Source organism: Lemur catta, chromosome 14, assembly GCF_020740605.2.
Source record: "Lemur catta isolate mLemCat1 chromosome 14, mLemCat1.pri, whole genome shotgun sequence".
Lineage (NCBI taxonomy): Eukaryota > Metazoa > Chordata > Mammalia > Primates > Lemuridae > Lemur > Lemur catta.
Window position 1 is genome coordinate 42,158,802 of NC_059141.1, and position 144,179 is coordinate 42,302,980.

General features: G+C 35.3%; 1 protein-coding gene across 2 annotated transcripts; it reads right to left on the reverse strand.

The window, feature by feature from the left end:
• Positions 1-50,341: 50,341 nt before the first annotated feature.
• Positions 50,342-119,908, reverse strand: RTKN2 (rhotekin 2). Of its 2 annotated transcripts, none has more exons than XM_045568250.1 (12): positions 119,634-119,908; positions 115,626-115,822; positions 104,243-104,301; positions 100,478-100,531; positions 98,984-99,101; positions 95,025-95,219; positions 83,171-83,265; positions 74,568-74,674; positions 73,508-73,639; positions 61,132-61,297; positions 56,855-56,962; positions 50,342-55,530 (listed from the first exon to the last, which is right to left on the reverse strand). In XM_045568250.1, exons 1-12 carry the CDS (start codon positions 119,691-119,693, stop codon positions 54,995-54,997), a joined length of 1,827 nt encoding a protein of 608 aa, XP_045424206.1. In that variant the 5' UTR covers positions 119,694-119,908; the 3' UTR covers positions 50,342-54,994. The 2 variants fall into 2 exon arrangements, with proteins under 2 accessions (XP_045424206.1, XP_045424205.1); XM_045568249.1 differs by having other exon boundaries at positions 95,025-95,222.
• Positions 119,909-144,179: the final 24,271 nt, after the last annotated feature.

Sequence of the window (144,179 nt, forward strand, 5' to 3'; positions counted from 1 at the left end):
ATTTTGTCAAAGATTAGATGATTATATGAGGATGGTTTTATATTTGGGTTTTCTGTTCTGTTCCACTGGTCTGTGTCCCTGCCCTTGTGCCAATACCAAGCAGTTTTAAGCACCACAGCTTTGTAGTATAGTTTGAAGTCTGGCAAATCAATACCTCCCATTTTGTTTTTATTGCTTAAGATTGCTGCTACGGGCTCCGAGGACAGGTGACATAGGCGGGCGAGAGCTTGGACTCTGGCGGCTCTCCGGCGCCCTATCTCTTAAAGGGACAGACGCGGGCCTGCACCGAGGCCAGGGGCCGCGAGCGTGAAATATTAAAGTGGGACTTTTTTGCTTTTTTTTGCCGCTACGGCAGCTCTCCGGCTGGGGAGCTGCTGTGGGCCCTGGCGCCTGCCGAGCTCAGATAACCAATTATTTTAAATAAATGACAACTTAATGCTGCTTACAAAAGAAAAAAATATATACAAAGAGAAAGTTAAAGGAAACTCTACACTTTAACCTCATGTCCCTGTTGTTTATTTTTTTGTTTTTTCCATTTATATCTTTTTATACTATTTATCTCTTAAAAAGTTGTAGTTAATATTTTTGATAGATTTATCTTTTAGCCTTCCTACTCAAGATATAAGTGGTTAATACACTTCAATTATAGTGCTAGAGCATTATTTATTTGTGTACTTATTGTTACCAGTGAGTATTACACCTTCAGACGATTTATTATTCCTTTTCTTTCAGTTTGAAGAACTCCTTTTAGCATTTCTTGTAGGACACATCTGTCATTGACTAAATCCCTCAGATTTTGTTTTTCTGAGAAAGTTTTTATTTCTCCTTCATGTTTGAAGGACATTTTTGCAGGGTATAATATTCTAGGATTAAGGAGTTTTTCCTGCAGTACTTTGAATATGTCATGCCACTTTCTCTTGGCATGTAAGGTTTACACTGAGAAGTCTGCTGCCAGACATATTGGAACTCATTTCTTCCATTAGAACCCTCTCTTTATTCATGACCTCTGAAAGCTTGATTATTAAATGCCTTGAGGTAGTCTTGTTTGGGTTAAATCTTCCTGGTGTTCTATGACCTTTTTATACATGAATATTGATATCTTTCTCCAGGTTTGGAAACTCTGTTATTTTTTTTTTTGAATAAACTTTCTACCCCAGTCTCTCTCTCTCTCTCTCTCTCTCTCTTTCTCTCTCTCCTCTTTAAAGCCAATAACTCTTAGATTTGGTCTTTTGAGGCTATTTTCTAGATCTTGTAAGTATGCTTTATTCTTTTTTATTTTTTCTTTTCTGACTGTGCATTTCCATATGGTGTTTCTTCAAGCTCACTAATTCTTTTTTCTGGTTGATCAATTCTGCTTTTGAGAGACTCTGATTCACTTTTCAGTTTGTCAATTGAATTTTTCAGCTCCAGAATTTTTGATTGATTTTTTAAAATTATTTCAATCTCTTTGTTAGATTTATCTGATAGGCTTCTGAATACCTTCTCTGTGATGTCTGGAAGTTCACTGAGCTTCTTCAGAACAGCTATTTTGAATTCTCCTTCTGAAAAGTCACATGTCTGCATCATTCTGGGATTGGTCACTGTTGCTTTATCTAGTTCATTTGGTGATTTCATGTTTTCCTGGATGTTCTTGATGCTTGTGGATGTTCATCAATGTCTGGACATTGAAGACTTAGATATTTACTGTTATATTTGAAATCTGGGCTTGTTTGTACCCATCCTTTTTGAGAAGGCTTTCTGTGCATTCCAATGGAATTGAGTGCTGTGATCTAAGTCTTTGGTCACTGCAGCCATGTCAGCACTAGGGGGCACCCCAAGCCCAGTAATGCTATGACTCCTGTAGACTCCTGGTGGTACTTAAGACTTCGTTAAGGTATGGGAGATTTCCTGAATTACCAGTCAAAATCTCTCACTCTCTTTCCTCTCATTCCTCCAAACATAATTTTTCCCTCTTTTGTGTTTCCCTGTGACAGGATGGCCCTGAGTTCCGATGCCAAGTCCCACAATCATTTCACTGTCCCTCTCCCAAGCACAAAGATTCTCTCTCTTTACCCGCTGCTAATATGATGCTGCTGGGGGATGGTGGAGGGGTGGTATATGCAATGCAAGACTTTCATATTCTCTTCATTGTCCCTTTCCTTGATACTAAAACCAGGTACCATGAATGCTTACCTGATTTTTGGTTCTTATAAAGGTCTTTCTTGATCATAGTGTATTATCTTTTTGATGTCCTTTTGGATTCAGGCTGCTAGTGTTTTGTTGACGATTTTTGTGTCTATGATGTTCATCATGGATATTGTACTGTAGTTTTCTTTTTTTTGTAGCATCCTTGTCTGATTTTGGTATCAGGGTAATGCTGGCCTTGTAGAATGATTTAGGAAGAATTCCTTTCTCTTCATTTTTTTGGAATATTTTGAGAAAAATTGGTGTTAGTTCTTCTTTGAAAGTTTGGTAGAATTCAGCACTGAAGCCATTCAGTCCGAGGCTTTTCTTTGATGCAGGACTTCTAATTACTGACTGAATCTTATTACTTGTTATTGGTCTGTTCAGGTTTTCTAATTTCTTCATAGTTCAATCTTAGTAAGTTATATGTGTCCAGGAATTTATCCATTTCCTCTAGGCTTTCCAATTTGTTGGCATATAGTTAGTTGTTCATAGTAGTCTCTAATGATCTTTTGTATTTCTGTGTTATCAGATGTAATGTCTTCTTTTTTGTTTCTGATTTTATTTTGGGGCCTTCTATCTTTTTTTCTTAGACTAGCTCAGAATTTGTCAATTTTTCTTATCTTGTCAAAGAACCAGCTTTATTTTCTTTGACCAAAAGAAAACAATATAATTGTTTTTTAAGTCTCTATTTCATTTAGTTCTGTCCTCATTTTTATTATTTCTTTTTTTCTACCAATTTTGGGTTTGGTTTATTCTTACTTTTCTACATCTTTGAGGTTCATGGTTAGATTGTTTATTTTAAATCTTTCTACTTTTTTGATGTGGGCATTTATTGCTATACTCTTCCCTCTTAGCACTGATTTTTCTGTATCCCATAGGTTTGGGTATGTTGGGTTTTGATTTTTGTTTATTTTGAGAAATTTTTTATTTCCTCTTTAATTTCTTCCTTGACCCAATCATCATTCAGGAGCATGTTGTTTCATTTCATATATGTGTATACCCTTTTTTTCAAACTTCTCATTATTGATTTTTTAAGTATTTTATTCAATTGTGTTTGGAGAAGACACTCAATAGGATTTAGATTTTTAAAATATTTTTGTGATTTGTTTTATGGCATAATATATAGTTTATCTGGAGAATGTACCATGGGCTGGTGAGAAGAATGCCTATTCTGTAGCTATCGGATGAAATGTTCTATAAAGGCCTGTTAGGTTCATTTGGCCTTTAAGGTAGTTTAATGTTTCTTTGTTCATTTTCTGCCTAAAGGATCTGGCCAATGTTGAGAGTCAGGTATTGAAGGCTCCAGATATTACTGTATTGGGATCTATCTCTCTCTTTAGCCCTAATAATATCTCCTTTGTATATCTTGGTGCCCTGGTGTTAGGTGTATATATATTTATAATTGTTATATCGTCTTGCTGAATTGACCACTTTATCATTACATAATGACTTTCTTTGTCTCTCTTTATGTGTTTTGGCTGAAAGCTTACTTTGTCTTATATAAATATAGCTACTCTTCCTCTCCTTTGGTTGGTGTTTACATGGAATTTTTTTTTTTTATCCCCTACTTTCAGTCTTTGTGGCTCTTTACAGGTAAAGTGAGTTTCTTGTTCTTGTAGGCAGCATATAGTTGGGTCTTTTTAAAAAACCTATTCATCCAGTCTGTATTTTTAAATTGGGGAATTTAAACCATTGACCTTTAAGATCATTATTGATAGGTGAGTACTTACTTCTGCCATTTTGTTCATTGTTTTCTGGTTCTTTTGCATGTCCTTTGTTTTTTTCTTTCTCTCTTCTTGTTTATCTTTGATATTTGGTGGTTTTCTATATGCTGAGGTTTGATTCCTTTACCTTTCTTATTTGTGTATCTGTTCTACCAGTGAGTTTTATATTTTCATGTATTTTCATGATGGTAGACATCATCCTTTCACTTTCAGAGGTAAGAGTCCCTTAAGCATTTCTTGTGGGTCTAGTCTAATGGTGATTAATTTCCTCAGTCTTTGCTTGTCTATGGAAAGATTTTATTTGTTCTTCAGTTCTGAGGGCTAGCTTTTCTAGAAATGGTATTCTTGTCTAGTACTTTTTTTCTTTCAGCACTTTGAATATATTATTCCATTCTCTCTTGACCTGTAAGTTTTCTGCTAAGAAATATACTATTAATCTAGTAGGGATTCCTTTATATGTGAATTGATGCTTTTCTCTTTCTCTTTGTAGAATTCTCTCTTTGTCTTTGACTTTTGATAGTTTGAGTGTAATGTGCCTCAGAGAGGACATTTTGGGGTTGAATATATTTGGACTTCCTGCATTTGGATATTCATATCTCTCTCACAGCTTAGGAAGCTTTTACCTATTATTTAATTAAATAGATTTTCTATGTCTTTTCCTGACTCTTCCCCTTCTGGAAGTCCCATACTGTGAATATTTTATCACTTAATGGTGTTTCACATACGCTTTCTTCATTCTTTTTTATTTTTACTTTTTTGTATGACTGGGTTACTTTGAAAGATCTATCTTGAAATTGAGAATTCTTTCCTCTACACAATCTAGCCTATGGTTGAAGCTCTCAATTGTATTTTTTTATCTCATTCATTGAATCCTTTGGTTGCAGGGCTTTTGTTTGGTTCATATCTGTTGAATTTCTCATTTAGATCATAAATTTTTTTCCTGATTTTTTTTTAATTGCCCATTTGTGTTTTCTTGAATCTTGACTTTCCTTGAGATTATTGTTTTGAATTTCTTTTCAGATATTTCATGAGTTTCCTTTTCTTTGGGATTTTTTAGTAGAGAATTATTGTGTTCCTTTGGAGTTGTCATGTTTCTTCACTTTTTCATGTTTCTTGTGTTTGATGAAACAGTTCCTTCTTCCAATTTTACAAAATAGATTTCATAGGGAAGACTTTTTTCTGTAGATATGTCCTATGGTTTTGGTTCAGTAGGGTGCTCTAGCTTTGGTTCTGGGTGGGCACAGTAGTGTAGTCTCTTTATGATTTCTTCAGCTATAATAAAAATAAGTGGTGTCTACAAATGCCTCAGTGGCCTAGGCTGCAGTTGTTTGTGGAGGCTGCAGCACAGCTTTGCTGGGGATGAAGACACAGGCCAGGTCACTCCTTAAGCTTCTAGGCAGCATATGCAAATAACTCAGATTTATTTCCTCCTCCTATTCCTCAGGATCTTCTTCCTCTTAGGAATAGTCTCCCCTCATTACACCACATTCTTCTCAGACTGACCCAGCCCCAAAGGTTCCAAATGTGTTCCATTATGTGCAGGTAGAGAGCCCCCAGAAGCCCCACAGCATTTACTTTCTGACTAGTAACCTGAACTACACTTTTCACCTGCCACTTTTAATCTCATAAAATCGGCAGCTCTCCTTGAAGGAAAGGATGATGTCTGATGCATCTTTGTGCAAATGCCAGTCCTTCAGTACTTCAAATGATAAGTTGCCCCATAAACATGAGGTTCATGGTCAAACCAGAACTTTCAGTTCTGGCAGGGAGGGAAGTCAAGGATGACCTAACTCTGAGCCAACACTCCCAGATCTGCATTTGGAAAACCTCTCCAAAGGCAACATTTCCTCTAAGGCTTCAAGGAACTTGGGAGACACATGGAATTTTTTCAAGGTCATTCTTTGTTTTTAAAAGCTCTTAGAATTATCTGCTTAGGCAGATACTTAGGCAGGTACTATTGGGAAAAACTCTGTAAGCACATATTTTAAAAATGTGGTATGCTCCATTCAGTGTTTTACCCAAAGAATGATAACATGATATTTCAAAGTTTAAGGGGAAGAAAAATCCTCTATAAGAATATCTTATTGCATTGATTTTCCTACAACCTTTTGGGAACAGCTAGTATGATCTTTAAACTTCCCCCAAATCCATTAGGTTAGCTATTATTAAAAATAACAACAACAACAAATAGAAAGTAACATGTTGGTGAAAAATCAGAATACTTCTACTTGGGAGGCTGAGGCAGGAGGATCACTGCAGCCCAGGAGTTTGAGGTTGCAGTGAGCTATGATGATGCCACTGCACTCTACCCAGGGTGACAGACTGAGACTCTGCCTAAAAAAAAAAAAAAAAAAAAAAAAATTGGAATCCACCACTGGTAGAAAGTAGGAATGTTAAATGGTGCAGCTGCTGTGGAAAATAGGGTGCTGGTTCCTAAAAAAAATTAAACATAGAACTACCATATAATACAGCAATTTCACTTCTGGGTATATAGCCCCCCCAAAAGTGAATGCATGGACTTAAAAATATGTTCATAGCAGCATTATTCACAATAGCCAAAAGGTGGGAGAATCCAAGTACCCATTAATGCATGAATGGATAAACAAAATGTTGTATATACACACAATAATGTATCAGTCAACCTTAAAAGGGATAGGAAATTCTGACATATGTTACAACATGGATTAATTTTGAGGACAGTATGCTAAGTGAAATAAGCCAAACACAAAAGGACAACTACTCATTTATATGAGGGGAGTATTTAAATTAATAGAGACAGAAAATAGAATTGTTGCCAGGAGCTGGACAGAGGGGGCAATGGGGAATTATTTTTTAATGGTTATAGAGTTTCGATTTGGGAATTTGAAAAATTTCTAGTGATGGACAGTGGTGATGGAGGATGAAAAAGTTCTGGAGATGAAAGGTGGTGATGGTTCATTTAATGTCACTATACTGTACACTGAAAATGATTAAAATGGTAAATTTTTATGGATAGTTTGCCACAACAAAATGAAACAAAATAAAGAGAAGATGATAAACTTTTAAAAATTCAATTAAATTATACAGAAACAACTTATTTTTTCACTGAATCTTTTTAAAAATGAAATAGAAGATGAGAGGAATTTCCTTCCTTCCCAGTCAGAGAGAACATGGACCTGTAACCTCTCTCCTTGCTGTGGGAAACTCTTCTCTCCAAAATCCTCTTTCTTCCCCGGATTGGTTGGGTCGAGTGTGGGTATATCACCTGTTGCCTTGGAACCTGAGGATTAAATGCATTCTTTAAACTTTGTGTCCCTCTTATTCTAAATGGAACAAGTAAAATGTTAATTTATTGATTTAGTAAGCATTGTTCTTGCATAGTTCAGCCATGACCAATCATGACCTATACTTGTAACTCCTTACTACCATTCCAGACATTGCTGATCAATCACAAATTCTTCCCATTGAGACCAGATCCAGATTCAGAATCCTTCTTGACATATTTCTGTAACTATAGAACTACAAGTAAATGGGTGTTAGCATGAACCAAAATGTAATTTGCCATCAGTAGGTATGGAGGGCATGTTTCAGGGTTTGCAGGCAGCTGGTGTTACATTCAAACCCAAGGCTGGCTTTGATATCAGGAGATGTGGCCTACTAGAGAAGAAGGGGTGAGTGCTGACTACTGTGTTCTGTAAGTAAATGGTGATGTGTGGTCTGTAGTCTCACAAGAATCCAAAGCCAGTCTTAACCATGAGCCAGATCTTTACATAAGTCTCAGGTGCTAGGCAAGTAGCAGTGAATAATTGAAGATGTAAATAAAAATCAACATTAGCTTCATTTTCCTCCTGCAATTTGTATAAGATTATATTGTATAGTACTTGAGGAAGAAAACCCAAACCCCAAAGTGCTTTCTGTATGTTGCTGTGAGCCTTCTTTGCTAATATTTTTCTTATATTAGAAGAACTCAGAAGGCAGAAGGCTCCTTATGGATCTGCCATCTTCAGTGCTACTGAATTCTTTTTCTCTCAGTCTTGTTCTGAAAGCCACGACCCCTTTCCCCTTCCCTGCATCTTTCCTAATTCTGACTCTTCTAGAAAGACGCTCTCCTACTTTTCATTTGCTCACCTTTGCCTTTGGCTCTTCCCACAGTTTCCCAGGTGCTAGTCTCCTCTGCAGATGCCTTTCAGGGGAAGTAGGCCTGTTGGCCTCTGAAGCCTGTGCCCTTAACAAGACTGCTTCTTAACCCTTCAGCAGGATTCTTGCCTGGATTCCCTCTGTGCTTTGCCCTGATTGGCTCCTGTGGTCCTTCCAGTCTCTGATTTAAAGGAACAAAAGTATAATAACAGAGTTTCTGCTAGTGGAGCAGATATCTGAGGCCACACAACACTTATCTAATTAGAAGAACTACTCCTAGAAGATGCATGGACTCAGGCTTTCTTAGCTAGGACAGTACATGCTAAAGAGTCCTGTAGGAGGAATTAAGGAACTCCAGTTGTGGGGAAAATGGAAGGAACTCAGAATAGCTAAAACAATCTTGAAAAATAAGAACAAAGTTGGAGGACTTATACTTCATGATTTCAAAACTTAATACAACGCTACAGCATCAAGAAAGCATGGTTCTGGCAGGATAGACAGAGAGATCAACTGAATAGACTTGAGAGTCCAGAAATAAACTCATATATCTATAGTCAAGTGATTTTTGAAAAGGATACCAAAACTATTTAATGTGAGAAATAGCAGTCTTTTCAACAAATGGTGCTAGGACAACTGAATGTCCACATGCAAAAGAATGAAGTTAAACCCCCTACCTCATACTATATACAGAAATTAACACGATGGATCAAAGATTTAAATGTAGGCTAAAACTATAAAACCCTTAGAAGAAAACATAAGATACTATCAAGAAAGTTAAACAACTCAAAGAATGGAAGAAAATATTGGCAAATCAAAATATCTGATAAAGGTCTAGTATCTATAATAGAATATATAAATAATTCTTACAATTTAACAATAAACAACCCAATTTAAAAATGGGCAAAGGATTTGAATAGACATTTCTTCAAATAAGATATACAAATAGATGATAAGCACTTGAAAAATGCTCACCATCATTAGTCACTAGGTAAATGTACATCAAAACAATGGGATTCCACTTCATACCCCTTAGAATGGCTATAATTTTAAAAAACAAAAACAAAAATACAGGAAATAAGTGTTGACAAGTACATGGAAAAATTGAAACTGTCATACATTGTTGGTGGGACTGTATAATGATGAAACCACTTTGGAAAACAGTCTGGTGAATCATGGAGTTACCATAGAACCCAACAATTTCACTCCTGGGTATATATGCAAAAGAACTGAAAACAAATGTTCAAGAAAAAACTTGTACATAAATGTTCATAGCAGCATTATTTACATTAAAAAGGTAGAAACAGCCCAAGTGTGCATCAACTGATGAATAAATAAGTATATTGTATAACTACACAATGGAATATTATTCAGCCATAAAGAGGAATAAAGTACAGATACATTCTACAACATTGAAAAACTTTGAAAACATTATGCTAAGTAAAAAAAGCCTGGGACAAAAAAACCACATATTGGAAGACTTCATTTATATGAAATGTACAGAATAGGCAAGTCTACATAGACAAAAACTAGGTTAATGATTGCCAGAAGTTGGGGATAGGGAAAAATGGGGAGACTGCTAATAGGTATGGGTTTTCCTTTGGTGTGATGAAAAAATTCTGGAATTATATAGTAGTTGCTATGGTTTGAATGTGCCCCCCGCAAAGTTCACATGTTAGAAACTTAAACCCTAATGTAACAGTATTAAGACACGGGAACTTTTAGAAGTGATTAGGTCATGAGGGCTCTTCTCTTTATGAATGGATCTCAGGAGTGTGGTTAGTTATTGAACAGGGTTGAGTTTGGGCTGATTCCCACCCTGTCTCACATACTCTAACCTTCTCTCACCATGTGATGCCTTCCACCATGTTATGATGTGGGGAAAATGCCCATACCAGATGCGGCCACTTGGGCTTCCCAGCCTCCAGAATCATGAGCCAAATAAACTCCTATTCTTTATACATTACTCAGTCTGTGGTGTTCTGTCATAGCAGCAGAAAATGGTCTAAGACAGTGGTAATTGTTATACAACCCTGTGAATATACTAAAGACCATTCAATTGTAGGTTTTTAAATGCTCAGTTTTGTAGTATGTGAATTATACCAGAATAAAAAGGGCCAGTTGTAAAAATAATGTCTAGTTAATATTAAAGAAAACTAAAAAGGCAAAAAAATTGTCTAATATCTTTTTAAATCTATGCCTTCATGGACAAGGAAAGGGATTGTGTTCTTATTTCCACCAGAGGATGAGAAGACCAATATTAAGATCACACCCAGTGACTAAACCAGCAATGGTAATGAGTGCTAGGAAGTTTAAGAAACATTGTTTCCAAGGAACTCGATTGTCTTAGAGTTCTCCCAGAAACAGACCCAAGACAAGCATTTAAGTGTAAATAGAGTCTATTTGGGAGGTGAAGGAAATACCAGCAAGGGAGCAGGAAAGTGAGTCAGGGTAGGGAAGGCAGCCAATAAAGTGTGCATTACAAGCAAGTCATCACTGCGGGAAATTGGAGCTTGATCCTATTGGGGAACTCTGGGAGCCAGTGTAAAAATGCACTTCAGAGTTACCCTCACCCCCAAGGGCAAGAAATTGGGATATTTATGCCACAACCCTTGTCTCACTAGTTGAGGGTTCGCTCCTCCAGCAGCAAAAGAAAGTCCTCAAGTGAGGCGAGGCAGGTGCTGGTAGTTGGAGCTGGGCAGCCTGTACTGAAATGGAAGAGCCCAGACAGATCTGGGTAGTGCCCTGACAGTTTATGTCTATTACTTAGAACTCTCTAAAGAGGCTTATAAATCACAGATTCAGAAATAAAAAGATGGAGATTAGAATTTTAGCTTCACCATTTGGGGCAAACCATTCAACTATGTAAAACTCATCTTTTTAATATGTAAAATGTGGATGGGGGAGTAAAAATGTATACTCATAGGATTGCTGTTAGGGTGAAGTAAAATGATGTATATGAATGTTTCTTGCTATATGCAATGCAATTATTAGGTCTTTGGGGTTTTTTTTTAAAGATGTGGATGATAATAAAATACTCAATAAAGATAAAACCTATAGAGTTGGAATGGGATCATGCTAACCTTATTTATTCACTTGACTCTTGAACAATAAGCATCAATGTTCAGAATAATAATGTAGGAGCCCTGCCAGATTTTATTTCTTTAAAGAAGGGTCTATTCTGTTGTTCCACCTAGGAAGTCAACATACAGACTATTGTGGTAGAACCTGCAAAATGTTTACCAAAAATTGTTCCCTCTTCTTCCTGGGCTCACAGACAGATTACTTCTCCAAGCCTTGCTTGCTTACACTAAGGGGAGTCCTAGCCAACAGAATGGAATGTGTTCCATTCCCTGCCTCAATCAAACTTTCCATAAGCCTTTTTCTGTGCTCTTTCCCCACTTGTGATTGGCAGAAATGGAGAAAATTACCAGGTGACTTTGGAAGCCGCACATTGAAGATGGCAGAGCCTGTGTCAGCAAGGATGCACCACCAACCTGATCACCCTGCTAGGACAGTAACATACGTAAGAATGCTTGGCATGTCTATGGGATTCAAGCACTGTAGGTTTTGGGGTTTATTTGTTGTAGCAGCTATGATTACCCTAACAATTAAACCCCATATGTATCAGAAAGATTTACCAGGGACGTTTTGGTTTAACCCTGGATTAATAAGTTTTTTTTAAGTGGAGCTGACTTTTTCAAACATTCTGATTAACTATGGTTGTGTTTTGGAAGGAACTATGATTTTCAGAGCTGTGTGGTATGTACTCAGTGTATTGTGAAATCAACTCCAAGCTTTCTCAATCAGTCCTCCAACTGAAAAATCCATCATACGTCTTGGATAGCCCGAAAAACAAAGAGCAGAAATCAAGTCCCCACCACAGCAAGCACTTTATACCTGGGAACATGCATCCTTAGATGTGTCATACGGTGGCAAGTAGGAGGTATCAGACACATTTTATATGGAAGCCCATTTGGGGTTACACAACTATTTCTTCTTCCTTCCTATCTAATGAAAGTTCTACTGAGGAAAGCTGCTGAGACTCTGTGTACTTTAAAAAAAAAAACTTTGTTTAGTTTTTGCTTACTAATTACTACAAAAAGACAATAAACATTATCTTTGTTCCAGTTCTCTGAATAGCAAACCACCCCAAAATGAGTGGCTTAAAACAACCACTTTATTATGCTCACGGGTTCTTTGGAATTCAGGCAGGGCACTGTGAGGATGTCTTGTTTCAGCTCCAGGATATCTAGAACCTCAGGTAGAAAGATTGAATGTCTGGGAGTTGGAGTCATCTCCAGATGGAAACTTCTTCACTCACATGACTCGCATCTGGGCTGGGATATGAAAGATTGGGTTCTGTCGGGGGTGTGGACTGGAGAGCCTGCACGTGTCCTCTCCACGCAGTGTGGGCTTTCTCGTGGCATGGAACTTTCAAGGGAGTTGGATTTTTACTTTGCAGCTCAGGGCTCCAAGAATGAGTGTTCCAGAGACCAAGGCAGATGGTGCAAGTCCTTTTATGAACAAATACGAGAAATTACATGGTGTCATTTCCACCATCCTCTTTGGCCAAAGTAGTCCTAAGTGCACGCAGATTCAAAAAGAAGGGGCACAGGTACCACCTGTAGATGTGAGGAGTGTCAAAGAATTTGAAGCTACGTATTAAAACTGCCATAATCTCTAATCCCACCAACCAAAATAACTGCCATTAATATTTTGGTTTATTTCTTAGCAGTTTTTTTAAAGATCTCCATACCTGTAAAATTAAATTGGGATAAAATTTTGGTATAATTTTGTATCCTAATCATTTTGTCTTTTAACAGAATATCCTGAACACTTCTCCATGTCACTAAAAATTATTTGAAGGTATTTTTAAAGGAAATATAATATTTCACAGTGTGGATGTGTCATGATCTATTTAATGCTTCACTCATTGTTTGACATTTGACTTTATAACTGGCATGAACAGTCTCACTAGTTTAAGGTACATATACATTCAGGTCTATTTTTTTCTTTGTTAAAATTGAGGTATAACTTACATGTAGTACAGTGCACAAATCTATATGCACTGTATGTACTATACTCATGTAGATGTGAATTTTTACATATGTCTACAAACTTGAAAGACAACCCAGATACATAGAACGTTTTATCACCAGACGTTTCTGTCGGAGTCCTTTCCTGGTCATCTCCCCGACCCAAGGGTAATCACTATTCTGACTCTTACTGACATTGATTAGCTTTGTCTATTTTGAGCTTCATATATAGAATCAACGTGCATGCATTATTTTGTGCCTTACTTCTTTTATTCAACATAATTCTTCATATTCGTCCATGTTGTTTCATGTATCCATTGTTTGTTCTTTATTTATTGCTGAATATTCCACTCAGAATATATAAAGAGATCACAGTAGATTTATCCATTCTTCTCTCGATGGACATTTGATGATTTCTAGGTTTGAGCTTGATGAATAAAAGTGCTACAAACATTCTTATATATGACTATCTGTGGATATATTTACTTTGGGTGTATATCTAGGAGTGGAATTTCTAGGCCATAGGTAGGCATACCCTATTTATCTTTAGTGATCACTACCAAACTGTTTTATAAAGTGTTTATATTTATTTACACTCCCTCCAGTGTATAAAAATCCCAGTTGTTCCACATCCTCAACAACATTTGGTATCTCCAGTTTTTATTTTTTTTATTTTTTGAGACAGAGTCTTGGTCTGTCACCTAGGCTAGAGTACCATGGTGTCAAACTCCTGGAGTCAAGCGATCCTCTTGCCTCGGCGTCCTAAATAGCTGGGACTACAGGCACACGCCACCATGCCTGGCTAATTTTTTCTATTTTCAGTAGAGATGGGGTCTCACTCTTGCAAAGGCTGGTCTCAAACTCTTGAGCTCAAAGTGGTCTTCCCGACTTGGCCTCCCAGAGTGCTAGGATTACAGTCGTGAGCCACCGGGCCTGGCTGGTATCTCCAGTTGTTTTTTTTTTAATTTAGTCATTCCAATGGATATATACTAGTATTTTATTGAGGTTTAAATTTTCATTTCCCTGATGAGTAATAATGTTGAGTTCTTGTCCATATACTTATTAGTCATTTGGATATCATCTTTTGTAAATTACTTGTTCAAATCTTTTGCTAATTTTTAACTGTAATTTTATTTTGGGATTTTTGATATTTATTTGTAGGAGCTCTTTATATAGTCTGTATTCAAATTCTTGTTTATTTGCTTACTTGATGAAGTCTTTTGATAAGCAGAAGTTTTAAATTTAAATCAACTCCAATTTATTAACTTTTTATGATTAATACTTTTGTGTCCTGTTTAAAAATTCTTTGCCAAATCCAAAATCATTGACATGAACTCACATATTTTTTCTGCTAGAAAATTTCAGCTTCAGGTCTATATCCACTTTGCATTAATTTTGGCACATGACGTGAATTGTGATTGAGATTTTTTTAAAAAACTACGAGTATGTGTTTCAGCACCATTTATTAAAAGGGCCAACTGTTCTGCACTGAATGGGCTACCTTTTCCATAAACCAAGTAACTTTCTATGAGTGGGCCTATTTATGGCCTCTCTAATTCTATTCTGTTCATGTCTATCCTGTGCTAATATCACAATGTCATAATATCTCTGTACCTCACCTGGTGTTGCCGAGAGCTGGGAAACAGGTGGCCAGGGGCGGTCCACGTGGTATGGTTCATCAAGTTCAGCAGGAGATAGTTCTGGTTCAAATCTTGGCTCTACCCTTGCTAACTGTGTGGCTGTAAGAAAATCACTTAACACCTCTGTGGCTCCATTTCCCTGCATATAAAATGAATATAATGATAGTGACCTCCAAGAGCTGTTCTAAAACATAGAAATGAGATCAAACGTGCAATGGCTGGCACCAAGTAAGTACCTGAGAAATATTAACCCCTTTCTTTCCCCCATACCATAAGACTTAGTAAATGATGCTGGGTTAATGTGACTCATCATTCTGTTTCAGAAAAACTGACCCCTCACACCTTCAATTAACTCCCCAAATTAACATTCCAGAGCATTGAAATTAAAAGGCACATATCACCTTGTTCAAACCACCTATTTTGCAGACGGTGAAACTGAGGTCTAGAGGGTGCAGGGGCCTTGTTCAAAGCCCACTGTTTCTTCTCACCTCATTAATTACCACCTTTTTGAAGTCCATGTTCACAAATCCTGGCTCATGTTTAGCTCCTCCAGTATTATTTTGTGAAGTGTGGTCACCTGGGGTTATTTCAAGTCCATTTGCAATGGTCTCCTAAAAGGACAATGTAGTGGATTCTTCACAGCTCTCCAAAGGTGTCAAGCCAGTGTGTGGCCACTGGTCATGGGTCCCAGATGCTTCCTTCTGGAGAGAAGATCATTCTTTCTGGACACATTTGTCCTCTGGCAGAAGCACACCGTGCCATGGCCGAGGTGGCGAGGCTGGAGGAGAGAGTTTACAGGCAGCTGGGATAGTTCAGTCGCTTCCTGGCCTTGAGTGGCTGGCTCTGCCAGACACCTATGCTCTGGGGAGGAGCCCTCCCTGGGTCTAAACTCAGGGACTTTGGAGACCCAGATATCCAGGGTTGGATTTTCAAGGCCAGAGGCCTCAGGGCAGCCTAGAGAGCTGCCTCGGCAGCCAGCTTGCCCACGTCTGCGCCGTAGCCTCAGCAGGGTGAGAGAGCCCAGGCCAGTCGGCACACAGTCTGGAGAGCCTGGCAGCCTCCTAAAGAGTTGTCCTCACAGTGTTGAATGGACTAAGTTCCACCAGGGAGAACAGGAGAGACATGGCTGCAATGCTCCTAAAGCCCAGTCAGGCCCCGGCGTGCTGCGCTGCATGGCTCACCACATCTGGGGTAAACTTGGGAGATTTCAAAATTTGAATGCTGGCAGGCAGGAGGATAGACTCATCTGAGTGGGGGACAGAGGACAAGTTCAAAAGAGCTCCCCAGATGATTCTGATGAGCACCTCCCACGGTCTAGGGTTGCCGGAGTTAGCAAATAAAAGTACCGGACACCTAGTTAAATCTGAATTTAAGATAAATAATGAAACAATGGATACTTTTCAGTATGAGTCCGTCCTATGTGATATTGGGGGCATACTTACAGTAAAAAAAAAAAATTGTTGTTTATCTGAAATTCAATTTTAACAGGGCATCGTGTATTTTATCTGGCAACCCTCCCACCTTCCCCACCCTCAAACAGGAAAGTGACATTTTAAAATACCATTCTAAAAAAAAACATACACTCACTGTCAAAATGTAGAGAAGTATGAAAAATAAAAATAAAAGCCAGCCATAATTTTACCATCTAGAGTTGTTAATCAGTGCTAACATTTTGGTCTATTCCTTGTCAGTCTGTATGTGCGTGTGAGACTTATTGTCATATTTATTTATAAAATTTGGATCATACCAAACATACAGTTTTATTATGTGCTTTTTCATCTTCTCCTCTATAACATTATACGTAAGAAGATACCTAACATGCATAAATTTTCTTACATATAAGAAAATATATAACATTAAACATATAAGGATACATATTATATTAATGTACATATTATACATTACATACAGTGTACATATTGTACATATATATATTAATATATAAATATAGCTTTCTTTCACATATCATTATATATGTTTCAGGTTATATGTTTCCTTATGTCTTTAAATATTCTTTATTAGCAGGTCTTTTTAATGGCTGAAAACGCTCACTCTTCTACCAGCTCAGGCATGCAGGGGGAGGCGAGAGGAACAGATCTGCTCAGACCCCTCCATTTTTGCAGATGGCATTGAGCTGTCAGATGCTCTATATGGCAGAACCCCAGCACCATGGCAGACCCATAGGTGGGGCTCATAAAACACTTATCAACTGAATAAATGAAAGAATGAACCCCTTTAGACCCTGGGAGCACCGGAGCCTAAACACAATGCCCACGTTTCCACTGTATGGGTTCCTGCTGAGCGAAATAGAGGCTGCTTAGACTTCAGCAAGGAGTTGACAATGCAGCATTCTGGCCTCTGGTGTTGAATGCAGACAAAGTCCTGATTTCATAATACTTCAAATTTCACAAATACTCAGCATCCGTTTGGTGCCAGGTCCCATTGTAGGTATTCTGGACACAGAAACGAGCAGGATAGAGAAATTACATCCATATGAAGTTATATCTGTGTGTGGTAGTGGTGAGGAGACAGATAATAAAGGAGTCGATAAATAAACATAGTAATTTCATACAGTGATGAAGGAGAAGTGAAATTGTTACTGTCCATGCTAACATGATCCAACTATTTGTACAACTGCACAAAATTCTAGTCCCCGAATGATGAAGCTGCAAATAATGTTATTGTTTGTTTCAGGAACTTCCTGAAAATCCATTTATCTGAACAACAGTCTTTCCACTGGTCTCCATCAGGGTGGTTGGCCCCTTCTCAGTGTAACCCAAATGGTCTGCATACCCTTCAAGGCCCCCTGCAAAGCACTTACCTTACCATGTTCGTCAGTCCTAAACCATTATTACCGTAAATGTTGTACAAGTATATCAGTCTCCATGTTGAAAGACCCTAAACTAGATCCTCAAAACTTATCAATACCCCCACCCTTGACCTCCCCCTTCTAAGATGCTTTTATGATCCCATCAAAGCAATGCCCTTACTGCACTAGGCAATGAACTTGGTTTTGTGCATTCGGCAGTTATTTCAGTAGTCTGTGTGGGATGTGAAAGTCCACCTGAGTGGTCTGAAGTCAAAGAAGCAGGGCCATTCAGTCCTTAGTGACGGAGGGGCTGGTAGTGATGGTACTTTCATTTGGATGGAAGCCTCTTGGAAGTGGTATCGTTTGAGCTGAACCCTGAATGAAGAAAGGATCTGACCTTGGCATATCCTGGGGACAAAAACTTCCAGGCACTGGCAATAACAAAAGAAGGAAGGTTGATAGTAAAGCAAAGGAGGTCAGAGAGGTAGGAGGGTAGATGGATTCCAGATAGTATGTAGGTCATTGCAGGCCAGTGTAAGGAATTTGGATTTTATGCTAAGTATGGTTTTAAAAACTAAAGGATTTAAGCAGGGAAGTGACATACCTTCATTCGTCCATCCGGTCAATGAACATTAACTGAGACCCTTCTCTCTCCTGGCATTTGTAGGTATGAACTGTGCTGGAGATTTAGCATTCTAGAGGAAGACAGACACAAACAGCCAGCATGCAGAAGACCAATCCCTGTACGTTGCAGGAAGTGTGGGGGAAAAGGATAACTCATAAGCTGTACAACCAGAAGAACTGGCCCTTCCTTGTCATGGCTCTGGCTCCCACAACTCCAGGGTTCAATGTAAGCGAAGTCTGCCTGGTGGCAGTTTCTAGTCGCTAAGGTCCACGGGGCACTAGGGCCCACCCAGGCTGCGGATGCGTCAGGAAAAGCCGTCTGCTTTATTTTTCTCTACGTGTCTTAACACTGAGCACAGGGCCTAGCATAGAGTAGGTGCTCAATAAATGTTGGAATGGATGGTCTGCTTTTTACGTATTATGTTCCACCCAATTCCAAAAAGTTTTGAAGTTGTGGACAGAACTATGTACACTATAAAAACACAAAACTAAATGATGAAATCAGATCAAAGGAATGTGAGGGTAGAAAAATACGATAAAATCAGGGTTAAAATTCCTTAATGTGTAGTTTTGAGTCGAGGTGAATTACAAAGTCTTCCGGCGGCCAGCGAAATGGGAGCAAAGGTCGGTTGCTAGGTTCACAGAAACGAAATTAAGAGCAATAATAAGAAACCAGCACCTCAGGAAAAGTCTAGCTCTTTCTAAGTGTTGAATCAAAGAAAATGTTTTATGGTCTTCATACAGGAATTTTCTGAGAGATAGTAAATAACAACATCCCTAAAACAAATACAGTTGTGGGTTTCAAATGGCTATTTCTTGAAACACCCCCTGGGGCCCTTATCTGGGCCCCTCTCAGTGTAACTCCATCAAGGTGGCTGGGCCGGGGAGAAAGAGGAAGAAGGCACAATTCTGATCAACAGCTTGCTGGTCGCCAAGATGTATAACAGTAGAGGGACTGATATGGACTTTGGGCACCAGTGGAGGATGGAGCAGAGTGGGACCCAGTGGTGTTTGAACGGGTGGAGGCAGGTGCGTGCACGCATCTTGCACAACTTTGGAAAGGCGCAACTTGTAATGTGGGAGGTACCTTCTCCCTACACCTCGTGTGGAACAACTTGAGGCCCCCCTGGAACAAGATGACGGGGAGGGAGGCCTCCATGGAGGAGGAATTTGTGGAGGGGGGAATCTTCATGAAGTGCTATAGTAAACACTTCATATTTCAACTCTGTGAAGAAAGCATCTCCTGGCAGGCGAGCTTACAAATGTGTGCAGTTAGTGGCGGGGTCGTCCAGGGCCTGTCTGCAGCTCCATCAGGGTGCCCCATTTCCTGGCTCTTACAAGGGGCCATAAAAACCTGCCCCTGACTGATGGTTGACATACGAGGTGACAGGCAAGGAAATGGTTTCCTTTGGCTGCATGTGTGTATCCTAATTTACAGCTCCTCTGGAATTAGCGAGGGCAGATGACTCCACTGCTATTGCATAATTATGGACTCCCAGTGGCTTCTTCCTAAAGCAGAACACTTGGTTTGGAAAAGAAAATCATGGTGAATTCAATACAAAAAAGTAACATGTCTTTTTCATTATTGTTATTATTGAATAACCATACGCACTGTTTAAGTTTGCTGGATTTTCTCCCCAGATCTGTGTGTGCAGACATAACACATGCTGTGCTCTAATGCTGAGCACTCTAGAAGAGAGAGCTTTGTCCCTGCCAAGTGCATTGTCTTGTTGGATCCTGACAGCACTCATGGATGGAACAATGGAGGCCCAACAAAGGTTAAGTGACTTCTCTCCAAGGCCACACAAGGTTGCTCCTAAATCTCCGTTTCCTAACTCTGAGTTGATAGCTCTTTACACGAGATGACGCTGGTGGAGCAACTAGCCCAGTGCCTAGTGCTCGTAGCAGGAGCCCCGTAATTATCCATTTCTCCCAATTCTAGGCTTCCTCTTTTCCACTTTTCTATTAAAGGAATATCCTTAGATTAAGGGATTGGGATTGGGTGCCACTTCGCCCCTTATCCTACCTGCTCTTTCCACTTTGCCCAAGAATCTGCTTTTCCGTAAGTCCCAAGTGGAAATGCTCTAAACATGTTCTTCAGAAAATGCCTCTGAAACCAAGATTGTGAAAGGTTGTCAAGCCTCAGATCTACAAGGTTAGCATTAGAATCCCCTCTTAGCCTTCTAACCCAGGCTTGTCCCTGACTCACGCGACCTGTCACCATGTCTCTCTTTCCCATACAGCATCACGGTGTTCTGTGAGTGCTCACATCTGAACTGAGGCCTGGGGAGAAATACCACACGGCATGGAGCCATGAGCATCCACAGGAAGAAGAGCAGCAGGGGCCGGAAGTGTCCGTGCAGGCCATAGGCAGCGCATGCTGCTTAAGGTTAAGAGGCAAAAAGAAATCCATAAATTCTCAGACAGTAAGGTCAAGGAAATAAATTCTTCGGATGACAATAGGGAGGCAGTGAAATTTATTGGTATGATTATACGGCTGGATTTGTACTGTTTTCCAGTTTGAGACTGGAAAGTCAGCAACCATGCACGGCTGGGGGTATTCTCTCTATGATTATTTTTCCTTCCGTTAGGCCTATAATTTTAAAATTATTTCCAGGATACATTCTGACTTCATATTACGTACATATTTGTCTTAGGTGCTATTTTGGGGGAGGGGAGGAAGGACGGGGGGCAGGGTGGGGGGAAGACACAGTGTCCCCCAGTGCTGATCCTAAAGAGATTATTCTCTAAGCAATGCCTTCTGAAGGGCCACCTGTTGAATAAACAGACACAGCTCAGAGAAGGCACCAGGTGCTACAAAAGACTGAAAGAAATAGTCACAGCCATTTTTCTTTAATGGCAGAAGAACTACAGGCAGCTCAAGGCAAACAGGAAGGGGACATAAATACAAATCGATCAGCTTCCTGAGTGTAAGAAAACAGACTAAGGTACTTTCAAAGGATTTCAGCAGCAAGGATTGAAACAAGGTTTCGCCTTCTGCTAACCAGAACATGCTGCTAAACAGATTGGTTTGTTCCCTGACATTTGTCTATTTGCAGACTCTGATTCCTAAGTCTCCTTGTAGCCAGCAAGTTCCCCAACTATGATTACCTCCAATATATGAGCTCATTTCTCTGCACTTACTCCCAAATGGTCGACATCGATTTGCAACATTAATGAAGTAAGTACCCAGCTATCCTTGTTCATGAGCTATTACCTCAGTATTGATTGTAGCCTTAATTGACAATTACTTGAATGGGCCGGGCTACACTGAGCTTTTATTAATTTTCCATTGTGATGCTCATTACTAAACTTCATTGCAATTGTGTAACAATGTAAACTCCCCACTGTGGCTAACTGAAGTGGAAAATTCCACTGGCCATTTCCCAAACCTATTTATCTTGGAAAATAAAGAATTTGGTATTGTTAAATTTGATATCAGGATTCTAGGCCTTTATTCTGTGGGAAGAGAATCATGACTTTGGCTGTGAAAATAAATAGAATTTGCTAAATTATTTTCTCTTCACTGCCATTTCAGAGGACATGTGACATCCAGAGACTTGGTTCTCCCTGCTCCCTGCCCAGACAAACAGTGAACTCCATGCTATTGTTACATTATATTCATTCTTCCACCTCCTTTTAAAAAAAATTTTTAATTAAGGACAGGGAAGGGACAGGGAGAAGAGAAGTTTATGTGGTTTCAGGAATTTTCATTTCCTTCAGCTGAGCCCTGTAAATAGACCATTTTTTGGGGCCACTCTGTCCGACAACCAAAAAACCTTCTGATTTTAAGCCTTGCTCAAAGAATAAGCAAATCATAGGAGAACTATCAAGACCCTGTTGGAAATGGAAGTCAGAGCTTCTTCACAAAGAGCAGTTAGCTGGGCTCAGCAGCCCAGCTCCCAGGACACGTGGAAAAGCCCTTCCCTCTCACATGTAGCCCTCAGAGAGCCGCATACTGGCCTCCCTTCCTCACCTAACATGCCCATGACTGTCCCTGACCCCACTGGGATTGTAAGTGTGAATGTTATGCTGAATCACAGCCACACTTGCAAAATGGAAAAATGTAATTATGGGAGCCATTCCTTCTGGTCTATGGCTGGGAAGGGCTGAATTCAGGGCATATGATGGGAGAAGGTGATTTGGAAATGTGACTTATGATATCTGAAAAAGCCAGAGCAATGGGTGCAATGTGACATCAAACTGATTAGAGTTAGAATCCACTGTTTTATGAACTACTGCAGTGGAGCCACTCCTATGGTCTTCTGAGAGAACCACAGTGTAGCAGAAGGGGAAGGAGTTCAAAAGCTTATCCATAAAGGAACTGCTTAACTCTTGATCTTGCTGCTCTAGAAATACAACCAGTGAATAGCTACAAAAATTTCAGGGAAAACATTGATTGGCACCCAGCTAATTCAACTCCCAACTAATCAGACTAGTTCAGCTTTTGTTTTGTTTTGTTGATCATTACGCACTCATGGGAAGTCAATGATAAGAAAACAAGCTCCTACAAGAGAAGATGTTTTGAAAGAAAAAAATTAACAGAGATCAGTTTACATTGAGTACAATCATCTCTACCTTGTGTGAAAGGCAATGCCTTTTGAGCCTCCTATTTGTCCTGTTTTTTCTCAGCTCCCTTTATAATCACTCTTTTCCCACTTTACAAAATGGGGCAGATATGAAGCTACGCTCCCCAGCTACCCCCTTCTACTAAGTGTGGTGGAAAATGTTCTTCCCTGGGAACCAAAATCCTCGTAGCTTAATGTCTCTAGACCTTATTGTAAAATGAAGGATTTGGCCCATATAATCTCTAAGAAGCTTTTGTGCTCTAACATGTTGTGGTTTTGGTCTCAAGACACTGAGTTGCAGGAGGGTAGAACAGTGGAAAGAGTACTGCTCCGGGAGTCCAGAGCATTGCTTTGAGTTTTCATTCTCCTAGCCAGCTGTGTGGCCTTGGACAAGTCACGTCACCTCACTGGACCTCACTTTCCTCCTCTGTACCATGAGGTGCCACTGAGCCAGGCAACCCGTATTGTCCCTCCCACTTCTCAGCTTCTTCAATTCAACATGGCGAGTAATGGCTCTTGGGATGATTATTTTTATGTGTCAGCTTGGCCAGGCTATAGTACCCAGTTATTTAATTAAACATGAATCTAGGTGTTACTGGGAAGGTTATTTTGCATCTATAATCAGTTGGCTTCAAGTCAAGGAGATTACCCTCAATAAGGTGAGCAGGCCTTGTCCAATCAGTTGGAAGCTCTTTCTTTCTTTCTTTCTTTTTTTTTTTTTTTGTGTGTGTGTGTGCTCTAATTGGAAAGCTGATCAGTTGGAAGTTCTTAAGAGCACAAGCTGAGGTTTCCAGGAGAAGAAAAAATTCTGCCTCAAGACTGAAGCACTAACTCCTGCCAGAGTTTCTGGCTTACCAGCCGGCCCTGCAAATTTTGGACCAGCCAGTCCCCACAACTGTGTGAGCCAATTCCTCAAAATGAATCTCTCTGTATACATATATATCCTATTGGTTCTAGTTATCTGGGAAACCCTGACTAATACGGCTCTGTAGGTGAGATGGCAAATCCATAGCCATCAAAGGCAGGTGCATTCCTTCTGCTTACTATGATACTCCTTCTACTCACTATGATATTTCTTCTGCTTACTACAGTAGGAGCAGGCATAGAAACATTACAAAGCACAGGTTACCTCTGAGGCCATATCCAGCCCACACACATTTTTTTCTTGGGACTACCTTATTTGTTTGTTTTGAATTACCTAACAACATTTAAAAACAAGGAGAAATTACTTAAAGTATGAATTTCTAATTCTTTTAAATAATCGGAGATCTAGCAACCTGGGGTCTGTATTCCTGCAAGTAAATGATCAGCTTGCACTAAATCCTCAAACTGGGTTACTTGTCACCGTAGGGTACACAGAGGCTTTCCAAGGAGTATCAATTTCCAGACGCTCCGCTTCCATATGTTCTCATTTCTAAAGCTGATCTACTTGGCAACCTGCTTGCCTTTTGAGCCTCACATTTGTCCTGTTTTTCTTTTCTCAGCTCCCGTTTACAATCACTCTTTTCCCACTTTACAAAAAGGGGTAGATATGAGGCCATGCTGCCCAGCTACCCCTTCCACAAATGACTTGCTGCTTGTACTGGGTTGAATGGTGACCCCCAAAAGATATGTCCACCTGGAACCTCAGAATGGTACCTTATAGGGAGGAAGGGTCTTTGCAGATGTAGATCTTGGTAGGAGATCACCCTGGATTACGGTGGGCTCTAAATCCAGTGATGAGTATCCTTAAAAGACACTGAAAAGGGGAAAACAGACATGGAGACACAGAGGGGAAGGCCCTGTGAAGACAGATGCAGCGACTGGAACAATGCACCTGCACGCCAAGGGAAGTCAAGGTCTGCCAAGGGGCCCCCAAAAGCTCAGAGAAAGGGTGGACTGGATTTTCCCTCAGAGTCTCCAGAAAGTACCAACCTTGTCAACACCTTGACTTTGGACTCTGACCTCCAGAACTGTGGTAGAGAAAATTTGTTACTTTAAGTTACAAGTTTGTGGTAATTGGTTATGGCGGCCCTAGGAAACCACTAGACTGCCCGTCTGTGGAGGGTGTGGCCAGGGGACAGCTCTCAAAGATCAGCTCCTTTAGGAGGCCGCCCTGCCTGAGGTCACACCCTTGCCTGGATGGCCCCATACCTGATGGCCCAGAGAGCGTACGGGGGTTATAAAGACCTGTCACCAAGACAGCTCTCACGGGCACCATTCACTTCCCAGCTCCCGGCTGGGTTGGTCAAGGTGTTGCAGATTTCTTCTGTGCCCAGACCTATTTCCTCCTCCTTCATTTCACAGATACTGATCCCTAAGAAACACCTCGCCCCCACGTTTCCTTCCCGAGAACCTAACCTTTTACCCATCTCAAGTCTTGCTGCAGTGCCACTGCCTCGGGGTGTTACAACTTTCTGGGTGACAGTGGGACAATTCAAAATATTTATGTTGTAACAAAACAGTTCCTATTCCCATGTATTTGTTTTTATAAACCAGGGTTCTCAGCTTTTATATCTATAAACACCAAAAACAGGAACAGAGTTGGTGCTGAATCCTATCTCATTCTAGCATTAAATAATATCAATCCATGCATACATGAACTGATTGGAAAAAATACAACCCATCCATCTTATATAGGTATGCATTTTAAATAAAATTTTAAATTTATGTTGAATAATCATTCAGAAAAATGTTAAAAGTATATTTTGACCAATTTTTCCAGAAAATAAACTTTGTGAACGCCTATGGCCTTATGGTCATGGGAAACAAAATTTCAATTTGTGCTTTTATTTATGTTATCGAGAAGTCTGATAGAGTGATGAATAAAACACTTGAAAACAAACACATTAGAATAAAATGGTGTGGGGTAAAAGGAATTAAAATATGAGTTCAAGGAGAAAAAGGAAGTAAAATTTCTGTGTCCAATAAAAACTTCTGTTTCTTTTAATGGTTGATGGTAATATCAAATTGCTGTGGAGTCTAAATTTTATTGGAGTGATGTCAACTTTTATTTTAAAATGTCATTTACTATATACCTCTAATTACCATTTAAAAAATAACTGTTAAGCTTATGATTAAAAATTTTTAGATGTTAATCTGAAAATCTGATAAAGGGTACATGGTATTCCAAAATATTTTTAGGAGGTTCATGAGCAGATAGTTGGATGACTACTGATCTGTGTCGCCTGCTGGCCCTCGTGGGCTTTAGCTACACCACTGAATAGCTCTGTGCTAAAGCCCACGTTAAACCCTAAATGCAGTTCCTGGGAGCATTAGTGAGAACCGTAGATGAAATACAGAAATGGGGTGGTTTTTTCCCTAGTTCCCACAAAAGTTCCTAAGGGCAAGGACCATAGAAGAATGCTCTGAGGGAAAAGAAGGAGTGTGACTTGCAAATTCCCCCCAAAGGATGAGAGAAGCTGCTTCCCCAGCACCCTCCCCCTACACCATGCCCCCGGCTCTCTCCCTTTGCCCTCTCCTGGAGGCTCCATCCATTAGGACTGGAGGAGAAGGACACATCTGAGGAGGATGTACTCACTTTGCACCATTGCTGCTCCTTCCAACATAATAATCCCAACTATAATGATGACTGCCATTTGTTGAGTGCTTCCTATGTGCCAGGTTAAAAAAAAAAGAATTCTCTTAACAGGTGGCATCAGAATTCCTCATAGGAAGGAAACTACCTTTGGGAAATCCCTTGAGAAGCCCTCCTAGGGACTGATGCTAAAAATCATTCAGAGCATGAGAGAGGAAAGCAAAAATTTGCAGGAAAAAATTATGACAAATAATAACAACCAAAACCATTATAAATAATTCCTATGTAGTAGGCACTGTTTTTTTTTAAGTACTTTATATATAGCAATTGACTAAATCTTCCCAATCACATTATTATCCCCATTTTAAATATGGGAAAACTGAGGTACAGGATGAATAAGCAGTGTGTCTCGGGTCTAGTAAGTGCTAGTGTCCTCTGGATCCAGAGTCTAATATTCTTACCTACTATGCTGCATCTGTGCTCTTAACTGCTGTGCTGTGTTGTATCAGGACTTCTTAAAACAAAACGATAGTAATTAAACCAATGTTGTGCCTTTTCATCTTTTAATTGTAGAGTAAAGAAATAGAATAGAGACAAAAAGCAGACCCATATATAGAAAATTAACATATGATAATTAGGCATTTCAAATCAGTAGCAAAAACGAAAATAAATTTCTGCTTCACACCTAAACTGAATTATATTCCAGATGGATCAAATGTACATAAATGAAAATGTATCAAAAATTTTAAGTACTAGAAGAAAATATTGGAATATTTTTATAATTTTGGCATTGCTTTCTAGGCAGATGAAGCCTGGAATTTATATTTTAAAAAAAGATTTGTATCTTTAGCTATATAAATATTAAAAAAATGGAAAAAACACTGTAATCCAAGTTGTAAGACAAATAATACTCCAAAAAATATTGCAAATATATGATAAACAAAGAGACAGAACCCATAATATATATATAATTCTATAAATTAACAAAAAAAGCCAAATTAGCAATTAGAATAAGAAAAGAGGTACCACTGTGCAATTCACAGAAAAATAAATGCAAATGACAATTAACATATTAATAATGGCACAATCACACCAAAAGCCAAAGGTGTGCAAATTAAAAAATAGAGGATATCATATTTAAAGAACAAATTAGCAAATATTAAAATGTTTGAAAAGCTATCAGGTGAGAAAACTCTTAAGATGCTGTTGGCATATTGGTGGGAGTGTAAATGCTAAGCTTTTGTGGAGAGAATATTGGCAGTAGCTATTCCAACAGAAAATGCTTATTGCCTTTGTCCTAGAAATTATAGGGGGAAATTATGTCCCCAATATCTGAGAACCTAGAATGAGTCCACTCCTAGGTTAATTCTGCATGTCAGCCTGGTACGCAGACTCGTCTGTAATCTGGGCCCATTTCCCCATTCAGTGCGACTCCCCCTCACCAACCCGTCACCCCATGCCTGTCAGGTTCCAAACAGCACCCTCCCCGACGCTGTTTCATCTTCTGGAAGGACCCTCCCTCCTTGCTTCCACTTACCACTGCCCACTTCAAGGCCCAGCCCAAGCTCCATCTCTTCCATGATGCCTGGTCCTTAGCACAGCCCCTGACACCAAGTGAGGGCTCAGTAAGTGCAAGATTTTGTGACTTTAATATTATTAACATTTACGCATATCCTCTCTCAGGTGGCTCCCTAATTCTTTGGGGTATATTTTCTTTGCAATTAGGTTGAAAGTTTCTTGAAGACAAGAAATACTTTGGGCTTCCCATGTAAAGGCAGTATAGTTTATAGGGTTTTAACAGCAGACCTATCTGAGTTGGACTGCTATCTGCCTGTTTCTATTGATGTTTCAAGTTATTTCACCCACTTGGACTGGCCCATGATACATGCTAAATCCATTGTTACTAGAACAATGACAGTCATTTACCTTGTGTCTGTACCATGTTTGCCCAATCCCATCAATGCCAAACTAGAATCGAATCCATGGAAGGTGTTCAGCAAACTGTTATTGCAAGTTGATCAGGAGGTCCATATTGTCATACATGCTATCAAATATACTTTAAGTGACATTTTGTGTGTGTGTGTGTGTTTTCATTCATTTAACTAAGAAAAACTCTTTTTTCTTTGCTTTTAGGTGGGCTAGTAACTCTTCTCAGTTTAGAACTAGCCAAAGAATCAATCTTGACCCAGTTGCTAGGAAACCCCATCTTTGGAGCAGAAGTTAAGAATCAATTTCCTCATGCTTTAAAGAACATGTATTTAAGTAAATTACTTCCTCAGAAATATTGATTCATTCCAAAAGCATTTAAATAATATGGAAAACAAGAGGATTTTTTATGTGGAAGCTGTATCTTGACAGTAAAGTAGATGTGCACTTAAGAAAATATATTTACACAGATAATCTCCACCTTGTTCAAAAGAGAAAATAGACTTTAATGTAGCAATAGGTCTATTTATGTAATGAATTCTCATGGGTTGTTGCATAAATAATGATTCCTGAATTGTGTGAATGTTTGTGTGTGAAAACTGCCTTTGTGAACGTTCCTAAGACTTTCGTTCTGTGATTACATCACAGGCTGAATTTACATTAGCAAATGAAGCATTGTGAAGACCTGAAGACATTTTCTGATGGCAACATCATAACCAGAAGGACGTTTTCTCAAAAGATGCTTTTTGCTTAAGAGTGCTAATGGCCTCAGTGTCTTGCAAAGGATTCTCTTGGTCAGCAACTGGCTTCCCAAGCATTCTCGGCCATCAGTGAGCCCTGCTCCAGGGAGGGACGCCAGCCAGCCTGTGAAATGTTTCCGCAAGAACTTTTGGCTGCCTTAACCGCCTAAAGCAAATGTTTGTTTGCTGCAGTACGCGAATCAAATGCTTTTGTGTGAAAACACTTGCTAGAGAAACAAATGTTTGTTTTGGTAATCGACATTTGGACTGTTGGAACATTACCACTTAAGATATTGGTTTGAGAAATATACATTTAATTTGGAAAGCACCAGTTAGGATCAAGCATGTGACACAAATCTAGGCTGTAAGGAAATGAGGTTGAAATCGGACCCAAAATTTTCACTTCCCCTTGTCAGTTCTGACTAGGAAAATGGTGCCTTGTTTTATGTATTGCTGCATAACATTACTGAGTAATGGCATAAAAGAAAAAAGTGACTTACTTCCTTCTAGAAGTGTATAACTTATAAATTATCAAAGATAGCTGCACGAGTGTATTTATCTAGTATTAATATTTAAATGCCATTTTCCTATTGAATGTATCACATGCTCCATATTAATCTTTTAGATTAGACTTAGTACAAATTGATGTTTCCTAAATGGAAGATTTCTCCTCACAGTTCACTTTTGATTATCCATGCTAACTGGCAGGAGGAAAGGTACAGATACTCCAAAACAGCAGGAAATACAGAAATAAGCTTTGGCTTCTGAGAGCATTAAATTTTTTAGTAGCAGAAAGAAACTAATTACATTTTAAAGGAGAGATATTCGGAAGGGAGGCTGGCAGCAAGAGGGTCATTTATGTATTAAGTATATTTGAACATAGATAATCTACAAGTAGAAAGTTAAACTACTATACTGATGTAGAGGCCGAAAGCTAGAGCAAAAAAAAATGTTTTAATTAAAAAATTTTATTTTTTTCCTGTACATTTTAAACCAGTGGTCCCAAACCTTTTTGGCACCACGGATTGGTTTCATAGAAGACAATTTTTCCACAGACTGGGGTGTGGGGACAGTTTCAGGATGGTTCAAGTGCATTACATTTATTGTGCACTTTATTTCTATTATAATTACATTGTTACTTGCCATTCACTGATAGGGTTTTGATATGAGTCTGCAAGCAATTGATTTATTATGGACTCTGCAGCAAACCTCCCTGCTAATGATAATCTGTATTTGCAGGGGCTCCCCAGTACTAGCATCACTGCCTCAGCTCCACCTCAGATCATCAGGCATTAGATTCTCATAAGGAGCACACAACCTAGATCCCTTGCATGCGCAGTTTACAGTAGGGTTCATGCTCCTGTGAGAATCTAATGCTACTGCTGATCTGACAGGAGGTGGAGCTTATGCGGTGATGCGAGTGATGGGGAGCGCCTGTAAATACAGATGAAGCTTCACTCGCTCAGCTCACCTGCTGCTCACCTCCTGCCATGTGGCCTGGTTCCCAACAGACCAAGGACCAGTACTGGTCTGTGGCCTGGGGTTTGGGTGCTGCAGTTTTAAACTATATTTTTAGTTTGATGAAAGCAAGGAGTATATGTAAATGTATTTGATTTTTTACAGTTATGCATGAGTTTTTCTCTTTTGTGAAAATAAACTGCAGGATCCAGCTTTAACTGAAAATTCATGAGTTGAAACCTATAATCAAATCACTGTGTACTTAATAATACAATAAAACTATAGCTCAAATTTTTTGTTGCTGGCCTTAGTCCTATTTGATCTTCAGCTTAAAAAAATTATATTTTGAAATAGAAAAGGAAGCCAGTATCAGTTTGGAATAGACAAATGGAAGGATTATTCATTAGAACATTAAGAAACATGATTTTGTATCCTGAATCCACCCATTACTGTTTCCATTTGTAAATTTTATTCTTCTGTTGAGAAAGATAAGTGATATAATGCATGTATATTTGAAGTAGTACTTTGAGCTCCCCAGAACTTAATAATTCAAAGTATTACAGTAAATTCCCATTTATTCTGAATCCAAACTACCAGAAAGCTGAAATAATGAGAATTTTTTGTGCAATTTATGAAATGGTAATGTCCCCGGAGCATTACAAGAGTCTAAATTCTTTTGAACAGTCACAGAAAGATTAAATTTTGTTCAGCATAATTTTGTGGTAAGAATGTTTGATAGAGTTCTAATTCTTTGAAGATAGTAATTAATCCATGTGTAGCCTATGGTAATTCTTTTTAACTTAAATATAGAAATAGTATCTTTGTATTTCCAGGAAACTTTGCCTTTGTATTTCTAGCTAATCAGACCCTAAAATGTATATAGCACATCATAAACCTTACAGAGTTTGATAACAGATCACATGTGTCCTACTTAGCTATAAATGATTCAGTGTGGTTGGTTGCAAGTAAAAGAAGCCCACTCAAGCTGGCTAAAGGAAGGCTCTTTCATAGAACTGAAGCTGGGCTTTAGGCATAAACTAGAACAAGGGATTGGAGGTCTGTGAGAAATCCTGGAAATTTATGCATTTCTCTCTGTCTCTCCTCTCTACCCCTTTTTGCATATCTGCTTTATTTTCTTCTCAGTCTGCAAACCAACTTCTTTTGTTCTCTCCCCTAGGTGGAAAGTTGGACCCTTTATGGTAACTTACATCATGTATTATGGGGTCAGGCATTGGATAGACACCAACACTCTTTTGGACTGGCTTGAATGATAAGAGGAAAATAAGATGGAGTCCAAATCCATGCCCCACACCCCTATCCATCAACCCCTTTATCCCTCAATCCACTGATTGAGGGAAGAGGGTAAGGAGCACAGCCTGGGTAAATCAACAAGAGGGGGGACAGTTATTAGAGCAAAGGGCTCAGTGTGAGCTGGGAGATTGACACCAACAGTTCTCAAACTTTTTGGTCTCAGATTCCCCTTGTAGTCTTAATAATAATTGGGGACCCCCAAAAGCATGTGTTTATGTGGGTTATAGCTATCACATTAGAAATTAAAGCTGAGAAATTTAAAACTGTTTAATTTTTAATTCATTAAAATAATAAATTCATTATATAACATTGATAATATTCTTATTAAAAATAACTATATTTTCCAAAATAAAATGACATTAGTGAAAAAAGTAGCATGGTTTTACATTTTTACAAATCTCTTTAATGTCTGACCTGATAAGAGCTGGATTCTCATATCTGCTTTTTCATTTGGTCTGCTGTAATATGTTACTTTGGCTGAAGTATATGTAGAAAACTGGCATCACACAGATATGTATTTGAGAAAGGAAGGAGTATTTGAGCAGCCTTTTCATATAATTGTAAATATTCTTTTTTAATACTACACCAAAACCTGACCAGTGATAGTTGCAATGTAGAATCTGAATTCATATCAATGATCGTTTTGTACTCTGTTACAATAGTATCCATCAATTAGATGAGAGAAAGAAATAAAAGGCGTCCGAACTGGAAAGGAAGAAGTCAAATTATCCTTGTTTGCAGATGATATGATCTTTTATCTAGGGAAACCTAAAGACTCTACAAAAAAAAAAAAAAAACTATTAGAACTTGATAAACAAAGTCAGTAAAGTTGCAGGATGCAAAAGCAACATAAAAAATCAGTAGCATTTCTATATGCCAACAGTAAACCATCTGAAAAAGAAACCAAGAAAGTAATTTTACAATGTCTACAAACAAAATAAAACACCTAAGAATAAACTTAACCAAGGAAGTGAAAGATCTCTATAATGAAAACTATAAAAAGCTCATGAAAGAAATTGAAGAGGACACACAAAAAGGGAAAGATAGACCATGCTTGTGGTATATAGAGGAACCAATATTGTTAAAATGTCCACACTACCCAAAGCAATCTACAGATTCAATGCTATCCCCATCAAAATACCAATGATATTCTTCACAGAAATAGAAAAAATAACCCTAAAATTTATATGGAACCACAAAAGACCCAGAATAACTACAGCCATCCTGAGCAAAAAGAACAAACCTGAAGGTATCCTGAAATTTTACTCAGGCATGATTACATTGTGCATTGGGCATTTGGAAAATACAGGTTGACTTAGTTATACAGATTTTCCAAATGTTGATACATTTCCTTATCCAATATAAAAAAAATCACATTTTCTAATATCACTACCAATTCATCAGAAGAGGCTTTATTAGGAAGCTGCCACATGCATGGTGACAGATACAAGTTTTCCAAAGTTCTCATTTTCACTGGAAAGCTTAAATTTTAGCATTGGCAACAAATACTGTCAATTGTATGTCTTGTATTGACAGGCTGACTTCATTCATTTTTGAGAAAACATCTGCCAAATATCTAAGTCTAAATAGCCATAATTTGTCAGTTGTCCTTTCAAATAAAAATGATGTTCCATTGGGGAAAAAGAGGGGGCTAGTTGAGCTCACAACTCAAGCAAACCACACAAGTGCTTTTCCTTGAGACAATCATTATACTTTGGTATACAGAAAAAGTGCTTTATACATACTTGCTCTTTCATCACACAGAATATTAAAAACATGTGTAATCAATGGTCAATGGTTAATAAAATTAATAATTTTTGACTGTTCCATCAAGGATATTAAATGAAACCATCTTTTTTTTTTTTTTTCCCTATGAATGCACTGTGGTGAAGCATTTAATGACTGCTAATACAGCCTGGAATTCCTGCTAAGGCACCATCCATCATAGCCTTTTTACCATCAGTGCAAATGTCAACACAGCAAAGAAAGCAAATGTCTTTTTAGTGTTATGATAAAAATACCTAATACTTTTGCCTTCTCAGATGCCAAAAGGGTCTCAGAGACACTCCTCAGGTCCCCCCGCCACTGGGATCTGTGGATCACACTTTGATAACCACTGTTATTAATATTTACCAACCTGATAAATAGACATCCACTGAAATCACTGAGCAATTTGGGAAATTTAGTATTATGGTATATTATCTTCTTGACAAAAAAGAAAATATACAACCATACTAAATGGGAAAACAACACATTTAAAAATTATAAAAAAATCATACGTTTTTAGTAATCAGTTCTGGGGAGAATTTAAGAGCTCAGACTGATACAGTTGGTAAGTAGCCTCAGAGCTATTTAGAACAATAAATGCTGTGGTTTCTGTTTGATGGATTACTTTGCAGGAACTGAGAGGGCCCTGCAATAAGCCATGTGGGATGGCAATTTTCCAAATCACATAAAATTAAAAATGCAAGGAAATCCTTAATTCTTAAGTTACCGCAAACAGGTTTGTGAATTAAAACAATAACAATAAAAACAGTAACACAAAACTAAATTTCAAAGGAGGCAGTTACCACATACAGCAGCAGTCCCCAACCTTTTTGGCACCAGGGACTGGTTTCATGGCAGACAATTTTTCCACGGACTGGGGTAGGGGCATGGTTTCAGGATGATTCAAGCGCATTACATTTATTGTGCAGTCAAACCTGCCTGCTAGTGATAATCTGTATTTGCAGCCGCTCCCCACTGTGAACATCACTGCCTCAGCTTCACCTCAGATCATGAGGCATTAGGTTCTCATAAGGAGTGTGCAACCTAGATCCCTCGCATGCACAGTTTACAGTAGGGTTTACCTTCCTGCGAGAATCTAATGCTGCTGCTAATCTGACAGGAGGCAGAGCTCAGGCGGTGATTGGAGGGCTGGGGAGCAGCTGTAAATACAGATGAAGCTTCACTAGCTTGGCTGCCGCTCACCTCCTGCTGTGCAACCTGATTCCTAACAGGCCACGGACGGGTATCAGTCCACCGCAGACACAGTATTGATTCAAAATCACCACTATAAATTTACTAAGACTCAGAGAATGCAGGGTTACAGAAAAAGTGGCTTAATTCAAGCTCAAGCATTTACTAGCTGTGTAACCACGAGTAAGGCACCTCTTGAACCTCAGTTTTCACATGTGGAAAATGGGAGTAATATTCCATGCCTCATAGTATTGTTGTATTGCATGAACTAATATTTTTAAGCTGTTAAAAAGTACTGGGCATATAGTAGATATTCAAAATATGTTATTTCTATGAAAGTTTTAGAAGGTAGGCAGTGATATAGCAGAGAAATCCCATAGCTTATCTAAGAAGATGGCCCTTAATATACAACTACTAAAACAACAAAGAGTTACAGCTTAAAAGCCAACAAAGGTGATAAATGAAATAATTTTAAAAACTTAGTTAATCCAAAAGAAGACAGAAAAAGAGGAAAAGGGGAACAATAAACTGATAAGACAAATAGAATACAAATAGCAAGATGATAGATTTAAACCTAATCATATCAATAATCATATTAAACATAAATTATCTAAACAACTTAATTAAAAAGCAAGACCTTAACTGTATGCCTACATGATTAGATTAAAAAATAAGACCTTAACTGCAGAATACCTATAAGAAACTTGCTTTAAATATAAAGAACAAATAGAGTAAATGTAAAAGAACGAAAAGATATATACCATGGCATCACTAATCAAAAGAAAGCTATAGAGGCCATATTAATATCAGAGGAGGTAGATTTCAGGGCAAAGAATGGTGCCAAGGAGAAAGAAGGTCATTTCACAATGATAAAGGGATCCGTTCATCAGGAGGACATAAAAATCTTAAACATTTATGAACCTAATAACAGATTGTCAAAATACATGAAGTAAAAACTGATAGAACTGCAAAAAGAAATAAACAAATCCACAATTAGAGTCAGGAATTTTAATACTTCTTTCAATTGAGTAAACAGGTAGATAAAAAAATCAATAGGTAGATAGAAGACTTGAAAAATACAATCTGCCAACTGGACTTAATTGACATGTATAGAACACTCCAGCTAGTAATAGCAGAACAGACATTCTTTTCAAAAATATTTACCAAGAGAGACCACATTCTGGGCCATAAAACAAATTGGAATACATTAAAAGAATTCCATCATATAAAGTATGTTCTTTGACACAATAATATTAAATTACAAATCAATACCAGAAAGATCTTTAGAAAATCTCCAAAGCTTAGAAATTAAATAACCGTCTTCTGAATAACTCATGATAAAAGAAGGAATGAAAAGGAAAATTTAAAAATATTTTGAACTTAATAAAAATGAAAATACAGCATATTAAAATTTGTAGGATGTCAATAAAGTTGTTCTTATAGGAGACTTGAAGTACTAAATGCCTGTAGCTGATAGGAAGAGCAGTTGCAAATCAATGACTTCAGGTTCCATCTTAAGAAATTAGAAAATGAAGAACAAATGAAATCCAAAGTAAACAGAAGAAGGGAAATAATAGAGATCAAGTAGGAATCAGTGAACTTTGAAAACAAAGAAGCAATAAAAAATCAATAAAATAAAATCTTATTTTTTGAGAGTAACAAAATAAGTCTCTAGCCAGACTGATCAGAAAAATGTAAGACAAGAAACAAATGACCAATGTCAGGAATGAGAGAGGTGACACCACTATAGTGTCTACAAAGATTAAAAAGATAATAAAGAATATTACAATGTTATATCAATAAATTTGAAAACCCAAATGAAATGCATAAATTCCTTGAAAGACACAAACTACTAAGGTTTTTCCAAGAAGAAATAAATAACTTAAGTAGCCCTATATCTATTAAAGAAATTAAATTTTTCATTTAAAATTTTCAAATAAAGAAAAATCCAGGCCCAAGTGGCTTTACTAGGGAACTCTATGAAACACTTAAGGAAGAAATAAAACTAATTTTATGCAAACTTTTCCAGGAAATTGAAGAAGAAGTACTTCCCAACTCATTCTTTGAGATCAGCATTAACCTGATTCCAAAACATGACAAAGACATTGCAAGGAAAGAAACTACAGAAAAATATTCTTCATGAATATATATGCAAAAATTCTGAAGAAAGGATAATGACCAAGTGGTCATTCCAGGATTGTAAGTTTGTTTTAGCATTTAAAAAGCACTATATGTAAATCACCAACATAATTCATGATATTACCAAACTAAAAAAGAAAAAAACAAATGATTATCTCAATAGATGCAGGAAAAGCCCTTGACAAAACTATTTCTGATAAAAACTCTCAACAAACTAGAAATACAAGAGAATTCCTCAACCTCATAAAGAGCATCTATGAAAGATCTACAGATGACATCTTAGCGATGTTTAGTGATGAAGAACTGGATGTTCTCTCTAGGATCAGAAATAATACAGGATTTTTGCTCTCACCACTTCTATTCAACATTGTACTGGAGATTCTAGCCAGTGCAATAAGGCAAGAAAAACAAATTTTAAAAATCTATATTGTAAAGCAAAACAGTAAGACTGTCTTTATTCAGAAATGACATGATCATCTCTGTTAAAATCCAAGGGATTCTACAAAACAGCCACTGGAATTAATAAGTGATTTTAGCAAGATTCTAAGGTCATTATACAAAGCTCAATTGCATTTCTATATATTAGCAATGAAAGAAAATATTGAAATAAAAATATAATTTATAACAGCATAACAAAAATTAACTAGTTAGGGTTGACAAATGATGTACAAAATCTGCACACTGAAAACTATAAAATATTTTCTAACAGAAATTAAGGAAGATATAAATAAATGGGAGATGATCGTATGCCTTTTGTTTTTGCTTCTGTTTATGTGGTGAATCACATTTATTGCTTTATGTATGTTGAGACATCCTTGCATCCCTGTTATGAAGCCCACTTGGTCATGGTGGATTATTTTTTTTGGCATGCTGTTGAATTCGGTTTACTAGTACTTTTATTGAGGATTTTTGTGTCTATATTCATAAAGGATATTGGTCTGTAGTTTTGTTTGTTGTGTCATTTTCTGGCTTTGGTATCAAGGTGACACTGGCTTTATAGAGTGAGTTGGAAAGAATTACCTCATTTTCTATGTTATGGAATAATTTCTGTAGCATGGGTATCAACTCTTTTTGTAGGTCTGGTAAAGTTTAGCTGGGAATCCATCTGGTCTGGGGCTTTTTTTGTTGTTTTCGTTGGAAGATTTTTTCATCACTGCTTCAATTTTGTTGTTCACTAGTGGTCTATTCAGGAGTTCTTTCTCTTCTTGATTGAGTCTTGGGAGGCTATGTGTTTCTAGGAATTTGTCCATTTCCTCTATGTTTCCTAGTTTCTATGCAAAGCTGAAAACATTTCCCCTAAGAACTGGAAGAAGACAAGGGTACCCACTATCACCACTTCTATTCAACATAGTGCTATAAGTCCTAGCCAGAGTAATCAGGCAAGAAAAAGAAATAAAGGATATCTAAATTGGGAAAGAGGAGGTCAAACTATCACTTTTCGTTGACAACATGATCTTGTATCTGGAAGACCCCAAAGATTTTACCAAGAGACCCCTGAAATTGATAAATAAATTCAGCAAAGTCTCAGGTTACAAAATCAATGTAAATAAATCAGGAGCATTTCTATATACCAGTAACAGTCAAGCTGAAAAGCAAATCAAAGACTCAACACCATTCACAATAACTACAAGGAAAATAAAATACCTAGGAATATACTTAACCAAGGACATGAAAGATCTCTAACAGGAGAACATGAAACACTGAGGAAAAAAATTGCAGAGAACACACAAAAATGGAAAAACATATCTTTCTCACAGATTGGTAGAATTAACATTGATAAAATGTCCATACTACCCAGTGATTTACAGATTCAATGCAATCCCCATCAAAATACCAATGTCATATTTCACAGATCTAGAAAAATTAATTACATGCTTTATTTGGAAAAGAGCTGTAGTAGCCAAAGCAATCTCAAGCAAAAAGAACAAATCTGGAGGCATCATATTACCAGACATCAATCTATACTACAAGGCTCTAGTAACCAAAACAGCATGGTATTGGTACAAAAATAGAGACATGGAATAATGGAACAGAATAGAGAGCCCAGATATAAAACCATCCACCTACAGTCAACTGATATCCGACAAAGCAGACAACAATGCATGCTGGGGAAATGAAGCCCTATTCAGTAAATGGTGCCGGGAAAACTGGTTAGCCACATGCACTAAAATGAAACAGGACTCCTGTCTCTCACCACTCACAAAATTAATTCAAGATAGATAAGAGACTTAAATATAAGGCATGAAACCATAAAAATTCTAGAGGTAAATGTAGGAAAAACTCTTCTAGATATCGGCCTAGGCAAAGAATTTATGACTACGATCCCAATGGCAATCACAGCAACAACAAAAATAAATACATGAGATTTGATTAAATTAAAAAGCTTCTGCACAGCTAAGGAAATAATTAACAGAGCAAATAGACAATCTAAAGAATGGGAGAAAATATTCACAAGCTATACATCAGATAAATAAAGGGCTAACATCCAGAATCTATGAAGAACTGAAGAAAATCAACAGGAAAAAAACAACCCCATTGAAAAGTGGGCAAAAGACATGAACAGAAGCATTTCAAAAGAAGATCGACAAATGGCCAATAAACATATGAAAAAATGCTCAACATCACTAATCATCAAGGAAATACAAATTAAAACCACAGTAAGATATCACCTTACCCCTGACAGAAGTGGGGAATCTGCAGCCTTCTGATTTCGAGATTGTTCTTTTTTTAAGCACCAAAGGAGGCAAGAAAAGCTTCATCTTTCTCTGCTTCACCTCTTTTAATAAAAGGATTTATTCCGTAAATTTGGACTCAGTCAAAAGGCTGCACTTAAGGACCTACAAAATCACATGGCCTTAAGGCTGCAGGTTCTCCATTCGTGGAACAGATGTTGGCATGGTTGCAGAGAAAAAGGATCCCTTATACACTGTTGGTGGGACTGCAAATTAGTACAACCTCTATGGAAAACAATATGGAAGTTGCTCAAAGAACTGAAAGTAGACCCACCATTTGATCCAGCAATCCCACTACTGGGTATCTACCCAAAGGAAAATAAGTCATTTTATCAAAAACACATCTGCACTTGAATGTTTGCTGCAGCACAATTCACAATTGCAAAGATGTGGGATCAACCCAAGTGCCCATCAATTCATGAGTGCATTGACAAAATGTGGTATATGTATACCATGGAGTACTACTCAGCCATAAAATGGATGAATTAATGCCTTTTGCACCAATTTGGATGGAACTGGAGACCATTATTCTAAGCGAAGTATCAGAAGAATGGAAAAACAAACACCACATGTACTCGCTATTAAACTGTAACTAACTGATGAGCACACATGAGCACAGAGGAAAGTAAAACTTAGTGGAAATCAAGCAGGGCAGGAAGGAGGAAGGAAGAGGCAAAAACCTACCTAATAGGTACAATGAACACTATTTGGGTGATAAGTACACTTATAGCTGTGACTCAAGCATTACAAAAGCTATCCACCTAACCAAAATCATTTATACCCCTTAGTACTTTGAAATTAAAAAAAAGATTAATGGAACAAATTAGAGAGTGTCTGAATCAAAATATTGCTCACATATACATTAACAGCTGATTCTCTATAAAAGACATATATAAATATTTATAGATATGAATATATAAATGTTAATATATACCCATACATTTTCACTGCTACCAAATGAACGGTTCACAGTGGGGTAAAATTGAGATTCTTTTCATTGCACAATTTTCTATGCTGTTTAAAAATTTTGCCATGTGCCTATGCTACTTTTATATTTAAAAAGACAAACTTCATCTTAAAAGATTATTGGGCTTATTAAAAAGCTGATTTAATAGCTTTAAAAAGAAGTTTGAAGGCAATGTCTGTGAAACTGGATTTCCTGCGATACATCACTAAGTGTCCTCTGTGTTCTGGCCCTGCAGGCAGCTTGCTCATGGCCACTAATTTTTCTTCTCATTGCCATGGTTAGGTTCCATATCATATTTTTTCATGGCATTGGAAAGAAACATGGATCCTCTAGTAATGTTCTCTATATTATGTTCTCTCTCTCTTTCATTCATGTATTCATTCATTCAACAGATGTTTACTGAGCACCTACCTTGTTCCAAGCAGTATGGTAGGTACTGGAGATGCAGCAGGCAACAAAACCAGTACAAATCCTTGTCCTCATGGAGCTCACCTTCTATTATGGGAACGTTTCAAGATTCTGTTGCTCCTTTAATGAACTATCCCCAAACATACTGTCTTCAAACAACAACCTTTTATTCCCTTCCAATTCTATCAGTCAGGAATTCAGCCTGGATCATTTACTTGACTCGATTCAGCTGATGGTAATTATAGGCTAGCAATTAAAGAAGGCTCTATTCACATGTTGGGAGTTTTGGGACTTCTCCATGTGGCCTCTCTTCACCTGGTTAGTTTGGGCTTCCTTACAGCATGGTAGTCTCAGGGTAGCAGCTCTTCTTCCTTCTCGTGGCAGTTGACTTCCAAGAGGAAGCATTCCAAGCATGGAAGGCAGAGGCCCAGATTCAAGTGGGGGCAAAATAGAGACTCCATTTCTTGATGGGGCAGCATGTGGGATCACAGCTAATGTAGTCATCTTTAGAAACATAATACTTAAGGTAATTAAAAAGATAAATAAAAGTGAATTCTAAGGTGAAAACTAAAGCAGGGAAGGTCATAGAAAGTGTGAGTTTGGGGATGGAGTTGCAATTTTAAGAAGAGATGCTAGGGAAAGACTCATTGAGAAAGTTACATGGAAATCAAGACTTGAATGAAATGAGAATAATTAGGGCAAGAGCATTCCAGGCAGCAGAAACAGCAAGTGCAAAGGCCCTGAGGCAGGAGCACAAAATCCAATATATTTGGAGCAAGGAGAGTGAGGGGTCTCAGGAATAGCAGGAGATTAAGTTATAGAGGTAAGGGTAAAGTCTTATAGGTCATCAGGTAGAGTTTTATAGGTCACTGTAAGGACTGACTTTGGCTTTTACTCTGAATTAAATGGAGAGCGTTTGAATGGTTTTTGAGCATGGACAATGTATAATCTGACTTGTGTTTTCACAGGATCACTCTGTCTGCTATCATGAGTACAGACGATAGAAAGCTAAGCAGAAGTAGGGAGACCAGTTAGAAGGCTATTGTAATAACCCGGCAAGAGATAATGGTGGCTTGAAATAGGGTGGAAGCAAGGGAGATGGTGATAAGTGGTTGGATTCTGGAGATATGTGAGCATATAATCAACGAGATTTGCTGATGAGTTGGACACATGGTGCTTAGGATACAGGAGAGCGAAAGATGACTTCAAGGTTTTTGACCTTAGCACCTGGAAGGATGCAGTCGGCGCTTACTAGATAAAGAAAACCGTGAGAAGATCCGAATTGGTAGAGAACAGTAGAAGATCGTGTTAAGTTTGAAATAACTGTAAAATTTCTAAGCGTAGCTATTTAATAGGAGCTGGAACATATACAGTAAGTCCTCACTTAACGTTGTCTATAGGTTCTTGGAAACTGCAACTTTAGGTGAAACAACATAGAACAAACACAGTTTTATCACAGGCTAATTGATGTAAACAAGAGTTAAGTTCCTGTGGCATATTTCTGGTCACAAAACGTCACCTAACTTCTACATAAGGACCAAAACACTTCTAATATTGAACATTGTAATAAATGTGAGCTGTACATGCATTTAAGAAAGAGGAATAAGAACAAGCAAGATAATTACTTGCCTGCTTGTTCCAGTTCAGGGTCCCGGGTGCGCAGAGCCTCTGGCTGCAGCAGGGTGCGAGGCAGGAACCCACCCTGGACGGGATGCCATCCCACCGCAGGGTGCATTCATGCACATACCCATGCTCATTCAGACAGGGACCATTTAGACACACCAATGAGCCTGGCCTGCACGTTGCTGGGATGTGGGAGGAAACCAGAGAGCCCAGAGAAAACCCACGCAGACATGGGAGAATGTGCAAACTCCACAAATACCATGGCCCCAGCAAGCGGTGTTTCTCATCAATGTTATAATTAAATGGTATTGAATGAAATGAACAAAACTGAAGAAAACGACATTATTCAAGGACCTGCTGTAATTGTGTGTGTGTATGTATACACACACGCACAGACAAACACACTTTTAAATGCATAGAAAATTTTTGGAAATACACATTAAAAACTGTTGACAATGATTACCTCTGGGTAATAGGAATCTTTGAAAAGTGACACTAGGATGTAAAGGGAAGGAGTAATACATATGTTTTTGTTCGTTTTTACATTTAATGCCTTTCTGTAACATTAAAGGCATTAAATGTATGTATATATGTATATATGCATGTATGCATGTATTACCATGTCCTGTATTACTTTTATGATTAAAAATTACTTAAAATTCATGTGGCTGATGAAATAAATCAAGTTACCACAAATAAAAGTCTTATTAGGAAAGTGCACGTTGGACCAGGGGTATACAACGTCCCTTTGAGCTCTGACGCTCATTTCTACGCCTGGGGGTTAACGGCTGAGTCTTACTGTCACTTCCTGCACAGGCTTCCGTGAAATTTGGGGTGTGAACAGCCTAATGCATTTGCCTCATCTTGAAAACAGTACTGGGAGCCCTCAGCGCCTAACTACCTCACAGGAAATTTGAGGTTGGCTGAGATAAGGTGTTCAAAAACTTTGAGTTACCACAAAGACAGGTGCTCGTGTAGGCAGAATATTATGAGTCCTGGAATATTAAAAGATGTGGCTAGAAGCCGTTTCTGTCTTTTGATCACACAGGCATTTTGATACTCTTGAACTATTACTCTTCATTCAGTCGGCTGTGGAATGAGTGTTTCTCCCCAAACAGTATTAATTTTAGCATTTTTGTTCATGCCTTCTGTCAAACAAGATTTCCTCAGCCTTTGATTTTTATCAAGATTCACTTGACTTTAGTCTTCAAAGCATTTAATTCAAAGTTCACTCTATCAGTGGGTGGATTAGTTGAGTAACTGAAATACCAGTGTTGAATGCCATAATAGTTTGTTGTAATATTTCTCTTCACAGGAGATATACTTACCAAAGTCATGTGCTAATGAACAATGGAGTGACTATCCAAACAGCAGACATCTTTAAAAGAAAGTTACGGGTAAATGCCAAATGTAAAATAAACAATGGCAGCTCTGCAAAATGCTCACTCAATGACTCTTAAATATTCTCCTAAGGCCATTATTACATGTCAGGTACCGTATTGGGTGCTAGGAATACAAGACTACACGTGGTTTGTCCTTCATGAAGCTTACATTCTGCCAGAGACATGTCGCATTGTATTTTGAATTTTATATAACTGTTCTAATGAAGTATTTGAGATGCTACGTGAAGAGGAATTTGGAGGTTGCTGGCAAGTGTGAGTTTCTGGAGATTATGTATTTGATTACTATTAGGTTGAAAAAAATAATCACCTTTAGTTCCACAGATGTCAGAAGAAAACCAGAAAGTCACCATCAATTAGAATAACAAAGGGCAGTCAGTAGAAAAGGTCGCAAGTTTCAGGAAAAATGAGTTGTCTCAATATGTAAGAAAACCTTTCTCAGAACTGGAATTACAAGAAATGGGCTGAACTTGCTAAAAACAACCTTTAAAACATCATGTGAAATAGAGGCTGGATATTCATGGATATTATGGGTTGAGGAGGGTGGTTTCTGTCTATGAAAAGAGGTTGAAGTAAATTACCTTTGAGGTTCCTTTTTTGTGTAAGGATCTTATAATAAGTACTGCAATTATGAAATTACATTTTCTCTAGAGAAAGATTTCTCAACAACCAAATACACCCTAGATGCTAATATTCTATTTATATTTTATAATTATTGAACAATGATCTCAAACAAGAGAAGAGTAAAGAAAACAAACAGGCCTCGTTAATTACTAAAGAGAAAAGTATAGCTTTTACCAAACATTCTTTTTGCCTGAAGCTCAATTAGAATTTTACCATTCACTGGAAAAACATCCATCAAATTTAAAAGGTACACAACTAATTGGGTCACTCCGGGGCCCCTGCCACCATCCCTATCCCCAACTCTTTCCCATTGCTTCTGCCGCCCTGTTCTAACTAATTTGCCACCCAAATTTCTGATTTCAGTACCAACTTCAGATGACTCTCCTCTCGTCTTATGGTGGCTTGACTTGCCACTTCTCATTTCTATAATTTATCAAAAATAAGACTTCCACAGCAAAAAAGCCCCACAAAACCCAAAAACAAAACACCTCGTATTTTTGATTGGAAGACCCTCCAGGTTGACTGGTACTTAGGCATTCAGTCAGTCCCAAGCTAATGAACATTTGGTTGCATCTAGCTGATTCAAAGTACCTCCAGCTGATTCAAAGGATGCTTTTGGCAAAGACATTGACTCATTTTCAAATTGTGGTGAGATATCAGAGGAGCAAGTTCTTGTCTGGGTTCCTTTAAGAAGAGGCCAGGTTAACCCAACATCTGAATTCATGGCAGAGCTACACAGGACCACTGACCCCTCACAATGTCTGGGGTTGGGGCAGTAATAGCTATGGTAGCTAACATTTATTGAAAACTTACTGTTTACTTGGAATTTTGCAGATAGTTTTATGAACAGTCTTCCATTAAATCCTTGCAATGATGAGCTGATGAAAGTCCTATCAATACCTCACAGGGTCGAGACTTAGCAGGGTTCAGTTGATGGGCTGAAGGCCGTTGAGTGATGGTGGCAGAGCTAGGACTCAAACCCGGGACCATGTGCTTTTAGCACTGTGATGGCTGGAGACTGGAGAATGTGGCTAAGGGAGTGAGCTGGGCCCTCATACCTTCTCCTTCCTCCACTGCATGCCTGACTCCCCTGCCCTGGGGCTCTCACTTCCACTTATTCTTAACCTATAGGCTTTTTTAAATCTTGTTTTGTTTTACATCAAGGAAGTTTTCTGTAATTCAGCTGAAGTTTCTACTTAGTGCATTCAGATAGCATGAGAAGTTCCAAAAAAACTTCTTGTCTGTATATCTATGTGTTTAAATTTTGCTAGAGGATGAGTTAAGTGAGCAATTTACTAGAAATGGGATTGATGAAGAAACCTTATCTTGATTTGAAGGACCAAATAGGGAGACTTTGCAACCATGGAGGAAGACAGAACATAGTGAACATCTTTGCATTCTTCCAACTTTGAAACAGAGGTTGGAGCAATAGGGAAAGTAGCTGTCTGCCCCTTGAAAGATGTGTGGTTAAAGGAGACGTTTTCTCTTTGACTTGTGGTCCCAGGAATGGGTTGAGGGCTAATTAGTGGGAAATTAAGCCTTTGGGAGACTCTAGACACCGAAGATTTTGGTACCCTCCTTCCTCCACCCTATATAATTAAAAAGCAATATATTACCAACCCAAGAAATATAAATCTTACACATGTGCTTACATTAGGATTGTTTCTTTTTTTCTTATTGATAAATCTCTTTCTAGTGTGTGTTTTGTTGGACTGAGCATTGTTTGCTATGTAATCCAGTCAAATGTAAGGTTCTAGAAGGCCAATTAACTGCAACAGCAAAAAAGTAGAGTTTGTTTAAAGCTCAAAAGTTTCTAAATTGAATGGCTAACAGTACTTCATTAAGACTAATCAAGTGACACATTAGACCAGCGGTTTTCAAACTGTTCTGGGAAATGCTAAGGTCCTACAGAGAAGCTCCGTACAGAGTGCTGGGCAGGGGTGGGGGAGGAAGCCAGACGGGGGCCGAGTGGACCTGCCCCTTCCCCACTCTAGAGTATTTCCACTTGGATCTGTCTTATGTATTAAAGGCCTGCATAAGATTTTATTTGGAAATACGGTTCTGCTGCTAAAGCAAAAGTACAGTTATCATACAAGGGATATTTTAGTGCTGGTTACTGGTCAGAAAAACATTTGTTTTTTTCTGACATGAACCAAACCTTGTCAATCAATTCAACTAATTCACAGTCTCTGTGAGGACAGGGAATAGCCTTCATCCTCCATCTTCAGATGCCCAGGCAGCTGGCAGAGTCCTGCATACGACAGGGACCAGCAAAGTATTGGTGGAGTGCATTTTTTCCCCAAATATTTTATTAATGGTACAAGTTACTCACTGCTTCCCAGGAAGTTTGTGGCAGAAAAATCAAGCAACAGACTATTTTCACTTGTACTGATAAGACTTGCAGTACCTTTAGTCCCATAGTTTCTTGGTTCTCCACTCTAAGCATTTTATTTGAGTCATTGATTTGGGTTGTAATCAGTATAAAGTGGAATCATATCTCCAAAGTTTTATTGAACCTACTTTCTTGGACTGTTTGGCCACGTGGCACAGCAAAGGCGCTGGGGTGTACCAGGCACACTGCACATTCAAATTGCCCAGAGAAACTCTGAGGGGCTGATTTGGAGACAATGGCAGCATTGTTCTCATAAATTGACTTATTTAAGAAACAATTTTGTCATCACAAATTAAAAAAAAAAAAAAACAGTTGAATTTCCATCTGAGGGAAGCAGGAATCATGGACTCCATTCCAAGCCCTTGGACGCATGTAAATGAGGCTTGCCCCAGGCCCCAGAAGTTTCCTCCCTTCAATCTGTTCACCCCTCTGTCACCCCTCACAACCCTTCAGGCCTCTCCTTCCCTCTTGTGTACTAAAAAGAGAATCTGATAAACTCAGTCACGCTGTCTCAGGTGGATGCAATTGAATGTGTCACCCTCCCCTTGCAAGAAGGCTGGCAGGTAAGAAAAATCGAGTCAATAGTGTCACATTAGTGATCTGGACATATATATATATATATATATATATATATATATGTGAGAAGTTTTTAAGAAATTTAAAAATAAAGCCAGGGGAGGTTTGATCCTCTCAGCATGTTTATATTGACAAAGCATGTCTAAAAAAATGGCCTCTGCCCTTTGTGAACTTAATATATAGAGGTGGCATTTGCAGGCTGCTTTTTTTTTCTTCTGGACAATTCAATAATGAGGATGCTCCCCAATACTATTTGTAGCGATCTCTGCCCTTACTACTCTCATAGAGAAGCAGTCAAAGATGTGATCTGAATGTACTAAAGCCCATCTGGCAAATTTCTTCAGCCTACCAGATAAAAGGCAAACTTTCGCCTGACATTCCAGGCCTTCCATGATAAGACCCCACCTGCCTCATTAACCATATTTCTCACTAATTCCTAACCATATGCAACTAAACCATTTCAAGTTCATGGGTATACGCTATATTTTAATACTTTTTGTTATCTATTGCTGTGGAACTAAATTACCCCAAACTTAGTGGCTAAAACAATAAGCACTTATTATTCTATTATCAGTTACTGTGGGTTAAGAATTTAGGAACAGCTTAGCCAAGTGGTCTGGCTTGGAATTTTTCAGGAGGTTGCAGTCATGCCTAGACTTGAGGATCTGCCTCCCACGTGTCTCACTAGCAAGTTGGGGCTGGTATTGGTGGGACTCAGTTTCTCTCCACATGGGTTTCTCCCAGGACGGTTTGACTGTAACTGCTGGATTCCCCAAAGTCAGTGATCCCAGAGAGACAGCGAGGTGTGACCTATCTTTTTACGACCCAGCCTCATGTGTCACAAGGTATCACTTCCAGCATATTCTCTGTGTTAGAAGCGAATCACTAAATCTAGCGTATGTTTAAGGGGAGGAGGTTTAGGGTCCATCCCTGAAGGGAAGAATGTCAAAGCATTTGTGAACACATTTCAACCCACCATAATGCTCCTGCCCCTTTGCTCATTCTGTTCCTTCTGCTGAAAATGCCCTCTCCTCCATCAGTGTAGCCCGATCCTATATGCCTTTCAAGACCTAGTTCAACTGTCACTTCTTCCAAAAAGCCTTCCCAAATGCCTCCTAAGAGTTTTCCTTTCTTTGTATTCCCATAATATTTTCTACATTTTTTTACTGCATTTATTGCTTTTTATCTTAGGTGATACGTACACACGTATTCCAAGCCAGGGTTTACCAGCTTTGGAACTACTGATGTTTTGGGCTGGATTCTTTGGTGTGGGGAAGCTGTCCAGTGTATAAGATGTTCAGCAGCATCCCTGGTCTCTTCCAGCTGATGTGAGCAGCACCTTCCACCCCCAGTGTGATGATCAAAAATGTCTCCGGATGTTGTCAAATGTTCTGTGGTGGGCAACGATGATCCCTGGTTGAGATCCATACTTCTAGGCAATTAAGGTCTGTGATTCATTTTGTATCCCCAAGTCACTATTCTAAAAGACTATTCTAACATGCTAGAATAGACTTTCTTTCCATCTTCATGCTACTGAGTTGTCCTGTCCAACCTTTCCTTTTTTTTTTTTTCTTTTTGACTTAAACTAGCTTCTGTTGCCTTCTATCTAAAGAAATGTAATTAACAAGGACAACTCATCCTTTAAGGCCTGGATCAAATACCACTTCTAGTTCTCCCAGATGCCCTCGGGAAAAATTTATCTTTTCCTCTCCATTCTGTTTTGATTAGCGCTTTCCACAGCCTGGTAGTAGAGTCAGGTTTACATACACCCAAATGCTCCTTCAACCCAGGACCAGGCGTCATGCCCAGAATGGAATAGGCTGGATCTAATTGTGAATGAAATGGATTTTCATTTGGGGCTTTAATGCAAACATATATACAAAGTGACCACATTACCAGGGAAAAAGAGTTTGGAGGCCAGTCTGGCAAAACTTGCTCTCGATGCTTTTTTGCTATTTCACATTTAGTAGATGTTAGGGTACACTGAGGAGGATGAGAGGGCTCAGTCTGGATGATGACTGATCAGGTTCAAATCCCATCTTTACCACTTACTGTGAGGCCTTAGGAAAGTTACTTAATTATTCTGTGCCTCCAACTCAATGGTTCTTTGCCCTATGAATATGATGGGATATCACATCCAGGATTACATTACATGCAAAAGGATTTTCCGGATGTAATTAAGGTTATTAATCAGTTGACCTTGAATTAGTCAAAAGAAAGATTATCCTGGTGGATACCCCTCATCCAATCACTTTTAAAGCCCTTTTAAAAGCAAAGCATTTTCTCCAACTGGTAGCAGATGAAAAAGTCAGGAGATTTGAAGCACAAGGAGGATTTGATATATTGCTGCTGGCCTTGAAGACTGAAGGGGCCACATGCAAGGACCGGAGAGTGGTCTCTAGCTCAGAGTGACCCCCTAGTCAACAGCTAGTCCTACAAGCATATGAACTGAGCACAAAGTCCCTAGGAGGTGTGACAGGTTGGAGCAGGGTTGTAACACTTTCTGTAAACTGCGGAAAGTGGTTTGGACTTTTACTCTGCTACTATTGGCAGTACACTAAAAAAAAAAAAAAAATCCTTTAAAATGAATTGAAAATACCTGGATTGAAAAATCTACTGTAGTATATGTATGAATATGTATGTGTGTATGTATGTATGTAATATATCTACAGTTTTATATTTTATACATATAAAATATGTTTTAATATTTCAGGTAAGTGGATAATTCCTCTTAATACTTTTTCTCCCTTTCAATATGAAATTGTAAAATTGTTACAACTGATTAAGTTAAAATGTTTATTAAGTTCAACAAAAAAGCATTTACTTACAAAACAATTTTTTTTCTTTCGAATAGACAACATTTTGATACAAGACACAGAAAAGTATCCATCTTCAACAAAATTTATTTTGATATCTTGAAACATGCTTATGACATGGCATAATTATGTATACACAAGATCTTTTCAATTTACCTCTCCTTTAGTAGTTACATTAAGAGATTACTGTATCTCTCAAAAGCAAACTGCTGTAATTCAAAATACAATTTTCAGTAAGATCTGGAATGATTTTTCCTAATTACCAAACATGTCAGGATTGGTATTTTCTCCTATACTCAGATAAAGAAAAATGTTTGTTAATATTTCTATAAGTTTTTTTTTTGTTGCTCGAACCTATAGGTACTTTGTTTATCTAAGCACATTGATTAGCAGGCCTTTCTCTTTAGAGAAAGGGAAGTTATTTTCAAAAAAAATTAAATATTTCTGATCACACTACAGATTTAGAAATAAAATGCTGAAATAATATAATTGAGCCAGGATTGCTCATTCCTCTCCCCCTTCCCTGAGGTGCTCCATGGGAATAAATTAAGTACTGAGGGAGGTGCATTAAAATCAGGGAGTCTCCCTGTGGCTAACAGCAACTGAATATCCTGGGTACCTAATTTATTATCAGAGTGACTTATGCTCTGGGGAAATTCTGGACCACTAAACTAAAAGTAAGATTACATCGATGGATTTTGAAAATAGTATACTTTAAGGAAGATTATATGCAAACATTTTAATAAATGTTAATTATACCAAGGCTATCAGAATGTTAGTCTTATAATAATTAGCACCAGCTACTAGATATATCTTTCTCTGATTAAACTGATTCTACCACACTGTCTGCTTCTCTTGGTTTAGCCCAGAGGGGGGACCTAAGGAAAAAAGTTTGAAAATGTCTTCATGAATTAGTTCTTTTAATGTATAGAAGTTTTAATCACATGACTTGGGCTTCCTTACCATATACCTTTGTTCCTTAAAAAAATACATATGTCCGTGATATAATACTTTATTTTAATCCAGAAGTTTGATCTACATTTAATTAAAAAATAAAAATTACAGCGTCAATTATACAAATATGTCAGAAAACAATACACCTTAATGTATTTTCAAATGAAATCTTGTCTTTTAAAAACTCAAAAGTTCACATCTTTCCCAGTGTTAAGAACATGCATGATCCAAAATAAACAGTTTTCATATGACTATTAGCAATGAAGCAGTTATACATAAACATGTAAACATTTAAAGATAATAATGCCTCTGAAATGTAGCTGCAAAATGTCAACTCTGTCTAAATCACAGTTTAAGACTAATAGAACAGTGAAGATAACTACTAGAATATAAATGGTTATCAGTTAAAGTTTAGTTTACTGCTAATAATTCACTCTAAAAAGACAATAAGTTTTGATAAATTTGGACCACAGGAACAGGTATTTTTCCTGAAAAAGTATTTCTCTTCTTGGTCATGGTACAGCCCTCTATCTCTAGCTAGTATGGTTGTACCTCGTTCATTGTAACAGATGATTATATTCAAATGGCATTTAATATAAACTGCACCAAACTGCCCTATAATTTCATTTTGGACTGAATTAATTAACTTCTCAGTAGGCAGCTAAGGTGCTGAACATAAGCCTAAAGAAATATTTGACTGCTTAACCTACCTTACATGAGTTGTCTCTAATTCAAGACAGCTTCCATTTTTAATAAGTAGTACCAGGTAAAATGCATTTAGTAGGATCCTAAAGGGTAAAGATAAGGCATTTATAATAAATGGATTTAGTTTTCCACATATGTTCACATCCATTTAAAAGAAGTCAGGGGGCATTGCAGACAGTTAAGGAGGATTTAACAAAACTCAGCAAGAGTTGGCAGGCCTGATATTTTTGAAAGACTATTTACCTTAGGAGGTACGCATTTATAATAAAAATAAAATGCCTTCTTTGTCCTTGTAAGATATTACAATAAAAAACATCACTTTGTAGCAATTAAAAGTAATACTATCTTAATGGTATTGCAAGTAATTTATATCCCAGAGCTTGAAATGTAAATATAATTGTCTAAGTCTCTAAGACATTATTTGAGATCATCAGGATTATCATATCATAAAATATCTATTCCATTATGCTTCTCCAATTATAATATTATTATCAAGATCTGACAGCTCTTTGTTTCAAATTTATAGTCTTCCATATATCAAGAAACAAAAGGACAAACAAGGAATGTAAAAGCCAGCTCATAAAAAGTAGAAACATTTTTCATACTACATGGCACATCTGTCATAAATTTCTGATTTAGGAAATGTGAAAACAAATACTTCCTTTGATGAACTCCTTGACATAGTGTTAAACTTAGTATTTTTAGATTTTTTTTTTAATTGTGAAGGAAAGAAGAAGAAAGAGGGAGAGAGGCAAAGGAGGAAGGGAAAGAAAGGAAGAAAAAAGAAAAGAAAGAAAGAAAAACCAATTTTATACTATAACTGTCATTTGGGGCAGGGGTGAATTAGCATTTCATGAGCACAACAGTCAAAAGAAGCACAGCTGAAGACTCTAGGCTGATTTCAAAGGCTTTGTAACATACAGTAAGAGGGGCTCCCAGAAACAGACTAAATAATTTGGTGGAAGGGGTGCTCCTTGGTCAGTCTTCACCTAAATGGTTCTAGGAAGAAGGGCTTTACACCTCTGAGGGAACAACTGCTAGGTAATTTCTGTCTGAATAAATTCTTTTTCCTGTACAACTTAAATTCTTCCTGCTATAATTTGCATGAGGAGAAATGACAAGAATATATTAATAATTTGGAAGTTTTAATACTGGTTTTAATAAAGGAAGGCACCAACTAGGAAAAAAAAGAATGCTTAGATGCCAGTTTCAGAAACAATTTTGCCTGCAGCACCTTCTAGCTCAATAATTTAGTGGCAATGACAGTCACAGACACTGTCAAAAACAGCAGTGAGATTTGAAAAAATAAATAAAAATTCAAGCAATAATATCCTTTAGATTTTTAATATGTCATTTACTGAAATGGCAATTACAACAGAAATTTATGAGAGCCTTCTAGTTAGAAAAAATAAATTAATCCACTTTTTTTAGGCTTTCATACATGTGGTTATCTCTAAATTCCATCAGGCAAGCATATACCGTTTTCTTTTCACCAAATACTATGTCTGTCCTGGTGTTGCCAGTCACAAGAGATCTTTTCTATCATTATACTCCCTCAAGTTCCCATTCTTACTAGGAGCCCTGGGCACACACAAAAGTGACCTGGCAGTTACATCATTCTCTATAAATGAAAAAGACTCTGCTATCTAAAAATAATGAAAGACTCCATTTAAATTAATGGTTTTTTGGGTCAAGTGTTCATTTTATTTTGTAAAAATGCAGTTCTGATCCAAATAGAGTTCTTACTAGCTTTAAAAAGATCTCTAGAGATTATATACAGGGCAGTAATTTAATTCTTATATTTTTATTTCTTGCAATGACATTTAGGGTTCACTATGATTTGAGATTTTTAGTGCTATTGCTGACACCTTATGGAAACTGTTTTATTTGGAAATACTGATCAGATTTTTAAAACCATTCAGCTCCTGTTTACAACAAGTATTATTGTAAAAAATGGATTTTTTGTTCCTTTAAGGTATTCTTCCCCTTGCTATTTATTCCTCACTTGATTTTATAATCCTGTTTGGGTCACTATGATTAGTTGCTATGGAAATTACCTCCTATGGAAATGATTCCAATGTCATTATTGTAAGAATGACTTTTAATGAATAATATCAATAGCAGACATCAATCCTTACTAGCAAAAGGAAATCTAATTAAAATTTTGAAAAAAGGATTAATTCTGAAAATTATTACCATGGCCAACTTTTCTGATATTTTTGAATCTCCCATCTGCTTTTTAAATAAGTATTAAATGAATTTTAAAGTGTTAATCAGCTACTCACTTCCTCAAATTCCAAAGTCACAATGGAAATTAGCACCACACACAGAAAATTGAATGTAAAGAACATTTCATCTACCATTTCTCTAATCTAATAAAAGCTATGCTTCATTTATGAGAGTTAATGTCAACAGGATTTCAGGGCTCATCAAGGAAACAACTTTGAATAGCACATTACAAATTCCCTTTAAAGATGAAGAATTTAATATTCCAAAATTTATCCCAGGAATTTAAAAGGTCAGGCCTATAAACTAGTGAGTTAAACAATAGATGAGAGCCAGTGAACCATTAGATGAGAATTCCAGAATGCTAAGAAGAAAATTTTCTTGGGTAGATTCTATAATTTGTGGTTTGAATAAAACCTTTGAAACATTCCATTAGTATTAAAATTCTTACAATGACAATATGGCTCACATTTAACACATTTTAAATTACTAGACAGTCTCTCCCCAAAAGAAATTTTAATGCTTTCTTCTGCCTAGTGCTTATTCACTGCCTGGTATTAATTTAGGAATAAATTAACCCTTCCAACAATTAGGATATTGTCTAGCAACTGCCTCTTGCACTCTACTGGGGAAATCAGTTATATTCTGAAGATCGGAAGTAAACGAGAAATCCATTTCTTCATTACAGAATGTTTTTCTATATCTAACAGCTTATTAATTATTGATGTAAATCACTATCACAGTTACCTATATAATTATTTATTACTATATTTATAATACCTCAGAATTAAGCCTCACAGCTATAGATTTTGTTAAATGTTTTACACATTAAGGGTTTTCTATACTTGTGCCTGCAACCACGATCTAGGGTCCAAAATGTCTTTGATGGATTTCTGCCTTGGAGCTGGCACTGGCTTGGCTTCAAAATTGGTTTTAGTGTCTGCGTGCTCACCATCACTTAAACTATTTTTCCTGGCAGACAGAAGTTTTCGAGGAGCAGCCATTGGTTTCTGTAAGTGATGCATGAGGCTTGATAGTTTGGTTTCCAAAGGCAAGGTCTGAGGTACACTTGTTTTCCCCCAGTTGTCCTTAACAAATTGATCTGTGTTGCTCCGTGTTTTTAAGCTGAATGGAGGTTTGTCAGAAGGGGGTGGGGGAGCTCGTCTCTTTTTCCCTTTCCCATCATGTAACTGCTCGCCCGCAGGAGACAAAACCTTTTTCTGGATGACCATTTGATGATTTCCATCAAAGAGTGTGGCCCAAGGAGGTGGTAAGGATTCTTCACACTGACCAATAAGAAACTGTCCATTTGTCTTCTCAATTTTTTTTTGTATTACATCAGTTAAACTTTCAAGTTTCATTGGTGAATCAATGCCTGAAATAATTTAAAAAATACATGAAAAAATTAAAAAGCAATATGTACTTTATGTGAATAAGCTATTATTTTCCAAATGAATATGTTATATATATACAAAATGGTCCTCAAAAACTTAGATTAGGATAAGCAATAAAGCGTTTAATTATACCAAGAGAACCAAAAAAAAGGAGATCATGTACTGTACTATACACACATTACATATATATCAACATATATTCCTAAAAAAAAATAGTGTATATATAAAATATGTAGCATATGTATTGACATAATACACACACATAAATATATTCCTAAATAAATTAGTAAAATCTAGCTTTCAAAGAATTAGAGTTATATTGGTATTTTTTAAAATTCTATAGATCAATTATTTATTAGGTAAGTTGTCTTGGATTTAAAACCTTAGTCTGACTTCTAAGTAAGAGTGGATTCCCTTTGCACAAAAGCTTAATATATAAACTGGGATGACTGTAACTGGATCACAGTATTCTTTCCCATAGACTAGCAAAGTCTTTGTTAAAAGGGAAAAAAACCCCAAACCAAAAATCCAGGGAAATAAGAGTAAAACCCTCATACCACTTTGGTGATAAGGGTTTGGGTAGAATTTTCCTTGGGAAAAATAAGAGAACAGAGATAAATGTCTATTACATAAATTATTGGTATTTTAAACTGTGTAAATCCAAATGTACCATTTTTAATCTAATATTTTAAAGTATAGGTATGTGCAGGTACATTAGTGGCAATTTAGACTAGGAGTTAGGCCTGGAACGCACTGGTTCCCAACACTGTTCACTGAGGCCATTCCACAAAAATAAATAAACACCCCTCAAAGTATGGGAAAATGGAATGTTAATGAGTCTAGAAACTTTAAATTTTCCAAAGTATTAAACTTAATTTTTTTGGCCAGAGATGAAAGCTTCCATTCATTAATATTCATTTATCAACACTACTTAAAAACAAATTTAATAAAATATAGGAAAAATTACTGAACATGATTACATTGTAGAATCTTCAAGTTTATATTTTAAGAATTCTCATCAGCTACCAGCTAATATTTATTTTTACTGTACCTTTACTCATTTTAAGTCTTAAAATTTTGTTTGATCTTAAGCATTCACACTATGAAAAAAATGTATATTCATTAATTTTGTATTAATTCATCTATTAAACATGAGTTCCTTAGTCTATAATCATAGTCTCTTTTCATTCATTTTGATTGTGTTCTGAAAATTTTAGCATTTTAATGTCAATAGAATAAGCTGCTCGAGTATGGACAATGTTGTTTTTGTTATCCTGCAGCTTAGAAAAGACAAACTCCACTTACTCATATCATGGTAGACTGAGGTTGCCTCTTTTGTTAAGAACAAAGGTGGTTTCCGTGGTGACATAATCTCAATTTTCATAAGTTCTTCACAACAGTGCTTCCATTGGCCTAAGAAAGGCAGAAAAAAGCAGGCTAGTTTAAAACATAAGTGTGAAGATATATATTTCATTTTGAATAGATATCAACATGTTTTGCTTTGAAAAATAAAAGTGAATTTATAAAGCATTATTTTAAGGGAGCTTACACAAAAACCTAATACTACCCATAATTTCAAAGTCTAATTCTGGGCATGAAAGTAATCTCTTTAAAAAATAGAGTTCTACACACAGATATCCTAAGATCTCTAGAATACTAAATACTATACTATTTCACTAAATGGTCAATAACTACTTTAAAATTTCTATTCATGGCAAAAGTTTGTACAGGTTCTTTTCTTTTAAATGATAAATTAAAACATCCAGTAATTCAAGATAGTTGAAAGGTTAAAAATTAACTGAAATATAATTACTTTAGAAAGAAACAAAAAAAATCTAAGAAGCAGTGGTTCTCAAAAATGGCTTTAACTTTGAAAATTTTACTTAAGAAATAGGAATTGTTTATTCAACTGTCTCTTTAAAATGATTATCATGCTTTTCAAAATCATCTAACTGTAGAGAAATGTATTTTCATTTAAGTAAAATGTATACAAAAAACCCTATTACTACATTCACTCAATAAAATTCTGAGTCTAATTTGTTTTAGGAAGGACATCTTAAATAAAGCCATTAGGAATTTGGAATAAGAACAAAGTATTCTTAATAAATTGTTTCAACTATTATTATAAGTTAAAATTTAAAAGTGGGGACATTATTAACTTTTCTTTTAATTATGTTTCACACTATTTTAATCTTAAAACAAAATTTGCAGACTTATTTCTCCTGAGTGGCTATCAAAAAATTTAACCTTTCCATATTTATTGTGCACCTGCATGCTAGAAAACAACTGTGCTTGATACTATGTATCCATAAATTTATAAAAGGAATTTACTGAGATTCACCATTCTTACAGCCTGTCTTAACAGTAGTAGAAAAGTAAATGTAATACACTCATGTGCCTTTTTAGATTGATTTATGATCTACACTTCTCTTCCTTTTATTACTAATATGTTCTCAATATCCATATTCAGTATTCAACTTGGTTATTTTCCATAGCTTAAAAATTAAAGACATTTCATGCTTAGTCAAATTATCTGTTCATTTTTATTGTTTTTAGTCAAATATACTGTTATGGTAATATGGTACCATATGCATGAATTTTAAATCCATTACCTTAAATAGTTAAGAAACATAAAAAAGCCTTTTGGTATGTTTTGTTATGATGCTAAGTACAGAATATGGTAAAAATTTCAAAATAACCTACACAGCAACTCACAAAGGGAATAAATTCCTGAGTAGGCTTCAACGGTTGCTCTCCAGAATTTAAATCTAGTAGGATCTGAGATCTGATAACTTATTCCTCCCTCTACTTCCTCTTTTAGATAAATATATAAAAGCCAGTTTTTTCTTCTTGGAGGCAGGAAAAAAGCCCTTATCTAATGGAAAAATAACGAAACACTTTAAACTGGCAAACATTTCTGCCACAGTTTTAGACAAATTTATTATAAAGTACAGTGTTTTCTCTATATTTACAGATGAAAGCATTTCATTGTTAAACCAGCAGAATACTAATCATAATGAAAATTGGAATATAATGCCACATTATTCCATGTGTTACTAAAGTCAGAGGTACAAATGTGGTATGTTCATTGGTCAAGACTATACAACTGCAACATGTATTTTGCTGGTGAATAAATTTGTATGCACAGTTATACAAGATAGCCAGTATGCTAACATGAAAACAAAGAGCCAATATGAAATATTAAATGGATATGTTTTATTCATATAACAATCTATATATTGAAGATGTTTCCCACAATACTATTTATTGTTATAATGTTCCCAGTCAAAATTATTATGCTAAGCTGTTAATGTAACTCAATAGTTATATTATTAAATATTTGAAAAAAACTTAATGTTCCAAGTCTGTTTTAACTTTATATATCTTTGAACCACCATTCTAGCTCTACCCCTATTGACCACCATGAACAAGTGTCATTCTTTTACATATTTGTTACCCCTCAAGTATCAGAAATAGCTATTACATCCCCCTTGTTCCCCAAGCTCTACCTGTCTCCCCCCTCACCCCCCCCCACTGTTCTTCCCCAGGCTAAACAGACCTACTTCCATCAATGTTTCCTCATTAATTCTCTCACCCTCCTGATTTTCTACACTTAAGTGGGACCAAAGAATTGAAATTTGCTACAAATATTAAATTATTCTTACTTTATTCTGTCCTGGATATCTATCCTCTACTTTGTTATACACACCATACTTCAACCAACATCACCAGAGGCTACACCTGTCACTAGGAAAGTAAAAATTTTAATGTACAAGTCAAGTTTTAGGATAGTATAAACACTTCCATCTTTGCTTCACGTCTCCATACTGAAGTATAGATGTATTAGAATTTGTACTTTAAAAGTTACATAGGTTGGCAGTGTTTATGCAAAAAAAAAGCATTAAACACCAAAGTAAGCAGACCTGAGAACCAAGTTGTTATCACTTTCTTATTACTTTGACAGTACAAAAATGTCATGAGATTCTTATCCCTCCAACTCCCCACTTTAGCATGATAAATTATTTCACATAATCTAGATAAATGAAAACATGAGCTTATCATCTAATTGATATGCAGACTACAATATTCTGGCATTACACCTTCATTTATCCCTCCCTCCTGCTTTTACACAAATGCAATTTATAAAATGCTAGAATCATTTCTAAAAATAACATAGTTTTTTGTAAGACAGACTCTCTAAATCAGAGTATTTAGGAAAGCACTTAAAATTTTATCTATGATCAGCAAAATAAAGGAAGTTGCTGTCTTTTAGATTACTCTCCTAAGATCTGCTGAAATTTTTAACTAAATAAATGTAGTATATGCTGACAAGCATGGAACAAATATTTAAACATTTATTGAGTGCCTAGAGATGGTACTTAAGGAAAACATATCCTAAAGAATCCAAGAAGGCCATAGAGGGAATCCTCTAGTTCAATGCTATGAACTGGAAACCTCTTCAGATTAAGTTTTCTCATCTTTAGAACAGAAGGAAATAACTTCTACCTCACAAGGATGTTATGAGAAATAAATGAAGTCATCTGGAATATGGGAAATAATTAGTAAATGTAGTTGCCTTTCTTGCCTCCTCCCCAACATCACTATAATATTTGATGAGGCTGTGAATCAGAGTAGGCCTACAAAAATTAACCTGAGGACTGCAGGTATTAACTCTTCATAGTGTTCCAGATAACAGAATTCCTAAATATCTGTAGGATTATTTCTGGGAGTTGTGGAAATAACTTTCCATTGTTTGGAAATGGCTCTACTTTGTAATTCTGTAGAATAGTGTTCTACAGACATAAAATGCTGGTTGAATCTAATAGTAGGCTAAATTTGATAAAAAATAGCCATCATCAACATTCTACATTTTCAATATAAAGTGGTAGATAACAAATATGCTGTTAAATTTATTGTCAGTAGAGACAAAGAACAAATAAAACTGTAATATTTTCCTGTTGACAAAATTCTTTCTTAAATTGAGAATGAAATATTAGAACCTCATGTATTGTATACACTAGAACCCTATTACATTACTATTGCTATCGCATTGTTTTTATAATCCATGTCACTGGACTGTATTAATGAGATGAACAAACCATATGTGTGTGGTCTTAAAAAAAATCTCTTTGGATGATGTCCAGGATGATGTTATAACAAATCTGGACTTAACAGAAGGTTACATAAAAATGAGACTCCTTCTGAACATTTCAATATTTTAGGATCATCATTATCCTGGAAAAGGGTTTGCTCCTCAAAAGGCTTCTTACCTCTTGGATCAAACACATTGCCTGAAGTGGTTAAAATCTAATATTTTGAGAGAATGTGGTCTGGTTGTTTTAGCAACCAAAGGAACTTGAAGTATGAGATAGGGATGCTAAGGATTCAATAGTCAGTCAGGCTGTCAGTCAAGAGATTGAGAGAAAAAAGCACCAATGCATTGATGATATACTACCTTTTTTCAACAGCATAAAAAAATTCTTGCTGCAAACTGTAAGATTATAATTTTGATATTTAGATTGTTGTGTGCCTCCTTACAGGCTGCATGAATATGCTACTAGAAAATCCAAATATCTACTTACTAAGATCAAAGAAATGCTGCCAGAAGGCTTCCATCCACTTCTGAATATCTTCTCTATTGTCAACTGCAAAAATCTGAGTTACAGCTTGTCCAGCAACAGGGTTGATAACAGAGAAATTACGGATTCTTTTCTTGGCATCCTTATCCATTGCCCGAATTCTGGTTTCCTAAAAATTAAGACAAAATTGGTGTTTTACAAGAGACATTTCTGTAATGATCAAACAAATATTTTAGTCCTCAGCTACTATTTACACCAGATGTAATTATAATCTTATTGCTGATCATTTGAAATTCAAAACATGTAGTTTTGAGAATTTTCAATATTCAAACTCAGATCTAGGTTTTTTAAAAGAATGCTTTACATTCAAAAACTGAATAATGCTTTAAAGTATGCTACATATAGCACTTATGCCAAATTATATGAGATTAAAACATAACCTCTGTTTTGATCTATCTCAGTTTGAGCGGGAGTTGCTGTCTGTTATATACATCTTAAAATTGGCAATAAAACAAGTACAGCATAACTGTAGTATGAATTACATGTTAACTATATTTTCAACAGTAATAAAATAGTATGTTTCTTATTCTAATATTCATGTATAATATCTAGTGTTATCAGTTATAGCAGTAAAAGCCTAAGTTAGTGTTTACTGCAGCCAAACAGTTAGGTTTTCCTCATTAACATTTATTTTGTATGTAACACTCATTTACAAAGCTCATAGCTAAAGATACATAAAGTAATATAACCCTCATAATGTTAATTTTTTTTTTTAAATGCTCAATGCAACACTCTACAGCAAAGGCAATGGTTTCATTCATGCTGATAGTCTAAATCTTTTTTATGAGTGGTACTGGGTATGACATTGTAACGATACTTATTGAATCTATATGTAGAAGAGAGAAGCCTATTCCCAAGTCACACACAGGGATGGCAATGGCACATAGCAAGCTAGCAACTACATGTAGTTTAGACCAAGGAAGCTTGGGGAATAAAGTCTGGACTAGAACTATCTATTATACAAAGATAGAAATGTGGTTGCCTACATAATGATTAGTTTTATACTACTCTAGGGTAGCACTGTCCAATAGAAATACAACGTGAACCACATATATAATTTAAAATTTTCTGAAAACTGCGTTAAGTAAAAAGAAACTGGTGAAATTAATTTTAATTTATTTCATATACTCTTACATATCCAAAATATTGTCATTTTAACATGTAATAAATGAAAAAAATCATTGAGGTATTTCAGATTCTTTCTTCATATTAAGACTTCAAAATCCAATTTGCATTTTACCCCTTATAGCACATCTCAATTCAGACCAGCCACATTTTAAGTGCCTAACAGCCATTGGGGGCTCGTGGCTAGTGTATTGTACAGAACAGTTGTAGAGAAAAATAGATGAGCCTACTGTAATGTGTGCAAAACAATATTTGGCTGGAAGTTATAAAAGGTGACTAAGAGTAGAAAGAAATTCTTCACTTCATTGAGTACAAGATGAAGAGAGACTGTACAGTCACATACCAAAACCTACATACACATATAATGTGGGCTTTACGTGGATATGAGAGAAGCAGCAGAGTTAGGAAGAAAAGCTATCCATTCCCTGAAAAATGGGTAAGTACAGGCAGGTGAACACCACATATACTACAGAAGTTCTTTTCTAAAGGAATAAATTCTTAACCAAAAATAACACGGGAACAATGTATGCTGTATAAAATAGCAACATAATTTAGAACTTTTAGAATATCACAAAATATAGGGATTGGTAACCATCTTAGAGATAGTCTATCCCGTCATTGTAGAAATCTAGGAATCTAAGTGCCTTTAGAATATAATGGGACTTATGGTCAGCATCTTAATTTTACTATAAAAGGGCTTTTTACACTCCTATGCCTTGATAATGAACTTTGTGACTTAACTCTTTTAAGCAATTATTTTTACAATATAAAAAAATGCTGCCCTAAACGGCATCCTTAGAGCTGAAAGATGCATCCAATCAACCTCTTTAAATATAAAGCTTATTACTAACTGTGAATGACTTGAGCTCTAGGAACAGTCTTTGATATGCTACCCTATCAGACTAATTGAAGGTTAAATCATACTGAGGGAAAACAATCCCTCTATTCTTGTGAGTATTAAAAAAATAAAATTAGGAGTATTCTTGTTACTGAAATTGTGCTTTCTTCCACCCAACTGCATTTCAACACAAATTTCTGACTTTTTGTATATAGGCTTAAAATAGACTTAACTTTCAAATAAGGAAAATGTGATTTTTATAGATGAATATGTATACTTTTACCAATGTATCATTTCAAATGAAACCACCATGTAGAAAATCAGATGAACTGAATCATTTATATCCTTTTAAGAGAATATAATGCAACAATATATAAATACTACAGTATACACTCCATTAATTCTGGTAACCATAAATACCACTACATTTTAAAACATGAGAGGTTTTTAAAAAGTGCAAATGAAATGCAGAATTTGAATTAACTTCTATATTTTTATCATCCAAAATAATTTAACGAGAAATTTTTAATTACAAAATTGCACGTTAAAGAAAAAGTGATTGGCACCAGTAAAGTTTCTCAGTGTCAGAAAGTTTATGCAATCTGTTTTTTGTTGTGGGAAAGCAATATTGATTTTTGTATCAATAATGGTGCTCCTCTCAAAAAGTGAATAGAAAACACTAAGGTGAATTTTAGGACTGTTATCATTATAGGCTCATATAAAGTATATTGAGAGAATTATCTCCTCTTAGCAGGGTATGACGACAAGGAATTTGGGAATTCCTCTTCCTACTATTTCTACCACCTAATTGTCTAGCACTAAGTGTCTAAAAAAAAATTTAAGAATAAATGAATGAGATAGGAAAAGAATAACTCAAAAATAATAATCAAAAGTTTTGTACTGATAGACTCAGATGCTAGAAATAATCTCTAATCCAACTCTTTAATTTACAAATGAGGAAACATATGTGAGAGAAGTGTTCTATCCAAGGCCAGAGTTTCCTGTTTTGCTTTTGCTAATCCCAAACCTTTTAGTTGATTTGGGAGGCTTTATAGTCAACTTTTATTGATTTGTAAATTGTTTTAAGATTTACTGTGAAATTTTAATCTGTAGTTGGCTTTGCTTTTCATCAATTAGCACATACTGAACTGCAACTTTTCACTGCTTGAGAAGTGGCGTTACTCAGAGAAGGCCAAGTGATGTCATTGAAAATAATCTGAGAAGTCAATTTTGTAACAAAACATAATAAACTCTGAAGTCAAAGGAAAGTTTTATTTAGGTTTTTTATTATTTTGAATTAAAACTATACTTCTACCTCTCCATTTCTATGTACATGGAAAACTGCTATATCATGATTAGATTTATAAACCATTTCTTTTCTTTTCTTTTTTTTTTTTTTTTGAGACAGAGTCTTGCTCTGTTGCCCTGGCTAGAGTGCCGTGGCATTAGCCTAGCTCACAGCAACCTCAAACTCCTGGGTTCAAGCAATCCTTCTGCCTCAACCTCCTGAGTAGCTGGGACTACAGGCGTGCGCCACCATGCCCGGCTAATTTTTTCTATATATATTTTTAGTTGGCCAGATAATTTCTTTCTATTTTTAGTAGAGATGGGGTCTCGCTCTTGCTCAGGCTGGTCTTGAACTCCTGACCTCGAGCGATCCACCCCCCTCGGCCTCCCAGAGTGCTAGGATTACAGGTGGTAGCCACCACGCCTGGCCTATAAACCATTTCTTATTTTACTTCTGATTATATGACCTTTAAGTCTGCTACTGCACCCAGATTATGGTCTCTACACTTTTCTACAAAAAGGAATCAGAGCTCTTGGAGAAACGGCTGATTCCCAGTCTGGGTTTGGAAATGTGTAAGATGATTTTGGAACATCTTGTCCTACCAGAAAACAAAGATTATTAGAGTTGTATTAAAAAAAAACTCAAGAGCCAACCTGAAGAGGCTTCTACTAGTCAAATATAGTACAGTTGGAATACTGATAAGAATAACAATGATAACAGATTGATACATGAGATGTCTTTAAATCCATAAATTCAAAATGATATTTAAAAACTAACTCACTGGTCACCTTTGAAGGATGCTAGGGAAGTACCTCATTGTGTTGGTAACTGATACATAAATGAAAAAATATCGAGCACTTGTCCCATCTTCCCTGTAAGAATTGTACCTCAGGGTAATCAAATAGCTGATGAAGTAGAGGTATCCCAGCTAATAAATGAAAAAAGAATGTTAAAATATTATCAGTTTGCAATCCCCAATAATTGATCTAAACAAGGCTCATCAGTGGATGTTGAGATGAACAGAGAACCCAAATTGTAGGCCTCCTGAAAAAAGTAGACATTTCCTAAAATGTATTCTTACTGACCAACCAACATAAACATGATCCAAAAACATAAGAAAAAAGACGACCGACCCAAAGATTCCATCAGCAAAATCCATACTATGGAAAACCCTGTAGGTAAATGACCTAACTTCTGCAACAAACAAATTGTGTGTCTCTATGTGTGTCTGAGGTGTGTGTGAACAGGAGCCAACAGATTTAGACTTCAAAGACCTAATCAATCAACTGCATGCAGGGCCCTTATTTGGAGTCTGATTCAAAAAACTGTTACAAAAATTATGAGAGTGGATAATTTGAACACTGCCTGTATTTTTTTTTTTTGAGACAGAGTGTCGCTTTGTTGCCCTGGCTAGAGTGAGTGCCGTGGCGTCAGCCTAGCTCACAGCAACCTCAAACTCCTGGGCTTAAGCGATCCTACTGCCTCAGCCTCCCAAATAGGTGGGACTACAGTAGGCATGCACCACCATGTCCGGCTAATTTTTTGTATATATATTTTAGTTGGCCAGATAATTTCTTTCTATTTTTAGTAGAGACGGGGTCTCACTGTTGCTCAGGCTGGTCTCGAACTCCTGAACTTGAGCGATCCACCCGCCTCGGCCTCCCAGAGTGCTAGGATTACAGGCGTGAGCCACTGCCACCCGGCCTACTGCCTGGATTTTTGATGAAATAGTAACTCTATATGACTACATATATAATAAAACTATAATTTTTTTTAAGTGTGACATCTGGAATATTTACAAGTAAAATGAAATGGTCTCTAGGATTTGATTCAAAATAATTCTAAAGTGCGGCAACGTGTGAGGGTACAAACGGGTTCATTTATACTACTCTCCATATAAATTATCTTGAAATTTTTCCAAAAACATAAAAAATACAAATACAAAAAACAAAGTAAGTCTATTAAAGCCTCTTTCTTATCTGCAATGCAGATAATATTTCACTCTTCTTTCCTAACATGCTGTAAAGATAAGTGAGTTCTTTGAAAGGTGTTTGGCCTAAAGTCCTGTTAATCAGTGATGGAGACAAAGTGCTGCTCCTAAAAACAACCTTTAGACCTTATGCATACTCTAATGACAAAGAAAGCATACCTTCACGATACATGGCAAAGAATGTTTGAAATGTGTAAAGTATAACCATAAATTAAACTAAGTATTAGGTATGATTAGTATCAGTCTGATATAATTATTTTGAATTTATGTTAATGAAATCAGATATAAACTCCTAAAGGAAAAGGTCGTTTTAAAAAATTATTTTTGCTATATTTAATAAAGGACAATCTAAATAGTTGATAGGATTCAGATATTTAAAAGACTAATATAATTGAAAGAAAATCCCATGTGCTTCATAATAGTTTTGCTTTCCAGGGTCCATAATAGGTAAAAGTAACTTCAAAAAAATTTAGCTAAGGTCTACCAGACCAAGTAGCGTTATTGACTTGTTTCCTATGGATTTGATTAAAAGGAATGATGTACAGTATTTAAATCAAGAAAAAACGATTAAAGCTTTGGCTAATATAATGCTTTCTATGGTGTATAGGAAATTCAGTTAAGTACCCGCTATTGAGAATGTCTTGCTCAAAAACATTCATAGTGAAGTTTTTTGAAGCTGAAGCAATCACTTTGAAGTAAATCACCCTTTCAAATTTGGATTGAAAAGGGGAGGGGAATAGCTTTTAGGCTTTTCTTCCCTTAATGTGACTATTTCCACAGATGGCTCCCTATGAAAATTAATGAACTAACTTAGCCTTACAGGAAATGCCATTTAGAAGGACAAGAATTATAGTTAGAGAACAGATCCTGTGATCAAAATAACAGAACTATTATTTATATACCTTAGTAGGGGCAAAATTTATGTTTTCACATAATTTTTAAAGAACATCCAGCAAAATTATTATTTTTCTAAATCACGACAGAAGACAGCCAGCCAAAAGAGGAAGAACTCTGATTTGTATTTAATGTTTAACATTATTAAGCTTAAAAAGACCTTAGAGACTCAGCATTGGAAATATACTAAAAACTAAAAACATTATTCTTAAAAGTTTTATTTGGTCCTTACCTGCTATATCAGAAAATACTAAATTGGCATTTATCAAAGATCTTTTGTTTATTTAAAAATACACTAATGGCATGTGTACCCTTAGAAATTTTCAAGGTAAGAAAAACAATTAAAACATCTACCTTATATTAAGAAACCAAGTAATTTAAAACACTGAATAGATAAAAACCTATGAATTTATCATGATAAGAAAGAGAGGGAGGTAGGGAGAGGAAAGAAGAAAACGTTCATTTGCTACTCGTGGAGGGGGTAATACTAACTCCAATACACATTACCAATACCAGTATAATACCAATATATATCATCAACTTCTTACTCTGAAAATTGGTATTAATAATTAAAATATTAAGCATTTATTCTGCCTTTTCAGAGGGAACTATGTAGTTCATCCCTACTTAATAAGCAAAAGTGTTTCTTTACAAAGGAATGCCAGTTAATATATGCACAAGGAAGGACAGTACAAGAAAATGCAGAATCTCCAATGGGATAACTTATTCAGGCAATGACAACAATCATAGGTTGCTAGAACCATTATGTAAAAGACTGTTAGACAACAAAAATATTTACAGTGCCAAAGGATCAACTTATTGACTACTTGCTAATTATAAGGAGGAAAGATTACTTTTATGTTGGAGAGATGGCATCACCAACTAGTGAAACAACCTGACATCATGTACCTCTTAATGGGATGCTCTATAAAGTATTTGTCATCATCCAGAAGACATTCCAGTTAAAAAATGTTTAAAACAAATATAATCAAGCTACTAGACCTACAGAGGATGCATATACCTGAATAGTCCTGGTGGACTAAAAACAAAAGGATATTTTGGGACAATGGGAAAATTTGAATATGAGTTGGATATTAATGACGTAAGGGAATTATTGAGCTTTTTTATTTTTTAATTTCAAAATGTTATGGGAGTACAAACGTTTAGGTTACATACATTGCCTTGTACCGCCTGAGTTAGAGCTACAAGCGTGTCCATTCCAGACAGTGCGCACCCCCACCCATTAGGTGTGCATTTGCCCATCTCCTCCTCCTCCCTCCCACCTGCTTGACACCCGATGAATGTTACTTCCATATATGTACATAAGTGTTGATCAGTTAGTACCAATTTGATAGTGAGTACATGTGCTTGTTTCTCCATTCTTGTGATATTTCACTTAGAAGAATGGGCTCTAGCACCAGGGAATTATTGTTAATTTAATTAGCTGTTATAATAGTATAATTACATATGTAAATGAAAGGCCCCTCTTTTTAAGAGTCACATATTGAAGTATTCAGGAATAAAGTATCATTATGCTGGAGTCTTATGTTCAAATGGATCAGCAAAAAATATAGATAAGCAAAGAGATAAAGCCAAATATGACAAAATATTAACTGAGGAATCTAGGTGATGTGTACATGGGTGATCACAATGGTATTTTTTTTTAACTTTTCTGTATATTTGAATTATTTTATAAGTTGAGAGAATACAAATAAAAATTATTTTAATAGGATAAATAATTATATAACAATGTTTTAGAAAGTAAAAATATATTTCTTGAGGAGACAGCATTTGACATATTTGAATAAGGATATCAGTGACATTCACTATTGAGTGAGAAGTTTTTAGGTGAAGGGAAGGGGAAGGGATCAAAGGAAATGAGACAGAAGTAAGAACTACAAAGGGAAAAGTTTCTACATAGAAAAAGACAGGAATCAGCACTGGAGAAAATTAAGATGACAATATCACAAAGCTGGAAAATGGAAGACTGCTATAAGTTTCATCTTTGAGATATGCAATTAAATTATATTTATATGTTATACATTACATATAATAATAACAAAAAATATATCTTCCCAATCTTAACTCTTACCTCATGTTTTAATTTTAAAATTCTCTTTTGTACTTTACACATGAGTCAAGTGTACAATGGAAGAGATAATTAAGTCATCAGTCCTCAACATCAAATATAGCCCACGTTGTCCCCAAGTCTAACACCACATCTATACAAATTATTAGATTAATAATTTTCCCGTGAATATGTGATAGTCAATGTGGAACGACCACCAGAAGAATCTCTATGTCTGCTGATGTCAGTCCTCTTAATCATGGCACTGACTGACTACAGAATCCTGTCAGTTGCCTGCCCATCAACCTTTATGACTACAAGAAAAAATAAATCAATTTAAAAAGGTCAATTCAGTCAGGCCACATAAACACCATCACCACTTTTCTGGAATTAGATCCTTGTCATCAGAGGGGAAATACAGATGCACTGACTACAATAACAGAGGAGTTTCATTACAAATGTCCTCTTAAATTTAAATGGTAAAGATTCAACATATGTCTAAGCCATTGTCTATAGGTCTACTGTGACTTCATGCTCAGAACCTCATTTCAGAGCTAATTTTTACTTTTAAAACTGATTCAAAGTGGGTATGGAGATAGGAAAAAGTCTCATTTTGCCTTCCAAATCTAGTCTAGTGGTATGTCTGTGAGGAAACAGAAAAACTCCTTAAATTTTTATCTATTTTTATCCTACCCATTAGGAAAAGGGTGAGCCATATAATTTTCCTTACTAGTTTGGCAAATTCTATTGGCAAATTGATCTCTGAGTCTACTTCTTCATTTGTAAAATAGAAATAATATACTTTAATGTAAAACAGGGCTGCCGCACCTGCTCTGTCCACCTTAAAGGGTTGATATAATAGGAGTTGAATACCCTGAAGACTGTCTTCAAATAAAACAAATGCTTTAAAAATATCATTTGTTTAGATTACATTTTAATTTGGTTTATGACTATCCATTTCTGCCGTACAACATGTAAGAAAAGAAAGTGGTAGGATTCCATTTTTATTACCCAGCTATCTAGTAAAAAAACAAATTAGATATAATCATATAGACAGATCGAAATCTTGCCAAAAATATTTAAGCTGAATCTGGTGAAACAATTAGTCACATATAGATTTGGGAACATTCTACAAAGAAAATTGGCCAGGACTTTTAAAAAATATCAGTGTGACGAAAGACATAAATGAATGATTGAATGAATGAATGCAGGAGATGAAGGGCACAATTTAGATGAAAGGAAACAAAAGACATGTTGACTAGATCTAATTTGCAATCCTTGATGCAGTCCTGGATCAAACAAAAAATAAAAATTAGAAAGAACATTTTGGGGACAATTGGGGCAATGTGCTCTGTATATTAGATAATACCACATCAAAAATAAATTTCTTGAGTGTGACAATATTATGGCTATGAAAAAATGTCCTTGGTTTTAGGAAAGCATGCTGAAATACTAAGGGAAGAAATGTTACATTGTTTGCAACTGATTTTCAAATGGTTCATAAAAAATATTTTAAGTAGAGAATAAGCAAATGTGGTGAAACATTAACAAGAGCTTTAGAATCTAGGTACAGGTATACAGGGGCTCATTATTCTATTTAAACTTTTCTGTACATTTGAGTTTTTCAGAAGACATTTGAACTTTTCAGAAGAACTTTTTTCTAGCCTGAGAACTTTCCTGAGCATGAAGCCACAGTGGACCTATAGACAATGGCTTAGACATATGTTGAAAAGTCATATGTGGAAAAGTGAGAGGAAACAGAACACTGCATAAACAAAACAATTAGTTGGCAAGTAATTAAAAAAGTATGTCAATTTTTCATTAATAAAATTATATATTTCAAAAACTTAATTTTCTAAACCAAAATAAATTCATTATAATATTGACATGTTATTTATTTATATTACTTAAAGCAACACTAATCTTGCTAATAAACAAAACAGTTAAATTAGGTGGACTTAATTATATATAAAAGGTCTTACTAAAAATTTCCTTTCTTTTTCCATTCTTTAGATATTTCACGTAGGAGAATGGTCTCCAGTTCCATCCAGATTGTTGCAAAAGGTATTAATTCATTTTTTATATGGCTGAGTAGTACTCCATGGTATACATATACCATAATTTATTAATCCATGTACTCACTATTAAATTGGAACTAACCGATCAGCACTCATGTGCACAGATGGAAGTAAAACTCAACGGAAAACATGCAGGTGCAGGGGGAGCATGGAGGGGATGGGTGAAATAATACCTAACGGGTACAATGTATACTATCTGGGTGATGCGCACACTTATAACTTTGACTCAAGCAGTGCAAAAGCAATTCATGTAACCAAAATATTTATACCCCTATAATATTCTGGAATTTTTAAAGAAATTTCCTTTAGGTAAAAAGCAGCATAGTTTCTAAAAAGCAGGACAGAAATAGATAAAAGTGTTATTATTGAAAAATATCATGGAAATAAACTTAATGAATTTATAGATTAGCAGACTGGTACCCACATATTTTCAGGAGTATAACCATTATATTTAAGGACATACAACTTTACATTTTTCTTTAAAAGAAAATTTCAAAGACAAAGAGAACATAAATGATGGCTCATATTTTACCATATACTTCAATTCAACCACCCCAAAGGCAAGCAAAGTAAAACAACTAGAAACAATGAGGTGCAGTCCACAGGCAAAAATGACATGATATTTTGCTACAGAAATACCACTAAAGTATCCTAGGGTAGAAATGCTATAAAAAGGGGTGGAAAGTGGGAATGGTTAATGAGTGTAAAAATATAGTTATTAATAGATAGAATTCATTATTGTTCATTAACGAATGAACAATATCTGATAGTACAACGTGACTATAGTCAACAATAAGTTATAGTATACTTTAAAATAACTAAACAAGTAGAATTGGAATGTTCCTAACACAAAGAAATGATAAATGCTTAAGGCTATGTATACCCCAATTACCCTGATTTGGTTACTATACATTGTAGGTCTGTATCAAAACATTACATATGGCATGAGGGTTCATGCCTGTAATCCCAGCACTTTGGGAGGTCAAGGCAGGAGGTTGAGACCAGGAGTTCAAGACACAGTGGGACCCCATGTCTACAAAAGTAAAAAAAAAAAAATTAGCCTACAGTGGTTGTGAACAATTGTCATCCCAGCTACTCAGGAGGCTGAGGCAAGAAGACTGCTTTAGCCCAGGAGTTTAAGGTTACAGTGAGCTATGATTGCACCACTGCACTCCAACCTGGGTGACAGAGCAAGACCCTGTCTCTAAATCAATCAATTAATCAAATCACACATACCTCAAATATGTATAACTATTATATACCCTTAACAACTAAAAATAAAAAATTATAAAATAAAGAAAAAGTTCTTTAAATTATCAATGTAACATATTGGATAAGATTTTAAAAAAGGAAAAGAAAATCCTTCTAATCAACAATAGACTTAAAATAGTGAAATAAAAGAAACTAAATCTGCCTTGTACTGGAAAATTTTCCTACATTGTTTTAGGTGAAAAACTATAGCTAAATTTCAATAGTCTCTTTTGCATCAAACCAGTATATATATACTTGACAGATTCTCTAGGTGGTGTAGTACTACTTTTTAAGTGCAGTGTAAGCATTCAACTATTCTAATGGATTGTCTGGCTTTCTTGTCCTGACAGAAGGTTGGAGAATTGCCCATCAATCCCATAAGAAATCAGAAAGTATAGTCAGGAATGTCTTTGTATGGCTTCATTTGAATACTAACTAGAAAGAGCACCACTGTAACATGAGCTAACAATTTATGTTTATATAATATCTTCAATAAATTCATGGAAAATTTAAATATTCTGTTAATATGAAATTGCATTTTCTGCTTTAAAACCTATTTACTATATAGATTTCCATTACTATGTTTTTTTAGGAAATGTACAGTATTTCCTTTAATGAATAAGTTCTGTAATGGAAAGAAAGATAAGAACAGATTAAATTATCTTTATGAACTAACTTGTTTTTACCAGTCCTTCCCTTTTCTTTATAAGATGGCAACAATGTGAATTGTATAGGCAAGAACAAACTTCATAATGAATCTTTATTTTCAAAATAACATTTCATTTACCTTATTAATGGGCACTATCAAAGTGGGTTCCACTTTAGCTTCAATTTCTTCTGGACTGTAAAAACAATAGAGTTTACCCCCTCTCAAGACGCAATACAGCCTTCTCCAACTAATCAGACCTTCTACTATTTGCTGAAAGAAAAAAAAAATCAAGAAACTAATCAACCTTTATTACCTTAACTCTAAATTCATCAAAATACTTATCAAAGTTAAATTATTTAGCATTTATAAAATGTGATAGAATTACCCATTAATTTGCTATCCAATAAGTATAACTGCCCCAAATACAAGAGTAAGTTAATATCAGAAAAGTTTGGAATTCTCTAAAGCGTTAAGCAAAATGGTGGTAACGATTCCCATAACTTTTTCCACACATAAAATCATAAATCAGTGCAGTTTTACAAAAGCTAGTCTATTAAAAATTAGTGCTTAGAATTCCACAGCAATTCATCAAGTGACTCAGGAAAATTATAAAAATAACTCTCAATGTTCAAAATATAATTTTCCCTTACTCTTCTCAAAGCATTGGAAAATGTTGACTAGCCTGTAAGAATGCAAATTTTCTTTCCTCCTAATGGAATCTTTTAGAAAAAGCTATTGATTCATTGAAGCCCACAATTAATTATTTACTGAATATAAATAACCATGGTTATAAATAAATCAGGAGTAGGCGGCACAGAGGCAGCTTTGGAAGCCCAGAGGCCTAAACTGTGCCAAAAGCTGTCTGCCAGAAAGGCCTTCGTGTGAGAGGTGTTAAGCAGCCCTCGTTGGTTTCCACAAGGAGCCCTCTGCTGCTGATTACCCTGTTACTGCTATTCATGAAGCAGAGGAGCGTGGTGAGGTAGCTCCTCAGCCATCAAAACTGCATTGGACCCCTCCCCTTGCCATCTTTTCCACCCCTGCATCCTCCACAGTTTATATCTGATAACATTTAGAAAACTGACATTTAAAAATGACTTAAAAAAATACTTCTCAAAGTTAGAAGGTCAAACAAGACTGCCAGTATATTAAGATTTAAATTGGAGCTACAATTGTTGTAGGATAGTTAAAGTCCTCTAACCTGCTGATTAAGAAATCCTGCAAATGCATCCTCAGCCATACAAGCTGGCTGGGCGACTAATCGGCAGCACATGTTGCCATATAGGGGAAGCCAAAATGAACACTCCTCTATTTAAAGGAGAAAGGAAAAAAGTCAAGTTACAAATATATGTTTATTTAAGGTCATTATACATTTTGATCTTTCTATTTTTCTCTTTTTACATTTTTTTGCTTTATATAAGAACATATTTTATAATTACTTTCATGTAAAAAATCATCCTATTCAAGAATATACCAGTACCATATTTAGTGACCAAATCAAATATAATAAAGTAAAAAGGACAGGATGATATTAAATCAATAAGTTTATACCATCTTATCAGCTGGAATAAGCATCAACTATTTAGTCTCTTGATCTTGTCTGATCTTACAGTAATTATTCAATGGAGATTGTTCAGCGAATATAAGTAACCTCATTTAATATAAAAACATTCTAACAAAATAATTTATATTTGTCAAATTTTACTTTTTGCTCTGATTTCCATTATAATAATTAGCAAGGTGATCCTCTGAATAAAACATTATTTTGAAGAACAACTTAAGATAATTTAATAAACATTTTTGGCCCCTCCTCTTCCCCTTCTCTTACTGAACAATTCAGTCATAAACCATTAGGTAGAGCATCCAACATGGGTGTCGGTGCCAGGGCTGTGGAAGGAGCTGTGGTGTGCTAGGACTGGGTGCAGGACCCAAGCAGGCTGAGAAGGGTTAGTAGGAGAGCTCTGAATAGGCTGAGGGGTCAATTACACAGAGGAACAGCCTAGACTGGGGAGTCTGTCCCGACGAAGCAGGGTGAGGAGGGTGTCCCTGTGCAACGATAGCCTGAGGTGGAGCATTAGAGCTCAGGGAGAATCTCTACTCAGAGGATGGCCTGGTGTGGGGGAGTCAGGGCCCAAGCAGAGTGAGGAGGGTCTTTATGGGGGTGATGGGGGGGTGGCTGCTTGATGTGAGATGCCATAACCCAAGAAGAATAAGCAAAGTGTCCACGTTTGGGCAGGAGCCCAGCCATCAGAGTCAGAATCTTATTTACTTACACATGTGTCAGACTCAGAACAACAGTGTGTCAGGGCCCTAAGTCAAGTCAGAAGGGCATCCAGGGTTCCTTGGAGAAATGGCTGATTCCAGGGATGGGGGAGACAAAGTACATGATTAGCTGGCATATCTCAATATGCCATAAAGCATGGAAGTGCTCAAAAGAATGACGGGAATGTGTCAAAAAGACACAGAGCCATCTTGAGTGGGTTCCCACTGGCCAAGCTGGGGAAAACTTGAACCTCAAAATAAACAATGTAATGTGTTAACATTATGATACACTGAAAAATAGAAAATGTGAGTTTCTACTGATATAAATAAATCAATGTATAAATTGAAAATCTAATAATAGGGCATATTTGACCACTGAACAACATGTTTGAACTGCATAGGTCCACTTATATGTGTATTTTCTCCTGCCTCTGCCACCCCTGAGACAGCAACATCAAGCCCCCGCACTCCTCATTCTCTGCCTACTCAATGTGAAGACAATGAGTATGAAGATGGTTATGATGATCTACTTCCACTTAATGAATAGTAAATAATTTTCTCTTATGATTTTATTAATAGCATTTTTTCTCTAGCTTACTTTATTATAACAATATAGTAAATAATACATATACAAAATATGTGTTAATTGACTATTTATGTTATCAGGAAGGCCAGTCAACAGTAGGCTATTTGTAATTAAGTTTTGGAAGAGTCAAAAGTTACATACGAATTTTTGACTGTGCAAGAATTGGCACTCCAAACCCCATGTTGTTCAAGGGTCTGCTTTTGCCATAAAGAACATTATTTGGACAATGGGCAACACTTGAACAGAGGCTGAGGATTACAGGTTAGTAATACATTAATATTTGTTTCTTGACTTGGAGAGTTGTGATGATGTAGGCAAATGTCCTGATAGTAGGGAATATGTATTAACATATTTGGGGGTAACAGACTATCACGTAAACAACTTGCTCTCATATTTTTTTTTTTTTGCGGGAGGGAAGATTTGGAGATTTAAGCTGGGTATAGTGACATATGCCTGTAGTCCTGGCTACTCAGGAGACTGAGGCAGGAGAATCACTTGAGCCCAGGAGTTTGAGGCCAGCCTGGGTAACCATAGCAAGACCTCATCTCTAATTTAAAAAAAAAAAATCTTGACTTTCAACTTGCAACTTTTCTATATAAGCTTCAGATTGTTTAAAAAAGTTATTTAAAAAAACATTAAGACACTCCTTTGATGTAGTATGCAGGGAGGTATATAGCTTTCATATGTGTATGGAGGAAAGCATTAAGTAATCTACTCTGTGCATCAGGGTGTAAATAAAAACCTAACATGATCTTTAGTTCACACTGGACCACACAAAAATGATTTCTAAAGTTCTCAATGCACTTCTGTTGGTAGTACCTATAAAATGGATAGCCATTGGCTGTAACTACTATTTCCCTAAAAGCTTTAGTTACTCTGAAAAAAAAATTTGGTAAAAATACAGCTATTTAATACATAGATGCAAGGTAGCCAATGTTTGGCACCAGTTAAAGGAAAAAGAACAGCCTAAATGAAGAGTACAAAGTAAAACAAAGTTTTAAATAACTTCCCTACCTAATATTCTACCATAGAATAGCACATAACAAATATTCTGAGACTATTCAAAATTTTTTATTAGTATCTTTTTAAAGCTATCTTTTAGAAAGAAAGGGGGGCCTGATGTGGGAGAAATAAACACACACACACAGTACATTCAATGATTCCAAAATGCAGATACAAATAAAAACAATCAGTTATCTTTCCTAAAATAGGCAGAAAATGAAACAAAAATTCTACAAAAGCATACACCTCAGTAATACATGCTAAAATCAACTTTGTGATCTATAAAGTTTGAAAGCAAATTTTTAAAAATATAGGCAATCTCAGATTTATGAATGGTTTATGTTCTAAATATCTGTAAGTTAGTTGTTTTTAAGTTAGAATGAACTTCCTAAAGGAATAGAATCATAAATGATGATTAGAATCTCAGACCAGTCCATAAGTTTGTACAATCAATAATCATCTGGAACCTAAATACCATATGTAACAATGTGTGTGTCTGGTAAAATAAGTTCAGATTTCATGGCATGCCAAGAAAATTAATTCCTTCCTGACTGTAGTCCTTGAGAAGGAATAATGGACGTCCTTGCCACATATCTGGCAATCACCTGTTACTTTTAACCTAGGTTTCTTTACAGCTCAGGACCACTGTGGAATAAAAAGAGTTAAAGCTTCTCTATACTCCTGACAAGAAATATGGCATATAGGCTACTCACATAACCTATCTGAATATTAATTTCTCATTTTTAAAAATATCACCTATCTTAAGTAGGGGGGTTGTTATGAAAATCAAGTAAGATGCTTCTCATAAGTTCACATCCAGGGTATTCTCACTCCTCAAACCACACCTTTTCCATTTTTCAATGCTGCCTCTCAGTGCTTGTGCAACATATCAATCAAAATACTGAATTTTTCTTTTCTAACTAAGGGAGGTATGAGGACAAGATGAAATGAAACAGAAAATAAAGGCTTTAACTAGTTCATCCATAGTTTCAAATGGGGAACAAAAAGGAGCTTAAAAACGACGACAACAACAAAAACAAAATAGGCAGGAGAAAGAATCCAGATAACATCTCAGTTCTGCGTGACTCAGTCACTTCATAATGTGGTTTCATTATCTTATAAAAAGTATAAAAATTTCTTGATGGCAAATATAAAGCTTAAGATATCCTTTGGGCTGTTTCCTTCAATAACAGGAACAATTAAATTGAGTTATAATTTTTCAAAACCTTGTATCTCCTCTTAATTTTATAGTATTTGGTAGATATTGGCATAAGTTTATTTAAAAAACCCATTATATATTAACATAAAGACTTAATTTTGATTTATACATACTTCTTAGGAATATACCTATTACATAAAAAGAAGCATACAGTTTGGTGTTTCTTAAAATTTGTTCTGTGAAATCTACATGTTCCAATGTCAACAGTTTTGGGTTTTTATTGTTTTATGCACAGGTCTTTTCACAGTCTTTAATATGCATGACCTGTGTTTCTCTGAGAGAGCTATAACACACAGTTTCCATGCTTACTTGCCCATGAGTATTCTGTTGAAGGAGAATCCAGTAATATCTTACAGGACACTGAAGACAACTGAGGAATCACTGCTAAAATTGATGCTCCCTTTGTGAATTTTATTCCTTTCTACTACTTTTCAGATGATTTGTTTGAAAGAATGGGGCCTTTCATCAACTCCATTATCTTCACACATCATAATGTTTTGGTCTTTGGGTACTTTAATAGTAATCCTGCCCGACAGCAAAGCACAGCACAGGGAACACAACCTGTCGTGGACTGTCTAAAGTCTGGCTCGACCACTTGCTAGCTACGTGATCTAGCATGTTACCTTCTCTAAGCTGCGTTTTACCCACCTGTAAAATATAAATGACAATACAATGAGGAACTTGTGAAGGTCACAGAACTAGCCAGTGGTAGAACTAAAATATAAACCTAAGAGCTATGGATCCCCACTATTAATCACTTTATTATAATGCTTCCTTATAACTACACCTCACAAAGTGTTAAGAGTAAAAACTGCTTTAAAAATGTTTAGAACAGTTTCTAGCACATTATAGGCACTAAACATATGGTGATAGTACTAATAATTCTAGAACACTGATAAAAATAGGATAACAACAAACTCTGTTTATCAGATTTCCTGATAAAACTGATAATGCAAATACTGTTGCAGACTTTAGGTTTCTGGTGATGGCAGGCCAGACTGTTCAGGCCAATCTTCCCTATGAAAACTAAAAATGCCAAATAAAATATATTGTAAAAATATTCCCCAAACAACACTATAAGAAATTTCCAGGACAAACCTGAAGATGAATGAAAACCACCAAATTGAGCACAGAAGCTGTGTCTGTCCTGAAAGCATTTACCAATCCCATCAAATTTGAACTTATGATTTAATTATCCTGCAAGACGAGGGAGAAGAGAAAAATCAAAGTCCAGGGTCTGCCCAAAGGATCAGTTTAGAGATTCTCTGCGTACTAAGCTGATATCCCAAAGAGATCACCAGCAATGTCATGGTGAACTAGATATAAACCAACCCTGCTATCCAAATTCCCATTGTCTGGGGCTGGGAGTAGAGTTTGGGTTGGGAGGAGTCCAGAGACACTCAGACATGGTCCTTGCATAAAGTGGGACTGGACTGACAGTACCTCCAGGTGCCTGCCAGAAGCAAATAGAAATACCCGGCATCAATTTATTCCTAATATGCAAAATTTCAATTACATGTACAGATGTATGAAGATAACCAGACATTCAAGGACTCAAGATACCATGAGTGAGAACTAGTTAAAAAAAAAAAAGACCTAGAAAGACTTTAGATATCTCAATTATTAGACACAGACTATAAACTAACTATGCTTACTCTTTTATTAAAAACATAAAAGGTAATATTAATGTATTCAGTGTATAGAAAGTGACACAGAAGATTTGAAAAAGTCAAATAGAACTACTAGAGGTGAGGAACATGATAACTAAAATGAAGAACCTAGTATATGGGTTTAATAGTAGATCAGACAGAGCTGCAGAGGAAATAAGAGAAAGGAAGAAAGGTCATAAAAATATCCACAGAAGCACCAAAGACAGACAAAAAGATGAAAACTACATCATAAATGGCAAGAAACATAAAGGATACAGTGAGAAACACTAAAATAGGCTTAATGGACATGCAAGAGGAGAAACACAAGAAAATGGAGCATGGGCTGTCTCAATACATGAGATTTTGTCCAAACAGATGAAGTACATCAGTCAACAACTTAAAGATGCTCAAGGAGTCCCAAGCAGCATAAATAAAAATAAATTCTACACATAATATATCACAGTGAAATTTTAGAAAATCAAAGAGAAAATAAAAAGAAAGATTACATTCACAGAAGTAACACAATGATAAATAATTTTTAACAACCAGTAATAAAAGCCAGAAAATAGTGCAATTATATTTTTAATATTCAGAAAGAATTAAAATGGCCAGACTTCTATATCTTGTAAAAAAAAATACCTTTCAATAATGAAGCAAAATAACATCATCTTCAAACAAACAAAAAGAACCAAGAAGTTTAATACCAGCAGAATATACTAAAAGAAATTCTAAGGATTATACCTCAAACAGAAAGAAAAATTATCCCAGATCCCAATTAAACTATCTTTTAATTTTAGACTTTAGTAAGTATGACTAATGACATTTTGGGGGATAATTTCTAAAAGATGAGAAAAAGAATGTATAACTTTAATTAGAACAGGGGAAAAACTGACAAGATAAAAGTAATCAATCCTTAAAAAGGTAAAACACACACACACACACACACACACACACAAAATGTGCCAGCTGTGAGCCACCAAGCTCGTAATCCTAGCACTCTGGGAGGCAGAGGCAAGAGGATCACTTGAACTCAGGAGTTCAAGACCAGTGTGAGCAAGAGCAAGACCCCTCATCTCCAGAAAAAAATAGAAAAAAAAAATTAGTTGGGCAACTAAAAATAGGAAAAATTAGCTGGGTATGGTGGCACGTGCCTGTAGTCCCAGTTACTTGGGAGGCTGAGGCAGGAGGATCGCCTGAGCCCAGGAGTTTGCTATTGCCGTGAGCTAGCCTGATGCCATGGCATTCTAGCCTGGGCAATAGAGGAAGACCTGTCTCCAAAACAAAACCAAAATCAAAAACAAAAACAAAACAAAACAAGATAACCATGAACAGGCAGGACAAATAGAAAACAGAAGTTATAGTAGATTTCACTCCAGATATATAGCTATTTGATATTAAATACAAAAGGACTAAAGCTTTGGTAAAAAAAGGCTGTCAAATTCTATAAAAATTTAAATCCAATATAATGCTGGTTGAAGAGGCACATTTATAACATAAAAGCAAGTACAGTTTGAGGTTAAAGAATAGAAGAAAATACAAAATTTAAAAATTATATTCATCATATAACAAAGGCTCACATTATATAAAGCAAAAATAGGCATAACTATGAGAACTAGAAAAATCCACAATCATAGCAGATCTCATCATACCTCTTGCAGTAATATAGAATATACAGACTACAGTCATTATTCCTAACAAATAATTTGCACATATAGAACACACTAGTGAATAATAAAACTGACCAACGTATTGTAAAAATGAGAATAAAAATACAGAGAAGGCACAAAAAGCCAACACCAGCAAAGAAAAGAGGGGAACAATGCTACAGAGGCTAAAGACATCCAATACAGAAAAGGATATTGTAGAAAATTTAATGCTTGTCAACATCAAATTTTAGATCAAATGGATATGTATCTATGAAAATATAACTTACTGGAACTAACTCAAGAAAGAAAAGTTGAAGAACTTTGTAACTATTAAAAATAATTGAATCAATATAATAAATATATGATATTATTATACAATGAAATACTATAAGCAATGAAATGCATACATACTAAATGATGAACAAAAAGCAAATCACTAGGATGATGTAATTTGATTCCATCCACATAAAGTTCAAACCAGCTAAAACTAAATTGTATTATTTAGGGAAGCACACACAGTGGTAAAACCATAAATAATGCAAGGAAGCAATACCATAAAAGTTTAGATACATGTATACCTAGGGTAACTGAGGGAAAGTAGTGGTGGCAATGTTCTATTTCTTGATGTGGAGGTAGTTATACAGATATTCATCTCAGAATTATTTGTTGAACTACATTTCACAAACTTTTCTCTATTTTTAATGTTACTTTTTATTGTGAAACTTAAAAAACATTGGTAGGTATAAAATTAGCAATCTCATCAGTACATAGCCACCCATCTTTACAACAGCAAGTATAATACAGTACACATTTACATATTTTGCCTCAGAAAACCAATAGAAGTAAATAATCCAAATCACATTTCTAAACTAGTTTACCAACACTGCTCTATATTATTCATCACAAGCAAAATAATCTGGAGGAGTAGAGAGTGCTCATGCTAAGTTTTACAACCCTTCCTAATCACCTAACCCCCCCTTCTTCACTTTGCTATATATTTCTTTTGGATAAACTATTAATGCAACTACCACTATCATCCAGAGAGAAAGGGGTTAAGATTAATTTAGCACTACCTTCTCTTTTTTATATCCTTTGCTTCCTATCAACAGAAGGGTTGGTTTCCTTGATTTCCAATTTTAAAATGACAGGTCTTTAATTTTCAGGTACAAGAGTGGTGAAGACATCAATTTCAAGTCAAGAACACTTGAACACTTTCTGCTCTAAGTTAGCCTCACAAACAAATCTCAGCATAGAGAAAGGAAAATAAACTTTTTTTCCTTTGTGGAAAGGGGATAGACAAATTTGAAAGAACCCACAGAATCACTCATGCCTACATTATTTAAGCCAATATCCATTTGGGGGAAAATATTAAAATTAGAAATTATCACTGTCCACATATGTACAGATATATGTAATAAGTAAAATACATAATGTACTTACCATTTCCATTAATGGACAGATTATGGGTCTTGAAATTATCATCAGCACTTTCCAATGTTAGGGTAGTATGAGCTAGCAAATTATACTTTACACCACTAATAGTGAGAAAGAAGACATGTTTTAAGCATTTTTGTATGTTTTCTATTATGTAAAATATTTAGATGTTTGACAACAAAATAATAAACCTAATTTAAAAATGGGCAAAGAACTTGAATAGACATTTCTCCAAAGATGATACACAAATGGCCAATAAAAACATGAAAAGATGCTCAACATCATTAGTCACTAGGGAAATGCAAATCAAAACCACAGTGAGATATCACTTCACACCCATTAGGATGGCTATTAGTAAAACAGACAAAAAAACACCAAATGACAAGTGTTGGCTAGGATTTGGAGAAATTGGAACCTTTGTGCATTGCCAGTGGAAATGTAAAATGGTGCAGCCGCTATGGAAAACAGTATGATAGTTTCTCAAAAAATTAAAAATAAAATTACTATTGATATATAATCTAGCAATTCTACTACTAGGTACACACCCAAAAGAACTGGAAGCATGGACTTGAATAGATATTTGTACACCCTCTTTCATAGTGGCATTATTCACAACAGCCAAAAGGTGAAAAAAACCCAACTGTCCATCCAGGGATGAGTGGAAAAACAAAATGTGGTGTATATATATAATGGAATTATTCAGCCTTAAAAAGGAAGACAATTCTGACACATGCTACAACATTGATGAACCATGAAAAACATTATGCTAAGTGAAATAAGCCAGTCACAAAAGGGTAAGTACTATATGATTTCACTTATAATTGGTATTTACAGTAGTCAAATTCAGAGATGAAGTACAATGGTGGTTGCCAGAGGCTGAGCATTAGGAGAATGGGGAACTGGTATGTAATGGGTACAGAATTTCAGTTTAGGAAGATGAAAAAGTTCTAGATGATGGTGATGATTGTATAACAATGTGAACATACTTAGTGTCTCTGAACTGTATACTTAAAAATGCTTAAAATGGTAAATTTTATGTTATGTATATTCTACCACAAAAAATTTCAGATTAGAAGACAGATTTATAGTCAATATGTTAATCAATTTGGTATGTTTATTTCTTTGATATTTTGTCAATAAAATCTGCAAATTATTTGTTTTAACTCACACAAATGTTTTTCTGAAGGGTGTCCATTTATTCATTCAATAAATATTTACTGAACACCTAAAATGTGCCAAGTCCTATGCTAGGAGATGGATATTAGATTGTAAACAAGATTCAGCATTATATTCTGGTGCAGGGAGGAGAAAAAAAAATAAGCAGAGGAATAAATCAAATATCAGCATTTGCAAGTTGTAATGCAACTTTTTCTCTGAAAGAAACAAAGGGGATGAGAAAACTGAAGACCTATGTTAGATAGGCGAATTGGGGAAAATCTCTCCAAGGAGGTAACAGGTAGACAGTCATAAAAGGATCTAGCCAAGCAAAGAATGCAGGAAAGTGTTCCAAGCAAAGAGACAGCATGTACGAAGGGAGTAAAGTAAACTAGTGTGGCTGGAGCACAGCAGCAAGCAGAAAGCACGGTGCAACACAAGGCTGGAAATACAGGCAGGGACTGGATCACCTAGGCCAGGGCTTGGTGAGCCCAGAAAGAAGGGTGGATTTAATTCTAAGAGTAATGAGAAGTCATGGAAAGTTGTTAAGGGAAATGATAGGATCTGATTTACATCAATTTGCCAGGAACAAAGACTGTCTTCTTGATGAAACTCTAGCCTGGTTCCTCTGAGCCCTCTTCTCAACTAGACCTCAACCGTGGCCTATAAAGACTTGAACAAAACACTAACATTGTCTCTAACAGCTTAAGCGTGCATTCCTAGGATGCCCTTAGACCCTCTTAAAATGCTTGCCTGAGAAAATTCAAGGCTGTCCAAAGAATCTACTGTTTGTTTCAGATGAGACCTGAAGAAAGAGTCCTTGTCTCCTAATCTCTGTGGGAGGGTAGCAGCCTCACTTCACTAAGTACCAGCTAGCATGTCCAGACAGTTGTACGTGGACCAAGTACCCTCCCACTGTTTGGAAATTTTTACTTCTCTGACTGAGCCCAGTGCACCCCTTCCCTATTTCCTCATTCTCCCTTTAAAACGTCCAATTATCTCCACACAAATCAAAGTTGAGCGCAGTTCTTGCCAGACTGTTCTCCCTATTGCAATAGTACATTACTGATTAAAATCTACGCTTACCACTCTAGCTAGTGTCCAGCTTTGCTTATTTCTGACAGAATAAATCTCCCTCTTCTGGCTATCTACTTCAAAGATTTGGGGGTGTTATCAATAATTAAGGAAAATGGAGGACTTCACTATTAATTCAATTTTTTTCTTTTTATTATAGCTCCCTTTAGGGTACTTAAGTTAAAATAGCACTCTTGCCAAAATATCTAGAAATTCTGGTGATGAATTTCATATCCTGGTACCTTCTGTGGTGATAAAAAGTGAAGTTTTGTTCAATAACAACTGTATTTGCTGTGCTAGTAATCTTATTTCATTACTTTTCTTGGTTTTATTATTTATTTTCCAAAATAGTTAAATCTCAAAATGCAAAACATCAGAGTACATTAAAAAAATGACATAAATATAGAGGAGATTGATGTCTGATAGGAATTTTTATTAATTGTGCCAGGTGATATGTTTCATAAACCTTTGTCTCTTACTAAATCTTTAATAAAATTTTTATTACAAAGAAGAACCATGCATACATTAGTAGGTATGCAATGCATACATGAGCCTATTCAATAAATAAAAGCATATTTCATAGACTGGTACTCCTTGCCTATTAGTTTTTAATAAACCACCATTATAGACCAGAGATATCTCTCAATACCCAATGTTTTAATTTATGTTTTTGTCTTTAAATCTCAAAATAAATTTTTACAACAAAATGCACAAGTAAAATTTCAAGTTACACTCTGAATACAATTGGTGTAATGTCAGACTTTTTGAAAAGTTTACTAAGTATCAATAAATCTCCACTGCTGCTAGAACTGAGAGGCAAAGCCTCACAGTGTGGAACATTCTCTGCTATTATTCACTTATCTTGAATACATTCTACAGTGAATTTCATACTTAGCTCTTATTTTTGCCTAGTGTTTACACAATGAGTCCCAAAAAAGTTAAGGAAGTATTCAAAAAAACTGTGGAGAAAGAAAGTAATTGAGAACAGTAAGTATAATGGAAAAGTAACTATTACTAGATACAAAATTGCTAATTAACAATTCTATTAGTCCTCTATGTCTCCCTTCCTGCCCTGTTCCCCTTCTGTCCCTCTCCTCCAAAAAAAAAAAAAAAAAAAAAAAACCAAAAAAATCACATTAGTTGTTTGGTTATCAGAGTGTAACATGTTAAGCATTATCCCAACATGACAATTTGTCCCTGACATATAGGTTTTGTGGAACTATATTTCAGAGAACTAGATTAGAGTTTTGAATTGATAAAGCATTATAAATTATCTCAATTAAGATAATGGGAAATAGACTCCCTGTTAGCATTTTAGTGCAGAATGTTATTTTCAGAAAACGATTATTGACAATCAATAGAAGAGTTGCCTGCATTTGGCAGGCACTGTTCTAGGTGCTGAGGCTACAATAATCAACAAAATGGGGGGAAGGAGTAACGGGGAGAAGTCCTTCTCTCTTATAAAAGAAGAAAGACACACAGATGAATGTATAATTTTATCAAGTCCATGAGGCTAAGTAAAGCATGGTAAGGAAACGAAGGTGATGAGAGAGTGTTATTTCAGATGAACAAAGGGGAGCAAGGTCTATCAGCAAAAAGTAACATTTGAGCAAAGACCTGAAAGAAAGAAATGGGCCATCAGAACAGAAGAATGAGCATTTCAGGCAGAGGACAATAGGTATAAAGGCGAAGGTGAGCATATGCTAAGCATGTGTGAAAAGCCACAAGGAGGTCCGTGTGGCTACAGTACAATGAGAGAGGGAGTAATATGAAATGCCCAAAAGGTAAGTGGGGGCAACACTATATACACTGCAGTCCTGGTAGGGCATGATAAGGACAATGGATTTTATTGAGTGAGATGTGAAGCAAATGGTGGGTTTTGAGCAGAGGCATGTTCTGTAATTTTTGACTTGTATCATAATTAAATGATCCCTCTGGCTGCTGTGTGGGGAACAGACCACAGCACAGGTGCCAAGAGTAAACATGGAAACATCACTTAGGAGTCTACTGCAATTGACTAGGTAAGAGCTACTGCAGACCTGGGATAAAGTAGTCGTGGTAGAATGGTGATATTAATAAATGGTAAGAATCCTGGCCGGGCGTGGTGGCTCATGCTTGTAATCCTAGCACTCTGGGAGGCTAAGGTGGGAGGATCACTTGAGGTCAGGAGATCGAGACCAGCCTGAGCAAGAGCAAGACACCCCCCTCCCCGCTGCCCCTCGTTTCTAGTAAAAATAGAAAAAAAATTAGCTGGGCAACTACAAATAGAAAAAATAAGCCAGGTGTGGTGGCACATGCCTGGCTCAGGCCTCCCAGCTACTTGAGAGGCTAAGGCAGGAGGATGGCTTGAGCCCAAGAGTTTGAGGTTGCTGTGAGCTAGGCTAACACCACAACAATTTAGCCTGGGTGACAGAGTAAGACTCTGTCTTCAAAAAAAAAAAAAAAAAAGAGAATCCTGATATTTTCTTAGAGTTGACTTAATGTGAACATGCAATGTAAAAGTAAAGAATTAAGGATATCTTCAAGGTTTTTGGTCCAAGCAACTAGAAAAATGGAATTGTTATTAACTGAAATGAGACAGACTGAGAAAGAAACAGGTACAGGAAGTAAGAATTTAGTTTTGGGCAAGTAAGTTTGAGATTGTTTTAAATATCTAGATGTATTCTAGGGTAATCAGCTGTATATGTGAGTCTGGAGTTAGGAGAGGAATAGGTATGGAGATAATAAATTTGGACATTATTAGTATATAAATGAAATTTAATGAAAGTCAGAAAGTTAAGTGAAGTCCAAGCACCAAACACTGGGACACAAGGAGTCTATCAATTCAGCTTAAGTTGAAGAGCAATGAACAAAGGAGACAGGCAAGGAACAAACAGTCAAGGAGACAGAAGAAAAAACCAAGAAAGTGATATCCTAGAAGGCAAGTAAAAAATTATTTCAAGGAGAGTCATTATTTGTGTTAATGCTGAATGGTCCAAGAAGAAGAACACCAATAACTGACCATCAGATGCGGCAACATGTAGATCACTGCTGACTCTGACAAGAAACTTCTGAGGATGCGATGGAGGTAATATGAGAGAGGCCAACTGAAATGGTCCAAGAGAATATGGGAGGAGAGGAAGTGGAGACAGGAATATAAAAAACTATATTCTGTAAAGGATAGCTATGAAACGGGAGGTATTTTACCATGTTTGTATGTTTGCAGGAATGATGCAGAAGATAAGTTGATGATGTAGGAGAGGAGGAAACATGTGCAGGAGCCTATCTCTGAATAACTGAGAAGATGGAATCTAGTGTACAAGTAGATGGGCCTTAGATGAGGCAAAGGAGGTTCACAAGAGAGGAAACAGCAAACATAGATATGGATGCAAGTAGGCTGGTAGATTCGATGGATGGAGGATACTCAAGTTCTCTTCTGATTACTTCAGTAATATCAATGATATATGAAACAAAGTCATCCACTATGAATAGACAAGTGGAGAGGGAATACAGCGGGTTAGAGAGAATAGCATATGAAATAATTACCTTGAAGAGAGGTAAAGTAGAAGGCTGTGGAAACAGTAGAATAGCTCAGTTATATTGAGAGCTCACTTAAGGTTAGTGATCATGTGTTTCAAGTGAGACCAGTACGACTGTGTTTTTCTCCAGCTTCCTCATTTATTTCTCATCAGTGCATATGCAAAGGACCTAAAAGTGAGATTTAACCAAGACTGGAGTTTTTCCAAGGTAAGTACAACAAAAGGAGAGAGATGCTAGGAAAGAATTAAATGGTGAATCATGTAGTCTACACTATGGTGGAGTCAGAGCAGTGAAGGAAAAAGCTGGGAATTTGGGAGATGGTAGAGAGTAACTGGATACCTACTGTAAAGATTTTAGAGGGTGTGCAATTATTGGTAATGGCAAGATCTAGGGTACAATCATGGGGCAGTGGCTGAAATGGATGAGAAGACAGTATCACCGGAGGCAAGGAGGTCATGAAACTGAGAGATCAAGGTATTATATAGACTAACACCTGTATTAGTCTTGACACATGTATGTTAAGTTCATCAAGAAAAATATCCAAAATGGTGGGAGAAAGAATGAATGAAGAAACTTTTGGGGTTTATATTAAGAGTGGCATTGTAATTTATTTTCACTGAACACTAAAAACATTTGAGTAGTCTTCACCTTAGGAAGAGTCATTCCAATTTACAGTGGAATACAAAACAATGCTATTAGCATGCACAGAAAGAAACTATGTATAGGCTGTGCATTTACGTTGGGTGCACTGGAGAAGTGGCATGTTTAGAAAGCAATTTGTGGGGCAGAATAGGCTAAAATTATGCAATGACCAAATCATATGTTTAAAATTTTTCTCAGGCTTTAAGAAATGATTGTGACTAAGATATTTTTTCCTTAACTAATTTAAGGTAAATATGTAAGACATTTACCTCTATTTCCAGTGAGTGACACATCTGAAAATGACAATATAAAAAAAGTTATTGATAACTTCCTCTAACAATGGTTAAATAAACTGATATAGCCAACTGATAGTGTAGTCATTAAAATAATTATGTAAAGGCTGGAAAATATCAGCTCAAAATGATAAAAGTTACGTGGTTTAGAGTGGTTGAATCATGAGTTACTTTTTTTCTCTTCTAGCTTCTATTCCCCAAGTTTATATTATTTTTCTAATGAAATAATTAACGTGGTTAAGTGGTAACAGGATGAAAACCATCCCTAAAAATCAATTGCATGCAAAGCAATATGTGCAGTTTAGGGCACTTTGACAAGCAAAATATTTTTTAAAGTTCAAAATAACTACTTGAGGTAGTAGGCAGGGCAGATATTTTGGGGTCCACATTCAGATGAAGAAACTGATGTTCAGAGAATGTGACTGATTTGCCTGTACCTAGCAAGAGGTATATTGGAAAAAGAACCCCACTACACCATACTGCCTTTATACTTCATTAAGAAATATCTTAAAATTAAGATACTTTTTCTGTTAAAACAGATATATAGTGACCACATTTTTACTGCAAAAAATTTTGAGTACAGGGACCATGACTTATTAACCTTTGAATGTACTACATGATATAACTGCTAAATAATCATTTCAAAGATGATTAAATGAATAAATAATTTATTATATGCAGTAGTTGAAAAATTCCTTAGTTATGTTTAAAAACTGCCTTATCTTTAACAACATTGTTCCTAAAAACATAAATAATACATTTATTCTAGATAAGTGTTAGGACACTTGCTTTGTAACTTCAATCTTATTTAAAATGTAGTATGATGGCTTACTCTTAAAAATTTTAATACATCTTTTGTCAAGTAAAATAATCACTCTCAATTCTACGAGTTTTTATAAGATGACTGTTTAAAATGATGGTTATTTATACAATGAAGAAAAATGTACTAAATAGTTATCAAAGAACATAAAATAGTTATTAATAATTCAGCTATTAGAGGCACTGGGAAAATCTAGTTAAAGGAATTTTAGTGTGCTAAATTCAACAAATAAAATGAATAAATGAATCATATCAGGGAGCATACTAAAAATTACCAAAAATGTTCACTGTCTTCTTTCAGATCAAATAATACTTTATGATGGTATTTCAAGTAACTTCATTTTTAAACCATGACTAATTACAATGCCAATGCTTCCAAAACCAACAATGACCTCACTTTTAAAACATTCTTGTCAGGATAACATTTTCTTTCTAAAACATTACACTCATTCCTTTTAGCCAACCCTAATATTGAGTTCCCAAAAGTTTAATCAGCTACATTTTTTTCTATCAAATAGGCCAATTGTTATAACATTTTTGGAGGAGATGGAATGTTATGAAAAAATAAATGACTAGTTTAAATAGTAGTCTAAAAAAATGCACACTTGTCAGGAAAAACAGCTATATTTGGTCACACGTCATATTACTAGGGAAGATATGTATTGTTTTATATGTGACCATTTTGGTTAAAGACTGAAAGCTATATCAGAAATTGTCACATTAACACAGATGGCTATTAAACAAAATTGATCACCTTATGCATGCTAATTACTAATGCTATTCTCAAACTCCTATCATGGTGCTGAAGTGGTCAGGTAAAGAAGTATTAGGTAAGAGCAGTCCTGGGCTATGAGTTAAGCTAGTATAACTGGATTCACACTAGAAGGTCATTAGAATGCTGGCATTAGGAGAACATGATTTGGTGAAATGGTGTAAAAGATTTTATCTTATCTTTTGACCAACTTTAATGGTATAATAAGCAAATAGCATACAAGTTTCATGGGAAATGTTCATAAAGAACATCAGTGTTTAGACTCAGGGATAAACCAAGTAGAATGATAAAACCTGAAAAGGACAATGAACATTTAAGATAAATATACCTGTCTCTATTAAAAAGAACCTAATATATAATAATGTTATTCTCAAAAATGCCTCTAAGCTTCAAAGAGAAATACTGGTTAAAGATAGGCTCTAACATCACTTAGATGATCTTCTCCTATAAAATTATAAACACGGCTATAAGTGAAAACAGATATGGCTATGTTTTATAATCCTACGTCAAGTTTCTGCACTCAAGACTTCAGTGTGAGTTTTAAAAAAGGCTTAGAAAAATCACTGGTCTGGGAATAGTAAAAATAATAACAATAATGGTAATAATGCTACATTTATTAAATGCTTACTTTATTCCAAGTTCCTGAATTATCTTAGTGAATCTCATAATGATCCTATAGAGTTAGATATTATTTTATCATTATTATTATTATTGTCATATACCATTTTACAGAGGGAAAACCAAAAACTCAGATAGTAAATTAATGTCTCAGGTGACACAAGTAATAAATGACAGAATAAAAATATTAACTATTCACGGCCAAACAATGAAATTTTAAACTATTTTAGAAGTCCATTCATTGTTTTTACATGCTTCAAAGGTGCATGAAACGCTAGAAATGTCTCTAAGGAGCTTTCTAAAAGAAATGGCTGTTTCTAAGCATCTTTATCTTTCATATGAGAAAACTGAGGCCCAGGGAAAAATGTAACTTGTCCAAGGTATCATTTAGTTGGATAATAGAAATTAATAGTCCTGTAATTTTTTAAAATAGGGAGTTTCACTGCTTAAAAAATTTTAAAATTACTAAACTAGGTGGTTACTTCTAAGGTTTCTTTCTGTTCTAAAATCTATTTCAACCTGGAAATAGAATTATCTAATCATCAAAAAGAAATAATTCCACTACTTTAGGGTTAAAGTGACTTCCAGCAAATCCTTGAAATAATCTTACTGTAGAAAAGTGTTTAAGATGGTCGTAAATCTAAAAGAAGACAAGTAAAGGTCCCTTGCCCCTTTTAAATGACATTTGTAGTGGAAAGACTTACATCTTCTGTGACTGTTTTTCAGACTGTGGATTGGGACCCATTCATACATATACCATGAAATCAACTTAATGATTCACATACAGTATTTTTTAAAAACAGAAAGCGATAGAATAAGAAAATGCTTGATACTCTATTGTAAATAGTAATTAGGTTAAGTATACTTCATAAAATCTACCTGCTTATGTAACTGTGCACTCAGTCATGATGTAAAATGTATTTCTTAGCATGAATCTCAATCAAAATAGATTGAAAGTCACTATGCTAGAGTGCCAAGGCATATTTCACATGTAATATATCTGACATGAAAGGAGTAATTCAATTACATTTTAATGTTTGACATTTCCAGGATCTATATCTAAAATATTTTGCTTTTTATAATTACAGTAAAGTTATTGACATGCTGAAGAGCCAACTCTACTAGACAAGCAAAGAAATTCTAGGAATGCAGCCTGGTCAACCGTGTTCCAAAGAAACATAAACATAAAACTATTTGTGAAGAAACAAACACAATGTTTAAAGAAAGTATCTAAAAGAAACCAGGGCCCCTTGGAGAAATGGTGATTTAAGCCCCTGCAGAAAATGCAAGATGAAAAGGGAACATCTTACTGTGTGAGAAAGCAAAAAAGCTATCAAAATCAGGTTGTGTTAAAAGGATGTAGAAATCAGCTTGAAGGTTTCCCACTGATGAACAATTTGGGCATCAAAGAGAATATAACTACAATAGATTAAAACACAAATATATAAAAATTCAAGAGTTTAAATAAAACAACATTGATCACCTCCAAGATTGCTAGGATATCAACTTATTGTTTTAAAATTTGGTGAATGTAAGAATCAAGTATTTTTTCTTCCCTTTTCTCTACCAATTTTATCACAGTTGTATCAGAGAAAAAGTTCTTTGCATTATTCTGCTTTAGAAGAAAAAATGCAGGAAAGATTTAGAAAGTAAGCAAATTATAATCCATAATGAAATAAGAAATGATCAGCAATGGCTGCTAAAACCATTAGATAAAAGATTGATAGGGAATTTTATAATGGATGGAACAGGCTCACAATACCTAAACCCACTGATCAATTTTAACATTACCCAAAGTAAGACAAAGCCTCCTAATGGAAGGCAGTAGAAAGTACATATAAAAGTATGAATTATTATTGCCCTAAAAGAGAATCTGAACCTAATCAGTCCTCTAGGTCTCACTGCCAGGTTATAGGAAACACAAAGGCCAGAAAAAGCTGTTTAAAAAGATCACAAAGATGTAATCAGAGAAACGCAAAATATGGGAAATTCTGTAAGACCTGGTTTCTTCAATGAATAATGGCAAGAAAAAAGTGGGCAGGACATTGTAACAGATTAAAAGAAACTTAAAAGATTCACTTTAAAGGTAACACTATAGACCTTGTTTGGATTCCGATTTGAACAAACAAATCACAAGAGGACTTTTTTAGAATTGGGCAATTTGAATATAGACTAGATATAAGATGATATTAAGAACTTATTTTTTATTTTGTTAGGTGTGATAATGATAACGTAGTTTTGTTAAAAATAGATAAAATATTTTTAAAAATCCATAAGAATAAAGCATGACATATAGAAATTCAATTAGTAGACTGATACGTAGCAAATACTTCCACACACATATATATGTAGTCATTTTTCAAGAGAAACATTTCATCTTTCTGAGGAGATACAGGTTGAACATCCCCAACCCAAAAATCTAAAATCTGCAATGCTCCATAATCTGAAATTTTTTGAGCACCAACATGACACTGTACGTGGAAAATTCCACAGCTGACTCTATGTGACAGAATACAGTTAAAACTGTGCTTCATGCACAAAATTGTTAAAAATATTGTATAAAATTACTTTCAGACTACGTGTATAAGATGTATATGAAACATAAATGATTTTGTGTTTAGACTTGGGTCCTATCCCATTATGTACCTCATTATATATATGCAAGTATTCCAAAATCTGAAAAAATCCAAAATCTGAAACACTTCTGGTCCCAAGCATTTTGGGTAAGGGACACTCATCATATATTGGAATTCCAAATCATTAAAAACACTCTGTCAACAAACTTTCTACCTTTTTAAAGTAAGGTATTAAGGATACTTCAGCTGGGTAAATGTCAACCAAGTTTTGTTTCTGCTTCAGGATGTTTTTCCATTTAAAATGTAAGCATATATTCCACATACAAAGCTTTAAAATACCACAAATGTATAATTATATTATGTTACCATAAATATTGCATTAGAAAACTTACAAAATAGTAGAACTGAAGGGCAAGCATGTTTCATGATCTTCTTCTTGAAGCACTGAATTGATTTTCTTTCCTGCTGCTTTACTTATAGATGTTTTCAGTTTCTTAGCTAGTTTTTTTGGTGTATTGGTTATGGAAGATTCTTCTGTACTGCAACTATACACTTCCACCTTTATCTTAAAGTCTGGCCCTGCTTCACTACTAAAAACAAGGCATTCATAACGTTAGAAATTTATCTCAGTAGAAAACAGAATTATAACATTCTTAGATGTTTTCATAACATTTAAAATCAGCATTTGACATCAGGGAAATGCAAATTAAGACCACTATGAGATATTATCTCACATCCATAAGGATGGCTATTATCAAAAAGAGATAAAAACTGGGGACTGTGTGGAGAAAAGGTAACCCTAGTATACTGTTTGTGGAAATGGAGGTTGGTACAGCCATTGTGGAAAATAGTATAGAGGTTCCTAAAGAAATTAAAAATAGAACTACCAGGCCAGGCGCGGTGGCTCACGCCTATAATCCTAGCCCTCTGGGAGGCCGAGGCAGGTGGATCGCTAGAGGTCAGGAGTTCAAGACCAGCCCGAGCGAGACCCCGTCTCTACTAAAAATAGAAAGAAATTATCTGGCCAACTAAAAATATATATAGAAAAAAATTAGCTGGGCATGGTGGCGTATGCCTGTCGTCCCAGCTACTCGGGAGGCTGAGGCAGGAGGATCGCTTAAGCCCAGGAGTTTGAGGTTGCCGTGAGCTAGGCTAATGCCATGGCACTCACTCTAGCCTGGGCAACAAAGTGAGACTCTGTCTCAAAAAAAAAAAAAAAAAATAGAACTACCATATGACCCAGCAATCCCTCCTCTGGGTTTATACCCAAAGGAGATGAAATCATCACCTTGTAAGTATAGATAATGCACTCCCATGTTCACTGCAGCATTATTTACAGTAGCCAAGATATGAAAATAATTATCTGTGGATGAATGAACAGAGTAATAGAACACATAATAGAGAATTATTCAGCTTTAGAAAAGGTCTTGCCATTTGCTACAATATGGATGGACATGGAGGATATCATGCTAAGTGAAATAAGCCAGACACAGAAAGAAAAATACTGTATGATCTCATTTATATGTGGAATTAAAAAAAGAGCTCAAATACACAGAGATAGAGAATGAAATAGTGGTTACCATGGGCAGGAGTGGCATGGGAGGAAGTGGGGAGATGTCAGTCAAAGGAAACAAACAACAGTAGATATATAGGATAAAAAAGATTAGAGATATACAACATGAAGACTAAAGCTAATAAAATTATATTATATTAGGAATTTTTGTTAAATTGTAGCTGCTCTTGTCACAAAAATAGTAACTGTGTGAGATGACAGATTTGTTGATCTGCTTCACTATAATAACTAGTAACCATTTTACTACCTATGTGTCCTATAACATTATGTTGTAAACTATATTGTATACAAATATACAAATGTATATACTATATATTGTAAATAAATATACTCAATAAAATGTATTTTATTATAAAAATAAAGATTGTGAGAGGCCCAGAGAAGATTGCAAAATCTCTTCAATCAATGCAAAATTTATGGGAAAAAATAAAATAAAATCAGCATTTGAAATAAGTTTATGTTAATGTATGTTAATGAGAAAGAATCTCCTTCCATTTATTTAGTATCTAAATGGACTGAGAGGGTCACTGCAACTTTCAGAGCTATCAGCTTCATAACTAGGGCAATCTTAACTAAATTTAACCAATATCTACAGGCATATTACTTAAAGTAAAAGAATAAAATGCTCTGGTCATTTTGTTGCCAACACTATTTCTCCTTGTCATTCCTTTAATACCACTATTTTTAAGGAATTTATATGTGTAATTTCCTAAAATGACTATTCCTCCAAAACAGAATCTGCTGAAACTTTAGTTTTCATTTATTCTTCATAAAGAGTCAATTACAGTCTACTCACCACTGTGCCCCCACCCCGCCCCTCTTTTGTACCTAATAATTGCAAACAATATTTCAGAATATTGTTATATAGGGGGAAAAACAAAACATAAAAACCATATAAAGGGATATACTTCAAAGCATGAACTCCTTGAGGGTAGGTGCTGTCTTGGTGATCTTTGTATTCTTACCCTAGCATTGTAACCTGGAATGTAGAAGGTACTCAATATAAATTTATTAAACCAATATGCAGAAATTCTGCAATTTTAGCAAATGCTAAGATTGGCTTTACCTTGTTCATACACAATGAGCTACCTTTAGCATAAAAGATTATGGTGGTGTTACTAACAATAAAATACACTTAAGACTGCAAAAGAGGTCCATCAGCAGCAGATGTTGCCTGCAGATGGAAGATCCATCAGCCTCAGAGATTTTAAAAGTGCAGCACAGACATTTTAACATATAAATGGACTATCTATAGTTTGGTTAAATCCAAGGAATAACTTCTAGATATTTTTATAGTTTATTATTTGGCAACTTTTAAACATACAGTATTCCTGTTAATGACTAACAAATGTCTCAATATTTAGAGGAAAACCAGAAATTCATAAATATTGAATACTTATTAAAAACAATTATCATAACAAAAAGCACATTTTTAAACATTTACAACATTTGTCAGCAGTTATTTTTAGAATAATTTAAAATATTTACAGAATTTTTAGAAAATTATAAATCATGTGTTGTCTTCCCAAGTAACTCGCATTGTTCTTTCTCCAGGAAAAAAAAAAACAAAAAAACCTGATTTTTGTCCTTGTGGTAAAAACAAACAATAGCCAAGTGATGTGAAGAAAAGAGCCCATTAACAGGGTAATTTTGGCAGAAAAAAATTCACTAACAGTAGTTGATAATGAGAATAAATGTATTCAGATAACTTATGAAAAAATATTTGTTAGCCTCAATTATATAAGCATTTGGGGATATTTTTGGACCCTAAATAAATTTCTTTGGTTTAATACAGCTTGTAAGAAGGTCTGCATTACTGCTTATAAACCAGAACAATGCATTTGATTTTTTCGTGGTATACTATTACTATGGGACACTGGACCAGAAGTCACAAAATATGGTTTGCTACAGTTTTTTTTAACGTTATGTGAGTGGCAAAACTAGTTCGCTGAAATCTCAACTGTCTAATTCCATAACTGAAAATGACAAAAAACACATATATTTATTTTGTCTTAATAGTCTATTAGCTACATTTAGATACAAAGATAGTGTGTTTAAAAGTCTGAAAAGAATACAAATCTCACATTGATTTAGACCCAAAGAAACTTTGAAAGAGGCCAGGAAAAACTTATGTTAGTTAAAAATGATTTCTATGGCTACCTGAGGAGTTCATTCTGGTTCTGTATTATTACCACAATAAAATAAGCCTGTAAAAGAACAGGGGCAATAAAAACAGCCCTGATGATCACCTATTTTTTTTATCGTTTTGGAGTACATGAAAGAAGTGCACCATCAGAAAAAGAACACTCCAAAATTATACCAAAGTGCTTTTCCTACAGAATATACTTTAGTATTATCTTATGAAGTTGTTACACTATTTTAGTATTTCTGTAACTAACTCTCATATATGAGATGGAAGAACCTGTTTTATGCCCAATTTTGCTCTACATTAAATAATGTTCAAGAAAATTCTATTGTATTCATAACTTAGTGGATAATGGAACTATAAATATTTATATAAAATTTAAAAATTTATATCCAATGAGTCAAATATTTACTGTTAATACTAATCATAAGATTTCCATTTTATTTTATGTCAGAAAATTGAAAATGTAGAAATGGCCTTCTTTTGAACAAAGTAACTTTCAAAATCATTTTAACCATTTAAAAATCTTAATGCTTCAAAAAGAATTCAAAGACTCAATATTTAGGTCTTTCTTTTTAAAAAAGCAGAATTTTAGATTATTTTCATTCTCTGAAGATTAAAAAAATACTTACAATATGGTTACATTTTCAAAACATATATCTGTGATTGTTTTATCCACAATCACCATGTCAGTATCAAAAACCTTGGCTCCCATTTTGAATAAACAAAAAATGGCATAGCGCTGAGATCCTAGAGAAGAAAAACATTTTAAGCAACAATCCATATAAATCACGACATTATGTTAAAGTCTACTTGACAATGAAAATTAGCTTAAATATTTGTTTAATAGGTTATTTTCATACATTGTCTCTTGTAATCCTTAACGTTCTATAGTGATTTTGCTGTTAGTATATAGGAATACCTTATCCAAATAGAACACAAGTAAACAAGGAAGTATCAAAAATAGAGTTAAATATAAAGCCTCTTAGCAGCCTAAAGAAACCACCAAATTAATAAATTTTATTTCTAGAAAATTCTTTAATCTTTAATTAATAGCAAATTTATTATATATATATATACATATATATATTACCTCTGTGGTTTTGGTTTCCAAGACTATTTAAGAAAAAGACTTTTTTTATTAGAAGAGGTTAAGAGACATATTAACAACAGCAAAATATTTTCCACCAAACTAACAGCAAGAGAGGAAGCCACAAAAACAAACAAACAAACAAACAAAACCAATAAAAATTAGACATGGGAAAACACAGCTGCTGGGCCTTTTAATTTGGTGCTGTTTTAAAAAGTATTAGATGATTAAAGGACTAAATCCTCACTACTGAGAAAATGTATCTCTTCAGAAAAACTGATTCTCTTTAGTAATCAGAAAGATTTACTTAATTCCCACATGTATTCCTTTGTAAAGTAAATTAATTTCCTAATTGAATAACAAACACTAACCTGATTTTAAATTCTTCATATAAAACTAATTATGCTCAATACGATTCAGATTTTAAAGTATGAGGAACAAAGCTATCACAATAGACAAGAAAGATAAAGGATTATCTATCATATCTTCCCTGCTTTGCCTCTAACAGCTAGAAATCATTTGAGGTTAACTTCTATGACCTAAGCAATACATGGATTTGTGAAGACTCTATAAAGCCATAAAATGCTGACAAAAAAAAAATCAGATCAAGCTAAAAACTAAAAATCTTTCCTTTTACATCCCGTTAAATATATCTAAACTAACAAAATAAGGCAGAAAAGATCTTCCAGATTCTGGTCAAACAAGAGAAATATTGCCTTTACCTTTTCCTTAAACATTTTCTTTCGTTCCATATTTTTTCCTTCCCTTCACCCCACCCCGAATCCGTAACTTACTATCCTTGCACAGGTTCCTATCAACAACTAAACGTACACTAGATATGCATAATCTTCATTAGTATCAAGCAATTGCTACATATTTATATTAAAATCAGAAAACAACAATTCAGCAAGATTCTGCTTATTCTGCCAAATGATATCAATTTCTTTCAGTGTGGAAGCAGGATTTTTTCCCAATAATCACCAATTTACTATACACTAAAGAAAATATTTCAATTACAAATTAAAATCATACACACGTTCTTTATTGCTGAAGTGATCAGAGTCTTTCCACATTAGTGGTATTCGAATATCTATAAAGAAACAAAAAAGAAATGACAAGTAAAATTTTGCTAAGTTTTACTTCTTACAGTGACATGAACCTTTGAATTGCATAACAGATTGTGACCATTAAAGCCAAAATAAAGTGTTATTATTTAACAGCACATTTTCTAGATATTGTATATGGTGTGTACTTTTAAAAGTTATTTCACCTATGTACAAATTTTGGGTATATGAGGTGAAAATATATTCTTATAAAAAATAATTGTTCTAGCTCCATGTATACATCCTTCTTTTCCTGATTTATGATGCCATATTCATCATATATGTCATTCTGAGTAAATGTCTGTTCCTCAGCTATGTTTTATGGATCTTATTGAATCACTTATCAATTACTGTCTATCCTAATACCAACACTATACTATTATAACTATTGTACCTTTACAATATACTTTACTGTTAGAAATATTTGCTTTGGAAAATATCTTAATCTCATTTGTTAATTTCTTTACGTGGATTTTAGAACTATTGTGTCAATATCCCCCTCTCCAAATGTTTTTAAGTATTCTACTATCCAAATTAATTTGGGAACTGATAACTATTTAATAATCTGTCTTTATACAGAGTAGCATGATACATTTACCTTTAGGTTTTTATTAAAGTGGGTTATTCTTGAGCATTTAATGTTTTTATTTTTTTGTTGGTTTTATTATAAAGGTGATCATTTTTGCCATTATATTTTCTAACTAGATATAGATGGTTTTAAGAGAAACTACCACTTTTTGTATATTTATCTTGAATCCAGCCACTTTTATTGAATTCTTTACTAATTCAAAGTGTTTCAGTAAATTCCCATACATTTTGTAAGTCTGCAATCTATTATCTTCAAACAGTATTCAATTTACCTATTCCTTTTCAACAGTTTCATCTTTTATTCTTATTATTTTAGTGAGACTTGCTAAAACTGTGTTAAATTATACTGACATATTGGACATTGTTATTTCTTCTTGATTTTAATGGAAATGCTTCTTCACTGTTTTATAATTATGCCTTGGCTGACGTCCTGTCAACGATCCCACTTCTTCTTGCTTGACCACAGTTGCTGACTAATTTCATTTCACAACTGTTCCTGTTCACAGCTGTTCTTGCTCTGTTATGGTGGCATTAACTATTTACACTATCAAGGGAGGAATATGCACCCTGACTTCCTTTGCTGTACACCCACAACCTGTGGGTCAGCCTTGCCCTTTCCCATGCCTAAACTGAGAGGGTGGATGTCACCTGCAGAAGAGAAGGTGGATATCTCATATCTATTTCCTAGAGGGTCACATACTGTTCAGACAGCAAAGGATTTGTAATCTATCAACCGTGTTTCTTAATTCAGCTTCAAATAATAAAAGTTTCTTCCAGATTTTTGTAAATGGTTGACTCAGTTTTCGTTCACAGTATTCTTACCTTTGTCTTTTTTTAATGTCTTCATTGACATTTTAATGATAAACTGAAAGAGCCATAGTAGGATGGCTAACTTGATGCTATCAGGTCCTAGAAGTCTATTGTTTTCAAAAGTGAAAACAGAGGCACTCGATGTACTAGTTTGGTTTAGTCATTGAATTAGCAGCCAGTGAATAAGCAGACACAATTACCACCGTGTAATTATGGTAAATATTACATTTTCATATGGTAAATATTTGGTGTTTGGCAGAAATAATCAGAATAAATCTCAATTATTCTTTTTACTTTTATAAAGATCTCACCAGTGAGTGGTGAAGCTGGAAATAGTAAACCCAGGCATTTCTTGGCTATAGATGTAATATCAGAAACATTATGAATCTTTGTTGCAAATATTCATTTTGGTCAAAAGTCACATTTTTATCCTAATATCCAAAGAAAATGGATTTATAAAGGTGAATTTGTTTTTTATTTTCTTTGTTTTCACAAATACACATATATGAGATCATTAAGTCTAGGCAAAGATGAAAAGAAATTATATAAACATTCCATTTTCTGGGAGTTTTAGTTCCTTAATTTAAAATTATCTTTTGGAAAGAAAGAACGCATGTGGAAATAAGTTCAATTTTTACACTTGAGTAATTGTGGCCAGGAAACATTTTTTCTTTAAATGCTTTTACTTTAGGCCCCTTCTAAATGTACAGTTAATTCTAATATCATGAATTACTGCAGTCAATAAATTATTTATTATAAAAGGACAGTATGTTGACTCTATCATGGCATTTGCATCTTTAACAGCAATTTAATATATCTCATTTGTATACTGAGTGGCATCATATTAAAAACAAGAAATGAAAGATGTTTAATTATTTTTAGAAACTCTCCTTTAAATATCTTTAATACTTTATTCATGTTAAAATGTATTAAACATGATGAACAACTATGTAAAAGTATTATGTTTGGCAGCAAAAGAATACAAGGAGGTATAATACATGTTTTATTTCAGTCTTATAATTGGAAAGATGAAAACATAAATGACTATAATTCAAGCAACAGATTTTTATATATCCCAGTTATTTTTCTAAAGAATTTTTTTCTTAGGAGAATACTATTCATATTTTTCTGATTTTGGCCAATTTTTATGTCCTTTGTAAAAAGCAGGTCTACCCTTCCTGTATGATCATTTTTGTTTATTCATAAAGACATTACTGAGAACAGTTCCTTGGGTGACAGGGCCTGAAATGCAACCCTAGTACAAGGCTTTTGGCCAATGAAATAACCTAGTTATTACCTAAAACTGGTGAGGTACATACTGTTGTTTCCCAAACGTAATGATGAGACAATATTTGTAAAAGTACATTATCTAACTAGTGTACACACGAGTCAGCCATGTATTCACTTCAATCTGTGGCACTGCCAAGCCATTGTCTTTAGCTTCCTTAACATTTTGGAGAAACTGAGACTACACAGCATAAGTGCCATCTAGTGGTAAAAGGTCTCCTAACTGCATTAGGAATTCAGAGAAAGGAAACATCATTTTTAACTGGAATGATAGGGAAGGTCTTACAGATGAGCAAACAAGTCTAGAAGAAAATGTAGTTATTTCACAAGCTAATTTGGTGTCAGAAGCATGGGGTGTGTTGACAGGCCAAGGAGAGAACTGTCTGCCTAAAGCAGACAGCTCATATAGGAGTAATGAAAGATATGGCTAGAAAAAGAATTGGGTCAGAATGGAAAACTGGAGAAAACAGTTTGGTCTTTATCCTGGAGGTAACAGAGAAGAGTCATCCATCCAATAAAATAGTCTCTGAACACTTACTATGTGCCAAGCACTGTGCTATCTTCTGGGTATAAAGTGATGAACAAAATAAACATGGCTCCAACCCTTATGGAATTTCTGGCCTAGACAAACATTAAAAACATTATTAAAGCTTCTCAGCACAAAAGGAACAGAGTCAAAAGATGGGGTTTTTAGCCCAGCTCAGCCACTTATAGGAAGTCATTTAATCTCTGAGTCTGTAGAAAATAAGAACAATTATCCCAACTATTTTTACAAGGCTGCACTACAGAAAAAACTGCATAGCATGTGTAATGTAGGAAACAGTTTTCTCAAATTGTAAAGCTCTGCATAAATGTAGAGCATAATGATGCAAACTGTTTTCAAACAAATATTCTGATAGAGGTATGAAAAAGAAAATGAAGAGAATGAAATCAAAGCATAAAACAAAACCTACCAACTCTAGTTATTTTATAGAATTTATTCAGCAATATAAAATGATTTATCTATACCATACCTGATATGGCAATCTTTCCTTTACATGCTGTTCGTTCTTTATTTTCAAAATTCACATTACTGTCAAAAGAAAAAAGCTTTATGAAAAAAAGCTCTTTTCTAATAAGCAATTGTTTTAAATCTTTCACAAATGCCTAAATATAAAAAGCAAACAAATATTGATGAATAATAATGACTTCCAGTTAATATAAACTATTTGACTCGAACTTTAAGATGTTTAGTCAACAGCTAGACTAAGAGAAATATTTAGAGCCATTCTGTTTGATTTTTCATAAACTTTATGTTCCCTAATGATTGTATACTGGTTACTCTACAATGAAAGCCTTTTGTGATCTCTTGCATCTATAAACAAAATGTACAATATTTGTCCAGGTCACCAGAAGTGTAATACCTTGGGTCACTATTCTATAAATTATATTTCTAGCTTACTAGATATAGTGACTTGAAAAAGTTAATAAACTTTCCAATTACGCATACTGTCCAGGAGTACCTTATCCTTATAAAATCTGACAATTATCCAAAAAATTACTCTCTGACATATATTTATATACAACATCACATTTCATTTCCCCAAATTCCAAAGAACTAAGTCTATACTAAAACAATAAATTAACTAAGGTTTCAGAAAAGGAAGGAGTGGTTCTGTAGAGAGGAAAATAACATCATGACAATAAAAAAAGTTTCAAAGGAAATTCTGAGGATATAAGATACTTCCAAATATGACATTAAAATATACTAGAGTACCATAAAAAAAACTTTCAAAATAGATATCTCCTACTGGATCAAAACAATCTCACTCTTGAGTATTTCCCCAATATCCTATTTCCTAATAACCTGCATTTGGAGATAAGCATTCCACTTCTAGAGTAATATTTCCAAGAGTATTCTTTGTATTTTTTGTCCCTATTTAATTTGGTTGGCCAATTAACTGCCAGCTAATTTAATCAGGCACTTCAAATAAGTGATAAGATGGAAACTTTCCATTTGAATACTGTTTGATTCTAAGAAAGCTTCTGAAGAAAGGTGGGAGTTTGAAGTTATCTAATTTTCAGAAAAAGACACCAACTCACTGCTTTAAGTAGGCTTGTTAAAAAAACTACGTATTTATTCATTATCATGCATCCAAATTTGAAAATAAAATATGCCTTACTTTTTTACCCCCTTACTGGATTAAACTTGTAAGTATCATAAATGAAGTGTATTCCAAATGAGCTAAATTAATTTACTAATGTACTAAAGTTGGTAAGTTTTTATGAGATATTTACATGGTATTTATAGAATCATACACTATGTCTGACTAAAATAATGTAGCAGATTTAAAGTCAAATATTCTCAGAATCCTATCTAACTGCTTTACAGTTATACCTGGTATTTAACTAGGGAAAATTCACTCCATGAATAATATAAAAACTAATTATTTCAAAATAATGTTTCATTAAATCATGAATTTTAAAAAGAACCAAGTTCAACATTTTATATTAAAGTTTAGTTTGTCATATTGGAGAAGATTACCTTGCTTATTATTATTAGTTCATCATAGAATGAGATGTTCAATTGAATAATCTATTATATATTTTGGTGAAATCATATACTTAAAGGCCCACAAGAAATCAAATACAAATCTCAATTTCTTAAAATTGCTATAAGAAATACAATATAAACATAGTTGGTTGGCATTTGTAAGTAATGTTTTTTTAAAAAACTATATGAGCAATGCATATATAAATTCTTAAAATACTTATTTCAGTGAAACAGATATAAGGAAGCTCTCAGTAACCTGAGTTATTAGGGAATAGGTCATAGATTATGCTAAAGTTAAGGTATTATTAGGTATTATAAGGTATTATTAAATTGGATTAAATTTGAGGCTTTGGCAGGCAAATGAAATTCTGAAATATTAGAACTACCAAATGCAAACTTGCTGAATATTTACCAAAAAAAAAAAATTTTTTTTCCTCCTCCAAACTATTCAGTCAACTACCTGGCAGAGTATAGCTTTCTCCCAGTCAATTATAAATTATTTGCATAGGCATTTCCAGGACTAGTCAGCAAACTTACTATATACAAATATTGTCAAACCATAATATAAATCCAAATAACTATATAATTTTACAGAATAACTATCTTTAAAAACAATGAGAACTAAAGTAATACAGCCTTTTCTGAAGCTTGAATTATCGTCCATTCAAATAAGTCTCCAAACTGTTATTTAGGGTCCTAAAATGTAATGTTTTTCTAATTAATCCAAATTAACAAAAAATTGATAAACTTTATGTCTAATAATATGCTACTGTAGCTAATAGTTTGCTACAGTTATAAATACTTGTTTGAAAATCTGCAATGTTAATGCCAATTCTGAATGCTAGAATTAGAGAGCCAGCCTGAGGAAAAACCAAATAACCACAAAATTACTGAAACAAAGCGCCGCTAAATGATAGTGTACCTTATTCATATGAACTTAGTTTAGACCATTATTTTGGTGAGTTTTTGAAGTGCTAATTCAAAAGACAGATATAAACATATGAAAGATAAACTTTTAATTTTGTTTTATTACTTATATTTCTGTCTGTAGGTAAATAAAATGACCAACAGAGGGTGCCAATCTGCCACTTGTTGCTCAAAAATCTTTATTAAAATTGACTAAGTACAGATTATCCTATTTTATATTACTCCAAATGGGAATTTAAAATAGCATTTCTTTGCCAAAATTAACAAGTTATAATGAGAAATAGCACAATCATGAATGTATTTTACATTTTCTTAACGAAATACTAAAAGAATTCTAAATGGAATTCTATTTGAAAGGTTATAAAATCCTTTACCTCTTATGTAAATAAGCGAAAACTAAAACACTCAGAAATGCTTAGCATGGGATTTTAATCTATCCTAAAACTGTGTGGTATAAAATTAACAGCTTCATAAGTATCTTAAATTGGGAAGATGAGCTTTCTACTCCAAATGTGATATAACAGACTCTTCAACAGACACCAAACCATACAAACTTTAAAAAATAAAATCAGTAAGTCTTTAAGTACATGTCTTATTACAGAACTACTAAGAGTACACAATTTTCACTTCCAACCTATACTGTTTCTTTTTTTAAGTTATAGTACCTAAGCAATAAACTAGGAAACTGGAGTATAAGAAACTAGTGTAATAATCATGTAAAACTCTTGGAGTTATTTTGGCACTATTAAAAGTCACAATTATATTGAATGACAACATAATTAAGTCCTATAACTGATTCTGATTACTATTATTTTGAAAAAGCCAAATAAAAAATTTCAGAAGTTAAGAAGAGATGAATTGAGTGGGGCAGGCTGTGGGGTTGCGGATGGATGATATTATTGCTAAAAGGTAAACTTCGTGAGTACAAGGATTTTTTTTTTTTTTGGTCTATTTTGTTCACTGTTATATCACCAGTCCCTGGTATACAGCTCAGTACATTCTAAAGAACTCAAGAACTGAATGAATGTTGAGGGACTACTGAATGAAATGAAAAAAGCATACGATCATTTTGATGGAGAGGCAGTAGATTAGGACTCTTACATCTTAGGTTTGGATTTCACTCATCATTAACTAGTTGTGTGAGTTGTAATTAACCTCTTTGCCTCAGCATCCTCATCTATAAAATGGGGAAATGGTGAAAAGAAGGAAGCAAATGAAGCTAAAAACCTCAAGAAACAAATTAGTATCAAAGAAGAGAAAATCAACTGAAGTGCCCATTAACTGATGAGTGAATTAAGAAAACGTGGCATACACACACACACACACACACACACACACACACACACACACACACACACAGAGACAAACATACCCCATGGAGTAGTACTAAGTGGTAAGAAAGAATGAAAGAATGGCTTTGACAGCAACTTGAATGATCCTGGAGGCCATAAAGCCTAAGTGAAGTGACCCAGGAACAGAAAAATAAATGCTGCATATTCTCACTTGTAAGTGGGAGCTAAACTATGCCTACACAAGGGCACACAGAGTGGTATTAATATAATAGACAATAGAGCCTTAAAAAGGGGGAGGGTGGGAGGTGAAAATTATCTATGGGTGCAATGTACACTACTCGGGTGATGGCTATGCCCAAAGCCCAGGCTCCACCACTATATAATATACACATGTAATGGAATTCATCTTGTACTCCCTAAATCTATTTTTTAAAATGTCAAAAAAAAATCTAAGCAAATCATGTAAAAAATGAATTTGAGGGGGTAAAAAAGATGTAGCTAAAATACACAGCTCTAAATTATACGGGATTATCAGAGTTAAAGTGTTTTAGAGACTTTGTACTGTTCAGGAGGATGATATAAATATTGATAATTTTTTAAATACAAAAGTAATAGAAATAAAGTGGGCTTATCTATATTTTCATATATTTCTTTTATGGTTATTACTTAGTAAAAAGAAAATCAACCAACATCCCAAAAGACATCATTTATTAAAGAAAATGCTCTTCACAATTCCAATAATAGAAAACATTCTTGAACTGACAAACCAAGTACAGTAGTCCTCCTTTATTCGTGATTTCATTTTCCATGGCTTTAGTTATCCACAGTAAACCATGGTCTGATTATTAAGTGAAAAATTCTAGAAATAAACAATTCATAAGATTTAAATTGTGTGCCATTCTGAGTAGTGTGATGAAATCTTGTGTTGTCTCACAGGATATGAATCATCCCTTTATCCTGTGTATCTACATATATATGCTACCCACCCATTAGTAGTTGTTTGTGTTATCAGGTTGACTCTTGAGGTATCACAGTGCTTGTGTTCAAGGTCAATAGTAGCCTATAACATTCACCTCAACTCATGAAGATATTTTATCATCTCACATCATCACAAGAAAAAGGGTAAGTACAGTAAAATAACATGTTTTGAAAGAGAAACCACATTCATATTTCTATTATAAGGATATTGTTATATTAATTGTTATATTAATAATTGTTCTACTTTATTATTAGTTGTTAATTTCTTACTGTGCCTAATTTATAAATTAAACTTTGTCCTAGGTATATATGTATAAGAAAAAAACATAGTTTATATAGGGTTCAGTATTAGCTGAGGTTTCAAGCATCCACTGTGGGTCTTAGAACACATCCTCTATAGATAAGAGGGGACTAATGTAAGCCCTTCTAGCAATCCCTCACTCCACTCCTCATCACTTGGCTCAGTAAAATCCTACATATTTCATTAGGGACAACAAAGGACTCCAATATCCATACAAAGCTACTATAAATAAAAGAATCAAAACTCTTTAGCTGATAAAAGTACTCTACCAACTTTAGCTCCACAAAATATAAACACAATTATATAAACAAATATAAACTTTAACACAATACTCCAAAATGAATTAAGTGCAGTTAAATTATTGCACGTCTGAAAGAAACCAGAAACCTGAAACCTAAAACCTCACACTAATAAAGGGTAAACAATATGCAGATTTACAAAGAGAGAAAAGAATGAGAGAAAAGAACAAGGAAAGAAAATGGAAAAAATAAAACCATTTCTGAAATGAACATTAAAATATAAGGTGTTCAAGGATGAACAGAAGTGAAAGTGCACTAAGGGACATAGTGGATGGGAATGAAAAGAACCAAAAGAACAAAAATAAAATAAAGTATTAAAAAAGATCAGAAAGTGATAGGCATAAAGGTAAAGAAGATTCAACTTATATTTAATTAAAGTTCTTAAATAAGAAAAAATGAGATAGAATTAATACTTTATTCTATTAATATAATCCCAGAAAACTTTCTGAAAATAAAAGAACTGAATCTACATATTGAAAGGGCCCTTAATGAGCCAAATGGTCAGCCTTACACATATCCCAGTAAAATAATCAGACTTTAAGATAAAGAAAACCACTTTCAGTCTCCAAGGAAAAAGAACAAGTCATTCACAAAGAAAAGAAAATTAAAGATCAGATTTCTCAATAACAAGACAACAATGGAGCAAAGTCTTTAAGAAACTCAAGGAAAGACAGTGTTGGCTAAAGATTTGATAACTAGCCAAGTTATCCTTTAAGTAGCAATACTGAAGAAAAACACATTAAACATGTAAGAACATGAAGAAAATTATGCTCATCTTGAAGAATTTACTAGCTGATGAGCTTCTTCCAACAGAGATGATTTTGGAAAGTACAATAAAAGCATAAGCAGTGAACATTATACATATTTAATTGCAGATCAAAGACTAAAACAAATGTGAATATACAAGTATTCTCCATTCCACCAAAGTAAAAATAACACAACTTAAAAAAGTAGAAAAGGGAGAAAGGGGAAAACAAAATAAGTTCACTGATCTCAATATAGATGATAAGAAAAAAATAATATCACTTAAAGCAGAAAAACAAAATAGGAGAAGCCTAACTAAGGGAAAAATAAGAACTAAGGGCATTATATAATTATCAGTGTATAAACTTTTTTATATAAAATTATAGTAACTACCATGACTTACAGAACTCTTTCAAAATTGAGAAAAAGAGCAAATAGATCACATAGTATAAGATTATAATTATAATACATAGTTAGCATAACATAAAAGAATATGACTGGCTGAAATATCAGTTATATTAGTAAATATAAATGGATTTAATTCCTACATTAAAAGATTTTCAGATTGGCTTGTAATATAAAACCCAACTCTAGCATAAATACAAGAAACACACCTTCAAAGGCATACAGAAAGGCTAAAATTAAAGAGATGGGTAAAGATATATCAAACAAATGCAAATAAGAAAACTTGAATGTGATCTTATCATCAGGCAAGGTAGAATTCAGGTCCAAAGGCATTACCTGAGACCACAATAAAAAAAAGGACACTTTATAATGCTAAATGCTGAAATTACTATGAATATATCACAAGTACCTAAGGTACCAAATGTTACACAGCATCTTTATAAAGCAGAAAGTACAGAAGATACAAGGGTAAAGATAACAAAACCTTAATAAAGAAAAAATTTTAACCTGTTTCAGTACAAGATGGCTCAAGTGGTCATAAAATAAATAAGGCTATAGAAAACCTTAAAATCATAGTCATTAACACAGATCTTTTGAACATATATGACAAACTTTATACTCTGATAAAAATATAACTTCAAAAGCCAACGAAACAATCATGAAAATGGACCATATCAAGTCATAAACAAAACCTCAGGATATTCCATAAAGTAGAAAAACTAAAAATTATTTGATCAAGATACAACTAAACAAATTCCTCTTTGATAATGGCAGAGTAGATCATATTGGAGAAACTCCTACAGAAAACAATTTAAAAATCTAGAAAAACTATTTAAAAAACAAATACCTAAAGGGATTGGCAAGAGAGCAAAAGTAGGCAGAAATAACAGAAAAGAATCAACACTAGAAAAAGAGATATTGTAGAACACACTTATCATTAAAAAGGAAAAATAACTGATACATGTTATCATATGATGAATCTTGAAAGTATTATATGGAAAAAAAGAAGCTTCTACTGTATAATTCTATTTATACTGAGTACTACAATAGCCAAAATTAACCTACAGTGGAAGAAAATCCGAACAAACAGTGGCTGCTTCCCGGGGTGGGACTTCCAATTGGGAATTGGGACAGGGCACAAAGAAACAGATATATCCAAAAAATGTAATTAATTCAAAGAGAAAAAAGTAAACAAATAACCATGTTTATGAAGTTAATAACACGTTTTTGTCTGCTTTGTCAAAAATCAGTTGCTCATATCTATATGGTTTTATTTCTGGGTTCTCTATTCTGTTCCACTGGTCAAAGTCTCTACCTTTATACCAGACCAGTGCCACGGTGTTTTGGTTACTACAGCCTTATAGTATAATTTGAAGTCAGGTAATGTGATGCCTCTGGATTTGTTCTTTTTGCTTACAACTGCTTTGGCTATTACAGCTCTTTTTTTGGTTCCACATACAAGTGTAGAATTATTTTTTCTAGATCTGTGAAATATGATGTTGGTATTTTGATAGGAATTGCACTGAATATGTAAATCACTTTGGGTAGTATAGACATTTAAATGACATTGATTCTACCAATCCATAAGCATGGGATGTTTTTCCATTTGTTTGTGTCATTTCTTTCATCAGTGTTTTGTAGTTCTACCTGTAGAGATCTCTCACCTCCTTGGTTAAGTATATTCCTAAGTACTTCATTTTCTTTGCAGCTACTGTAAATGGTATTGAGCTCTTGATTTGACTCTCAGCTTGACTGTTATTAGTATACGGAAACGCTTCTGATTTGTGTACATCTTGTAGCCTGAGACTTTGCTGAATTTATTAATTCTAGGAGCCTTTTGGTGTAGTCTTTAGGGTTTTCTAGATATGAGATCATATCATCAGCATATAGGGCTAGTTTGACCTCCTCTTTCTCAATTTGGATGCCCTTTATTTCTTTCTCTTGCCTAATTAATTGCTCTGGCTAGAACTTCCAGTATTATGTTGAATAGACATGGTGACAGTGGGCACCCTTGTCTTGTTCCAGTTGTTAGGGGGAATGCTTTCAACTTTCCCCCATTCAGTATGATGTTGGCTGTGAGTTTATCATATATGGCTTTTATTATTTTGAGGGCTAGTTTGTTGAGGGTTTTTATCATGTAAGGGTACTGCATTTTACTGTATGCTTTGTCTGTATCTATAGAGTCCCAGTTTCCAAGTCTTTAATAAAGAGGTTTATACCTTTCTCAGTTTTTAATGTGATATTTGTGAACATCTTAGCACAAAACCTAGAAAGCCTATTAGTTAATACTGAAGAACTTCCTGGTATGCATTCTTGAGTCTTGCTTCCTCCTTCCTTTTCATGTTTGGCTTGATCTTCCGCCTCAACCAAACACGTCTCTTCACTGCTCTTCGGTAATTCATGCTCGTCTTTCACCCTAAGATTTTATTTTGCTATTTCTTTTTCTTGGAAAGCCGTTTTCCTCCTATTTACCTACCTAAACTCTATCCACCCTTTATGATCTAGAAGAGTTAGACCCAATTCTTTCATCAGATCTTCTTCAGTTCTACCACTTCATATTGATTTTGATTCTTCTTTGAAAAAGTCCATAGATTTACTATCTGTATTAATTTTTTGCTATTTTATCATTAAAATTTTAGAGAAGACTAGTGTTCTCATTAACATGCTATTTATTTTAACTCTGGCAGCAATATAAAAACAGAGCAGTTTTCTACCTTAAAGACTAACCAAACTGAGGAACAAACTGATGAGTCTCTAAAGGCAAAACGTTTGCTGAATATATATATTATTATATTTTGACAAATTCTATTCTTTTAATAGACACCCTAGCACAGGCTTAATAAGTATTATGCAAGTAGTAGATTTTATTAGGTAAATATATGATTAATCAAATGGCATAATTTACATGAATTTCTTCAAGGAACACAAAAAACTATCATAAGACTCAATCTTCAATTCATTTTTATGTAATAAGTGCTATAATTTCTAGTTACATTTGACCAGTGAACTCAGGTTATAGCTGCACATACAAAATGAACTGATGAACAAAAGAATCAACACAGAACATTTCAGATTTTTTAAATTACAGAAATAATTCAATAATTAAAGGAAATTCTATTTTTATATGAATGATGAATATAAGTGTACGTTTATACCAACAAAGATATTTTCATCTGTCAAAGACAATCAGTAAAGAAACTGAAAATCATACACATTTTCAGTTAAGATCCTAGATGATTTTTTTCCCATCTTTGCTGTATAAATCTAACAGGCCTTAGATTTATTTGATCTCCATAAATCAGCCACTTCAAAAAAGTCACATTGCTGAATTAAGAAAATGGCCAATTCACAATTCATTTTACATATTTAAAAAGCATTAAATATGGAGACCAATATGGGTTCCAGAAGAATATTTGAGATATTGCGAGAGATAATAATGAATGCTTAGTCCCACACTTTCTAAAATCAGTGCTTCTCAAACTTTTCTACTTAAACAGTCCCTCTTGACAAAATATCCTAATAAAGGCAGAGAAGGAAAATATATCCCCAAGAGTAGAAAAGCATAACCCCCAAATACTCCACAATTCTAAATTTCTTATGCTTAATCTTAAAAATTCATGCTCTTAAGAAAATGTGTCATACTTATTCTATATTTTTACATACCTCCTGATACATAATCATGTACTCTCAGTGATACATACCTGTGACCCAGACTGAGACGTACTGACTTAAGTCAATGTTTGCCTATGTGAAAAATATTTTCCTAGATTATGACACTGGAGCAATTTTATTTTATAATGGCTGGGGCACACAGTAATGAAAACTATCTGATATTTGTTGAGTACAGTATGCAAAAGGCATTAGATTTTTATATATAAAAAATATCAACTTTCAGAATGTAAATATTGTCATGCCCACTACAATGAAGGAACTGAGGCACAAAAAGATTAAAATAGCTATCCCCTGGCAAAATAGCTAATAAGTTTGGCTACTTTGTACCCAGTTCTCTACTACATCACAACTTCATCAATATTTTATTTTCACAGAAATCTCCTACTCTGACCTGTGTTTTTACCTTACTTTTCAAGAATTTAACAGAGGTACACTGTGACCAGCCCAACAGCCACTATAGTCTAAAAAGAAACTCTTCACTTGGCTAGAGCTATAAGACTAATCAACAATGTGGGATGTTAAGATTATTTGTATTTAAAAAGGCCACTAAATTAAGTCAATTCTTAGGTTCCAGTAAACTAAGAATTATAAATAGGATAGGATATAAATTTCATACGCAAATCGCACATCTAATCCAAAAGAGCAGCATGAGGTGACAGAGAGAATACAGAACCAGAAGTTACATAGCAAATCCTATTTCTCACTAGTTTCCATCACCAGCTGCATGACCTTGACTAAGTCACTTGCCTCTCTAGGACTTATATTTAGCATATAAAGGTATGTGCTAGCAGATTTTTAAGTTTCCTTCCATTCATAAGGTTTTATATCTTTATGATTTTGCTACCCATTCATTTCTATTTCTATACTTAAATTTCTATTACTCTCAGCTAGTACCTTTTTATTAGCACATCTCAAAGTAAGGAATTTTTTAATTTGCACTTCTATATACTCATCTATCAGTCTTGTTCCTTTCTTCTTAAAATACTCCCTCAGTCCTTGCTTTGGAACCACTTTCATTTTACAATCACATTGAACACAACAAAACTACTCAATAAAAGCTGCTACCTAATAGAAAGCTCACTCTGAGCTCTACTGTCAAAATGTATATGATGTCAGCTACTAATTCAGTATATTTGTTTTCTAAAATATTTGGTTATTTGACATTTGTACTTAAGCTTAAATTATATTGTTTTTAATTCAAATATTTAAATATATTAAAAGTCATAGGTAAACTATGCTACTAACCATCTTCCAGTTTGATTTGAAATTTGCTTTTCTAATTTCTGTAGCTCCGATGTATAAGCCATTATTCGTGCATTGCACACCATGAGATTTTTAACTGCATGTAAAATCTGGTCTTTCTGAGTGCTCAGAGAAAGGAGTTTCCATATTCCTTCTCGCATTCGAATTTCTAAGTCTATTTTTTCTTGAATGCTGCAGTCCTAAAAAGAAAAAAGAGAAAAGCATTTTAAAAGTGTAGCAAAAATCCAAATTACAACATTTCTTTTTATCCCTAGTAGATGGGAAATGTTCTGGCTATCATTACAATTTTATACCATACTAGAAAAGCAAGAAAGTTTTAATATATGATGGTATAAAAATTATAGCTTTTTAAAATGCTGTTTGCAAAAATCTTAATTTCATGCTATTAGGAGGTCTGTACAATCTACTGGATAAACAGAACAGAAACAAAGGTTAGAAACATTGTGCTCTTACCATAACTGCACTAGGTTCAATAGCATCCCCCCAAATTCAGAACCTCAGAATGTAACTTTATTTGGGTACAGCGTTTTGCAGATGTAATTACGTAAAATGAGGACATACTAGAGTGGGCCATAAATCCAACCACTGGTGTCCTTAAAAGAAGGTCACACGAAGATACAGAGAGACACATACAGAGAAAATGGCATGTGAAGATAAAGATTGAAGTGATAAGTCTATAATTCAAGGAATACCAAGGAATGATGGCAATAACCAGGAGCTGGAAAAGGTAAGGAAGGAAAGATTCTTCCCTGGGGACTTCAGAGGAGCATGGTCCTGCCAATACTTTGATTTCGGACATCTAGCTCCAGAACTATGAAAGAATAAATATCTGTTGTTTTAAGCCACCCAGTCGTGGTCATTTGTTATGGCAGCCTTAGGAAACATATAATAACTAATGTGAACAATATTCCACACATGTATATTATATTAAAATATAAGTTATATTATGGGATGGCAAGATGAAGTTGATGACACTAAATTAACCAAGGAAAAATTTCTGAAAGAGCAGATGCTGAGTAAAGGAACCAACGTTTAGCAGCAGGGGTGTAACAGGCTATTTTTCATGGTAAACGGTGTAAATAAAATCTCAGAAGCAAGACAGTGAAAGCACTGTACTTGCTACCTGAAACAGAGATTTAGAATATAGTTCTGGACATATTATTTATTTTAGTTTTAAGATTCACCATGAAACTACTAAATATATTAGTACTTAAGGTCTTTTATTCCTTTAATGTAATGGCCTGTTTCTGTATACAAGTTTCATATGTAACATTAAAATTCTACAAACTGAATGAGGAGTTCTGATTTAATTTACAGTGACTTTGTAAAAGTTATAAATCACTGAATGCTTTTTACTATACTACAACAATGTAATAATGTTTCTAGAATGTCTATTTCTAAAAGTAAAGTGACTATCTTAGCTTCTGTGGCAAAAAATGAACAGGTTAATCTACCTTCTATTGGGATCAAAATATAAATTAAAAAAGTGAATGGAATCTAATAACAAAGTCCTAGATATTAAAATGACAATCTCTTCAAAAAGCAAAGAAGATGAAAGTTGGGAGAACTAATAGTCTATGAAGATTACCCAAAAAGAGAAAATACACTAAATAATTCAAATTGACTATCCAAAGCAATCAACTGTACTATTCACACACAGAAAACAGATCTGTTTAATTACCTTCTGTAATTACATCATGTAATTACCACATAAAAACCTTCTCTTATAGTGTTGTAACTCAAAACTGGCATACTATATAAACGTAGTCATTTGCTAGTTTTCCTTCTTTACACATGACTGCATTTCAACAACTCCATTTCATCTTTTTATGACTTGTCAGCCCCAAAGTAAATTCTTCCTTAATGTAATTAGCAATTAATTATAAGAATTATCTGTGTGACCCATATGTCTATAGAAATAAACAATGGCAGCCCGGTTAGTATTGGAGAATGCACACAGAGCAACTTAAAGCTGGGATGAATGGCTTTACCCCACAACTCAAATATAAACAAATGCCATCTGGTGCCACTAAATTCAATTTTGCTTTTTGAATGTTGCAATGAGGCAGCCAGTTTATCTAGCACAGTGGTTCTCAATGCTAGCTGCACATTAGAATCATCTGAGATAGAGAGGAAGGGCCCTATGAAAGTGAGGTGGGGCCTCAGCATTTTTTTTTAAGTTCCTCTGATTATTCAATGTACAGCTAGGTCAGAGAAGCACTGCAAGACTGAAATTCCACATTCTTGAAAGTTGCAACAACCTTAAGGAACCAGCAGGTGGCCACAGCCACATTAAAGAATGAGTTTGGGCTTTTAGGGTTTCCATCCTATAACAAGATTATGTTCTCTCCATCACTTATCAATGAGGGACTCTGTAAAATTACAGAGGCTTGGGAAATAGTGGAGAAAGGAAATGTAAAGTCAGGGTTTTAAAAAGACTCATGTTTATAAAGTTTCAAGTTTAAAGATGTTATAAGATTAAGTCAATATTCATTAAGAAAATAAGGTATATCTAACAGATATTACTATTAGAATTTTATCCTTTAGAGCAGGGGTCAGCAAACTACGTCCTGGCTGCACTCTTACTGACCCTCAATATTCCTGTTAGGTTGAAACCTATTACAATTTTGTGATTTTTTTTCTCCAAGATCCAAATAAAAGAGGTAATTCCACATTTCAATTATTTTGATTTTATGCTGTACCTTCTCACATGCAAATAACCCAGCCCTTATGTATACTTATGTATACTTAATATTTAAACACTTATTTTCATTCTACAGAGCTAAGCTTCTTTCATGACTTTATCCTATCCTCTTGTCTCTTTTGTACCACTCCTAAATACTACTGCAGCACACAACTCTATAAATACACTTGTACGGCTACACCAATACCTATGATATGTGCAAGAACCTCAACAGATTGCTAATTCACTATAAATCAAGATATTGTTAACAGGACAACCAAAGTACATAAAATAATAACATAGAAAAACAGTACATCAAAATCTTTGAAATTTTTAAAAACACTGGCATAAAACAGCATAAAAATTATTCATAAAGGTAGTAGACTGCTTTTGCATAATGAATCTCAATGTCTTGCTTTATTTTTCACAGCATTATTGAAGACTTCCTAACAATTGTCTATCTGCTGAGGAAATTCCAGATTTCTAAACAAAGACATTAATTAGGCGGCACCATATGAAACTGCAAATATTCTACCAATTTTGACCTATAAAACTAGCAATTTCATATGCTTTAACCTACTTCAGAAGTAGGTAAAAGAAGGTGGAGATTCAAAGGAAAGATCCACCTTCAAGACATCAGTTTTCTTTTAAGACTCTAAAGAAAGTGATGGCTAAGAGTGGAAAGAAATAATGTTGGTCTATGAGAAATAAAGGTTTCTAAAACACATTTCCCATGGCTCAAAAGCAAACATAAAACTTCTATCCTATTCAAGTGCCCTCTCTCTTTCCTTTCCAATTATTTGAGAAAGAATCCACTATCAAACCTTCAAATTTTTCTGTCAGTTCACCCCGCTCCCCCGCGTCCCCCCCAGTTTATGTTGTGTGAAGACATCGCTCCAGTAACCGAGCTTCCCATTTAATCCAGTAATAAGCCAACTGTCCTCTACTGGCCTTGCAGGGATCGTTGGAAATCCGGGGTCCCCCATTTCCCCCGCGTCACTTTCGCTTGCACAGAGACCAGAGTCGGGACCCCGGGGAGGGAGGCGGACAGGTGCGCCCGCAAACGCGCCGCGAGACTCCGGCATGGCTTCCCCATTTCGGGCCTCAGTTTCCTCCCTAAGCAATCGGGGGTGGAGATGTGCAAGCCCTTTAGAGCCCCAGGAGTGCAGTCTCCTAGTTCCTCCCTTTGTTTCTGGCCGTGGCTGAATTCGAGACGCGGAGCGGAGGCTTTCCCGACACCTAGACGACGCGAAGGGAAAAAGGAAGCCGGAGCCCCTCTCCATCCGCGGCCGGGCCCCCTCACTCACCTGCTGGGTGGGAAACCCGGCCAGGCCGAGCTCGGGCCCTCTCGGGGTCTGCCCCTCCATTTTCAGCGCAAACAGCCGGGCCGTCGCCACTCCTCCGAAGGAAGGATTTGAAAAGCCCGCCTCTGGCTGCAGCCGCGGAGGACGCCAACCGCCCGGCCGTACCAAGTCCGGGCAGCAGGGGTAGGGGCGCCGGAACGCCAAGCCGGCGCGCGCACGCGCAGTGAGCCCTCGCGCCCCCGGCTGCCTCCGCCGGAAGTGCCGGGAGACCCGCTTCTCAGCGCGGGCCGGGCGGGGAGGCGGGGAGCCGGGGGCCGACTTAAGGCCCTCACCGAGATGTGGGCGGGGCCGCGGGGGGCGTCGGCGGCTGCGGGCAGCTGACCCAGACCCAGAGCCGGTGGTTTTTGTGGCACGCCCTTTGCGCTGGGAGCCTTCTGTCTGCGTCCCACCGAAGGCCGTCCAGAGTGCTCAGGGGGCGGACAGAGTCCGGGCTGCAGCAGCCCCTGGACCCCCACAGACAACTCAGGAGCACACGGTGTCACTACGAGCCCACGGTCTTGCCCCCAGAGAACCAAGTGGCATTGCTCGCAAACAGCGCACTCTCGCAGCAGTCTGTCACCCAGGGTCACCCAGAGATCTTGGCTTTGTTAATCCGGTTCGTTAGACACCGTGTCAGGCATTACACAAAGTCTTGGCTTGTTCTGTGTAATCCCAGATGCTCCCCAGCCAACACACCAACTGCTCTGTACTTTCTGGCAAAGGACTCCTTTCATATTTCTCTCTGTCTCTCTCATTCTCTGTCTCTATCTCTCATCTCTGTCGCTCTCATTTACCCGCCGACATCCAAGGGGACAGCAAAATGGGTTACTATTTCTCAAGAGCCTTATTTCTTGCTGCCCCTAAAGACTGTAGTACAAAAACATTTAATTAAAACATTTGTTTTTTATTTATCATAATGAGAATGTATGGGTTTTTAAAGATCTAAATTGAAGTGGCAAAGATTTCAGGCTCTGTAAAGTCCTTAAAATCCATTGTCCCTAGCTTACCTTGTCTTCCCCTTGAAAGAGCAACGAGAAGCCTCTTTGGACTTCTGACATTTTTTCTCCTGAGGGGAAAAGTCTACCAAATCAACTCTCCTATCCTCACTTCCTAGAAAGCCTTGGGCACGTTTTCTCCGTAAATAGGGTGACCATGTTTTTTATTTGCCTGAGACAGTCCCTGTTTGAGTCTGTTGTCCCAATGTCCCACCAATCTTGCACTTGCTTCGAAGTGGATATTGAATCATATGGTCATCTAATTCACAAGGTCTTTTTTAAAGAAGCTGGTTTGAAAATGTACTTTAAAAACATAATAGGTGCCCTTCCTCTCAAATGGGTAATTTCCTTTTTTGACTAAGTGATACTAAACGCTGCCCAGTTAGGAATGACTCTCCCTCACATTAGGAATGACCCATATCTTTACACAGAGCTATAAAATATGTAGAGCTCAAAATTACCAACACGGGGCTCACCTCATTTTCTACAAACACAGATCTGGATTCCAGAGTCATTAGGTGCCCCTTCCCCCAGTACACACCTCTCTCTTATGCTCCTATTTTGTGGTGTAATTACCCCCTACTCAAAGTGAGCTGCATGAGCCCAGTCATAGTACCTGACTCATAAAAGACATACACACAGAGAGCTCATCATCAGACATACAGTATTTATCATACAACTCCGCTCTCAGATCAAAATACATGTAGAAGCTATCACTTCATTAAAACAGGGGCAAGCCAACCAATTTAAAATTGAACACTGATGTAGGGATATTTGATGAATGAATACTGGGTATATAACTGGAGATGCATTTATTTATAATACTAAAAGGAAGAGAAAGGCCATATTCAGTAATTATCTGTAGAATGCAGGCAGTTGCTATTAAAGACCATTCTCTTTGAAGAAGACATGATGTGGTCCTATGTTTTTATTATTGCTCAAGGGATGTGCCCAGGAAGTGCTTAAGTGCTTAACTATTAAAGGGTGATTAAAATACCTGAGTGTAGGACTTCTGTTTTCCTTATTTATCCCCAGGTCCTTTCTTGTCACTGCTAGTTGCATCAAGCATAGTTTTCTCTGGTGTGTGTAGTGTACAAAAAAAGTAGAATCATCCATGGAAACTACCAAAAAGTTAGAGTTTACATGCAGTAGTTTGATTGGCTTGAGAATTTATCTATCATCTATTTATCTATCTATCTTAAAGTTCCCAAAATGTAAAAAGTACTACCTTTTACCATATGAAATATTTGAGTGATAGCATTTGGGCAACTCTTACTTCACCCTCCTTTGGCTCTCACAGAAGGCTGATAGCCACCCAACTGCGCAGATGTAGTAGCTTCAGCTGGAGATTGAGCAATGGAATTACTGTCCTACCAATATTACTTCCCATTATAAGGCCAACATTTAATGCTAATTATAAAATATATATTAGTTATATCAAAAGTAACAGATAGTGTTTAATAATTAATTAATAAAATAGAAAAATAAGTATTTGACATAGAGAAGCCAGTTTAGATAATACTAATAAATTAACGTTAAAGTTTATTTTTCTCCTCTCATTCCCTATATTCCTCTCCTTAACTCTCTAAGAAGCTAAAGGAAAGGAAAATACAGAACTTAAAATCAGCTCTCTCTTACATAACAGACCTATTATTTTTAAAAATGTGGTTTGACACAGAACAGGTAACTTGTGATTTCTAATAGCCTCCTACCCTCTCTTAAAAAAATTTCTGTTGGTACTTTTTTTACTCATCTGTTCATCTTGTAGGTAATGGTTTAGAATGAACTTCCCAGACTAGACCTGCATTTTGACTTATATACAGGGGGGAGGGGGGTGTAGAGAGAGAGAGAGAGAGAGAAGGGACTGAGCTAAAGATGCTAAGCAGAGGCACAGCATTTTCTTAAATGAATGGGTCATAATCTACAAATCGCTGAAGCATCCTATAATCATAAGGAGGATATGGAATGCAGAGTCTGAGGATTTACTGGCCCAATGACCTTGGGCAAGCTACTCAGTTTTCTTATCTACAAAACAAGAATAATAATATCCATCTTGTTTTTAAAAGTTGTTGAGAGACTCAGAAGAGATAAGATTTGTGACAGTGTTTTTGTAAACTGGTTATCCCATGAAAACATGAGCCATTAGTACTGTAGGAAGAAAACATCAGTAGTGAAAGGCAACTGTACAGGACCTGCAGAACTCCGAGAACTGAATGAGAAAACCTTATATGAATAGGATATAGTCAAGATATGTCACTTGCCCCTAACAAGTAATACCTATACTAAATATAAAGAGCTCCTACAAATCAATAAAAATCCAATTGGCAAATGCTCAAAATGTATGATAGGCATATCAAAGAACAGTAAACCCAAACAGCAAATGAAATGTGAAAGGTTGCTCAACCTCGTTATCATTCTGGAAATTCCAGATTAAGACCCCAAGAAGATATTTTACAGTCACTAGATCGGTAAATACTAAAAAGTTTGATAATCTTAGGAGTTGGTAAAGATGCAAGTCCAAGGGGTATTACTAGTGGAAGAGATGTAAATGTGTGCAGTCACTTTGGAAAAAAAAATTAGAACTATCTTGTAAAGTTGAAACTGTGTATACATAACAATTCCACTCCTAGGTATATATCCTATGGGAAATTCTAGCAAATTTTATGGCCAACATTGCTTATAATAGGAAAATAATTTAAAAATCCAAATGTTCATTTCAGGAGCATAGACAAATTGTGGTGAGTTACCCAATGGAATGTCAAAAACAAATAAACCATAGTTATATGTAATAGTATGACTAAATCTTGGAAATGCTGAATGAAGGAAGCTAGTTACAGAAGAGTACATAGAATATATAATATCTATAAACCTAAATAACAAGAGAATCTAAACAATACATTGTTTAGGGAAACAGACACGTAATTATAGTTTATATTTAACAAGGAAAGGAATGCAGGAAACAAAATTCAAGCTAGTGGCCATCTCTGGGAGGAAGGCAGGAGAATATGAAAGAGACAGAGTCTGCAGATATAAAGCTACGTACTGGTCATGTTTTAATTCTTAAGTTGGGTGATGGGTTCACAGGTATTCATTTTAATGTTTACCTGGTAACTTACAAAGAAATTACATATATTTTTGTATGCATAAAACATTTCATAAGAAATAAATTTAAATATGTAAAAAAGGTCCTTGTAAATGTAATATTTGGTATTCTTTTAAAAAAACCTTATTTAGCAAAATAATAATACATATTTTGGCTGATAAAATTTGACTTCACATTTGATCCATTTCTATTGCATTTTTACTATGTGAAAGCATGAGAAACACAGCTGTAATGCATCGGTGTCTATGCCCAGAAAAAGGTACTGAAGAATTGGCCATGCAGATTTATTTGTAAACACTTAAGAACCACTGCTTGGGAGTAGTGGGAGGCAAGGGTCCAGCAGAATTTGCAAAAGATGAGAGGTCTTGTCAGCAGGTAGAGACAAAATTAAGTGCAATTTAAGTTATTACTGCTAATGTGATCTACATCTTACACACAGGCTTGAGGAAATTCATGTGACAGTATAATCAGAATGCTCCTGCTTTGGTTCTGGAAAGTTCTTTTTATAGATATTTACTACTTTTTCCTTCTTTTCAAGACTATCTTGGGGCTGAGTACATGCTCAGGTCTGTAATACCAGCATTTTGGGAGGCCCAGACAGGAAGGTCACTTGAGGCCAGGGGTTTGAGACCAACCTGAGCAACACAGTGAGACCCTGTCTCTACTAAAAAAAAAAAATTAGCTAGGTGTGGTGGTGTGTGCCTGTAGTCCCAGCTACTTGGGAGGCTGAGGCAGGAGGATCATTTGATCCAGGAGTTTGAGGCTGCAGTGAGCTGTGATCACACCACTGCACTCTAGCCTGTACAACAAAGCAAGACCCCATAACTAAAAAGAAATAATTTTTAAAAATATTATCTTGGCTATTATTGGAATTAGAAAAAAACTAGTAATTAGAAAAAATTTTCATAGTTCTTTTTATTTGATTTACTGCATTGGCTAAGGTAGCCAATACAATGTTAAGTGGAAGTGACATTCTTGTTTGCTTTCTGATTTTAATCTTTATCTCACTAAGTACACATTGTTTACGCTGTAGCTTTGGGTTTATGCCCTTCATTCTTAAGCATTAACTTTCCAAAAACTGCCTCTCATCCATTCTCTCTATTGCAGGACTCCCATGAGATCTAAACTAAATCTACTTACTCTATTGTCTTTAACTCCTAACACCTCTTTTATATTCTCTACTTTCTTGACTCTTTGTGCTAGATTCTAAGTTTTTTTCCATCTTCCCATTTCTTTATCTTTTCTTTGTATCTAATTTTCTTTCAAATCCATTTACTGAGGTCTTTATTTTAACAATTACATTTTTCATTTATAGCAGTTCTATTTTAGTTACTTTTTAAAATTTCCCTGGTCATTTTGAATAATCCTTTGTTGCCTACTCATTTCTGTGACTCTCTTTTATTTCTTTAAAAATTTTTCATAATTATTCTAACATTTGTAATTCTTAAGGTTACTAATTTGATGTTCTTTCCACTGACATTTACCCATGGTGATTTGTTTCCTTGTGTTTTGTAGTCATTGACCAGGTGTTCATATTTAGCTAATTTAAACTTCCTTACAGAGAGGACTGCATATACTTCTCCTGGGAGCCGTAGGCTCTAGACGCCTGAGACCAGCTCCAAGGCTTAATTTAAGAATCTCAGGTACAAGTTGTTCCACTTGCCATGGGCAGAGCAAAACCATTGTGTGGGTGCACATGCATGTGTGCACATATAATTTACAACTGTGGTTTCAACTCAAGATTTTTTTGTTTGGTTGGTTGGTTTTGTTGTTATTCTTTTTTTAGTTCCTTAAAGCTTTCTTTTATTTCCTGAGATCTCAGTAATGTTTTAAAAGCTATATTTATGCAGAATATAACTCACACAAAATTATTTATTAGTGAGAGGAACCATGATTCATGACATCCACTGTACCACTGATATAGAAGTCCGCAGAAACTGCTGAATTTAGAAGTCCACGGGAAAGAATATTTTAACACCAATATATGAGAAGTGCATACTTATACATAAAATATAAGAATAAAGAGCCGTCTTTAAAATTTCACACATTTGGTTTTCAAGGAAACTCATCACATTATCTTTGTTTTTCTCCTTCTGCAAATGTACTGGCCTGAAAAAGCTGCTCAGTGTCCCAACAATGTCAGAGTCCCTTGTGTTCATTTTGAATGTGTTCTACTTAGAGGAAAATGAAAAAGGAAGCTTTTTTCAGAGGGTGGAACCATGTGCCATGAAGAATAATGGACCAAAGAGTCCCCTCCAGGGTCTGATCAAGGAGCATTTCTCTCCCCTTGGCATTGAGGATCATTAAAATATCTGCTTGCTGAGATTGCACAACTACTACAGACCTGCAACTGCTGTGTGCCTCCTCTTCTTCTCCTTTCTAAATGGGAATTGTTACCGAGGTTATCCTGAACGTGTATCCCCAGGATATATTGAATGTATAGTGAGCAGATGACTTGCCTTTTTACTTTCAGGTTTTTGGTTCAAGATGAGCCACATCCAGACATGAAACACAGCTCTTCCTAGCGCAAGGACTACAATGTATTACCAAAGATCCTATTCTTTGAGCTTGATGTCCTCACTGCTTGGAACTTTTGGGTTTTCTCCTTCAGGGAGAGGGTGAGTCCATATTGCCTGTAGGAAGGAGAGTGAACTGAATATTTAGGACCTATGAAAGACTGACTATTGAAATCAGTGACATTTACAAAATATTTCTGTTTTAGTTGGCTTCCTCACAGGTTTGCCTGTCTGAAGTTAGCCATGACTATGAGACTTGTTTTGGCTTCTGAACCATGAGCAGAGGGTCTCTACAGCAAATTTAAGAGCAAGTGTTTTATTTGCTATATTTTTTTTCCCTTACTCCCAATGACAGGCAACTTTCTAGATGGTGGATGGTACAGTATCCTGGGTTTCAGAGTGAGAGAATTAAAGAGAGTCCCCAGTCATCTTGTGATGGACACATATTGAGAGCAAGAAACATATCTTTGTTATTTTGAGCCTCTGGATCTTGGAATTGCTTGATGTTATAGCATTACCTAGCACATTTTGACTGATACAGGTACCAAACAGGGAGACAGAGAATTTCAATCATAATCTCAGCCCTGCCACCTAATATACATTTAGCAAGTCACTTGATATCTCTAAACCTGAGTTTCTTAATCTGCAATGAAGGACTAATAATTCTTCTTCTGTCTGCTTTACAGGCTTGTCTTGGGTAGCTAGTGCATGTGAAAATGTTTGAAAAATGTAAAGCATGTGCAAATATATGCCAGCAGTATCATTAACAACCTCAAATTGGTTTTATCCATCTATACAATGCAAATCCCAAGAAAACATTAGCGAAGTTAAGAAAACTCAAGATTTAAATCAGATAACAGTGGAATGAACGACTTGATAATTTCAGCATGAAGTAGAGGAATTGCTATCTAAAATATCTCAATGACTATACACACCCTCTTTTATAACCGTAAATTTCTTTAAAGACTCTTTAATGTTTTTGAAATGGCATTGTAAGTTAAGAGTTATGACTAACAAAAATAAAAACCAAAGGTAATTTTAGAAGAAAAAAAGTTTATTTTGGACTTAGAAAATATTATATTTTTCTTTTGTATGATATCAAAGTGAACATTGATTGAGTTGGCTTGCTTACTACAAATTCCAGAGTCAAGCTTATTAAACTGCTTTGTTTTCATACTCCATCTGCCTTTCCCTCACCCCAAAATTCTGAGCCCCTGGGGGTTGATCCTTGCCTTCCCATGAGATCACCACATTAGAAAGAACAAATCATAGAGTCTTTTAACATACACTTCCTATTATTTTCGAAAACCTAAAGGCAAGAAAATATCCTGTGACCACTTTCCGGAGTGTGTGAGCCTGTTTAGCCATTCAGCATTGATTAACGAAGAATATAAACTGATCACTTAAACTGTCAGTGAGAAGGAACTCTGGGCCCTGTGGGATTGTTGCTGTTGGCTTGACATTTGCTGTGTTATGAACGTCCAGGCAGGCAGAGCAGGGCCCCACAGTAATTCTAAGAAGTGCTACGTTGACTGGAACTATCACAGTAATGATGATGCTGTGTAATGAATAATTATACATGAAACTCTGGGTTCCTTCTCTTATTGGACACCTGGGATGGATTACTTATCTCTGTGCTTTCTAGTTTTGCATTGGGAAGCCTAAAAATTTCCAGTTTCATTTTGAGTTGTATGAGCTTTGCTGATTAGTTATACTCAGATTAGGTGTGAAATAATTTCTAATGCTATGTGAAAGCTTACATTTTGCTGGTCACTGTTCTAGTTTTTTTTTCATCTATGAACTCTGCTATGAATATAATTTAATTTCTTCAAACCATTTCTCTGTTACTTACAGAAATGCAATAATTCATTCCTAAAACACGCACTAAAGTCTTTAGTTGAAATAAGTTAATAACGTGTGGAATAGCATATAGTATTAACAAGGATTTTTTTTTTTTGCCACTTATAACCCAAATAATGTGGGTCTGACTGTGTGAAAGGACATTTATGCATACCAGAGAAGATAGTCATCAGATATATACCTTTATTTTTTGTGTCCTAACAATGGCTTGATCTTTTGGAGTCTCATTTCTTTGCATTGTGGAAATTGGTATAACAACGTCACTCTTTCTTCCTAGTGTAGTATAAATAAAAGGTAAGATTTTATCTGCAGGTTTAATGTATGTTCCTTAATGTGTAGCCCTAAATATTTTGAAGAATTTTGTATACTAGTCATACACTTGATTCCTATTTCAAAAGTGTTGAACTAATACATGCTTTTAAAATGTTGCCGTGCCCAGAAACAAATGCTGTATAAATATTAAATAGAAAAGAACAGGTAATCTCCCTACTAAAAGATCTTTCTTTCCAATGCCCAATATCATATTTTTCTACATAGTTTTTATTTAAGTGAACTCTACTTGGACCTTCTTTTCTTAATAGTTTCTTATGTTAAAGCTGATTATAGAAATTACATACAAAATGATATAGATTTTATTTCCTAAGGTGAAATTAGTTTTCCCTTTTGGACATTACTTATTTACTGAAACTAAATTTGCTTTTATTAGTGGTGTTTCAAGTTCATAAAATTAATAACATAAAAAGAATGGTTAAAAATTAGGATTACTATAAATTACTTTTTAATATAATGCATTTTTAACAAAAATGAGATTTATAAATTGAAAATGTCTGTGGAAAGGAGTAAAAAAATTCTTAAGAGCCCTTAGTAAATTTTATCAATTTTTTTTCCATTTCCTAATTCATCAATAAGAGAAACAAAAGGAAAAACTAAGCATGCTTATTAACTTTTATTATTCAAATAAAATGTTTACCCCTATAAATTTTTAGGGAAAATTGTAAATTTAGGTTGTCCCCCCAAATTCATTTTAATATAATGAACAGTTAGATTTGTTAAATAAATACAAGATTTTGCCATATGTTTTTTGAATATGAGAATGGTTTAGTAATTATCACCAGATGTAAAAGGCAGATGTTATGCTATGTTTTCCTAAGGTACAGAATAAAATCTATTGTGTAACAATTTTAGCAAAAAAGATCTAGTTTGATGTCATTTATGGTTTAATTGGGTCAGAATTTTTAGGACTCTTAGAAAAATATACTATATGACTTTCTGAGCAAAGAAGATTCAATTATAGAATTTTAGAAATTAGAACAAGCCTTAGAGAGTATCTACCTAGTTCTATTCCACAATCTTCTAGAAGATGGTAGATACAATGTAATAATTATAAAATGTTATAAAAGTAACAAAAGAATTTACTTCTTATTAAGTGCCTTTAATGTGCTATTGGGACATATTGGCAATCTCTTCGTAAAAGTTTTTAATAATATGATAAATTGTTAGCTTTCATTCATTATGTATTTGTATAAATGTTGATATACACTATATGGCATCTTGGGGTACAATTTCTGCATCTGGTAAAAGAACATTTCACAAAGCAGTTTTCTGATGTGGCCTTTTGATGACATTTACTAAAGGGCATGACTTGGTTGTTAATGGTGGGATACCACGATATTTTTCCATCATTTTACCATGACTACTTACAGTATTGGCAAAGGCTTCACCCGGGTACATTACTTCCTCAACGGCCATGTCCTAACGTTTATCTCTCAGCAACAACAACATATGAAAGTCTCTTGCTGCAGCTTGTCTTTCCAAGCTGTGAGCCTAAATGTTGCAAGTGCTGTTGGAGATACAGAGAGTTAAATGGGAAGAAAGAGAGTGAGAAAGAAAAATGCCCAGTGCTGAAGATCCTGCTGTGCTATTTGATTTTCTGCCTTCCATACCCAATTGTCATAGTTTATATGAGATTCATTAATCAACTGGGAGCTCAGTGGTCGTGACAGTTGCAATGTCTTCTAAATAAAATGCTTCCTTAGTGACACCATGACTTCAGTATGGTATAGCTGCACCCACTCACCACAGAATAGATATATTCATTTGTCCACTGAAAAAGTCATTTTTTTCCTTCCTTGCAATAGGAGCAATTTTTCTCTTCAAAAATAAATCAAAATCTCTCTTTTAAGATAGAGCCTTGAACAACAGTCACATCGATCTCTCTAAAGCCAAAAGTCAGGCTCAACGTTGCGGAATTCATTTTCAGCTTTCACTGGAGAAAGGTTACTGTTAGTAGTATAACCAAACATAAGATTTCATCTGCTGAATTTTGAGTCCTTAATTTTCAGACGAAAAGTACAATGAAAAGCCTTGCCACCTCTACCCCCAGCCTCAATACTATTATATACTTGTAAATTCTGTATGTTGCAATAAGTAGTTTTCAAGGTCACCATTATTTATTTCTGTGGCTGCATTACAAACTTAAAATTAACCATATTAATACCAAAAGGCTATACAACACTAGGTAAAATGTCTGATGCCATAGCAATCAATTTTAAAAATAAGACTACAAATCTGAATGTTATTATGATAACCATATTTATGCTTGTATGAATAAAGTTATTCATTACAGAATGTTAACAAGATGTCTGTCACATATCATTAAAATAGTTTATGTCAAATACTTGGCTACACTATTGAGGTACTTTCAATATTAATAATTTCATATAAATGTCTAGCTCAAATAACCAGACAAAATTAATTAATTATCAATTATTATAGATTATTTTTCTTGGCTATCATTTACTTTCCGATTAATCAACTTGCTTTTTTTCTAAAATAGGCCAATATGAAATGAGTCCTAGTCATTTCACACTTTTATTTTTTTAATAAACCAAAACTATTTAAAGAAATTAGTTATTCTCATAAATTATTAATCTTTATGGATATTATAAATCATGTTTTCATTCCTTAAATATGATATGCTCATTTTCTCTTTAATTATTAGTGCTGCAGTAATTTTATTAGTTCTACTTCTATAAAATGGATTTATTCTAAATTAATCATATTTGACTTTATAGTACAAACATACTTCTTGTTATTACATTATTGGTTGGAAGAAACTCATTTTCAGGATGTTTAGCTAAAAGAATAAAAAGAAGACATTCATGTCTTTAATTTTTTAATTATTTTGATCCCTGGTTTGGATTTTTGTGACTCAATGTTTGGTACACAGATCTCCCATTAATTTAAGCTTGAATTCAGGAGATTAAGAATCAAACTCCTTGATTCTTTTTTAGCAAAGGATATGATATTATTATAGCAAGGGCCATATTATCTAGCAAGCTTTAGTAAAGAATACAGATTTGAAATGTTCAGTATGAATTAAACCTTTCAATCTTAGCTATGTTGAAGAGGTACTGGATTCCTGACAAAGGGTTAAGCTTCTTCCATGGTTACTATATTTGAGAAAAGTCATTCCTTTTATGTATTTGTAGAATTTTCCACTTTATTTAGCAACTGCTTAGGTACAGATGAATGTTAAAATAGGGAAAAAAGTGAAAATAACTGCAGAACAAAGATAAAATCATTCTCCTGAAACACAATCCTTTTTTGAAAATTCTTATCAATTATTCTTAATGTAAAGTTTATCATTTAACTTAATTAGAGTTGATTATTTTTTCACCTATGTTACTGAAAAGTTGTACTTTTTTTCATAATGGTTTTAATTTCATAGCTTATGCACCCACTCTTAAATTATTTCCATGGATTTTAGTACAAATAAACTATAGGCATACCATCTTTCTGAGTGTTTTCTTCACTTTTTAAATATTCTCCCATTTTAAAAATGGAGTTGGAGTTTGTTAACTTAGATAATAACTAAATCTTTTCCATGACCCTATGATGCAAAGTATGAATTAGAGACTTTGCATATAATAATAACAGCAGAGGCAGCTAATATTTACTTGGTATTTTTGTTTTGCAGTCATGGTACTTAGAGCTTTATATATTCTATCTCATTTAATCCTCGCAGTTCTGAGGCAGGTAAATGCACAAAAGGAAACTGTAAAGACTCATAAGTTAAAAAACTTGCTCAGTTCACACAACTACAAGTGACCAACCTGGCTGGGACTTAAACCAGATGTGTTTAATTCCAGAGCTTACTGCACTACTTTTTTAATTAGAATAGAGGAGAACAGATTTCTTCTGCCAAGTATCCTATATCATCACTTGCAAGTTCTACTTTCCATAAAACACTAGGACACAAATACAATTCAACCAAGTTCTTTGCCACTTTATAGCAAGGAAGGATAGCCTTTCCTATAGTTTCCAATAACACATTCCTCATTTCCTTTTGAGACCTCATCAGAATGGTCTTTACCATCCATATTTCTACCAACATTCTGACCACAACCACTGGGGTCATCTCTAAGAATGTCAAGGCTTTTCTCTGCAGCTCTCTTCTTCTGAGCACTCACTGGAATCACCCTTTATGGTCCATTCATGGCAATATAGGCTTTTTCCACCTTGTACTTCCAAATTCTTTCAGCCTCTCTCCACATTTTAAGTATTTGTTATAGCAACACTCTACTTTTTTTCTTTTTTTTTGAGACAGAGTCTTACTCTGTTGCCCAGGCTAGAGTGAGTGCCGTGGCATCAGCCTAGCTCACAGCAACCTCAAACTCCTGGGCTCAAGCAATCCTTCTGCCTCAGCCTTCCAAGTAGCTGGGACTACAGGCATGCGCCACCATGCCCGGCTAATTTTTTCTATATATTTTTAGTTGTCCAGCTAATTTCTTTCTATTTTTTTAGTAGAGACAGGGTCTCGCTCTTGCTCAGGCTGATCTTGAACTCCTGAGCTCAAACAATCCACCCGCCTCAGCCTCCCAGAGAGCTGGGATTACAGGCATGAGCCACTGGGCCCGGCCTACACTCTACTGCTTAATATCAATTTCTGTTTGGTCTGTTCAGGCTGTGTGACAAAATACCTTAGACTGGAAATTTATAAACAACAGAAATTGATCACTCACAGTTCTAGGGGTTGGGAAGTCCAAGATCAAGGTGCTGGAAGAGTCGGTGTCTGGTGAAGACCTGTTCCTCATAGATGGTGCCTTCTATGTATCCTCACATGGCAGAAGAGTCAAGGCCTCTTTTATAAGGGCACCAATCCCATTCATGAGGGTATAAGCCTCGTGACTTAATCCCTTCCCAAAAGGCCCCATCTCTTAATACTATCTCATTGGATGTTAGGTTCCAACATACTCATTTTGGGGGACACCAAGATTCAGACCATAGCAATTATATTGCACAAAGATAACAATTGACAAAAAGTTAATATTTGGATATTATGGCTGCAAATTGCAATCATAAAGCACTTTAAACACTCACATTTGGAGGGAATATAAAATGTTGAGAAAATTCACATTTACACAGACTAGTAATGGGAATTATACTAATTTTCAATCATTCACCTTGCAATCTCAGGATGTTCTTCATTCAATTAAACAGTGATGATAGAAATAGCTTCATTCCTTAGTCTTAGGAAAATTGAGTTAACCTACACACATGGTAACAGGTCAACAGTTCTCCAAGGTGGGCTTTTAAAATGACAGTTTAAAAAAATAATTAGAAAACATTTTACAGGTGAAATTTGAATCAAATATTTGTGGAAGCACTTCTGAGGAAGCCTAAGGTTGGTTGTGGACACTACTTGAAAATTACTGCACTGGGCATTGTGCCAGATTTTGCTGTCTGCTTGATATAAGATAGTGATTTAGCAATACTTTTGTAAGTTGATCAATAGAGCGACCAATTTAGATTAAAGCAAAAGCATTGTGTTTTTCTCTGGGCAATTAACTTAGTAATTAATAACTTAAATCACTTTCTAAAAAAATTAAGCTGTTAATATAGGGATAGTGTATGATCCCAAAAGTATTCGAAAAGATATGTCCAAATATTTTTTAAATTTTCTATTATGGCAAACATTAAACATAATCCAAAGTAAAGAGGAAAATTCAACGAATTCTCTAAACTCAACATCTGGTTTCAACACTGTCAACTCGTAGCCAATCTTGTTTTATCTAAGTTGCTTCCCTCTTCCTAGCCCCAGCCGTGGATCAATTTGAAGCAAATCCCAAACAGCATATTATTTTTTCTGAAAGTATTTCAATAGGTTCTCCAAAAGATAAAAGTTTTTTTGAAGAACATAATCCCATAATTTCAATAATTCCTAAAGCCATCAAATATTCAGCATGTGCATAGTTTTCTTATTGTTGCGTAATTGTATAATACTTTGCATAAACCAGGATCAAAATATGTTTCATAAATTGCAGTTGGTTGATATGCCTCTTAAGTCTCTTTTAACTTTTTTTCTTTCTTTCTTGCAATTTGTTTATAGGAAAAAAACCAAAACTAGGCCATTTGATCTGTAGAATTTCCTGTAGTCTAGATTTTGTTGATTGCTTCTCTTATTCTTCTGTCCTCTGAATATCTTGTAGATTGGCAGTTGAATCTAGAGTAGTGGTTCTCCACTGGGGGCAATTTTGTCCTCTAGGAGACATTTGTCAATGCCTGGAGACGTGTTTGGTTGTCACAGTGGAGGGAGATGCCACTGCCATCTAGTGAGAAGAGGCTTAGGAGGCTGCTAAGCAACCTACAATGCACAGGACAAGCCCCATAACTATGAACTATCTGGCCAAAAGTGTCAATAGTGCCAAGGCTGAGAAATTCTAGAGGCATGGTCAAATGCAGTTTCAGTGTGTCTCCCAGCTTTTTCCAGTTTGTGTAAATATTTTGATCTTCTTCACATTTTAAGCACTAATTGCATTAAATCAATTTTAATTATTTTTAACACATCATTTGAAATATACTGAAGGTAAGAAAAATTTGAATGACTTTAAAGAGAGCTCAAAACTGCAATTAGGATATTTTTATTTATTAAACTGTAATTATACTCAGAAAGTTTGATATTCTGAATATAATTACGATTGGGGTACAAGTCTCATTTTTTAATAACTTATTCCAAATTAGTGCAGCCATTGATATCTATTTTCTGAATCCATTATGAAAGTTGAGAAAATTTAGTATTTTTAAAATTTTCTTCAAAATTTTGAGAAAAATTCATGTAAAAAGAAATAAGTGTTTTTCTTAGATAGCTATAATTAAATTTGAAAATAAACAAGCCATGTGTCCTGTGTTTTAAAAAATAAAGCAACGTTATCTGGAAAAAAAAGAAAGAATATCTAATTTATAAATGGTTCAAGTATCTAAAAATTAGTCACTAAAAAGTCACTGAAGAAATGCACTTTTTACTGAGAGTAGCCTAGGTTTTATTTTTTTGAAGAGAAGAAAACTTCTGACTCCCAATTCTGCCAGTCAACTAAAAGCAATTTTTATGTTTTTATCCTCCATGATCTTCCACTGTAAATTACCTTTTTTTAAACAGTAAGTGATGAAATGACATTGATTTGGAGAATGTATGGTGGATAAAAGAACATATTAATCTTAAAGTCTAAAAATATTTTTATCGCAAAGATAGAAAACAAGATAAAGAAGGATTCTATAAAATATTAACTGATTTTATGTTGAAATTGTACCAAAGCCTTGTTTTTGAGATAAAGGCTCAGTTATCCTCTCAATATGTGATGAATCGCTCCATTTAACATACATGAATGTTTGGGTCAACCTATATGAAAATATGAAAATTAAGCCCATATTCTAAAAATGAATAACTTTTCTAATTATTTATTTCTTTGGGAATAGTACACTAATTTGTAAGAAATTTCCCTTAAAATATTTTAAAATCTATAATAAAAAGATAAATTTTTAAAATGAAATATTTTATTATGCATGATGCTTGCAAGGGGTGAAAACTTGACTCAAAGTGTCTTAAGTAAGTGAACTACTTTTCCTCATGTACCTGAAAAATCCATGGAAAATCAAATGTGGTAGACCTTGCTAATGATCTATCTCCCTCTGCTACCACTTTATTTCCTTGTTGGAAAAGTCTGCTTCTCACAGCTAGGTTATGGGCACAGGACCCAATCCTGGCCAAGGAAATATAACGCAAAATCAACCTGGGAATCTCGGAAAAGACTTTTCTACTTGATTAAAAGAGAGAGGTCTTCAAAGAATCCACTTCTCTTTCCTGTCTTTGGATGTGGTTATACGAGAATATGATATGACAGTGGTTGGACAAGAGGTCTGATTTGTTCTACTGAATCAGTGCTGGAACAACCTGCCCCTGAACTCCTTGTTTTGTGAGGAAAATGAATGCTCATGTATAATGGAATGTTTTGCTAGTTGTAGCCAAAAGCATTCTAACTAATACTGTTGACTTGAGGCCTAGCTAGGTTCAGAAGCTTAAGGGATATCAGCAAATCTTCATCTCTTTCTATCAATTCTGTAATCCTGTATTGGCTTCATTATCAGGCTCCAGGTAGTGGCCTCAAGCAGGTTCAAACTAACATCCTATTTACTGATATCAGTTTCAGTCTAAAGAGAACTTATTCCTCAAAATAATTTTCAAGAACAGTCCTAGGATTTAGTCAGATTCACCTGACTCAAGCTCTATACTCTTTCCCGGAACTATCCCTCTGGCCAGGGGCACAAACTGTAACAACCAAGTCTCCTGACTATGCCCAGAGAGAGTGTTGGGGTCCATCCTACATAAACCACACAGAGAGCGAAGCAATTTCCCAATGTCATTAACTGAAAAATGAAGGCAGACGCTATGTAGACAAACAAAACAAACAAGCAAACAAATGAAAATCCCAGATATTCAGCGCAAGAATAAAAATTTTAAAAATATGTTAACATTGCTGAAGTATAGGATGTATAGTGAAAAAAGCAGAATCTTGGAAGTAGGGAGACTTTGGTTCTATTGACTGAATCTCTTAAAGACTTTGCTCATTAAGCTCTTGATATATTCTGGGTGTTATGTAAATGCTGAAGATACAGAAATGAAGACACACAGCACTTGCTCTTCCAGGTTAATGAAGGAGGGAACTCAACGATTACAGCAGGGCAGACAGATGCCACATGTACTGCAAAGGACAGGCTGAAGAGGGGCATCTACTTCAGCCTAGGGGTGGTTGAAAGTTTCCACACAATCTTCTAAAAAATGAGTGAGAGGACAACTGAGTTTTAGAAAGTTGAGATGGTGAGGAAGGACACCATGAACAAAATCAGAGGGGCAGGTGAACTTTTGGTGCATTTGGCTAATTCTCGTCTGTTTTCTCATCAAAAATAAATAGGAGTCAGGTTGGGAAGTTAAGAAAGAATGGGCAGTTGGAACTTTAAATGGATTCCGAGGTTCTTTATAGATTCAGAATATGATTAATCTATTACAGTTTCTTGATACAAATGTCTCCAATCGCTATGACAAAGGCCCCCAAAGAGGTTTTAATTTTGATCAATCATGAAATTAATTGACAACTGACCTGCTTTTCTAATTATTGCCAGAAAAAAGATTTCAGTTCAACCACTGAATAACAGATAAAGTCATCATGTTTGGAAAATGTCCTAAAGTTAACTGCATTAGAGTTAACAGCCCGTTTTCTAGGGATAACATCTTACTATTTTCCTCTCGGTGAGTTCACCAGGAAGCTATGCTGTTAAGGTTCAACTGGTACTTTCTGGGTTGCTTTGTTCTGTTTTGTTTGCTGAGATATACTTTGATAACGCTCAAGTCCTTTTAAAGCTAAAATTATCTTGGCCTGCTTTTGAAGCTTGGGTCTGTGAGGCTTCAAGGCCCCATTTACATTCATTTATGCTGGAACATTTTTGCTATAATTATTGTGAAAATCTGAATTACTAAGCCCTCATTGCACCCCACTATATAGTACAGTAAAGTTCAGAAAGGAAAAGGAGGAAGTAAGGGAATAGAAAGGTTAAAATTGATGAAAGAAAATGTCTCCCGGCACAGATCCTATGGGGAGACATTAAGAACATATGAGTCAGATGACTTGTTCATCCTGAACTTGACTTCTACTTGTTCTTAAAAAAAAACTGAATTTTTTTTTTGTTATTATCTTTTTAAAATAAATACTGATTTATCTTGATTTATGACTTTGGCCATGCTATCAAAGTACTGCTGCAAAATGATCTCCCCCCTTTTAAAACTTACATTATTCTAAAATCTGTCGTAATATTCACATTAATTTGAAATAGACCTATCTTGATAAACAGACATCTTAAATTTCATCTTAGAAATCTTCATCCTCTCTAGAAATAAGACTCTAATCCTTTTTCCTCTCTTTTAACTACTGTAAAACAACATCAACAGCAATAGAAAAATTCTAATGTCTATTAAAGTCAACATTCGAACATGGGAGAAAAGGTAATATTTGTTGGATAAACATTGAAAGATTTCAGTTTTGAGGCTCAGCATTTTTAGTGCCCTGTATTTTTCATTAGATTCAAGAAATTACCTTCAAGAAAGGAGGCATTTATTATGCTTCTGTTATTCTTTCTGAAGTTAGTATGGAAAGGATAAAATGAGCTTTAAAATTATTTGAAACTGTACACATCTATTCTGCCATTATGGGCCTGTTTATTTCAAAGTTTGACAGCAAATTTGTAAGAACACAACAATATCATGCATGTTAACTGTGTGACACATTAATTTGAAAATATTCATTGTGACAATTAATGAGAGGAACAGAAAGTTCTATTTGTTTACATGATCAGAAAACTCATTTGGAGGAATAATGGGGCTTTCTCTGGGAATCTGACATAAGAAACTACAATTGGCCACAGGCACCTTATTTAAAGTATGTCTTTGTATTTGCTTTTATTAGAAAGTTTCAACCTTTTGTAGAGGAACGCAAGCAATTATTTTGGAAGACAAAATGTTCTTACGTTGTACTGAGCTAACTGGATATTCAACTTGCTGCAGTCAGTGAAGTGGAACACCAGGAACAGGGGAAAAAAATTACTATAATTTAATATATATTGGGATAAAAGAACTCACCCTAATTTACCACTCTGAACAAAAGGGGTCTTCCTCGCCTCTGACTCTCCCACACCATTAAGGGAAGCTCTGTTGACTTGTCACTCTATAAACTCCAGACAGCGTGGGGTCAATCTATTCTTCACACGCAGTCTTGGCTGGGGCTATTTGCTATTGATGTGTGTGGGCTGCACTTGGAAGGTAAGACCAAAGGAGACCACTTATCATCACACAGGCTGACCCCCTGCAGCCACAGATACCACCAGCACCACTATTGTCTGGGGAATTGGAGTTCCACTCTCAGAGAACTCTTTGGAGCTTTGGCCATGACCGTCGCCGCAGTCATCGATGGCAGCACCAGCATCAGTGTTCTCTCTGGGGTGGCTCCAAACCTCCCACCTGCTTTTCTGCTTTTGACAAAAAGGCATTTTCATCAAAACAATCAAACATCACCTGTCCTGAGAATCAAGAAAGCAAGATATTGAGATAAACACCACGAACAGGCTTCAACAACTTACGATTATAAAATGAAGACTACTGTAATTCTTTAAGGTTATTAATTTCCTTTTTCAAATAGGTAATACATGCATGTGATTCAAAATTCAAAAGGCACTAAAAGTTATGCAGTGACAATTTTCCTCCCACCTCATTCCCTGGACAGCTCCCTTCCCCAGAGAAAAAGAATTTGTTCTTTCACAGATATTTTATGTGTAAATAACTGTATATGTGTATTTATTCTTTTACCTTCCTCTCCCCTCCTCCTGCTCCTCTTCCTCTACTTTTAATGACTCCATAGTACTCTATTTTGTGGTGGCACCAAAATTTACTTGGTCATCTCCTATTGATGGATATTTACATAGAGAAAAAAACTGATAAATGTGCAAAAGAAATTCATTGGTGAAAGGATGGTCTTTTCAACAAAAAGGGCTGAAGCAATTGAACATCCATAGGCAAAACAAACAAACAGACAAAAGAATTTTGACCTAAACCTCACACCTTATTCCAAAATGAATTCAAAATGGATCACTTAACTATTTTCCTTAAATGGAAAATATTAAACTATAAAAATTTTAGAAGAAAACATAGGTGAAAATCTTCATGACCTGGGATTAGGCATAAGTTATAGACATAACATCAAAAATATGATTCACAACAGAAGACAAACCATAAATTATGCTTCATCAAAATTTAAAAACTTTTGCTCTGTGAAGGACATTTAAGAGAACAAAAGAGAAGTTAAAGAGTAGGCTAACATATTTTCAAATCACGTATTCTACAAAAAACACTTGTATCCAGTATATATAAAGAACTCTTTAACGCTCAACAATAAGAAAACAAACTCCTCAAATAAAAAATGGGCAAAATACTTGAACAGACACTTCACCAAAAACAAATATACAGAAAGTAAATATACACGTAAAAAGATGTTCAACATCATTAGTCACAGGGGAAATGCCAATTAAAACCATAATGAGATACCACTTCAAAACTACTAGAATGGCTAACAAAAAAGTATAATATCAAGTTCTCTGCCACTGGAACTCTCAAACACTGCTGATGGGAGTACAAAATGGTACAGCCACTCCAACAAAACAGTTTGGCAGTTTCTTGTAAAGTTAAACATACACTTACAACCCAGCAATTCCACACCTAGGTATTTACGCAAACGAAATGAAAATCGATGTTCACAAAAAATCCATACACAAATGTTTATAGTAGCTCTCTTCGTAACTGCTAAAAACTGGGATCAGCCCAAAGGGTAAAGGGGTGAACAAAATTGTGGTACAACCATCCAACTGAATACTACTCAGTAATAAAAAGAAAGCAAACTATTGATACATACAAACATTTGGATGAATATAAAAGACATTGTGCTGAGTTAAAGAAGCCAGTTTCAAAAGCTTACATGCTATTAATATATGATTCCATTTATGTGACTTTCTCAAAAAGAAAAAACTTTATCAATGGAGAATAATTCAGTGTTTGCCAGGGGTTAGGAGGGAAGGAGAAGGTGACTACAAAGGGATGGCAGGAGAAAGTTTCTAGGGTGGTGGAACTGTCTATATCCTGACTTTGGTGGTGATTACATCGATCTATACTTGTGGTAAAATTCACATAACCGTACCCCTTCAAAAGAATCAGTATTATCATAGATTTATTTAAAAAGTTAAAAACAAAACAGAATAACCCTCCCAACATTCTTTACCCACCTAAAAAAATAAATAAAAGAATAGATAAGACAATTCTGAAAAGGAAGAACTAGATGAAAGGACTTACTCTACTAGATATGAAGACTTATTATAAAGTTACATTAATTAAAACAACATGGTATTGTCACAAGAAAAGACAGATCAATGGGACAGACTGAAGCCCTTAAACAGATTTATGTATATGTGACATTTAATTTATGAAAAAGGTGGCATCGCAGAGCAGCAGAGAAAGGACGGTCACTTAAATAAATGGTGCTGGGACAAGCTGGGTGTCCATGTGAAAGAAAAATCAACTACAAGTTATATTGTAGGTCTATACATGAAAAACAAAACAATACAGCTTTCAAAAGATAATGTAAGAATATGTTCATAACCTCAGTGCAGGGAAAGATCTTTTCAAGCAGAATAATTAGGATTCCAGATGGGGCTATTCATCACGGTAATGTATACAATGGCAAGAAATCGGAAATAATCTCAGTGTTCAATAATCATTAAAGGTTTAAATCATGAAAGGAATAAATAGTACCGTGCAAGTAGTATTTTCAAATAACATCTAATAACATGGGAAAATGTCCATAATATTAAGTGGCAAAAGCATGATCTAAACTCTTAAGTGTCTGTTACTAGGAATACATTGGAAATAAACATACAAAATATTATCTCTGGCCTATCAGTCAGATTCCTGACAGAACATAGTTAGAACACTCAGACTAGGTACTTTGAAGAGCGTGTACTAAAGGAACTATTTATTTACAAAGGCATGGGAAGGATTTTAAGAGAGGGATTGCCAGAACACCAGAGGGTGGCCAGGTAGAGAGGGCTGTCTGACAATAGCTGAGGCCTTTTATAGAGAGTTGTAGAGGGGAGTGAAGGAGGAGAGTGAATATCCCAACCTCTCTCCACTCCACCCTTCCACTCTCTTCCTGTTGGCCAACCCAACAGGAAGCCGAAAGGCAAGGAAGCTGGATAGTGCAGCCCCTACAGATCAGGCTCCTAGGGCACAAAGCAGGGTGAAGAAGGGTGGGGAGTGGATTTGCAGAAGCAAATGGAAGGTATCCAGTACATCTGGGTGATAGGATTATTGGTGATGAGAGTTTTTTCCATTATAGGTTTTTTTTCCTACAAGTTTTAAAAAAGAACATGTATTACTTTTAAAGTAGAACATAAAAGTATTATCAAACCCCAGATATGTTTTCTTAACGTCTAAACATAGCATGTTAGGGGCTGGGAGGTAGGTGCATGCAAGAGGGTACACACCTATCCCTTCATTGTAAAACCCTTCATTATAGCAATGGAAACAACTCAATGTCCATCAAGAATCAAATGGATAAATAAGATGACAGTATACTCCTAAAATGAATCCTGTATGGCAACGAGTAGAATAAAATTCAGACCCCTTACTTCAGTTTACAAAGCCTTGACCTTGTCCACCTCACCATTTTCTCCTGCCTCCATTCTGCTTTAGCCAACTGATCCTTCTGTTCTTCAAATATGTCACTTACTCTACCTTAGAGCCTTTCTTTGATCTAGACATTCGTTCCCTCTTGCTGGAATGAAGAGCTCCCTGACTTTCCCGTGGCTAGCTGCTGCTTGTCGTTTAGGTCTCATCTTAAATGATATCTCTTTACAGGTGTCTTCTTTGTCCACCCAATCTAAATTAGCTGTCATATAAACCTGTTTTAATTCTCAAATACAGTACAGAGAATTTATCTATATCTGATATTTTTCTGCTTATTCATTTGTGGTATGATGGTTATTCATCATCACTTCCCCCCAGAATGTAATCTTCTTGAAAGCAGGGACCTCATGCGTCTCGAACACCTTCATCTCCACGTATAGCTCTCACCCTTCATAGGCACTCAACTCCTATCAGTTTGGTGAACGCGTGTCCACCACGCATGCGTGCTCGCAAGGCGCAGAGCAGGGGAGTGGAGAGGCCAGAACCACCTCCTTGATTATTATCTTAAGTCCAGATGAGTATAAAATACTTTTAGGTCTGTTTTGAAATCCAGTGTTGAAATGGTGATAAGGGGTTATTTAATCTTATACAAAATTTCAAAAATAAAGTCCCACTTGCCAAGAGAAAATTGTTTGTTTTTACAAACTGTACTATTTTTTTGAACATTAACTACCCAATTATACCTCAGAATTTGGTTTATCAGCTGTGGTGAGCCTGATTTTCCACGTAATATAAAGGAGCAGATGTTCCAATCACGCTGGGGACAGGGAAATCTGTCCTCCTTTCTCTCGGATCCCACCCACAGCCCCACTAACTGTTCTCCACACTGTGGGTACATTCGCTCTCAAAATTGTGCCACACAGAATCAGGAAGGATGCTACCAGTTTCCTGGTATTTCATGACCATTTTGCTACAAAAAAACCCAAAAAAACAGCAACAATTTTAGGTTAAAAATAGAGGGAAAGACCAACCCAATAATAGAGGTGCAACAACCCAAGCAGAAGGAGTGGAGGCTCACAGATAAAGTTTAGAGACAGAAAACGATTTGTGAGAGTTAAAAGACAAATTTTAGAATGTGTTATTTCAAATCTGATTATATTTCCAATGGTAATAGCTGACCAAGGACTGAAATCTTGATTCTAATCAGTAAGTAAATAGAATGAGAATTTTATATTCTAAGAATTCTGCTTAAATCATTTTGAAATTATTTCACTACTAAATGTTTTCTTGCATGTGCCTTCTGAAATATTTTGTTTCAAGGGCCTGCTGCAGGCATTAGAATTGATTAATGCTTTGCAAAGAGCAAGTTTTACTTGTCTGGATTCTTGTTTTCTGCAGCAGGGGGCATTGGGTGTGGAGAAGGAGCTTCCCGCAGGGTAGCCCTGGGGAGTGGACAACGCAGAGAAGGCTGACAGCTAAGAA

Coding starts and splice junctions, on each gene's coding strand:
- RTKN2 (XM_045568249.1), bottom strand. CDS start 119,693: ATGGAGGGGCAGACCCCGAGAGGGCCCGAGCTCGGCCTGGCCGGGTTT. Junction 104,302..115,625: donor TCAAATCAAACTGGAAGATG/GTTAGTAGCATA, acceptor TTCTTTTGACAG/TAATGTGAATTTTGAAAATA. Junction 56,963..61,131: donor GCAGCATTTCTTTGATCTTA/GTAAGTAGATAT, acceptor TGCCTTTCTTAG/GCCAATGGAAGCACTGTTGT.